Source organism: Ochotona curzoniae, unplaced genomic scaffold (genome assembly GCF_017591425.1).
Source record: "Ochotona curzoniae isolate NIBS_2020 unplaced genomic scaffold, NIBS_Ocur_1.0 contig_2723, whole genome shotgun sequence".
Taxonomy (NCBI): domain Eukaryota; kingdom Metazoa; phylum Chordata; class Mammalia; order Lagomorpha; family Ochotonidae; genus Ochotona; species Ochotona curzoniae.
Genome location: NW_024465573.1, coordinates 26,895,596 through 27,031,394, shown reverse-complemented (window position 1 = coordinate 27,031,394; position 135,799 = coordinate 26,895,596). Strand labels below are relative to the sequence as shown.

General features: G+C 46.3%; 1 long non-coding RNA gene across 3 annotated transcripts; it reads right to left on the bottom strand.

The window, feature by feature from the left end:
* Window positions 1-18,459: 18,459 nt before the first annotated feature.
* On the bottom strand, window positions 18,460-77,858 carry LOC121154200. 3 transcript variants are annotated; one of them, XR_005883467.1, is made up of 3 exons: window positions 77,755-77,858; window positions 40,290-40,364; window positions 18,460-19,238 (listed from the first exon to the last, which is right to left on the bottom strand). It is a non-coding gene; the product is annotated as an uncharacterized LOC121154200 (long non-coding RNA). The 3 variants fall into 3 exon arrangements; XR_005883468.1 differs by lacking the exon at window positions 77,755-77,858 and adding an exon at window positions 77,403-77,453; XR_005883469.1 differs by lacking the exon at window positions 77,755-77,858 and adding an exon at window positions 64,978-65,115.
* Between the last annotated feature and the right edge of the window lie 57,941 nt (window positions 77,859-135,799).

Here is a 135,799-nt window from a genome sequence, read left to right as displayed (position 1 = left end):
TAACAATATGAGGGAAAATAGTTGGGAGGAGGAACTATTTTATGAGGAGGGAAGAAGGGGAAATGGAACAGAGAATCCCTATACCATACCACAGGAAATAATAAAAATAATGAAAAGGATCTGCCTTTCCAATAAAAAATAAATCTTTTTTAACATATAAAGTTTAGGGTATAACCAAAGATTTTATTGTATCAGCAAACATTTCATTCAAGAATTTTTTTAAAAGACTTATTTTATTTTTATTGGAAAGTCAGATATACAGAGAGGAGGAGAGACAGAGAGGAAGATCTTCTGTTCGTTGATTCACTCCCCCAAGTGATCGCAACGACCAGAACTATACCAATCTGAAGCCAGGAGCCAGGAGTCTCTTCCAGGTCTCCCACACGGGTACAGGGTCCCAAACCTTGGGTCATCCTTGACTGCTTTCCCAGGCCACAAGCAGAGAGCTGGATGGGAAGCAGGGCTGTCAGGATTAGAACTGGCAGCCAATGGGATCCCTGTGTGTGCGAGGTGAGGACTTTAGCTGCTAGGCTACCATGCTGGGCCCTATTCAAGAATTTTTAAAAGTATATTATTTCGCTATTTGTATTTACCTTAAGATAGTGTGACAGAGACAATGAGAACAGGAAGGGAGAGGGAGAAGAGGCAAAGAGTGAGTGAGAGAGACAGAGAAATGAATCTTCTGCCCACTGTTTCACTCCTGACATGCCTGCAGCAGCCAAGGCTAAGCCCGGGTGAAACTGGAAGCCTGCAGCTCCATCTGTGACTCCCATGGAAATAGCAGGGATTCACTGACTTACGCTGTCATTTGTCACCTCCTAATACACACTGGCGGGAACCTGGATTAGAAGCATAGAGGTGCCTGGATGCTGAGAAGGGATGCTGACATTTCCAAGTGACAGCTTAGCTTGGCCTTGAATCCAAGAGTCTCGGAGAGAATAAATACATAATTCTCTTTGTGAATGTATATACATATTTAAATATACACACACATATATACACAAACACACATATACACAAAAAAACCTCTGTAAACAACAATAGCATAAGTCAATAACAGTGTATAGGTTGGAAACCCAACATCCATAGCTCAACCATTATCTTTAGTATTGAAAAAAAGAAAAAATGTAGGGCTTAACGGCCAAACATAATAGCTTCATTTTAAACAGAATGCAACATTTCCTTAAAGAAACTATGTTGTATGTATAAGGCACTCAATATTCGATGGGAGAACAAAATTTTAGCCATACAGAAACATATAACAAATATTGGAAAGTGCAGTCTAGTAGCCAAGATGTAAATAAACCAGAAAATCACCAGGTAAAAACCATGTATGAGAACGTCATGTGTAAAAAGTCTGGGGTAGTAAGGAAATCAACCCAGAAGCTCACTTTCAGCTGCTATCAAACGGGCTGGAAAAGCACTGAACGCAAAAGGAGAGAAGTAAACAGACCTGCATGCCTGCTACCTGACTCATCATTCCTTCTACAGAGAACCTACCCGGGGACACAGCGGCCCAGACGCTAGGGGACAGTTAACCTGGAATACAGACAGCCAGATATAAGTTTTAAGTAAATTTAAAAGATTGTTTTTGCATTATCTGGCTTTACACATCATAGCAGCATTTCCATGTGAAAGAGATGGGCTGGAGGGTACCACTACCCACAGTGGCACAAACAGGGCTGGAGAAGGGGCGACATGCAATTGAGAAAATAAGGAAAGAGACAGGCACAAGATAAAGTTACAAAAACAGGCAGCCAGAGGGAAGCCCACTTCTCTGAGCAAGGAGGCCTACCAACAAGGCTTGCTCCTCATTTTTTTTTTTTAAGATTTGTTTTACTTTCATTGGAAAGTCAGATATAAAGTTGGGATTCCAGCACATGCAAGGCAAATACGTTAGCTGCTAGGCTACCATGCCAGGCCCTGCGTCAATTTTTTTATTGAAATGCTTGGGGAATCAAATTATAGGAACTGATGTGGCACTCATGTTGATAGCTGCATCCCATACTGATGTTCAACAGCCACTGTCTGATGAGCAGGAAGCGACAGGGTGTAACTGTATCAAGGATATCTTCAAGCACACAGTCCTGTGGCCTTGGACCCTCACCCACAGGCCTCGCCCTTGCTCTCAGGGTTTTGCCCACTTGGCAGACCGTTGCCTGTAGAGCTTGACCTCGGTCTCCAGCACCAGCAGTTTGTGAACTCAAGATAGCAAGCAGTCTGTCGTTGCTCTTCTTTATCACGTCATGTTATTATTTTCTACAAACTGCCTGTGGCAGATGGGACTGGTGACATTGGAGCAGGCTTGCCTAATCGGTTTGCCGTTTCTTTCATGCAGTTCAGTAGTAAAATCAAAAAAGCACTTATTTACCGTTACAAGTCTTGTGGAGATAGATTTTGAAGGTTAGAGACTGATCCTGCTCTCAAGAAACTCTCAGATGAGTGTTAGACTCCTAAACAGATCATTTAAAAAACATGATTAGAAGCCTGTGCACAGGGCCCGGAACCATGGCCTAGTGGCTAAAGTCCTCGCCTTGAACGCACTGGAATCCAATATTAGTTCAACATGTCTTGCTAAGTTCAACTAAAAACTCTGGACTTAGAGATGAAACACAAGATGACTGAAAGATGAAAAGAAGGCTGACCGCCTAGAGCCAGCAGGACCCAGAAACAACGTGACGCTGAGTTTCCTGGGTTTTCTTTGGACCACATCTTTATGAACGAACTGTGACTCCGTCAAAGTTCATGTGTTGCTGTCTTAAACCCCTAAGATCACAGAATGTGACTCTGTGGAAATAGGATCGATCATACAGATGTAATTGGCTAAAATGAAGTCATATTGGTTGGAACGGTGGACCCCTAATTCGATATGACTGGTATCCTTATAAAAGGGAGACATAGGGACTCGGACATGCACTCCAACATGTCATGTGAACATGAAGGCAGAAACGGTGGTGATGCTTCAACAAGCCAAGAACACCAGCGAGGGCCAGCAACGCAGCAGCAGACCCGTGGGGGCCCTGCGACGGGGGAACGGGGCCAGCGCTCAGAGGAGGCCTGGTGCACCATGCGCTTACAAACCTGGGCGGAAAGGTACTAACCTCAGGTTAACACAGTGCTAACAATGACATTCTACACACTAAATGCCTACATTAGGACACAAGAAAAGTCTTAAATCAGCTATCTGTTGTCTCAGCAACTGGAGGGTGGGGAGGAAAGGAAGCAGAAGGAAGGAAATAATAAAGAACAGAGAACTCAGGGGTGTGGAAAGCAGAAAAACTAAAGGAAATCGATGGAACAAAGGACTCGCTCTTTAAAGAAAAATAAATCAACAGAATTGACAAATCTCTACAAATCTTTACAAGATTGCCAAAGAAAAAGGGAAAGAAAAAATTACCTACAGACATGCACGTGTCTGCGACTCACACAGACACTGAGCCAACAACATAGTAAAAATGGAGCAAGTTGTTGAAAAACACAAATTGCTACAACTCACTCAAAACTGTATGAATAGCCATCAAGCTGCTGAGAACATTTATAATTTTTAAATTTCCAAGAGAAATCTCCAGACCTGAATGTTTTCACTAGAAAATTCTAACAAAAATCTAAAGAATAATGGAAACAAACTACCTTATCGTTTCAAGAAAGCAGGAGAGAACACTTCTCAATTCATTTCATTAAAATAATACTACATACGGGCCCGGCGCGGTGGCGCAAGTGGTTAAAGGTCCTCGCCTTGCACGCCCTGGATCCCATATGGGCTCCGGTTCTAATCCCGGCAGCCCCGCTTCCCTTCCAGCTCCCTGCCTGTGGCCTGGGAAAGCAGTGGAGGACAGCCCAAAGCTTTGGGTCCCTGCACCCGCGTGGGAGACCCAGAAGAGGCTCCTGGCTTCGGATCGGCATAGCATTGGCCGTTGCGCTCACTTGGGGAGTGAATCATCGGACGGAAGATCTTCCTCTCTGTCTCTCCTCTCTCTGTATATCCGCCTTTCCAATGAAAAAATAATAAAAATAAATCTTAAAAAAAAAATAATACTACATATGAAAAACAGAGAAAAACCACAAACTAAAACCTCTCATAGATATATATATGTGTATAAATATTTTTAATAAAATATTAGCAAATTGAATTAGTAATATAAAAAAAAACAATTACACATCATGACTAGGTGTGATTTATTCCAGAAAGGAAAGGCTGGTACAAAATTGAAAAATCAATGTAATCTACTAGATTACAGGAAACAATCACATGATCATATCAATGAATACAGAAAAAGTATTTGATAAAACTACATAATTTTCATAGAAAAAACTTTCAGGAAAAATAGGAACAGAGGAACTTGATAAAAAAAATTTTCCAAAAAATTTACTATGGGCAAATGTTTATTTGGTGGCTAAAGACAAAATGTCTTTTCCCTAAAATCAGGAACAAGGCAAGGATGTTAGTCAACAAAGTGCTTGAAGTTCTACCGATGTGATAAGTCAAGAAAAAGTAACAAAAACCATGAAGATCACAAGAGGGGCCCAGCATGATGGCCTAGTGGCCAAAGGCCTCTCCTTGAACACGCCGGAATCCTATTTGGGCGCCAGTTCTAATCCCAGCAGCTCCACTTCCCATCCAGCTCCCTGCTTGTGGCCTGGGAATGCAGACCAGGGCAGCCCAAAGCCTTAGGACTCTGCACCCATGTGGGAGACCTGGAGGAAGTTCCTGGCTCCTGGCTTCAGACTGAGGCTGCACCAGCCTTTGCAGCCACTTGGGGAGTGAATTATCAGACAGAAGATCTTCCTCTCTGTCTCTCCTCCTCTCTGTATATCTGACTTTCCAATAAAAATAAACTTTAAAAAAGAGATCACAACAGAAGAAACAAAATAAATCCTGAATGCTGAACATTAAGCACTGATGAAAGTAGAAAAATATCTTAAAAGTAAGAGACATGAATTGGAAGACTCAATATAATAAAGATCTCAGCTTTACCAAAATTTATATACTTCGCATAACTCCTATCAAAATCGTAGCAAAAATTCTTGGTAGACACAGATATGAAAATTCTAAAGTTCTGACATAAAGGAAAATGGACTAGAATGGCTTGAACAATTTTTGAAAAAGAATATTAAGTTTTAGGGGGAGAAAATGATAAAAGCTGTGGAATCTTGGGCCCAGCACAATGGCTCAATTAACTAATCCTCCCCTTGCTAGTACTGGGATCCCATATGGGTGCCAGTTCATGTCCCAGCTGCTCCACTTCCTATCCAGCTCACTGCTTTCCTTCTGGGAAAGCAATAGAGCACCCTGTACCTGCATGGGAGACCTAGAATAGGCTTCTGGCTCCTGGCTTTGAATCAGCTCAGCTCCAGTCATTGTGACCATTTTGGGAGTGAACCAGCAGATAGAAGATCTTTATCTCTCCTTCTCTCTATAAATCTGCTCTTACCATTAAAAATAAATAAATCTTTAAACAAAACAAACAAAAGAAAACTGTAAGATCCTGGGCTAGGCAAAATGCTGTTAGCTGTGACAGGAAAAATTCAGGCTATAAAAGAACTGATAAACTGGAAGTCATTGAGATAAAACTTTTGCTCTGATAAAGGCCTATTAGCATAATGAAAACAAAAAGTACTCAGAAAATTAATGCAAGCTATATATCTGGCAAACAGTTAGCACCTGAAACTTATGAAAATCTCTCAAAACTCAAAAACAAGAAAATAATGGATCCAATAATATGGGTACAAAATGCAAAGAGATATTTCATTGAGGAAGGCATATATAGGTGGCAGAGAATCATATAAAAATATAGGCAGCATTACTTGTCACTAGGGAAATGGAAATCAAACCACAATAAGGTATTACCACACATTTCTCAAAAAAAAAAAATAGTGACAGCACTAAATGCTGTCAAGTACACAGAGAAACAGAACCACAGTGCTGGTGGGACGTCAAGTGTACAGCTTCCCCAAAGTTTCCTAAATGACTGAACATGCTTCTACCATGGGACACAGCATTCGTCTTCCACAGCATACAACCCAAAGAAGTGAGACTCGTGTTCACAGAAATATTCATGCAAGAATGTTCATAGCAGCTTTAGTCACAACAGCTGAAAACTAGAAACAGCTCATCCAATAGCCTTCAAGGGTAAATGGTTAGGAAAATATGAAATAAAACAAAACTGTGGTACATCCATAGTATGGAATATTACTCACCAATAGAAAAACATAAAAAAATAAACTGATTTAAGCAAAACCTGTAGCTGAGTGAGGGGAAAGCTCCATTTACATCCCATCCTATTCCACTTATTTAACTGGTATGGTTTAGAAGTGCATCCCAAGGTTCACAGGTTGAAAAAGGAATCTCCAAGGCAACAGTATTAACATGTAGAATCTTTAACTGATTATGTCATGAGTGCTCTGTTTTTGATAACATCAGGTATACTGCCAGAGCAGCAGCCTAAGCAATGACAAAAAAAATTTTTTTGAGAATTGTTTTTAAAGAGTTACAGAAAGAGAAAGAGAAAGATCTTCCCTTTTGCTGGTTCACTCATGACACTGCAATGGCAACCTTGGACTAGGCTGAAACCAGAGGCTTCCTCCAGGTCTCACATGTGGGTAACTCTCGCCCAAACACTTGAATCATGTTTTGCTGCTTTTCCCGGACCATTAGCAGGGACTGAAGTAGAGCAGATGGGACACAAACTAGCACTCATCTGAGATGCCTTCACTGCAGGCAGTAGCATTACCTGACACAACCACGATGTTAGCCCCAGAAATGACAAAACTAGTGCCAAAGGCAAGAGAACAATAGCTGTGACTATAAAAGGGAAACATGATATGTCTCCATAATGATCTGATCTGCACATTAGCAGCATCAAGGTCAACATCCTGGTCGTAGTAGGCCATTTATCGTTTCCTAGGTTGAAGAAAGCAATATTGAGGGGAACTAGGCAAAAGGCACAAAGGATCTGTCTGGGTTATTCCCTATGAGTACAACGTGAATACACACTCATCTCAAAATAAAGTTCCATTTAAAAAAAAAAATATTCTTAACTTTCTATGCGTTAAAAAACAGGTGACAGGCAGGATTTGGTCCACAGGATATAGTGGTTTGTGCAAACACTTAGTAACACTGTATGTGCATTCAACAGAGATCTAAATGCAATCAGAGTTCTTCAAATGCTTTCCAGTCCTTAGTTCTTACAGTTGCTGCTGTGGTTTTCTGAAAGGCAAGTGTCCTCTCCTACCCTGAACTTGCTGGGTAAGTTGGGTAAGTTCACCCTCTTTGGCTCTGGACTCTCGGAATACTTGTTTTACTAACAGCATGGTAGGCTCACCCTTACAGGTTACATGTCTCTCCTACCACTGCATTCCTAAACCCTGGATTTGTATCATGGGAGTTGGTATTTGTTTCACTTAACTCTACTGTGGATCAAGTAATCTTGCATGTTCTTTAAGCATGAGTATTTATCTTACCGTTTCTGTTGTTTTCAGCTGTCTCACCCATGCAGTCTATTTTGCCATTAGTGCAGCAGAAAAACAAATTTTAAACTATATCTGAAACATTTAATTTGCATTCATATTAGGAAATCTACTTTGATCCAACACAGCAATTATGTAGTCATTCAGTATGGTCTCTTGCTTCTTTTGCATTGTTTAATGTTTATTCTGGCTTCTATTTTTCCATACGCATTATGATCCTTAGCTGTTTGGTGTATTTATGTTTAAGGACAGGGTACTAAATGTCTGGCTCTGTGCTCATGGATGGACTTGATGGGAAATATTGACTCAGAAGCATATTGCAAGCTAATTTAAACAGATCGTTTCTTTGGCTGGCTCTCAATGTCAGAGTCTTTAACTTTTTGCTGCTATGTATTTTTAATTCTCTAGAGAAGATACTTCTACTGCTGTCAATCCTCCTTGTCACAGTCTGGGGGACACGGATGGAAATGAGGCTGGGGACCTCAGCACTTGACACGCACATGTTTCTGATTTCAGTCTCAGACTTTTAATACAGACCTCTTCCTTCATCTACCTGGTGCCCTCAGTCAGGAGATTCTGTGCCTTATCCTCTGAGAATGAATCACCTGCCATCTGCCAAAACTGGGACAAGACTCTGAGATTCCAACAAAGTTCTTAGACTGACTTTCCATCAATCTTTTCACTAGCCCGATCTCCATAGTTAGTTCCAGAATAAACAAGTTTAATCAATTCCTGAGCTGTATGAGAGATGTTGGGTCGATCTTTAGGTGATCCAATGACCAGCTTATAATTCAGTGCTCTCAGGCCTGCTAAGCCAGTTACTATATGTTTACTTGCTTTCCAAAATGGCATTTCTTTCCATGTGCCCTCCATCTCTTCATCCTGGGCACTTACATCTTTTTCTTTCTGTTATTATTGTATTACTATGAAGGTGAACATGTTCAACTCATTATTAACTAAAGGTCTTTATTCAGCCTTTACTTCAAATAACCATAGTCCACATCAACATACAACAACAATGTGGATGTGGGAGTTTAACCTGATACGTGGATTTGTCATGATTCTCATGCAGTTGAGAGTTGGGATATGGACTCCTCTCATTATGCACTCAAATGGCATCCTTTAAATTTTTTGTTTAATAAAAGCACAGAAAGGAGAGAGAAGGAGAGATCTTCCATCTCCTGGTTCATTTAACCAATAGCTGCAACAGGGCTGGACCATGGCCAGGAGCCATGAACTCCCTTTGGGTCTTCCATATGTGTAGCAGACCACGCATCTTCCACTGCCCTCCCAGGTGCATTAGCAGGGAGCTGGATGAGAAGTAGAGTAGTTGGGACTTGAAAAGCCACTCTGATAAGGGATGCCAGTGCTAAAAGCAGGAGCCTAACCTATTGTGTCAGCATTCCAGCCCCTCAAACTGTCATTCTGAAGGACATGTGATTCATTCTTACCATTACTGCCAGTAATGATAATGACTATAAAGGTATTGTTTGACTTCCAAATCTAATGTGGCAAGGCAAGATTAGCGAGTACGGTGTCCTTATTTGGATACAGAAACTTCGAAATTTTTTTTCCTGATATTTTTGTTGTTACTACTAGCATTAAGGGTTTGTCTTCCACTGTTTTAGATTCTTCTAATGCTGGATATGTGAACAGACTCAATCAGAATGCTACAGGCAGAAGTAGGAGATTTAACCAGGTAAACTCTCGGTTGTATGCTTCTAAAACTCAGATTTTTGTGAGATATAATGGATGTTTCACCATGGAATACAGACTTTTATTGCTACATGAAAATGTATTCTGGGTTCCATGCAGCAAGTTCACTTCTCAACAAGTGATAATGGCAAGCCTTATGGAAGCATTCCCTAGGGGACAATAGTAGTGTGAGGCAGACAGAGCCAGGCAAGAACAGCTAAGCAGAGTGCCTTGAGGCCAAATTCAGGAGCAGGGGACCTCTCCTGTGGGTCTCTCAAGAGGACGTGCCACTCACTGACATAAAGACTAAGTTGGCTGTGACATGACACACAGGATGTTTGCATGAGGGGACTAGGAACTAGAAGAATCGGAGATGGCTTATCTTCTGCTTGACATTTTGCAAAGGTGACCATCATCTAGGTGTACATTTACACATAAAGTGAAGCATTTAGAACATGTCAGTTTCTAGGAAAGAGTTGCCAGTTTGATAGGCAAAGTGGTATTCCGTTATTTAATCAGAAATAACTTTGTAAAACTGTGGGGTTTTTTATAAAGGAAAACTTGCAGTCTTCTCTGTTTTACTTTTATCTATTATCTGTTCTTCTATTTGTTCAAAATTCTTTACTGGTCGCCTCATTTATTCCTGGGGAGATAGGGTCAACAAGAGAAACAGGCTCTCTTCCCTCTCATGATTCAGGCAGGTAAACAAAGATGAAATAGGTAAGCAGGGAAATAACTACCTTATGTTTCTAAAACTTGAAAAAAAAATAGCTTCCATTATTTAGCGTGGCATGTTACATGCATGAGTCAGATTTTTACACTTGAATCTTTTATCTTTTATTCACTTGCTCTGTCATTAAAGTTACTGTTTATTAATACATTTCCATCATTTCATATATCCTAGTTTCTGTGAAGAAAATCTCAATCATTCTTTGTAGATTTTAAATTTTCATTAGTAATTAGACATTGTTGTCACAAAGTTCCCTTTCATTCAATTTCACCTAATAGTAAGGTTACGGCTGCTGCTTCCTTTCCAAATGTTATTCTGGATGTGTTAACTTTCTGCCTATATTTTTATCTTGACTATTTTGAATCAGCTTAAGATAAATTTTTCTTTTTAATAGGAGATAGCCTGGGTTTTCATTTTTAATGCAAATATGACCAGGCTGATTTTGCATAAAATTCAATTCCTTGTGTATCCTTTACTCACTTGAGAGTTCCAATCATTTAAATTTTTTTGTCTCAGTTGTTCCTAATGCATATTTTAAATTGACAAATATTGTATCTTTATTGTATAGATGTTGTTTTGAAATATTGTGGATACATTGTGGAATAGATAAACCAGGCTAATCAATATTTGCATTGCCTCTCAATAAATGTTTTCCTATGGTGAGAACACTTAAAATCTACTCTTAGAAATTTTCAAGAACACATATTATTAACCAGTCACCTGGTTGCACAACAGAGGTCTGGAGTTTATGCCTGACAACTTAATGCTCACAGTTTTTTTTTAAGATTTAGTTATTTTTATTGGAAAGGCAAATTTACAGAGAGAATAATCTTCCTTCTATCCACTGATTCATTCTCCTAATGGTCCCAATAGTTGGAGCTGACCTGATCCAAAACCAGTTGCCAGAAGCATCATCCAGGTCTCCCACGCAGGTGCAGGATCCCAAGACTTAGGGTCATCCTTTACTGCTTTCCCAGACCACAAGCAGGAAGCTGGATGGGAAGTAGAGCAGCCAGGACACAAACTGGTACCCATGTGGGATCCCAGCAGGTGCAAGGCAAGGATTTAGCAACAGGGCCAACATGCTAGGCCCACAACTAAAATTTTGAATCTCAGTACAGCATCCACTTCAGTCCCCTAGCTACCCAACCACCCACTCAGAAGTAACTACCATTCATTGTTCTACTTCTTTCTTGGATTCTAAATGAGATGTCACAGCATTTGTCTTTCTGTACCTGGTTTATTCCACTTAACATTAAGGTTCTACACATTCACCAAAATTGTCACAAAAGACAAAAGATTTTCCTCTTCTGTAGGGCTGAATCCTTAAATAGGAATTCTGTGTACATCATTTGCCACATCTTCTTTATCCACAGGCTGATACAATATCTTGGCTATTGTGAACCATGCTACAATGAGACATGCTGCTTGGTGTCTTCAACCTAATTTCATTTCTTTTCAGTGGATATGTCACATCATAGTGGTAATTCTGTCTTTAATTTTTTGTGGAATCTCCGTGCTATTTCCCATAAGCACTATGATAATTTATCTTCCCACCAGCAGTGTCCAAGTGTTCCATTTTCTCCTCATTTTCTCCAACACATCATCTTTCATCTTTTTGATAATTGCCATTTTAATGGGTATGAGGTGCTATTTCCTGGTGGCTTTAATGTGCACTTCTTTGATGATAAATGACCCTCAGCATCTTCATATGCCTGTTTGACACTTGTGTATCTTCTGAGAACTATCTATCCAGATCTCTCATTCCTTCCAAGTTACTTGCTTTCTTAAAATTGAGTCCCAGATATTTTTTGAGTAGTAACCCCTTCTCTGATTATGATTTACAAATATTTCTCCCCATTCCACATGCTGTCTCTTCACTCTGATAGTTTTCTTGGCGACACAGAAGCTAGTTAGTTTGATACAACCATATTTATCTGTTTTGGCTTTTGTTCACTGAGCTTTGAGTTCTTACTCAAAAAAAAAAAAAATCAACAAATGTCCAGACCAATGTCATGGAATTTTTCCCCCTTTTTTCCTCTGGCTTCTATCTATAGATAGAAAGACAGGTAAAAATAATATGATAAAATAATAGTATTTTATAGGTTTTACTCCTTCACACCTTCTCAGCCAAGTCATTTATAACCTCATCATTTTATTTCTACTTAGTTGATTAGTACTTACTTACCCTTACACTTTAAAGTCTATCCACCCTTCAAATAACTTGAAATCCTATTAAGGATAAGAAATGAGAATACTATTCTTGCCTTCTCCTGTAACTCACAATTTCTGTTATGGCATTCCTGAAGTTATAATTTATGCAGTCAATTCTGTCCAAATCCTGCAGCAAATTCTCCATTTCTCTCGATTGCTTGGATATTATCCAACCATGGTTGGTGTTTGGCTCATTTGTGTATTTCCAATGTCAAAGAAAAGTTCCTGTCACATACTGTTTCACTGCTGTTTGTTAAATGAGCAATATATAAATGAAAATTTTAAAAAGAAAGAAAGTCTTGATCCAGGCTTTTTACTCCTGAAAAATAGGTAGGCACTTCCCTTCTATCAAGTTTACTGCACCTAATTTCTACACCTACCACAATCTATTTTTTGGTTTTCAGCAGTCGGAGATCTCTAGATGTGGTTCTGTTTGTCCTTAAAGTGTGTTAAATTTATACAGATTTACACTTTTTTTCAAATTTGGAAATTAAGCCAGTTTTTATTAATTTTCCTTCTATGCCCTTAAAAATGTATAGTCTCTATTGACTGAAACAATCCTTTATTTACTTACCAGATCAAGTTTTATTTATTTTTCAAACCTGTTTTTCACTGCTTTCAGGTGCTTAACAACCTCTGAGGTGCACCTGAAATGGAGGTTTTTCCTCCCCCACTGCATCAGCCGCCGTCCCTGCACACATGGTACAGGATTCAGTTCATACACCGTTGTGATCACAGTCGTCTTTTGTTGTTGTTGCATTACTAGCTGATGTCATCCTTTTCCCTCGTGGCATTGTTCACCCTATCATTGTCTTACTGAGGTTAAAACTACAGCTGTTCTTATTTCCCAGATATGTCTCTTCCCCTCTTTTGCACACTTTTTCTTTAAATACATCTTTGTAGACACTGCTGCTTCATTTAAAATCCAAACTAGGAAGACCATGCAGAGGCAGGGAATTTCAACGTCCCTGGTAATTCTGAGTGGATAAAACGGATGGGCAAGGGCCCAACACAATAGCCTCTAGTGGCTAAATCCTTCTCGCCTTGAACGTGCTGGGTTCCCACGTGGGTACTGATCTGTGTCCTGGCTGCTCCACTTCCCATCCAGCTCCCTGCTTGTGGTCTGGGAAAGCAGTAGAGGATGGCCCAAGTCCTTGGGACCCTGCAACCACATGGGCGACATGAAGATGCTCCTGTCTCCTGGCTTGGATCAGCTCAGCACTGGCCGTTGCAGCTACCTGGGGAGTGAACTAGCAGATGGAAGATCATTTTCTTTCTGTCTCTCCTTCTCTCTACATATCTGACTTTCCAATATAAATAAATAAATAAATAAATAAATCTTCAAAAAATATATGGATGGGCAGGCCTTCAATTAAGCCAGTTATACCTTTGGAGGTAGAGGTGGATAAGTTGAAAAACAAAAAAAAGCCCATATAGGTCTTTCCTAATTTATTCCTAACTAGTAGGTGTCTTGTAGGTTAGGTCTGTTCCCAAAAAGCTTAACACACTTTCTGAAAAATCTGCACGTGACCAGATGTGCCTTGTTTTAAGTGGGAAAGGAATATTCAAAAGATCAAGGTTTCTTCCCTGGGAGAGTTCAAAGACACACCACCTTTAGGAAACAAGTAGTGGTGAGGGGTGGTAATGACAAGGGAAGGAGACTGAGCAGCCTCAACACTGCAGAGCATCCAAAGGCTCTCTCAGCTCTGCATTCCTTAAACCATTTCTCAACAGCTCAAGGGATTAAAAGCCTTTTGAAAATGCTGGCTACCTTCCAAAGAACTGACAGGTGGGGAGGTAATACAGATGACCCAACTGAAATACTAAAGCTAGACATTTGCTTTCTAATGATAAAGTACTGAGAGTAGAAGGATACCTACACTGACTTACACAGACTCATGAAGAAACACCAGCGCCTGATACAGTAGTTGAGGCAAACTTATGCACACAATTGCTCCACCTGTTACTGGAAGCATGGGAGACATGGGAACCCCAATTCCAGCACTAACAGATTTTCTTCATCTAATCTCATCACTAATGTTTGTTGACATGATAGTCTGACAAAGAGCACAGAATCAGACATGATGCCAGCAAACAAAAGCTACATTCACAATAAGGCAAATATGTTCACAAGACACATCACTAGGGGATGTTTTCAAGGCAGAGCCACTGGTATTGACTATACGTGGGATGCCACTCTTCTCAGAAATCTAAAAACCACAATTTCAAGTACCTCCTAATTTATCTACCTCTAGCAAGCACATAATGCTGTGAAATCCTATGGGGGAAGGGGGAAAGGGCAATCCTGTCTTTGATTTTCCTTACAACCAAGGCAGATGTTGCCAGCTTCAATATATAGACAAGTCTGGTCACAGGCTTCCGTCCTTTTGCTTCACGAAGGATGCATGACAGAAGGATGGATGCACACTGCTCTTTGCCCGAGGCTGGTGGCCTTTGCATCCATCAAACTAAACTTGGCCTTTACAGGGTCAGACTCACACACAGTAGCAACTACTGCAATTATAGGGCACTGGGAAGGTCCCAAGGAAATATGTGGACTCCCTTTTAGCTTCTATCTCCAGATCTCCCAGCCCCAGGAGCTGCAGGTTTTCTGAGTTCCAAGAAAATATTATCATTCTCACAAGAATGTTATTAACTGCATTCACAGGCTCTGTGGTCCAATACACCTTCCTGGCCAAACGTTGCACTTTGAGAGGCAGACCAGTTCTTAGTTATCCCCTTTGATTCTCACACCCTAGTGACTGCTATGGCTGGATCATGCAGATTCTGTTTAGCCAGAGACTGGGCAAATACACACACCTCAGTACTGTGATTTTCAAAATGTATCAAATGACAACTTTTTAAGCCACTGACAGTGGTTTCTATTCTTGCTTCCATCCCAACTCCTCCTTGGGAATATGCTCTTTAGGAATCCCAAAGCTCAACACTGAGGACTCCAAGAGTCTAGGATCCTAAGAAGTCATCCAGCTTTGCCTTCAAGTCTAACCAGGAATAAACTGGAAGCTGGTGTCTCAAAAGCACCAAGTGCACCCACACGACAGTACTATTTGCACTAAGAATTGTTCAAATTCCACCCCACAAGTCCACAGTGAATCGGCATCTCATCCCTACCAGGAAGTAGCTCATATCAAAGTTTCATTAGTTTTAAAAGCCCATTTACAGCCTGCCTTCACCAAGCCTTCTGAAAATCTAGTTCAGCTCCCCCGCCCTGAGCCTCCTGATGGACAACAAAAAAGAAAACAGTGGTGAAAATGAGACCCAAACAACTAAAGGGTCTAGTAAGCACCACTCTGGCAAGCAAAGCCTTCATCTGAGTTCTGTGTGATGCTTTGAACACAGACAGGACAGTAAGGAATGACCAGGCAGGCACATTATGCCTGGCCTTTCCATATCTGAATTTACCCTAGATGATAAAATTATCCTTGCTAGATGTGAGGTGGTTGTAGCCTGTTACAGTAACTGACTGAAATCATTCTAGTAAATGACGAAGCCAGCATTCCTTTACATCTTTGTTCCCTACAGCTCATGTTCTCACACCATACTCCCAGTTCTCCTCAGCAACACCATCAAAATGCTTAAAGCCATCCCATGGAACAGATGTTTCTCCTCCATGGTTGCTGCATGAGGCTCCTCTTCCACTGAACAGAAGATGAGAAATCGAGCATCGTGTTGGATGCTATTGGGGGAAACAGCAAGCAGAATGTTCGTCTATCTAAACACAGCATCTGAGTTTGTTCAACACACTTAGGCATTAAAGCTTCCTTGAGGCCAGTAAAGTATTGCTTTTGAAACTCTTACTTATTGAAAGGCAATAGATTTTAATGATAAAGAACCTGAGTTTAAATTTGTTGTACCCCACAAGAACCCACTGTCTGGGTGTGGGGAGCAGTGCAGATGGACAAGCAAGAGTGGCTACGTGTTGGTATTTGTGGAAGTTGGTCAGTGTTTCATTTTTATGTAAGTTTGAAATTACTGGCAATGAAAGCTTAAAAGTAGCCTTCTCTACTTCCTTGAGTGTGACATGGGCGGGTCTTCTGGCTGCCTCAGCTTCCCCATTTTGTAAATGAGTCCTGTGGGTTGAGTTGGTGCACATATAATACTACAGTTACTCAGTCATCATGTGCTAGTCACTAGACTCAGCTTTAGGAATAGATTATTTCAGTTTAGTCTTCCCAGCAATCTGAGGCAAGACAACCTTATTTTCATATGCAGACGTGAACTCAAAGATGTTCTGACAGCAAAACTGGCATTAAAAAAAAAAAAACAGGTTTATTCTAAAGTGGTTCTACCAGATAGCTTGCCTTGGTATGATCTTAGCCAACTAGTTCAGGGTCAAGAGCTTGGAAGCCACACCTCCTCCCCCTAAGAAACCCGTTCTGACCACCTTTGAGTCACACACACCTATCATCACCTGGAACGTGAGGGGGTAGTATTGCCTTGTTGCATAACCACTTCCCTGTCAAGCCCCCACAAGGGCTCACGGAGGGGGGACGCTCAATCTCTTGGTTACGTGCTCCTGCCGCTCTCACACTCTGACTCTTGGCCTCCCCGGTACCTGTTATTCTCTGGCTTCCCAAGGACAGACTCTAGTGGTGAAGAACCTGGCTGAGTTTTAAATCTCCTGTTGCACCTGACAATATTCCACTGAGCATGTGCATGAGCTTGCCCGGGTGTGGAGGCAGTGCAGACCGACAAGCAAGTGTTGGTGTTTGTGGAAGTTGCTCAGTATTCCATTTTTGTGTATGTCTGCAATTGCTGGCAATGCAAGCTTAAAAAGAAATGTCTTGGGCGTAGCCCCTGACCATGACCCCTGTATGTCTATATTCTTCACCTTCTGTTCACCGCTTGGATGAGTCAGTGAAGAGACCGATGCTGAGATGCTCAGTATTTCCAATTTGTGTACTTTCAAGAGTTCTAGAGGAGGTGAAGTCTAACAGTAATGGAATGTGGACAGAGAAGCCCAGGAAAGGTTTGCAGCCTTGTAACTACGTCCAGGTTGTTTGCTGCATGTCTCTTAGGATAATTTATATTGCTGGAAAAGCTAGAATATATGTCTTCAGCTTAATAGACAAGTTTCACAGTTAATAACCATTTGTTCTTTTCAGGGTTTCTATTCAGACTGGATTGCCACAGTGACTTTTCATTTGCTAATTTCTAGTGGGCACTGCCATGGCCAATCTTGGTTAATAAAAGACTTCTTAAAAAAAAAAAGACTTCTTAGTAGATCCTAAACTTCTCTGGCGTGATCGCTCTCACACCCCACAATAGCCTCCCAAGAGAGGACTTCAGCAGTTGTTGACAGGGATACTGAGGCTAAGTACTCCACAATTCTGAACGCAGGTTGGGGACTAACTTCACACTGGGCAACCACAAAGCAGGCAGACAGGACAGGTTGTTCTCACAACTTCCCTCCAGGAAGAGAGAGCCCCAGCAGCACTGTGCATAGTGGGGTTGAGAGGTTGGCCACAGATCTTCTCCCCTGCCAAACCCCAAACAAGCAGGTCCTAAAAGGCCTTTCGCAGACCACCTGTTGTTGAGGTTAGGAACAGAACTAAATTAGGGGGCAAATACAGTAACCCAACAGGAATTTAAGGTTATCTGCCTTTGCACTTGATTGAACCTCTAGTATATCTCTTCCCAGAGCCATCAGCACTAAGGGCCCTTACAGAGCCAGGTCAAATTCTACCCTATCTCCAGGAGGCCCCACAGCTCCAGGAACAGCGTAAGCCATCAATGAGCCAGTCGTGCAGCCACTGAGATTAGAAAAACGCTTCTCTCCCCTACAAATCTGTGTAAACAGCAAAGACAAGAGAACAGACACCCTCAGAGCAGTTACCAAGAATCTGACTTTCAAAAAAGAATTTAGGAACCAGGACCCAAGGAACAATGCTGTTAGAATAAAATGAGCCAAACCTTTTGGTATGGTCAATCTTCATGGAAAACTCAGCTGAAAAACCAACAATTTGCATTGTTGCAGCTAAGAACAAAGTCAAGCCTGACCTTTAGCTCCAGGCCCACTGGGTGCTCCTGTTTGCAAACAGTATTTAAGCAGGAAAGGCTAACTGAAGAATACACTTGTAGTCCTACTCTGATTAGGATTCACTTTTTTTTTTTTTTGCTAAAATAAGTCAATTAACATACCCCCTCTTCAAATGTCCTCCCTCCTCAATCTTATCCAGTGAAAAAGTGCTTTCCCAGGAGACTTCAGCAGAGCAGTAGGAGAGGAAGACAGAACTTCTGGGAGAGGGAAGGCTGGGGGGAATAAGGTCAGACCCTACCCAGAAGGGAGTCCACACAGCCCGGCCTCCTGGCCAAACAAAATCAACGTCCAGTTTAAGGCTATTATCTCCTTTATTCAAAAAAATAAATATTTCACTTTGAGTCAACAAAGTATTTCAAATCACATTAAGCACAGAGGAGAAATACAGTCCCTTTGGAAATTGTGAACACGTGTAGCAAAGAGTCATGTTCCAGACAATGGGGGTGAAGTGAGTACTGATTCCAGCTGCTTGGTGATCCAGAGACACTTGTCTCCCCAGGTGGAGCTACCTACTGATTTCAGGGGAGAAAACACACACACTCTCTCACTCTCTCACTCTATTTTGAAGTCTGAAAGGCACATGAAGTGGACCATAAGGTACATGGCACATTCACTGATAAAAACGTCCCCTATTCCCCCCCCAAGAAAAGTGGAGAACTTTAATCAAGTCAAAGACTAGAGAAGACAGGGTGCTCCCGCATATAGCTCAGCGTCACGGACATCTCAGAGGAGGAAAGCCATTTCTGCGCTTGTCTCCCCCTCCAGCGCCTCCTCTCCCAGCCCACGGTGTCCGGGGCCAGCAGCGCACTCACTCGGTGACAGTGGGCCGTGTAGCCACGTACACAAACACCACAATCAGGAGCACAACCACGGCCAGGGTGGGCAGCACCACCGTGGTGATCTGCTGCCGGGCCTCCTGCATGGCCTGCTTCCGCTCCTTCTTGTCCCTGGAGCTCTCCTTCTTCGGCTTCCCCTTGAGCTGCCGCATCTTTTCCAAGGGGGTTGCTGGGAGGGTGGGTCCTGAGAGGGCTGTGAGGAAGGGCCACGGTCTCTGGTCAAGGCGGGAACCTCCTGTAGGGAGAAGAACTGCAATCAAGACGGAGCGAAGGAAATCGCAAGCATCGGAGAACTGGGGAGAACATCCTGGCTGAGGCTCTGGGAGGGACAGCGACTGCACGGGGTTTTGAGCTGCCTCGGTCAGCCTCTGCATGTCCCATGTGCACAATATTTGACAGCCCGGGGGTCTAGCATAGATAGGGCCACGGGTGCCATAAAAGTGTTAGCATGTTGTGTGGTGTCAGGATGTGAAGGGGCTGGGAGGCACTAACCACAAGCACCTCTGTGTGGACCAGGGGGAGGCACCTCCCCTTCTCCCTTCCAAACCTCTTCCTCCTTGCTTTGCTAATCCAGGTTGCTTAATCTCCTCAATCTCCGATATGGAACCAGTTAGGAGAGTAGGACTTGTCGCCCCACAACTCACGCAGCTGTTTAAACTCTGGTATCTCAACGTTAACAATGGATTGAGAGAGGACACCTGCTCTAACGAAGGTTCGGTTCAGCCTAGGTTCTTCCTCTTTCCCTGGCTCGTGATGTGAATGTACCTTGGCGTCTGCCATAATTAACCTATGTTGATTGCCAGACTTTGGGGCCACCAGTCTTGGAAACTTGGAACTGTAAACTCTAAGAAACTTTATCTTTCCCAAAGAAGTGCCTCTCAGGTGTGTCAGTTAAGGCAACAAAAAGCAGACAAATGCAGAATTGCAGGCAGCCTGCAGACTGCATGCACTAAGGCCAGGCCAGCTGGGCTTACTGAGAAACATGTCTGAAGGTCAAATTTCTGTGTCTCTTCCTGGGTCCCTTGACCCGTTCATCCAAAACATCCTGCACACCTATGTGCCGGGCACAACTATAGGCACTGGGGATGGTGAAGAGGGGCTGGGTTCTGTCCTTCGGAGCTCCGTCTAGGGTGCAGGATAGCTGCAGGTAGAGAGGACCTCTGCACCAGGCCACGTAAAGGAAGGCTAGCTAAGACATCATCCCCCGGCCTGTTCAACCCAACCCTCTCGTGGTCAATTCTTTGGCCCTTAGAGGTGCTCAGAGGACAAGCAGCATTATCAGCATGTCAGAATGAAGGAAAAGTCCTGGAGAAGCACAGAGCAGCTTTCTGCTTCGTTTTAAGCAAAGGAAACAAACTCTGGCTGATTTATATTGAGTTCATTAGAACACCTTTGTAGTTCCACAGATCCCCAGAAAGCCAGAAAGAAGGCTCTGAAAGTGGGAAGGAGAAGGGGTGCAGGGCGGCCATAACCTCAACATGACCCCTGCTGCTGCTGCTGGCGTGACAGTGCCACAGCCTGTGTCACTACAGCCGGCACTGGACTGGGTGGGCACCTTGGCAGGAAGTGCCGAGCCACCCCCACTGCCCCCAGAAATGGGCAGTGACCTGCACAGTCTCCGAAATGAACTTTTCATTGCTCAGCTTGCATGGAAAATTTTGACTTTATTGCATTTTAATGTCACACAGGTTTTATTTAACTGTTGATGAACATGTAAATAACTACATAATCATGGAGTACAATGTGGTATTTCAAGATATTTACACAGTGTGAACTGATCGAATCAGATTAGCATTCCATCTCATCATCACTCTATGATTGCAGTCCTCAAGCTCCTGTCTTCCAGTTCTTCATAAAATATACAGTAAGTTACTGTGAACCACAGCCACCTCCCTGCACAGAGGAGCACGACTTCACAACGCCCATCTCCAACCTCACTCTATCCCCTTACTTCCCAAACCCACGTAATCAGTATCACACATTCAGATCAATTGTTCTGCTTGACTTCCACATGAGACAGAATATGCAGTATTTATCTAAATCTGGCTTATGTCACTTCATGTTCTCCAGCTCCTTTCATTTTGCTGCTAATGTCACAATGCCATTCTTTTTATGGTTGAATAATATTATATTGTATATAGATACAATATTGTCCCTACCCATTCATCACTGATGAACAAACAGTCTGATTCCCCATTTTGGTTACTGTGAACAGTACTATGGTAAACAAGTGAATGCAGGTTCATTGCATTCTGGGGAGAATACACTCACAAGTTTTTTCTGCACCACTGGCCCCCTTGTACACATTTCATAAATATTTGTGAAATACAGTACACATACCAAGCAATGTACTTGAGTGCACAGGTCAGTGACTCTTCCGTCCCCCTAATCAGACTCATAACAATGTTAATGCAAAAATATCCTGTCATTTACATGGTATGATTCAGTGAAGCAATATTTGTAACTATAAATCAAATCATCTGACAGCCATAAATTTTTATATTCTCTCTATTAGCACCATGATCCCTGGTAGCATCCAATTTGTTGCAAATGTCAGGGTTTCACTCGTTTGTTTATGGCTGAATGATATTCCACTGTGACCTACCACACCAAGGCCCACTACAGCTATAGTCACATCCCAGCCTCTACACTACGTGGACCATTTCTAAACACAGTGAAAGAAGGGGAACCAGATACAGGGCAGGGATGCAACAAAAACCAATGTCCAAGACAACATGCTGGGAATTCCCTGGAATGGCACTGTGCACCACTGCTCCTCTAAGATGGTGACTTTTGTGCCAGATACTGCATGCGTAGTACGTGCTAGGACAGCAGCAGCCAGTCATTCTGATGAGAACCATGACATCCGTACCCAAGCGACCACATACAGGTTCAGCCAGAAAGGGTTGCATTCACACCTCTTGACTTTAGAGGCAGACACAGCTTCCACAGGACCTTTAATTCCCTAAAAGTCCACAATGGACCTGGTCAGGGCTAAAGCCAAAGCTGGAAATTGGAAACTCAATCCAGGTTTTCTACATGAATGGTAGGAACTGGAGTACATGAGCCATTACCACTGCTCTAGGGTCTGCCCCACAGGAAGCTGCAGTCAGAAGGCTGAGGCAGGTGTCTAACCCTGGGACCCAGATAGACACACAGGCATATCAAGCACCACGCTCAAAGCCCACCCCATCTTCTGGATTTTTATAAGGGATGCTAACCTCTTTTTACTCCCCTCATCCCATGCAGACCCCACAACTGTTTGTGTTTCATCTACAATCAGGCAGAGCTTCCTGCACTTGAATGACATACAGGCAGTCAAAAGCAAATATTAAAGTTCAGGGCCACTCCTTTTCGGCAAATGCACAATATTAAGAAATTACAAATAGTAGACCAAGAAAAAATACATTATTCTGTTAAAGTCCAACAGGAGTAGAAATCTCTAGCTTTACCAATTCTCCCTTTTAAATTTCAAAAACCTTTCAAACAGACCAGGGCTCAAACCTAGGAAAGTCACTTATGGTTCACATGGGTTTTTTTGGCTAATCACTTAACTCCAACAGGTCTGTGTCAACAGAAACAGGGAAAACAACTTCTGTACTTAGGATGACTGTGAGGAACTGAGAGTAAATTAGATGCATGCGTGGGGCTCTGGCCAGTGAGGTGTCCCATATGCACACCCATGGGTGGGGCTCTGGCCAGCGAGCATCCCATGTGTACACACCTGTGTGAGGCTCTGCCTGTGTGCAGCCTTGAGCAGAGCTTGCAGAACCCTCTGAACTGAAGCCACTACTCTGGAAGGATTCTAGAAGTGTGGTGATGACAACCCTCACTGTATCCAAAGTAAGGATAAAACGAACCTGTGTAACACAATGTTCAGCACAAAACAGCCACTGAATCCTGCTGCAGACCCCTCTGGAACGTAGACCTGCCATTCAGCAAGGCAAATGGAAAGACCTCCGCATGCCACCTGGAGAGGAGACCAAGGAGCAGACAGGTCATCCCCTGCCCAGGGGTCATCCAGTCTATGAAAAATCTGTCTACAAAGGAACAATCCATCAGCAGCACTCTGATCCATGGCCATCCCTGCCTGTCGGCTCCTGTCACTCTCACCCAGACAGGCAGGCAGCAACATGGACCCCAGCATTAGGGACTCGGCCATGCCAGCCTACAGTGCTCCGCTAACTAGCTGCTGTCAGCCACTGGGATGCGGGCAAGTGGACTGGAGAAAAACCACTAAGTGCTCTATTCCTACCTATTCACGTGTGAGGCTATCTCTTCAGTGTCACCATGGACACACCCAGAAGGTGCTGAATACATGAGTCGGCTCAGCCTGGGCTGAAGATCTAGGTCTGGAAGTCCCTGGGCTGTGGGTCTAGGTGAGGTCACTACGGCAAGGTTCCTAGACTGAGCTGTGTGACACCTGAGAATCTCAGGGCGGATGGGGAAATAGCTAACAAGGGACAGCTGCAAATGTGGCACCCTGGGGACGTCACTGGCGGGAAGACAAAGTAAGAGAAAAGCAGCACTCGTGATGTGGCTGGCCTGGTGGGGACCGCGCAGGCTCCAGTGGTGAGGGTGGGAGCGGCCAGGCGAGGGCTCCTGCAGGAGGAACGCTGCTTGGGTAACAAACATGTTGTTTCCTTCACCAAGAAGGTTTTGCCATGACAAAGCAACAGCTGCACAGCCACATCTTCCTCTGCCAAGGCCTGAAATGTGGCCCACGAGCCAGCACCCCAGCCAGCCCCAGAGGGGCACCACGTGACGTGGGAGACAATGGCCAAGAGGGCATTTTCCTTCCTTTTCTACATACCGGCAGACACCAGAGCATGTCTGAGGGCTCTAACGGAAACAGTCAATCTCCCTGAAACAGGATCTGCAGGGCTGAGAGGAGAGCACAGTGGACGGATCTGCCGGAGCGATAGCCAAAGGCACGCTTCCCCTTCCTTGGCAAGGAGGAGAGTAAACGCAGCTGCAGGAGGCAGTACCTGAACGCCAACTGCAGAGTGCAGAGGGGCTACAGCAAACGGCACAGGAGAGAAAACGATCCTGTTGGCTGCCATCCCATGCCCTTTCTGTCCATGTGCTGCCGCCTGGGAAGGCTAGGACCACCTCACTGAGGGACCAGCCACGTACCTCTGGGCCAGGGCATATTTTTGAAAAAGCAGCTAACTATCCTCCATTTGAAGAAAGGAAACAGGTTAGACAATGATGTGGATGTAGGTGACAAGAAGCCATTCAATGTCACAATGCCAGGCAGGACAAGACAGAAGTGGTGGGGATGGGAGGGGAGCGCCTCCTGGAGGGGGAGACTGGACCCGGCTATTACCTTTCTCATCCAGCTGGAAGGCCCAGCTCTAATAAAAAGGCTCCTTTCCTGAAGTTATTTATTCTGATGTTTTTCTGTACGTGAGAAATGCCTCTTTCACCTTGAGTGGGTTCAGACACAGAAAAGGAACTGACATGACTACTCCAGTTTTAAAATGAGGAACCTGGGCCTGGTGCTGTAGTTTAGTGAACTGCTCACCTTACACACCCAAAATCCCATATGGGCACCAGTTTGTGTCCCAGCTGCTCCACTTCCCTTCCAGCTCCCTGCTTGTGGCCTGGGAAGGCAGCAGAGAATGGCCCAAAGCCTTGGGACCCTGCACCCGCGAGAGAAACCTGGAGGAGGCTACAGGCTCCTGGTTTCAGACTGGCTGAGCGCAACTGTTGCAGCTACTTGGGGAGTGAACCAGCAGATGGGAGATCTTTCCCTCTCTTTCACTCTGTAAATCTCACTTCTCAATAAAAATAAAATAAATCTTTAAAAAAATAATAAGGAAATCCAAAGCTGTTGTCACAGAACTAGGGAGCGGAAGAGTCAAGCTCCTAGCCCACCTCTGTCTAACTCAAAGGAAGCGTAGTGGGCATCTGTGCCACCAGTTCTCTACCCTCTGCCCATCATTCAGCAGGCCTCCTAAGTGAAACTCACATGGCTCAGCCTGGCTTCTTCCCAGCAGGAAGTTTGGGCAGGACCAACGCTGAGGTCTCCAGTTGAGATCTCGCTTTACCACCACAACTGCCATTGAGCCATCACGGCCTCCAGCTCCGCTGCTGCCAACCAAACAGGAACTTCACACTCAGGTTCCACCCACTTCCGCTGAAATCACCTGCTAGGCCCTCCCCCATCAATAGGAGCCCACGGCAACCAAGGAGCAGTGGAACATTCCAAGTGACTGCCAGTGTGGGCAGGAGAACTGGGAAGGGCAGGGAGCAGAACAGAATTTTCTAAATTAACGACTTTCCTCTGATTACAGCATTCTCACCATTTTTTAAATCTCTGCATATACAGATGCATATGCACACATGCTTATTAAGTTCTTCATACATGCTTTTCTTTTCATCTGAAGCTCCCAATGTATGGAGAATGTTGGATCCCATTAAGGGAATGGGAGGGGATATGAGTAAGAATAGAAACCTGAAAACAAGTTTGAGATGACCTCTGCCACAATGTCTAGTCAAGGTGAGCTTAGGGCAGGTACTAAAATCTCTCACAGCCTGACCCTCCTTCTCTGAAGATCATGTCAGGGAACCAGTTTTGCAGTTACTGCAGACTCCAGCACCTACAGCACGGGCAGCCACACGGAAGCTCACCCAGATTCCTGCTGCTCGGACAAGTCTGGGAAATGCCTTTCTACCATTCTTGTTTCTACTTTTGGCAACATAACCCATAGATAATGAAATACCCCAGGTTTTTTCTGTTTCCTGAGTTACCAATCAGCTGCTTGGGTCAGTTTGTTCAAAGGCTTGAAAGACAGAAGGATGGTTGGGTGGGAAGAATCCAGATGACAGGGACCCCACAGATCACTCCCAGCTCCAGTCATCCCAGATTTGTGGACCCTGCACTCTTCACCGTGGGCAGGGCGTCAGAGCACCTGAAAGGTGGCTGTGGTCCAAAACAAGCTATGCCACGCAGTTAAAGACAGTATTTTGAAGATTTGGTACATAAAGCACACGTCAAACATCCTATTACATGCTGTTAATGCTGATTACATGCATTTGTGATACGCTGGATCAGGCATAACATTATTGAAGTTAATTCAATCTGCTTTATTCACACTGTTTTAATGAGCTACTAGCAACTGTATTGGAGAGCACCTCAGTCTGCCCTTGGCAAGCTCTTCATATCATGGCTCAACCCGCAATGTGGAGAACTCTCTAAGCCTTCACAATCCAATCCCATTCACTCTTCCAGGTCTCGTAACATCCCACATGACCCACTGTTCCCATACACCTGAGCGCCAAGCTCACTCATACCCCTGTCTTTGCAGTCACAGCACCTCTGCCTTTTCCAGACAGTCCTCTCTGCACCAGTATTCACCTCTGGCCATCTTCTGGATCCCTCCTTGGTGCTGACTCAAGACTTGGCTTACACCTCTACTACAACAGCAAGTGGCTGGGCCTCTCACCCTCCACTTCTTGGGGACTACAAATGCACCGTGACAGCAGTGATACTCCCCTGGGGTTGGCATGACGCCTTTATGTAACAGACGCTCAAACATCTGCTGGAAAACAAGTTCATCTTGGACAACGATCAAGTTAGCCTCTCTGGCTACCATTCCAAAATAGTTACTTCATTCTCAACACAGCTGCATGAAACTCATCAGTTTTACCAACATTTCACATAATAAAACTGAAATTCAGAAAAGTATGTTGATTTGAGCAAGATTAAACATTACTGGGGAACTAGCACAAGCTCACCTCAGTGGAAAACTCATAACAGCATTCATTAGACACTTAATGGTTGAACAACTGATTATGAATTTGAACACAGATGGGATTCAAAGGCTTCCATCCCTATGCGGGGAGGGTTCACAACTTCACCCACGTTGTGCAGACAGCCAAGGGTTAATGCACTGACAAGGCCAGTGTTGGGCTCAGCAGTTAAGGCACTACATCCCATTATCGCAGCTCAAGTCCTAGCATCCTTGCAATGCAGCTTCCTGCGAATGCAAAGCATGGGAAGCAGCAGATGACAGCTCAGGTTGGGTTCCTACAACCATGCAAAATAAAACTGAGTTCTGAGCACCCCGTTTCAGCCTGGCCCAGCCTGAGCTGTAGCACCTAGGGAATGAACCAGTGGATGGAAGTTCTCTTAAGTCTCTCTGTATTACTGTAAAAATAAGCAACAGCAACAAAAATTTTAAAGTCACACTACTATTTGAGGGGGGAAAAAAAAGTGCAGCTGACATAACTGAGTGCTGCCTGGCTCAAGGTTGTGATTCTCCTCCTGTACATAACTCCTGCCTCCAGGTTGCCAGGGGTTGCAGACCCAGGGATGCCATTCCGCCCATCAGCTGCAGAAGGAGGGGGTCAGGCCCTCACTGGCTCACCTCACTTGGCAGCAAAGCTCATTGCGTACAAGCAGGCTTGCCCAGATTCCTGGAAGGCATTGCCACATACAGGCCTGGGCTGGGCAGTTGTCCCAGGACAAAAGATGAGCTGTATCCTACTCAGTCCTCACTGTGGGCCAGGCTGCTCCCAGGTCCCCAAGAAAAGTGCCACTCTTTTCAGCCATCCTGATGCTGCTCGGAGCCAACAGTATCAAGAGAGCCACAGATGTTGCAGGTTGTTGGGGAGTGCCCAACTGAACAGTCTGGCCTGGCCTGGAGTCTCTATTAAGTCACCGTGAGCTATATGAATTACATCCCCTTGCTCAATGCTGTTCTCTAAAGCGCCCAAGCTCTCCTGCCTTCTGAATAGTGTAAGGTGCTACCTAAGAAAATGGTTGCATTTTTCTCTTACCCCAAAATCAGTGACAGAAACAAATGAACAACACCCGAGAAGAGTGAATGTGGTGTGATCACCACCACCTCTTTTTGTAGCTCCAATTTGGCTATAACATGAGGCACTGAACATGCCGAATTGCTCCACACTTCATGAGATAAGCCAGAAGCCGCCCTGGATTCAGGGAGACATAAATCCTGCACTCGAGAGCAGCAGCTCTGCAGTTCATCAAGTGTGCCTGCTTCACTTTATGTCCCTGGTATTTAGCCATAATGGGGCTGTGATCACTTCTCGCCGGTCTGTGGCAGAGAGTGGGGGTAGGCTGCCAGGAGACTTGCACAAGATGGGACTCCTGACATCCACTAGGTACCTGCTGATAACATAAACGCCATCCCCAGGAGCATACACTGACAGCTCCACGGGTGTCAGCTCTACTGCCCTCTGCTGCTGACCAGCCACAGAGGCCAGCATGTTGTCCAGGCCTGATGGCAGGGTGTGTGTCCGTGTGTGTGTGCGTGTGTGTGTGAGTGTGTGCGTGATTGACCGGGTGGGGGTTGGGGATACGAGCTGGAGAGATACACGTACATGTACATGAACACACAAAGGGGCAGAAGGAAAGAGGAAGTGAGTAATCTGGCAGCGGTATTGGCTACTCCTAGATACAACAAGAACACAGAAGAACCTGTAGGTGTGCTGCCAGTGACAGGCATGTGCAACTAGGAACTCAAGTGACTGAGTGACACTTGTGTGGCACAGTGAAGTTTACAAGGTACTTTCCTGTGCATTATTCATTTCACCCTCACAGTACCTCCACGTGTGATGTCACTGCCCTTACTTCACAACAAAAGGGAGCCCACGGAGCAGTTAAGTACCTGTCAGGGTTTCAGTCGCACTTGGCTGTACTAAGGTCTATGATCCCAGGCAAATAAAACAACATAGCTGCTCAGGAGTGCCAACTACTCTCCGATATACCCAGGATAAAAATCCCCAGCATTCAAATACCTTCTCAGCATGAACTGCACGTCAGAGAACAATGCAGAAGGTGCCGCCCAAACAAAGTAAGGCCAAAATGCTGCCTTCGGGTAATAAGGCTATCTTTGTTAACTGGGACTGTAGGGAGACACAGAGCTAGCAAATAAACAGATCATGTCGGACGATGCCGCGTGTCATGCAGAAAACAGAAGTCAGACGTACAGAGGCTGCAAATTCAGAAGACAGGAGAAGCTTCATGAGACAGTGACACTGGAACAAAGACTCAAAGGAAGTAGGAAGTGACCTGGGCAGATTGCTAGGAAGAGCTTCCAGACAGAGCAGGATACATGCAAAGGCCCTTGGATAGTGCATCCTTGGCATACCCAGCAAGCAGCACTGGGGCCGGCCGGGCAGGGGAGGGCTGAGGGGAGCAGTGATACGCCAGAGGGCAAGGTGGGAGCTGTGGGAGTTGACAAGAACTCTGTATGGACAGAGAACTGACTGCAGGGAAATTGGTAATGAATCATTGGCAATGAGTCATTCAGGTGAGATGCGGTAGCTCGGTCTAGGATGGGGGTACAGGTGGTGTACAGTCAAGATACTACAGATTGTGCAGAGTCACACAATCTGCTGGCAGCCTGGAAGCGGAGTGTAAAGGAGAGAAAGACTGGATACCCTCTGGCTCGAGCAATTGGAAGCACAAAGTCACCAGTTAGGGAAGTGGGGAAGACAGCCCTAAAGGGGTGCCAGAGGCAGACGCACATACACGTCTGCAGTTCAGGGAGGGCAGCGTTGGCCACGGCACTGAGAGGCGGGGGGCTGAGCACAGAGAAGGCATGCGGAGTCCAAGTACAATCAAGAGCACAGGGAGGACTGGAAGGCAGAGCACTGGAACCCCAGTGCAGCCATTTGTCAGTCCCGCGACCTCAGGCAAGGAGGTCCCTTAACCTTTCTGCGCCTCTGACTTCTCTCACCTAGCAAATGGGGTTAATAGTTATACCTCGTTGATTCATGAAAACATTATCTGTTAAGTATTAAATGCAACTAATTATGCCCACCCTTGGTTAGAGGCCACCCATGTTAAAGCCAGGACCATACAGCAGATGTATGGAAGGCAGGAGATTAGACATGGCCAGGGCTGGGGCTTCACCACCTTCTTAGGACCAAGTGGAAGAAAGACAGTGGCCTAACACACCACTACTGCTCAAAGGGCTCCAGCAGCCTGCCTGAGCACTGCTCCCTTTCCACATCTAACCCTGACCCCAACAGAGTTCAGAATCAGAGAGCGTTGGGTTCTCAGCTGTGCTCTCTGAACTAACCCATGTCCCTCTCTGTCCATCTTGTTACTTTCCCACTTACCAGGCCAAGCTGTGATACCTTTCTGGATTATGATACTACTGAGGCACAAAGTTAACTGGGACCACAGCAGCCCACAAGATCCTTCCAGACACAGGCCCGAAGCTTGCTGGAAGCTCTCTGCAAGTTCCACAGCCAACTCTCCTCCCTGAAGACGCAGAGGAAAGAGAAACCAGGAGAGCTCTGGAGTGGCTCTTCTTTTTTAAATCCTACACGGTTCAAGCTCTACGCTTCTTTATAGAGTTAAGGAAGGAGGAGAGGTGGGAAACATGAGTAGGAGAAAGGGCAGGATGGAAAGCATCACTATGCTCCTAAATCTGTACTGTGAAATAAGTGAAATTTGTTCACTATAAATAAAATAATTTTAACTATTTTTAAGTGCCGGTGCTGTGATGTGGCAGGTTAAGCCTCTACCTATGCTGCTGGCATCCCATACAGGTGCCAGTTTGCTACTACGTTTTCAATTCAGCTTCCTGCTAATGTGCCTGAGAAAGCAGAAGATGGCCCAAGTCCTTGCACCCCTGCAACCCATATGAGACCCAGAGGTAGCTCCAGGCTCCTGGCTTCTGACCAGCCTAGCTACAGCCATTGTGGCCATTTGGGGAACCAGCAAATGAAAGATCTCTCTCTCTCTCTCACTCCCCATCTTTCCTTCTCTTTCTGTAAAGCTGCCTTTCAAAAAAAAAAAAACTTTTAAACAATATTTTAAAAAATACTTGAATTAACAACAACCAGCAACTTCAAGCACCATGGTTTTAACTAGCTGACATGAAGCAAAGGACAAATAAGTAAAACAGAAATGACCTGAAAATCCTGTAAGAGGGTCATAGGTAATGGCTTATTTAAGTCGCTTATGATAAACAGAAATATAATTAACATGGACTTTTGACACAAACTAAAGTTTTACAAAATACATACCCTAATGCAAAGATATTATTTGGTTTTGCTTCCTTTAAACAGTCTGCTGGGGGGACATGTGGCCCAGTGGTTAAGACACAGGTTAGTGGGCTGGCACAGTAATCTAGTGGCTAAAGTTCTTACCTTGCATGTGCCAGGCTCCTATATGGGCACCAGCTCATATTCCAGCTGCTCCACTTCCCTTCCAGCTCCTTGCTTGTAGCCTGGGAATGTAGTCAAGGATGGCACAAAGCTTTGGGACCCTGTAACCACGTGGAAGACCCGAAAGAAGCTCCTGGCCCTTGCTCAGCTCCAGCTATTGTGGCCACTTGGGGAGTGAACCAGCAGATGGAAGATCATTCTGTCTCCTTCTCTCTGTAAATCTGCCTTTCCAATAAAAATAAATAAATCTTTAAAAAAAAAAAAAAGATACAGGTCCCTCACTGTGTCCCTCACTGGAAGCGTAAGTTCAATTCCCAGCTCCAATTCTTGATTCAGACTACCTGCCACGGCAGACCCTGGGAGGCAGCAGCAAAGAGTCAGGGACTCAGCGATAAGTCAGTCGCTACCACCTGCCTGAGAGATCTACACGGACTGAACTGGTCACTGTAGCATATTCATGTTCTGTTGGGGAGTGACGGAGTGTATGTGTGTGTTTATCTCCAATCCACTAAGAGATATCATTATCAGTCCACGAGTTGTAACAGGCAGTTGAAAACCACTGGAATAAAAATACTCACAGTGAGGGCTGCATCTAGCAGATTCAATTCATATAACACATTTAATACTTAGGAAGCACTGGCTCCTGAGTCTGTGTCAGAGAGTTCATGCTAAGACAGAACCTGCACCAGCGGGGAGCTGTGACAGGAACCCCAGCTGGACCACCTTTGGGGCAGGCGGCTCTGTGCCGAGCGGAACCCAAGCAGTGTGAGAGGCAAGTGCAATACTGAGGAGAGACAGGAACAGGGTTTAGGCAGGGATGCACAAATTTCCCGAAGCTGCTCCACCAAGCCAGTCTTCCTTACCTTGATGAACAAGCTGTTGTGAGAATGAAAAGGAAGGAATGGATATGAAAGTGCTTTGAAAACCTACAAGCTCTTTTAAGTGCTGTCATTCGTTCCTTAAATGACAATTCTTTATCCACACGTGTACATGCCCACAGCTTCATCTGCTGTTTACTTTCAGACACCAGGTACTCAACACTCCCTTGCCGTCCCATGATGACAGCTCCACCTGTGTGACTGCTCCAGGCACGGTTGGGGGAATGCATAAAGTGTGTGAGCCAGTCACGCTTTGTTCCTTTCTAAAACCGGCAACCCCCTTAGGTCAGGTCTGGGGCACAGCCAGCATGAAAATAAAATGCCATTTGTCTCCTCTGTTAATCTTCAAATGTCAAGTGAGCAAATGCAGCCTGAGCCCTGCTGTTTATTCAGGACGTGCACACGCTGTTGGAAATCCTTTCGTGGCTCTCACTGAACCCTAACCATGTCACCAGACCCCAGGTTTGACTACTCCCCACTTCAGCCGAGGGAAGCGCCTAGTCCTGAGCTTACAGAACTCCACAGTAAGGAAGAAAGCCATGTGACAGAGCCACAGCGGGCGGTCTCATTCCACAACCCACTCTTTCCCACTAAGCTACACCTAGTTCTTCTGTCACAAATTTCTGTGTTAATATTCGGGACATCTCATTCCCTCCAAATCCTTGAGCAAAACGTGACTCTGAGGAAGTGCCCTGTACTTCCCGTGGCTCTGTGCATGGTGACACACACCAGAGCTAGGAACACCGCCTCCCCAGGACTGCCAGGCTGCCTTCATGCTGCTGGGGGTAGGCACACCCCAACAGCACGTCCGTCACTACACAGTCCTCCCATTCCTCAACGCATGGACTTCATTAACAACCACAACCTTGGGTTGTTTACAGCGAATTTAAAAATTTCATCTCCTAGCTAAATTACTGTAATTACAGAGCCTGACTTGAAGCAGGGCTGCGGATGGAAATGTATCACACAGGAACAATGACAATGCACAATGAAGAATGAACATCCACCCGTTGCAGAAGCTGGTCTTTAAAGAGGGGGTAAGCTCTATCTCCTCTACTCACCCATTCAATCAATACTTGCTGAGCACTGAGTGTCAGGGATTAGCTGGTCACACCCCAATTCTCTCTCACCATTCATTCATTCAGACTACCTGCCACAATACCCGCACTGATGAACTGCTCCTATAAAGAGTTCAACTCATAGACTGGTCCATCCGCCTACTGCAGATGTAAAGCAACCTCACTATGCTGGACACTGTCCTGGGAGATGCGGGACTGCAGGGGGAACAAACCAAAGTCACTTCTTTTTGTGCCTCTCATTCTGAGTGACACAGATGACAGACAAACGTGTAAGATGCAAGAGGCAGAGTGTCATAAAAACGGGGCAGTGTTGGGCAATGAGGAGGAGACTGCTCTCAGAAAGAGAGCATTCCAAAGCACAACCTCTTTGATATGAGAAAGCAGAGGCCTAGGTAAAGGTGGGAGCAGGCTGCAAGACGAACCGGGATTGGGGGTGCAGAGGGTATCACCCAGGGGTCAGGGAGTATAAAAGAGAAAAAGCTGTTGGAAGATACAAGGAACCACAAGGTACTGGGCACCTGCAGCAGAGGGCGCTGCTGTCCCATGAGCAAGAGCAAGAGCAGAGAGCATCAGAACTAAAGGTACTCTGAAGCCACTGGGGACAGTACCAAAGCCCATCACTGGCTGCACTTCATTGCAGGCCTCTGGTTCCCGAACAGCTCAAACTTTTCGCAAAAGACAGGTGGGCAGCTGAGTGTTAACCAAAATCTTTACTGTGGACGGACGGGGGTGTATCAATGCTCTCCAGAGTCCCCTAGGAATTGATCCGGCAGTAGAGGTAGGCAAACAATCCCATCAGAAAATGCACAGGAGCTGAGAAACCTACACTCCTCACTAACATGGTGGCAGACACTTTAATGTAAATGCTGCTTTTTTTCTCCCCCTGAACCTGATTCCCCAAAGTCAATGGTCAATAAGCAAACACTGAGTGGAGTGCCTGGAGACAAGGGCTGTGGATCCTGCCAGCAGCCAGTGGCCAGCAGCCAGTGGCCAGCAGCAGGCTCCCCAGTGTTCTCTAGATCATCTATGGCTTGGCCGTTTCCAACCAGCATGGGGCATGTTGACTGGAGCACATCCAGATGCCTGCAGACAGGTGGCTCCCAGGCCATCTCCTCAGTAACATCCCTGACAGTTTCATAGCAATGCAGGGGCTGAGTGCACCTCTCCCGGACGGGACACCCTCTCCCCACCCCAGTACTGCACAGACACTGGACACACATCAGACCTGCACACTTTCCCGGTTACCGCTAAGCCTCACATCTCACTTGATGCCTCCTTCTTCCAGACTCCAAGTCCTCAGTCGTCACACGGAATGCTATCATGGAAATGAAGGTCTGTTCTTAGAGTTCTAATGAGAACCATGGTTCGTCACTGCCAACCCAGCACAGGAGCAGGGCAGACAGGCCTCAGGATCCTCTGTGTGCTGGGTCCAGCCCCATCCCCTCGTTCACCATCAGAGCTAACTGTATGGTTGGTTCACCCAGGTCTTCTCATGGTAGCCTGCTCTGTGTGCCTACTGAACATCACAAGCCTGTCCCTCACACTAATGTTGCCCAAGCCAGAAGTTTATGGGTTTCCTGAACCCCTCTTCCACCCATAGGCATTTCCTTGTCAGCACATTTTCTAAGCCTTCCCGTATCTTAAAACCTCTCTCAGGCACAACCCACTCCTGCTCACCCCTGCCACAAGCCTAGGCCCTGGCCTGCCCAGCCTCCTCACCTGTGCTTTCCTCCTAACTGATCCCTAAGTAACAAACACCTCCAACACCTCCTATGATCCCTGCCCACGAAGGCAGATTAAGGACGCAGATGTCCCACTCACACCTTCCCCCTTGCCAGTCCCTAACAACAAGATATCCAGAGCCAAGAGTGAGTGTGGGAGATGCACATGTCCTCATTAACATAGAGTATGGGGCCCGGCGCGGTGGCGCAAGTGGTTAAAGGTCCTCGCCTTGCACGCCCGGGATCCCATATGGGTGCCGGTTCTAATCCCGGCAGCCCCGCTTCCCTTCCAGCTCCCTGCCTGTGGCCTGGGAAAGCAGTCGAGGATGGCCCAAAGCTTTGGGAACCTGCACCCGCGCGGGAGACCCGGAAGAGGCTCCTGGCTTCGGATCGGCATAGTATCGGCCCGTTGCGCTCACTTGGGGAGTGAATCATCGGACGGAAGATCTTCCTCTCTGTCTCTCCTCTGTGTATATCCGCCTTTCCAATGAAAAAATAATAAAAATAAATCTTTAAAAAAAAAAAACATAGAGTATGGATACCTCACACTGGAAACTTCACATCTGTCCCAAAGACTTATTATCTAACGACATTCCCAGCATACGCATGCATCACTCCATGCTGGAGGGCGAACATCCAACCAAATCACGTTAAACTGGTCACGAGAAAGAAAAGTTGGCCATCATTGAAAAATAAAACATGTAGGTTTCCAGCAACTGCAAACTGTTGCAAATTCAAGACGTGGCTGATGCTGCACTGTCAGAGCCCAGTTTCCAAGACCTGCAGGAGCCCCAATTGCCTGAGCACCCAGGCTCAGTGGGTGCCAGGAGCACTCCAAGCTGAGCAGGGGAGGAGGCCACCTCCCGGTGGGTGGAGCAGAGAATAATCATCGCAGGACTCCAGCAGGGCGCTCACAGAACACCAATCACACTCTAGCAACTACTCATACTTTCACCATGAAAGTCTGTGCAATTTTAAGTCTCCCGTCTGTGAGAACTGATAAAAGGACTCAGAGAAGGATCTTAATCAGATCACTCTCCCTCAGAAGTCTTCGGAGCATAGATTATGCCGACAGAATCCCAATTTGAAAAGACAAATCTGATTCCATAACTCCCTAGTAGGAAATCCTGCAGTGGTATTTTACCACCTTTATGATAAAAACCCTTTGCTTTGTTTGCCTGGTCACATCCTGTGTGATCTGGCTCTTGCCCACCTTTCAGTGTTCGAGCCCCACCTCCACCATGCCTTCCACTAAGCAGTTTCCTGGGCACTCCCTGTCCTTGCTGTCCTCCCCAGATCTATCCATACAGTGTCTTCCAAGACCTCCTGCTCTACAAAATCCTCTGTGGACCCATATCCAGGGCCCCATCTCTGTGCTCCCAAGGCATGCGGTGATAAACTCGGCCACAGTGCTCACTTCACTGTATCAAGACCACCTGGTCTGGTATTTGCATTGCACTCAATGTTTTAACTCACCAAACTTGGACCTTAAAACATCTCCAATTCAAGCTCATAGAACAGCTGTCTTGAGGCTATAGTGCCCCAAAATCCCAGCTGGAGTTTCAGTATTCCCATTAATTGCTTTGAAAAGAAGCCCTGAGGAGAATGGGCGATATGGTGGCTAAGATAGAACCTGCTTTTCATATGTGTGCTTGTGTGAAGCTGCCTCCCCAAACACACTAAAGGGAAGCTTACAGCTGGGAAAAGGGAAACAGGCTTGGGGATAGCAGAAATGTGTTTACAAAAGAACGCTCTATGAATATACTAACACCTGGCTGGCTTTCTTCTCTGTGGCATGGCAGTAGTGTTCTCCAGCCTAGCACCAAGCAGCCTTCCTGCTTTCCTGGGCTAACATACTGTCGCATCATTTCTTTGTCAAAGGGCTGGGAGCTTCTTGCGGAGTATCAGGTACTACGACTGTAATTGATTATGTACTTGCAATCAACTCACTAAGGTCCACATCCACTCAATGGCCTGCACACACATCCCAGCAGCCATGTTCTGGTAGTCGTGGCTTGCAGAAGCAGACCCCTCCCTTTTCTATTAACCAGAACATAATATCCATTCCAAATACACCTTCGAGAGCTCAATTGGACTTTTTGTTTTTAACTGTACTTGTAAAACCTAAGTCACCGCAATCTTTCCAGGGAGTTGAGAGTTAAGGGGACAGCATTTCATAAGCTACAACAAGGTATCGTGAACAATGCCACTGAATCTCTGGTCGGGCTGGAAGCCAAAAGTATGCACACCTCTCCTGCGCCCTGCTGGGTTTAGGGGTTTCAGTCAAGCTCAAAAAGTTGCCAACAGATTTCAAACAAGAATGTAAAATGATATGACATGCGCTTCTAAAGACCACAATAGATTCAAAGTAGTGAGCAGGTTGGGGGGAGGATAGAAGTTTGATAAGAATATCAAAGCCCTTGGCTGCTAACTGGGCAAATGACAACTCTAGGGCCCGGCGCGGTGGCGCAAGTGGTTAAAGGTCCTCGCCTTGCACGCCCGGGATCCCATATGGGCGCCGGTTCTAATCCCGGCAGCCCCACTTCCCTTCCAGCTCCCTGCCTGTGGCCTGGGAAAGCAGTTGAGGATGGCCCAAAGCTTTGGGAACCTGCACCCGCGTGGGAGACCCGGAAGAGGCTCCTGGCTTCGGATCGGCATAGTATCGGCCCGTTGCGCTCACTTGGGGAGTGAATCATCGGATGGAAGATCTTCCTCTCTGTCTCTCCTCTCTCTGTATATCTGCCTTTCCAATGAAAAAATAATAAAAATAAATCTTTAAAAAAAAAATAAATAAATAAATAAATAAGAAAAAAAAAAATGACAACTCTAGTCAACACTTGGACACAGATGTGGCAGGGCAGTGTATGAATCACAGACCGCTTCAGCAGAAGTATGGTTAGGACCTGGTGATTTGGAGGAAGGGAAAGGTGGACATTAACAGGTGGTTCCCCGGATTCTGGCTAGAAAAAATGAGCTAAAAATTGCAAATGCAAGAGGTCTGGAAAGGCATTATGGTAAAGAGACTACGAGTTAACATTTGGACATAGTAAGCTTGAGGTATACCCATGTAATACCCAGGGGTAATAGCCACCATTAAAGGCACAAAAAGTGTTACAGAGCATGGAGGACTTATGTAGAACAATGGGCACCCCTGGGGCTGGCTCACAGGAAACTCCTTCTCATTCCCCGCTCACGATGCCTACACGCCAAACCACTGCACCAGCTCACATGGGCACAACTCCATGAGGCGTTTACGGAACCAAACTCAACCAGGACACACACAGGTTGCTTCTGATATGACTCTCAGTAATGCAGAAACCAGTCTTGAGGTCAACAAAACCACCACCTCAATAGTGAAACGGTCTCAGCATCACAGTACAGCTTGAAGTAAAACAGGAAACCTGACATTTTCCTCAACACTAAGTACGTGACTTCTTGGTACTTGGTCCTGGGCCGTGACATATGCAACACTGGGAGAACCACCCTATTAGCAAAATTCCATATTGGAATCTCCCATAGAAAAAGCAGTTATCTGAAATGGTATTATATGCAAAGAAAGTCTCGCAAAAGAACCCAGAGAGTGGACTGCCTATGTTAACGAACAACGGCTCTCAGACAGCACCTCCTGCTATAAGCCAGCATGTCTCCTTCTGGACTGGAACTTGGTTTCTGATCATGACAGGACAAGTTTTCCGATTTCCCCATGAAAGCACAAATTGAAATGCCATTTGACAATCTGCTTTCTAATTAAAAGTTGAATCTTTTATAAAGAAAAAAAAATCACATTTACCTAAACAATTCCACATGGCAAAAAAAAAAGCACAAATACTCTGCCATCCTGGCTGGCAGAATCACTCACAACTACCTGAAGGAGAAGGGAGAGGAAGACCATTAGCTGCAGGTAGATTAAGCTGAACAAACCCCTGCGATTATCTTCTGGCCTACTCCTAGAGAAAGACAATGCAGCATTGCTGCAAACTTGCTCAACTTCCTGCACTTAAGCAAGTCCAACAAAACTGCTTGGACTGACAGAGAAGTCAGGAAAGCAGAAAAGATCGCTGTATTTTCAAGAAGGCTACTTGGGGAACGTCAGGGCCAAAGTGCATTTCTCTACAGAAAGGCAAGACTCTCCCCTCAGGACAGAAACACAAAGAGAAGGAAAAGCATACTGCCCTAGATCCCACGATGCCAACAGTTCATCTTATTTCCAAAGAGAAGGACCAAGACAAGAAAGATCGGTCCCATTGTTCAGGACCTTAAGCAAGATACCCAACTTCCCCAAATTTGTTTTCTGACTTTGAAAATGAGGATACCATTTGTCCCTGCCTGCTGCTCAGGATGAGTGGCAGAGAAACATCTGGTGACATGCAGAAAAGGACAAACTCACTACAAGTGACAGATAACTGCTGTTTACAGTGAGGTAGGAAGGGCGAGGACCAAGACAACTGATAAAATTAGTTGGGAACTTCTCTGGGACACTTAATGGATGTAGCGCAGTCTCAGAAGAGGAAACTGCTGATTCACTCATTTCAAGCAAAAAAGGCATGGTGCAGGGAGGTGGGTTGAGATGCAACTGTCCACTGTTTAAAGCAGCCTGGAGGGTCACAAAAAGGGGTCTGTCATTCAGCACACAAGAGGAGCCATGGTCATGTATGTAATTGTCCTTGAACGCCAGTTACAGGGAGGCAGGGCAAAGGCTGAGGCGCTGTGCTCCTAAGGCACCAGCTTCCTGTTCTGCCTGCCACCTCCCTTCCCTTCCAGCTTCTGGACAACTGCTCTTAACAAGCACCCAAATCGTCCATGACAATGAATAACCAGATACAGAAACTGTGCTATTAGTGCATTTCAACAACAGTTAAAAGACAAAAGGTAACTAGAGAAAATCAGCAATTCCTAACACACACTCACAGAATCTATTTAAGGATTTCTAGCCCAGGCCCCATGAGGGTGCACAGTGGAGGCACAGCGGGAATCTACACAGGAGCTGACCATCAAGGAGGGGAGGCTGATTACTCAGTCACCACATGTCCATACAACCCCTCCTGTGTCCCAGGCACAATACAGAGACACACCCCAAGACCTCCCCAGGGAAAACATCCCAAGAGGCAACCAGAATCAAGTGCGGGGTGCTGTGTGATAGGGGAAGGGGTCACCTAAAAGGAACTCCTAACCAGCAGGAGAGAAGAATTATGCTGCGGTTAGACAATCAACAGTCGTTAGGCAGGAGTAAAAGTCATGGGTATCTGGTAGAAGAAACTGCCACTGGCTGCAAGGATTTCCAAAAAGCTTTCCTTTCCAGGGAGGCGGCACCTGATGAAGGTCTTAAGGACAAACAGGAATTTGGCCAGGGCAAAAGGAAGGGTAAAATATTATAAACTAAGCCACACAAACATGAGGAACAGGAACAGCAATCCCTCCCCAATACACATGGCCCTTATCAAGGAATTTTTACCTTTTCTTCAAGTCCAAGAACTGCTGCTTCAGAGTTTCAGCAAGCCAACCTCCAGTTCAGGCACTTGAGCTATTCCTGTTGAGAGAAGAAGAGGCATCAGAGGCGTCTAAGGGGGCTACCCATGCACAGACCCCTTCTGTAGGACTTCCCCACAGCCCCTGCTGAGAGGCAGTGACTCTCTTCCCAGCCGACCGGCTGGAGGACAAACACCTGCCCCCAGTCAGCTGCCCTACTTGCCTGCCTCCCTCTCCTGTGAGAATCGGACATGCCAACTTGAGCAGGCAAGGCTGACTCCTGCTCCAAACACACAGACGGGTTGAGCGTGCAAGGCCAGAGTCAGAGGCGCCTTCCACCTCCAATGCCTGGTAGGCTGGCCAAGCTTTGCTCCTACGTTCCTGATACCAACAGCAAGCCTTCTGCTAACCTAAGCTTCCATTTCTGTTCCCTGTAGCTAAAATTCAGTGATGTAAAGATGAGAGATACAGGGCCACAAGTAAGAAAAACAGCAGAAATGGAGGGTGAAGAAATAGAGGATTTTGAAGGAAGAAAAAAAAAAAAGCCTTGAGGAAAACATAAGACAGGAGAAAGTGGGCTGGGTCTCTACACTATCGTCGCTTAGAGGAAAGCAGAAAAATGAGTGGCGCTCCAGAGAAGAGTCATGACCGATCGGTTCCTACAGTCCCAGCCACACACTGTGTTAAGACAGAGTCCCAGACATATGCATTATCCATAACCATGTAAAGTAAATAAGGATTTCACGGAAAATACAAAGATGAGACTCTGGAAAGTGTCTACAGTAAGCAGGGGTGACTGAGAAACGCTGCAACACCTGTCATTACTACAAGAAATAAGAAATGCAACAGTTCAAAGCCAGCTCCTAGTTTACAGCATAGTCTTTTCCTTCTTAATTTTTTTTGGGGGGGGGGGTAGATAGGTCTTCATAGCAAGCTTTTCATTTACCCCTTGTCTGTGAGGTTAATTAGTGCTAGTTCACTTAGTTGGACAGCTTCTGTTCTGTTCCTGGCTGGTTTACCTATGTGGCTCAAACGGACTGGAGTCAACATCAGACGACTCCACTCACAGGCTCTCGGGACAATGGCTGCTACTAGCTGTTTGTATTGCCTTTACAATCCACTTTAGCAAATATAAACATTGCTCTCTTGAGAGCATCCAAGATTTATGCCCAGCCTCTATCCTCCTGCTATCTTTTCTATTAGTTCTGGAGTTGAACAATCAGGAACTTGCCTACTGTGGTGCTTCAAGAACCTAATTGTTGCTATGCCTGTCCACCCGAGAACAGTGATTTTGGTCAAGTTCAAATATTAGGTCACACAATAGGGAAGGTTGGGCAGCAGGGCTGGCAGGAAGAAAGGGGTCATGAATGTCATGTTGATGAAGTTAGACTTTATTCCAGCAATAGAGGAATCAAAAATGGTTACGGTCTGCTCCTTGCTCTCTAAGACAAATTCCAAGCAAATACCACAGAAACTTAAAATTGGACCCCACAGGGAAAACACAACCCAAACAACAAAGACTGAAGCAGTCAGCTAGAAATGGGCAAGTCGCCATTAAACACCTAGCAAGCTCCTCTGCCTGCTGCTGCCAACTCCACAGCCGAAGTCACGGCTCCACAAGCTCGCCTGGGTGTCTGGCCTTCTTAGCAGCTCAGCACTCCAGAAGCCCCGGAAACATCAGTTAGCAAGGGGGACCTGTGTCAGCCCGCAGAGCGAGCCAGAGGCTCTCACCCAAAACCTGGCTCACACAATAGAGGCAGCAGGTGTTCGATCCCAGCCCTACTACTTCCCGTCTCTAAGGCCTCAGCTTCACCCAGAAAACAGCAACAAGAGACTAACCATTGGTACTAACAGGGTGGTCTGCAAGCCAGCTCTACTCATTAACTTTTTTTTTTCCTTTTTCTATTTATTTGAAAGAGTTACACAGAGAAACGGAGAGACACAGAGAGATCATGCATCTGCTACCACTCACTACCAAAAGCCAGGGCTGAACCAGGTCAGCAATTCTGGAGCCCCTATGTCATTCTATGCTTCCCCTGGGGGGTGCCAGGCTGAACTCACTCCAAGCCCGTAACAGCTGTAGCTCTGTCATCTCTGCCTCCGCCTTCAACTGCCTCCTCCACTGTGTGAGTTCTGCTGCTGCCTCTCTCACAGAACACTAGTGATGGCAAGATGCTTATTTAATCACACATCCACAAAGATAACTTCTCCAGTTAAGGTGGCATTTTCAGGTCCTGGGGATTGGAGCATAATTGTGAGGCACCACTAAGCCCAGACACCTGGTTTAGGTGGTGAATTCAGCGTGTCAAGGCACACACTGCACTGTATACTCCTGTAGGCTCACCATGATGGGAGCACATCCCATGTTTCCTAAAAGTCTGAACCACAGAGCAAACCAGATCATCTCTGACCTCTGGGTCCCTGTGAGCAGTTACACCCTGGGTCCTTGCTCTTCTACAGCCTAGGAGCCTGAGCTGGGCCAGGTCAGACTGCAGGGAGCATCCCCCAAGAAAGAAAAGCAGATGAGCAGATGGCGGGGTACAAGGGGCAACTGCCCCTTCCTCCTCCCTGCTCGCTCCCCTCACCCAGCTGTGACCGGGAAGTGACCAAGCTGATCTGTTGGCTGTTCAAATGGGCCTCCATATCCCATCAAGTTTGGAGACAGAAGCAAAACTGTTGTCCTATCAGACACCTTGCTTGGCTAGCACTGCCCTGTTGCTAACAACATACCCTCAGCCCCAACACCTCTTCTGTAATCTCAGAAGCACTCGGGAAGTTTCCAGGCTGCAAACGCAATGGAGAAAGCGTTTGGAGACTTGACAAAGCTGGGCTTCGTTTTCCATCAGAAGTTTTCTTTCCTTGCCAGAATATTCCTTGCTAGAGAAACCTTGTACAGAGTCCTTTCCTGTGTCACGTGTCCACCTTGGGAATGTTTCAAGTGGCACTCGATAGCAGGTATGGCTGCAGGAGTTTCATCATTGTTCAGCCACTGGCAGTATTAACAAGCACAGTCTTTCTGGAAAGGAACTTAACCCATTTTCATTAAGTGGCTTAAAATTGTACACACACGCCTGACACTGTAATTCCACTTCCAGAACTATACACTAGAAAATGAATATGAAATGGAACAAAACTTAATGCTCAAAGACATTCCATGATGGTGCTATAAATAGGGCACACAAAAAAAAAAAACTGGAATGAAATGTATCCAATAAAAGGTAATGATCAAATCATTACAGGTTTATAAATAATATTTTATATAGCCATTAAAACTGTGTCACACAAGAATTTAAAAAAAAATAGCCTTTGCATGGTCCAGACACTACACTAAGGTTTTTAGGAGCCTTATATATTAACCCCCTTAATCTTTATACCAAATCAGGGAGGTAGGTGCCATTACTATCACCTTACAAAGAAGAAAACTAAGAGTTGAGGCAGTTGGTCAAGGTCATCCTGCTAGTAAGAGCCAGTGCAGGGACACAGCTCACAGTCTGGCCCCAAAGTCCAATCTTTAACCCTGCTGGAGAGTGTTAAGACAGCTAGCTGGGTATTAGCCTACGTGTGCAAGAGGAGCCAAAGGAAAAAGAAAGTGGGAATTGCTTAGGAAATAAATGCAAGTGCAATGGACAGCCCGGAAAGGTGAGTGGCCAGCACACCTGCAGGCACTGCTCTCCTTCTCTAACCCTCTTAGGGCTCAGCCCTTCCCTTGGGGGTATCTCAGGGGAATTCACCCTGTCTCACAACACTGGGCTGATTAAGCTTCTGGGGGGGATGTCTCTGGAATTCCACCTCCAGAAATCCACCGCCACCCTTCTGATTCAAGATTTCCCACAGGAGAGAGAGAAGGAGAAGAGAAATAACGGACCCACGCTCCTGTTGATAAAAACTCCAGTCTGACTGGAGTCAGCTTTCCTGAGACACAAATTGGCCTACCAGGTATACCCTCTTCATTGTTTGTTCATTACACGTTGCTACCCCTGACCACTAGGCCTCACATCTGAATCCTTGCTTGTGTGAAGAACCCCTGAGAACCCAGTCTTTGACAACAGGAGACAGAAAAAAGGCCCAAAGACATCAGCACCTACCCCCTGGAACCTGTACAAAGGGTCTTTGCACACGTGACTAAGAATCTAAGGTAGAGAGGCATCCTTGGTTATCCAATGGGGCCTCAATGCCATCACAAGCGTCCCTGCAAGAGGAAGGGAGGCGTTCACAAAAGCATGTACCTACAGACACACGCACCCCCAAGAATGGCACGTGTAGACAAGGCAGATGGGACCCTATGCCAACAAATGCCTGCAGCCAGCAGAAGCTGGGAAGGCAAGAAGGAATTCTCTCCTAGCACCCTCAAGGGAGCACAGGCCTGCCCCTTAGCTTGATTTGGGACACTGAAACCTCCAGAATTGCGGAAGAACTAATTTCTACTGCGTTAAGCCATAAGTTTGAGGAACTGTGTTATGGCCACCACCAGAAACGAACACAACACATGCTGTGCTGCTCTCAATGCAAGAGAAAATATTCATATGCTGAATGAAAAAAGCAGAAATCAAAATTTAGACACAATGATCTTAATTATGCATACAAAAATGTGCAAATACAACAAAATATTTGCAATAATTATCTCTGAATTGAAGAACTATGGGTAATTTTCAGCATTATGCCTTTTGGCATTTTTCCAAATTTCTATAATTATGTGAATTAAAAGAAAGCTTTTTTTTAATTAGCAATTCATATTTCTGCAACTCTAACTCAATCACAAAGATTAGGAATCAGAATATCCAAAACTCCCTGATAATTTCTTAATGTAATCTCAAAACAACATTAGAAAAATCAGCAACTGGAATTCACACCATTCTCTAGGGAATTTCACTGCGGTTTCCAGGCTCTGGGAGCAGCGTGGCGTGGCTGGCGTGGCTGAAGTTCCACACCTTTCTTTTCAGATGTCGGCATACGAGAGGTTGGTACGTATTCCCAGAGCTCACCCAGCCCAGTCTGGCCACATGCTAGATGTAGCCACTAAAAACCACATAAATGGCTGACATCCCTGCAGGGGACTTCACAGGACTTCCAATTAAACACCAGCCTAATCTTACAAAAGTCCTAATTCCAGGGCTTTTCTGTTCTAAAATTCTCATCATCTGGCCAGGCAATGCCAAGACCAAAGTCCAATTTTACTGTATCAACATGTCCTTTGTTTAAATATGTTCACATATTAACATTTTCCCCAATGTGTGGGCACTTTCGGACTAAAAATAGCAGGGTGTGGGTTTTTTTTCTTTTGTTTTGTATTTTGCTTTGCATGAGGAAGGACAGAGCCACTGGGCCCCTCCATAATGGGGCCAACTCAGAGCAGAGGAACAAGGAAGGATGTTCTTTGGTTTTAATAGAACCCATTTAGTACAGTATAGTGAGTTAGGGCACTCGGGCAACGAGTTCACAAAGTAGGACTGTCGCATAGTCCCAGCTTTTCTTTTGCCTTTAAAAATGTATGTGAAAGACAGGTAGATAGCGACAGATGGGCATCCATATATGAATACCCGTCTTCTGCTACCTTCCTAGGTGCGCTACAGGAAGCTAAGGCAGACGCAAAGCATCCAGGAGTCAAACCAGTGCTCCACAATGGGGTGCTGGCATTGCAAGCAGCAGCTCAGCTCACCACACCAACAATGCCAGCTTCGTCCAGGTTTCTCTCAACAATACTCATGCATTCTTCATTTCAAGCACATACAAGCACTAAGTGCCACATGCTAAGAAGAAAAAGTGGTTGTCTTTAAGAAGCTGTACTCCTCGTACTACTGAGTAAATGACCAACATTTCTATTGATCTTCATTTATCATCAGATTGAGAGGAAAACCTAGACAGAGCTGGGACTTTAAAAACAGGCAAAACAGAAAGCAGATGATTTCCAACTGTAAGCCTTCCTACATAACACTTGCCATTTCGGTGATTACTTGATGAATGCTTGTATCTCTCACTCAACCACCCACTTCAAATAGAGTGTATTAACATTTCCCTCAGTCTGTTTTCTTTCTCATTTGCCACTGAATTCCCACATGCAGCAGCAACTTTTTTTAAAAGACGTTATTTCTTTTATTGCAAAGTTAGATATACAGAAAGGAGGGGAGGCGGAGAGGAAGATCTTCCATCTGATGGTTCACTCCAAGTGTCCGCAGCGGTCAGAGCTGAGTCAATCTGAAGCCACGAGCCAGGAGCATCTCTTGGATCTCCCATGTGGGTGCAGGGCCTCAAGGCTTTGGGCCATCCTTGACTGCTTTCCCAAGCCACAGGCACAGAACTGGACGGGAAGTGGAGCAGCCAGGATTAGAACCAGTGTCCATATGGGATCCCAGCACTTGCAAGGTAAAGTGTTTAGCCGCTAGGCTACTGTACCAGGCCCAGCATTAAACTTTCAGGAGAACTCATCAACTAAGGTACAACCTAGGCAGGAACACAGGTCATCAATTTCCTAATCTGTAAAAAATTTTAAAAGCCAAGTTCTCTTATTTCCCAAGGAAAATTCCAGAGAACCTAATCCTCACAGGTTATGCTACAAAAAGGTCACCTTGGGCAGTGTCACACCTGGAGCCTCCTGACCCCTCAGGGACTGATCATACACCCCAAAACTAGAAAACCCTGCAGTGAAGAACCCGTCTGAGTGTTCACAAACCTAGTTAATCACAGATGTCACTCCAGGAGAACCAACACCCCAAGGAAATCCCAGGTGCAAAACAGACTTCTCACTTGCTCCAAACACTTTTACCAAGTCCTTGCCAAGGATCAAGATGATGACAATGATGACAACAATGACAAAAGCAGCTATTCTTAACCCCTGATCACCCATGTCAGGCCAAGTTATTCCTGCCACCAAGTCCATAGTCTACAAGCTATGCAAAGACAGCATCACACACAGTTATTAGTGTGAACTGAAGTCAAACACATGCAGATATTACCTACACATGCACACACGTATGTGTATACACACACATGTACAGGGACGAAGAGGTGGTGATGAAGATGAGCATTCCTGGCAGAAGAAGAACGGAGTCAAGACACAGGAAGCAAGAGAACAGCATTCACAAGCTAATGACGAGCAGTTCAGCCTGATTCAATGTTTTTAAGATTTTTTTTGAAAGCCAAAAGTAGGTGGAGAAATAGAGAGATCTTCTGTCTGTTAGTTCATGCCTTAAACAGCTATAACGACCGTCAAGCCTGGGCCTGAGCCAGACTGAAGGTGGGAACTGGAAATTCCATCTGGCCCTCCCACATGGCGGAAGGACCCCCATCCTAGGACCATCTTCTGGTACCTTCCCATCTGCGTCAATGAGGAGGTGGAACAGATGTGAACAGTTGTTGAATCAGTGCTCACATGGGATGCTGGCATTGCAGGTGTAGCTTGACGCACTGTGTCAATGGTTTTCAAAGTGTGGCTCAAGATCTTTGCTGAGAACCCTGAAAGCTCAAAACTGTCTTCAAGCCCGCTGACATCTGCACTGACAGCGCAAGAGCCCTAACAGGTCAAGCTGCTGGTGCCCTGGCACAAGGGATGCCAGCAGCTGGACTGTTCTGGTGGCACGCACTGCCACACATCCAAGGTTTAGTGGTGGTTGTAGTTAACACCAAGAATGTCCTCAAAGAAGCAGAAGTGTTATGAACTCTTGACTATCATATAGCTTTTTTGAGGTCCCGTGGCGTAACCCTACGTTAGGCACACTCCAGACACTTGTGCTGCAGGCCACGTAAGGCAGTGAATGCCCTGTGTGACCAAGCTGGATGTGGCTGAGTTGGCAGCTGGATGAGCCTCTGCTTTCCACAGAACTCCACTTGAAAGAATGACTGTCAGAAAAACTACATTTATTTGGAGTTGGGTATCTAAAGGTATTTTCTCAAAAATAGTTTGTTATTGCAAAGAAAAAGGATGCTGTCTATGTCTAAAGATAAAACATGAACTTCAAGCAAAAGTTTAAAATCTTGGAGAGTTTGTTATCTACCCTTGGGAACTTCACAGCAAATACATAAAGACTTTTTCAGTGAGAATGATCATGACATCTGCAACATGATTTATTATTTTTAAATGGTGACAGTAAAAGCAGTAAGTCAGTATTTGCCAGATGACAAATGCGTGGCATTACAAAATTCTGCATTAAAAAAATCCTTCCAAAGTGCAAGACAGACCTGCGGACTTTAATGTGAAGAAACAGAGCCAACTGAGATTATTTCAGACTCCACACTGTCAAACCTACCAGCTAAAACTACTGCCGGCCAAATCCTAAGATAGTTTCAACTTCCATAATGAACCAAAAAGCCTACCAAACACTGCTGCCTTCTTCAACAATTCTGTGTGAGGCTGGGCTTTCTTCCTGTGGTCAAGCCCACACACAAGCGGCAACAAAGTGAATGGTAAAGGTTTTAGGTGAATGCAGCTGTCCTGCATTAAAGCAGCACTAAGCAGCTCTAGAAAGCGAAACAATGTCACTCTTCTTACTACATATGTTTTTTAACTAGTCCCTTTTTATTAAAAATGCTATTTATGGGCCCGGCACAGTAGCCCAGTGGCTAAAGTCCTCACCCTGCATGCATCGGGATCCCATACGGGCACCAGTTCGTATCCTGGCCGCTCCGCTTCCCATCCAGCTCCCTGCTTGTGGGCTAGGAAAGCAGTCAAGGATGACCAAGAACTTGGGACCCTGCACCCACGTGGGGGACCCGGAAGAGGCCCTGGGCTCCAGATTGGTGCAGCTCTAGTCACTGAGCCCACTTGGAAAGTGAACCAGGGGATGCAAAATCTTTCTGTCTTTTCTCCTGACTTTCCAATAAAAATAAATCTTTTTTTAAATGTTATTTATGCTATCATGCAATGAGCTCATTACTCTCATATTTAAATGAATTTAATGAACATTTTCCGATCTTTTCTATTTCAACCTCTAATGTAGAAAATCATGCTGGACACAATCCACATAAAGAAAAGCTCTTTAGGAAAATGATACTCATGTTCAAGGCTCAGGTAATGGGATGTTGGAAGGCTGAGAACCAGGGCTGTGATGTAATGTTGGGAGGTGAATGGAGGTGAGAGGGCAGGAGGGAGGGCATGGCCATGGTTTCCCACACTGTGACAGGATGTTCACAGCGTTCCCACTCATCAGTGAAAGGTGTTGAGTTCAAGAACCACACAGACAGGTGTGCCCTCTGCAAAAAGTATGGACGTCACACACGTGTGCTCTGCTTCATGAGCACGATTCTAAACCAGGCTGATGGGACGCTAGACTGCAGGGCTTCGGGCCCCAGCATGGTCTAGTGGCTAAAGTCCTCACCTTGAATGTGCCAGGATCCCACATGGGCACCGGTTCTATCCCGGTAGCCCCACTTCCCATCCAGCTCCCTGCTTGTGGCCTGGGAAAGCAGTCGAGGATGGCACAATGCCTTGGGATCCTGCAGCCGTGTGGGAGACCCAGAAAGAAGTTCCTGGTTCCCAGATTTGGATCAGCGCAGCATCGACCGTTGCAGTCACTTGGGGAGTGAATCATCAGATGGAAGATCTTCCTCTCTGTCTCTCGTCCTCTCTGTATATCTGACTGTAATAAAAATAAATAAATAAATCTTTAAAAAAAAAAAAAAGACTGCAGGGCTTCAAAGGGTACATTATTACAGCCTAAGAGATGAAATACCAATTTCTATAAAACAGCAAGTGCAGAAAAATGTTAAATTTTAATGATGGAAGAAAGGAGCAAAAGCAAAGTCTTACAAAATAGACCCATAACCAAACGGAATTCCGCAAAATGAAGCAAATCATCAGTAAGAAAGTACAGGGCTTGAAATACCCATAAATGCTTCCATCAGGATTCTTCTCAGGCAAATCTTGAAAATAAAAATAAAGGGGCCGGTAAACAAGCAATCAAGTGCTGAGTGAGGAGGGAACAGAGTGCAGCCCAGAGGAGACAGGCATTGGTCCTGAGTAGCAGAAACAGCAGTGAGGGGAGGGAAGCAGTCCCTGGTACCCCGTGAGCACACACCGCCAGCAGAGGCAAGGATGGATGGAGCAGGAGGCACCTGCAGGGGCAGAACAAGCAGAGCTCCTGAGCAGCAATCTACCATCGAGGAAGCCTGACCACAGAGGAAGGGCCACAGGCCATAGCAAACAGACTGAGAATAACTATTAAACTGACTCAAGGAGCTTACAAACAATCAAAAAAAGATAGAAACAGTGCAGTTGTAACTGAAGAGAACTCCAAATGGAAGACTTCAGCAACTTTGTCAAATTCACTGGGCCTCCGTGTCTCCTCTGCAAAATTCGAGAGGTGCACCACCTACTGCACAGGCTGTGGCAGCGGAGGAACTGTTACCATGGATACCAACACAGAGCAGGTGCTCAGTAAATGAAGGATATGGTTATTATCACTGTCGTTATTTCTTTAAGGCCAAGTGGAATGCAGAGTTGTCATTGCCCTAGCCTAGGTCAGAAAACACCCAAGACCAAATACCAAGATTTGAAACAATCATGTGAACATAGAAAGGAATCTGAACAGCTCTAGCCTAGGGCTACACACTGCACCCGCTCCAGGTGACCTGTTCCATGCCAACCAGCATGCATCACAAAGGCACACTGTCAAGCCCCGTGAGGGCCCAAGAATGAGGAGACTTAACAGTCACCTTTCTGGACAGGCAACTCAGCTCTGCCAGGTCCTCTGCATAGTTCACCTCCTCTGTCACCACCAGTTGAATTATAGGCTTCTCCATTGACACTATCACCCCGATTGTTGGGCCAGCAAGCTGTCTATTGGCAAGGTGGTGGAGCAGGACGCATCTCTTGATGTGGGGGTGTGGGGGTCCAAGCTCTCTCTACACCAACATACCCACCCCACAGGCAGTGCACCCCAAGAGAGGGAGGTCAGCAGCTCCCCAGCCAGTGCAGTTTGCAGGGTTGGATTCAAAGATACAGACTACCCACTGGCTCTTTTTGTTTTAAGGCAAACAAAAACACTCAGAGGATTTTAGTGCCATTCATGGAAACAAATACTTTCTATATAGGTTAGATGATCGGAAGAATATAACAATTTTCTTTTTTTTACATGGCTAGTCAATTTGGCCAAAAGTCAAACTCCTTGCATTCTTCACCTCCCATGGATACCGAGTCACTAAGAATTCGCTGACACTCCAGATGCCACCCTGAAGGCTCAGGGATATAACACAGCAAGTGTATTTCTCCCTCAGACAGACATCAAGTGTACACAGAACCACTTCTTCATGGCTGTACCCAAGTCCCATGAACCTGCAGTACAAGCTGCTACACAGGCAGGATAAAAAGTGGTTCAACCTCCCAAGGAGCTCACAGTAGCATAAGCAAAGACCCTCAGGGTTTTTAAAACCCTGGGGCATCAAGGAACTAATCAGTGGGACAGGAAAATGTTCAGCAACAAAGAGCTAAGAGGTGAGCAAACCCAGGTTACAAAGATCACTCTCTCTCCCAAGAACGTGAGATCTCAGGATACAAGGCAGAGAAGAAACAGCTCCAGACCGACATTGTGAGAGTATCAAGGGTAGCAAGGCTATAGGGTGCAGGTGTGGAAGGGTTAAAGAATTGATCCGAAATTTATCGAACAGAAACCTCACCTCTGTAACCACAACCTACAAGTAAAAAACCTTACTTTGCATTGTAGTCTACACACACACACATACACACAGTCTTTGGGAGGTAGGCCACCAGCCGAGCATAGCATTTCTTTCAAACCTGGCTCAGTTTTTTAATGTCTGTGTCTCAGAGATAATAATAACAGCAATTAAATAAGCTGACATATGTAGAGCCTTCAGCAATGCTAGCCTTCCTTGGCAGAATTATTATCACACAAAAATACAAATTTCACAAAACAAAAACTCAGTCTAAGTAGATGCGATGCACTCTAATGTTTTCCATTCTACCTTTTTTTTCTTTCTGAGTGAGTGCTAAAAAAGATCCTCCCTAAATTAATTTCAGAATCCAGAAACACAGATAATATTCTACAGTTGGAGATAATGGCTTGGACTTGGGTTGCAGTCATGAAGGAGCGAAGCAAAGGGCAGCGGTTGACAGGACTTGAACAACTGGACACGAGGGACAAGGAAGGCAGGGGGCTATGCCAAGGACCTTCTCAAACCTTTGGGTCGGTAATGGTGCCATTTTGAGATGCAGGAGAAGCAAGTTCCGCCATGTAGAAAGAGAGGAGAGGAAGACTGAACTCTTCAGCCAAGTCTTGCTGAGGGAGGAAGACTTGAGACAAAGTGACAAAAGGAACCTTCATTCAAAACACTCTTCCAAGTAGGGTAGAGTACAGAGGCTGACCCATCGGTAAGTGTGCTGCAAGGTGGATGGCCTTTGTGAGCAGGGCACAGCACAGGGCAGACAGGACTCAGGGATTGGATTTGGGGCTCCTCACAAACGCCGTTCCTTATCCAACCAGCAGAAAGCACTAATCACACTTCATCACGAGTCCATCTGCCCATCTGTTTGCTCCACCAAGCAAGCTGTTTCAGGGCAGGGGCCACCCTGCCTTTCATCAATCTCCGTGTTCCCCAGGCCTCCCCAGCACACTGCCCTGTGCGCTATCTGTAATAGGTGCTTAACAAACGCCTTCTGAATGATCCTAGGGGCAGCCTGAATGTGAAGTTCCTGACATGCTCTCTTGCTGCATTTTCTGGTCAGAAACCTCCTTGTTTCTAGTCCTGTGCTAACTTTCAAAGCCACCTACCTTGAACAATGTCACCATTCTTATTTTATTGGAATGTGATCTATCTCCCTTGAAGACAGGAATAATGTGACACATCTTATCCACTCCACCTGCATCACTTGCATAGAAGACCCTAGTTCAATTGATTTTTTATACTAAATAATTAATTTTAACATTAAGTGACAAATCTAAACTCCCATTCTGGGAATTTATCTTTTTATCCTTTATCTGCTAATGGTACTGAAAATACCATTTTAAAAACTGTATTCATTTATTTGAGAAGCAGAGGAGACAAAGAGAGCTCCTACCCGCAGGTACACTCCCAAAATACCCCTAACAGTTCCTGGCTGGGACGCTGACCATGAATCTGCAATGCAGTCCAAGTCTCCCATGTATGCAGCCGCAACCAACCCCTGGAGCCATGACAACTGCTTCTCAGGGCCTGCATTAGCAGGAAGTGGAGCGAGAAGGAGGCAGGCATCAAACCATGTACCCTGACATGGGGCAGAGGCATCTTAACCACTGGGTCCAATGGCCACCCAAGAAACAACTATTTTTTAACAACAGCAACTACATTTGTCCAGGACCTGCCACATCCCAGCCATAGCACAGAAACAACATCTTCTACAATCCTCAATCCACAGGTCTGAGATTATAATTCTCATTTTATGGATAGTAAGAATGAGTCTCAAAGGGACAACCCAATTTGTGAAGTCACCACAGGGCTCCAAACTCAAAGCTACTTAACTCCAAAAACCAAAGAAATGTGCAATTCCTCCAAAACTTTAGCAACCAGGTCATTGGCAGAGGCATGAAGAACATCCAATCTGACCTGAGGGCTGGACTCTGCACCAAAGACACTAAGACTCAACTCAGAGAAATTTTTTTTCTGGCTTAGAATGGCCACCATTTATCAGAAGCCATTCATTCGTTTCTACAAATATATACATATATCAGGTCAAGCAACTCTACAATTAAAAAAAAAAATGGAATGCTACATGGAAGCTAATGGGAAAGGATGCGTAATTTATAAAAGCTTTAAAAAAAATGTTTAAAATGTGATATTTTGGGGCCAGTACCACAGCATTATAGGGTTAAGCATCTGCCTGTGGTGCTAGAATCCCATATGGGCACTGATTTGAGTTCCAGCTGCTCCACTTCCCATCCCGCTGCCTGTTACTGTACTGGGAAAGCGACAGAAGGTGGCCCAAGTCCTTGGACTCCGGTGTTCACATGGGAGACTCCAAAGAAGCTTCTGGCTTCTGGCTTTGGATTGGCCTAACTCTGGGCACTAAGCTAGGCCATTTGAAGGCTGGCTACAGCAACCACTGGGGACTGAACCAGTGGATAGAAGACATATCTCTCTCTTTTTCTCTCTCTGTATAAATGTGCCTTTCAAATAAATGCAAAACAAATCTTGAAAAACATTTTTTGATATCTTACAAAAGAAAAGCCAAATGGAAACAAAAAGCAAAATGCAAAGTCACAGTAAATAAAATCCAATCGAAGTAGTTAAATATTTTTCTGTTCTCACTCAATTCCTGAGAAAGTTTAAATATGGGTAGAAGGAGTCCCCAAAAAAACAAATTTCTATCTTTTAAAAAAGGCCAGAACAGCATGAAGAGACTATGAAGAGATGCTGTCCACAAAGTGATTAAAAGGGATCACTGCATCCCGATTCTCAATCACAACTACTCCAGGGCTCGACCCGGAACCACTTCACAGCTAAAGAAAACAGAGCAATGAGACAAACACTAGCCAGAGAGGGATGATTTCTGAGATGGGGGAAGATTGGATACTCTACCAGGAACCTTGTGTTTGGCAAGACCAGTTTTGAGTCTTACATCTTTGGGTCTTTCAGATAAAAGTCAGAGATCTTTAAGTCACTAATGTCAAAAACTGTCCACAGTCTTTCAGAAGCAATGCTATGTCTGAGCTATCCGTGCTGCTAGAAACTCCTGCAAGGGCAGTGTCAAGAAGAGGATGCAGAGGGGCCAGTGCCATGGCACAGTGAGCAAGTGAAGCCTCTGCCTGCAGTACTGACATCCCATACAGGCAGCAGTCCAAGTTCCAGCTGCTATACCTCTGATCCAGCTACCTAACTAGTCTATGAAAACAGTAGAAAATGTTCTAGGTGCTTGAGCCCCTGCACCCATGTGAGATCCTGGAGAAGCTCCTGGCTTCAGACCAGCCCAGCTCCAGCCCATGTGGCCGCCCAAGGAGTGAACCAGTAGATGGAACATCTTTCTCTCTGTCTCTCCTTCTCTGTCTGTGATAAAAGCAGTAAAAGTGGAGCTGCAGAACCTGCACCAACAGAGGAAATGTTAGTGCCTTTATATCACCTGAAGGAGAAGTGTGTTCTCTGAAGAACACAGTGAACCAATGACACATGAAGAGACTGACTCTTCTGATACATGCAAGACACTGAGATGACAGGGATGGCTGGGAAGCCAGGTGGCTGGCAGGTGAGCTGGCAGCATTCGCTGGGCAGGTGTTCAATTAGGCAGGAACTGGGTTGAAAACAACTCCATTAATTCATTGTGCATGCTTGTCTGGCAGAACCAGAAGATAAGCTGACATAAATGGCAAGGCAGAGATGAACTCAATGCCAGTTTTCGCAGGAGCGCAAGGCTAACAGAGATGCATGTGCAAAATACAAAATAGCACTGCGAGTGGCTCTGGTTAGGGCTCAAATTTGGACGACACCTGAAGGCAAGGAAGAAGACAAAGTCAGAAGGCAGCTGTGGCTCCAAGCAACCTTTCCTTTTCCTGCAATGGCTCTCCCTGGTCAACCTCAGGGACAGGCATCCTTCAGGGCTTGGGGAGTGTGGAGGGCACTGCTGAGATGAAGCAAGCAGCTCAGTGATGTGATGACCCTTGTTTGCGATATCCCTGATGTGCAAGACTCAACTGAGCTGAAATGCCTTCCAACCAAGAGACCTGAATACACACACACACACACACACACACTCACACACAGCTCCAGAACTCTCAAAACAGTAGGAACCCAAACCTTCTGGCCAACTCCCTGATTTCAAATAAAACAACACTGAGGCTCACAGGGGCTTTAGTAACACGCCCTGGGTATCTCTTAGCTACAAATACAGGGCTAGGATCCTGGTCTCTGGAAGGCTCTCCAATAATACTGATGACAACCTACAAATGTGCTGAAGCGTTCATGAGCAGACACCGCACACTGAAGGCTTGCAGATGCTACCCTATGGAACTTCTCCACAGCCTACAAGGTGGCAGGTCATCCTGCTAGCCCACTTACAGATGGGACACAGAGAGCTTAAGATACTAGCTCATAGTCACAAAGTTTACTGGAAACATGTGCAGACAGGAACCTACACCTAGGAAAAACGCTGATCTCTCACTCTACTGATTTTTCCCTAACCTGTATTACTTCCAAACAAAGAAGAAATTCCTATTTCAACAAAAGTATAAACCAGAAGCCTTTTATCATTAGATATAATTCAAGATTTAAAAAAAAAATCAGGAAACAAGCAAGATGGTGCAGCAACTTAAGTCACCACCTGGAACGTCTGCACCCACCATCAGAGTGCCTTAGCTCGAATGCCACTCCACTTGTAATCCCTGGGAGGTACCCACGTTACGGATGGCAGTCATCAGTGTAGGAGACCTGGAATGAACTCCAGCAGTTTCTGTCTCTCCTTTTCAAATAAACAAAGCAACATTTAACATAAAAAGAACCAAACTGTTTTCACTTGCAAACAGGTCCAAACCTCTCCAGCCCAGACATCAGAACTGAACAAACCCAAAGTTGAAAATGAGAACCTGTCCACCCTTTTTAAATGTAGCTGACCCTGAGTGCAGAGAGCTACTGCTAAGCCCAGCAGGTGACATCAGAAACAGGGTAGTATCTACTAGATCCTTGAGCTCCCATTAAAACCATCAGGTACTTTACACAAAATCATGTTAAGCCTAGATGGAAGCTGGATTCAGTTTCAGGAACTTGCTTTTTGAAGGTGGGGGAAAAAAAAAAAAACGCCTGACTTGCAGCTGGCTCACTCCTCTAGTGGCCACAAAGGCCAGAGCTGAGCCAGTCCAAAGCCAGGAGCCTCCTTCAGGTCTGCCATACAGGTGCAGACTCCCAAGGCTTTGGGCTGCCCTTCACTGCTTTCCCAGGCCACAAGCAGGAAGTTGGAAGGGAAGCGGAACATCAGGGATATGAGCTGGCATCCATATGGGATCCCAGCACATGCAAGGTGAGGACTTTAGGCAGTAGGCCACCACACTAGGCCCCAGAAGATGCTCTTTCTATGAATCACAAAACCAGAACATTTCTTTCCATGCACACACCACCTGCTCAGGTGCAATTTCTACATCCTTTCATCATACCCGAATCACAGGTCAGAGTTCGAGATCAATAACCCTCGAATCAGAGCTCTAAAGGGGTCTCCTGCAGTGGCCCTGGCTCTAACAAGTACCCTGAGACCCAAACAGGAGTCACTTACTGTCTCTCACTCACAAAGCCAAGTACATAAGGCTTACTAATCGCTAGATGCCATGCATTGCGCCCAGGGCACTTAACTGGTATTACTTATTCTTTGTAACACCACTGAGGTAGGTGCCATTTACCACCAGCTTAACCACAGAAAAAGTGAGGCTTACGCAAGTTGCCCCAGGGCAGGTGCAATGACTTAATGGCTAAATTCTTACCCTACACATGCCAGGATCCTATATGGGTGCAGGCTCATGTCCTGACTGCTCCACTTCCCATCCAGCTCCCTGCTTAGGGTCTGGAAAAGTGGTAAAGATGGCCTAAAGCCTTAGGACCCTGTACCCTTGTGGGAGACCTGAAAGACACTCCTGGCTTTGGACTGGCTCAGCTCTGGCCATTGTGGCCAGCTGGGAAATGAACCAGCAGATGCAAGAAAGATCATTCTGTCTGTCTCTCCTCTGTGTAAATAAAATCTGCCTTTCCAATAAAAATAAACAGATATTTTAAAAAGAAAGAAGAAAGCTGCCCCAAGGTCAATGCATAGTGGGTCAAGTGCTGCCTGCAATACCTATGTCCCATATTGGTGCCAGCTCCCTGTCCTCCCCATTTCCAACCCAGTTCCTGCAAAGTCCTCTTGGGGAAAGCAGGACAGCATAGCCCAAGTGTTTGGGAGACCCAGAAGGCAATTCTGGCTTCAGCCTGGCCCAGCTCTGGCCTTTGCAGCCATCTGAAGACGGAACATGGTACCAGCACATGGAAGATTTTCTCTCTCTCTCCCTCTCCCTCTGTGTGTATGTGTTTGTATATAACTCTTTCAAATAAATCTTTATTTTGAAAAGTTGCCCAAAGTCACATAACTAAAGCACAACACACAGACACACACACACACACACACACACACACACACACACACACACACACGGCACAGGCAAGACCAGCTCTCTGTTGTCTTTGCAAGGAAAGGACTCCATACACACTCGTTAATTCTGCAACCACTCTGGATTCTGCAGTTCCGCAGGAGGACTACAAAAAGTCCTCCCAGCTGAGTGTTCAGCACTGGGCTGAGGAAAAAAACACACTGCTGCCCTGAGATAGTCACAACCAGAACTGAGTTACACGACGAGCCAGTCCATCTGGGCCACTGACCATGACCCACAGCCAGATGCATCACGACCCAGGACACACATGCCCAGTCTTGCCACATGTGGTGCATAGTATTTTCTTATTCTATTTCATTTTTTTAAAAAATTGTCAATCCACTAAGCAGAAACTCTGACTACGGATTATGAGTGACAGCTTAAAAAGCTCCCACTTCAGAATGCAATTTAGTGTCAACCAAAAAAAAAAAAACAGTAAAACGCAACCCACCCCCCAAAAAAATCAGGAAGTTCTTCGCCACGTTGAACTTGATGGTCTCTTGTCAAGTTAATTAACTCTGTGTGGCTGGATATGTTCTCATGGTAGATGTGCCCGTCAGTGCCACATTAGCTAAGAGTCTGAGATGTGCAATAGGCACATGCTGACTTTCCTGACTGTACCACTCACCCCTGGTTCCAACAGGTATCTGTGCATGGGGGCTGGTGCGAGGGGAGCCTATTAATGGGGAAAACCTAGCAATCCTCTGGCCCTACACAGCTCCCAGCGCCCTCTGGTGGCTGAGACCACTGTGAGTAATAAATTATTCCTGCAATTATTCTACCTTCTTCCCAAGGAGTTGACTCCAAATCTTTCATCGTAAGCATCAGTCATGCTGCACATTAAGATATAACACATAGAATATCTAGAGTCTAACAATATAAAAACCAGTCCCAGTACAGTGGCCTAGCAGCTAAAGTCCTCGCCTTGAACACGCTGGGATCCCATATAGTCAGTTCTAATCCCGGCAGCCAGCTTCCCATCCAGCTCCCTGCCTGTGGTCTGGGAAAGCCCCAGATGTTGGGACCCTGGGCCCGTGTGGGAGACCTGGAAGAAGCTAGCTCCTGGCTCCTGGCCTCAGATCAGCTCAGCTCCGGCCGTTGCAGTCATTTGGGGAGTGAATCATCATGTGGAATGCCTTCGTCTCTGTCTCTCCTCTCTGTATATCTGACTTTGCAATAAAAATAAATCAATATTTAAAAGAAAAAACAATACAAAAACCACCTCCTCGCTGTTGCACAGCTTGCTGTCAAGCCAGGCAGGTGAGAGACACACAGATACCTGCACCAAGAGGTATTAGCAGATGTCTGGGAGAAGAAGGAGGAAACATTGGTTGGTGCTGAGAAACCAGTTCTTAACTCCATCCATAATTCCACAACTTTGCAAATTTCCAGTTTGTAATGTCTTAGGATCTGAAACTATTTCCTACAACCAGACGAAAACTCAAGCCTTGAACGAAAGAATCCTTGGGTGCATACCACAGAAGACCAATACAACATTAGGACTAAGTCCCCCGTGAGACACAGAACACACAACAAATACCTTGCACACAAAAGGATTCCCAGAGAGGGAAAGCTGCAGGTTGCGTCCCTGGCTTCTCCACTAGGTTGGCTTTTCCGGCCTAGACTCAGACTCATAAAAACCAAAGAGGGAGAAAGGGAAGTACAGAAAAAGCAGGGAGGAAAAAAAAAATCTTTTTAGGGGGTCAAAGGCGTTAAGACTGAATCCACTGCACACTCAGTAGGTCTTCTGATGGCAAGAACCCAGGAGGCCTTACTGGACAGCTCAATTGCATAATCCGAGTAGGTACGTGTGCTTGAAGTGCACCCTGAGAATCCCTGTTTTTAAAGTCCTGTTCTGACCTAGCCATCTCTAGTTAACGTGGCCTTCCTTGGAGCTTTGGTTCCCTGCAGAAAAAGCAAACACCAACAAGCCCAGGCATAAAGCAAAATGAAAGGAGCAATACTGGAACAACTCCATTTGAAGACGGGCTGTTCAACCTCCCTCTCTGGTCGCCGTGGCCCTGGGATCCAGCAGACCTTGCATCACACAGACTGAGAATAATGCCTAGAGCTAACAACCCATCAACCGAGCTCTGGATCATGAAAAGTTAGAGCACCCTAGGCTCAAGATGCCACAGAATGGCTGGGAGAAGCTAGAGAGCCCAGCCTATCAGCCCTCTTAACTAAGAAGAAACCGCGTGTGCCCAGCAAGCCCAGGCAGCATTTGAACAGACAGTTATTTCATTCCATTTCAGAGTAAGGCTGATCCAAAACACCTCCTCAGAGGTTTGTTAGGGAGCTTCCGGGGGAAGCCGTGGCACAGAAGAAAGTAAGCACCTGCATGTGTGAGGCGACAACTTCCTGTAAGAACCCCTGTTCATAAAACGGGAGTCCTGGACAAGAGGGCTCCTGGGCAAAGAGCCTGCAGACACCAAATCCAAACGACCTTAAAGAGCAACACTACTGCCAGGATGCTTCAAGTAGCTTACAGGGAAAAACTGCAGAGAAAAATAAGGTACAGGTTAAGAACACCAGTTTCAGTCCCTGCTGCTGCTCTTCCAACGCAGCTCCCTGCTACTGGGCTGGGAAAGCAGAAGAAAGATTGCCCAAATGCTCAGATCCCTGCCACCCACATGGGAGATCTGAACGCAGTCCCATGCTCTGGCTGTTGGGCCATCTGGGAAGTGAACCAGAGGATGGAAACATATCTTTTGTCTTGCCCTCTCTGTCATTCTGCTGGTCAAATGACTAAGTCAATCTTTAACAACAACAAAGAACACATCCTACCACAAACTTCTGTTTATTTCTCAAAAATGTAGACCACTGGATACAGAAAAGAGGCCAAGAGGCTGTGCACACGGAGGTGGTTGATCCGTCACCATCACCACTCAATGCCTGCCACAGCGCACCACCTTCTTGGGCTTCCCCAGGGTCTTGCATATGGACCACCTAGTTAAAAACAGCGACTTGGGGAAAGTTCGACAGAGAGAGCGACAACTCTTCAGAGTTCTGTAGTCCAGGCATACCTGGGTGCCAACAGCCTACTGCAGTTCAACCCAGTTCCCCTGCACTCGCAGCCAGCACTCAGCCCTGACAGGGAGACCAGGCCCAGCCAGGGAGCAGCCACCACACTCCCCATTCCTGGAGCTCCTCAGCACACTGGGATCAATGATTCTTAGAAGAGGCAAGAAAGCAGGTGTACAAACGCCACTGCCCAGCTTCCTACTGGGCCCTGGGGCCTCTCCACACTGCTCGCCTACAGGGCCACAGCACGAGTGTCTTGTTATCTCTGGATGCAACTCTTTATAAATACACCCTGGCATTGACAGACAGCACTTGCTGCCAGCAGGATCTGATCCGGAAAGTCAACATCCATGCAGCCCGGCCTCTCTTCAGTTCAAAATAGATATCCATGACCTACTTAGTCTTCGAGTGCGGCCCTCAAAGGCAACTATCAAGCGGCCAGTGAGGCAGGCCTGCTGACTTCAGCGGAACCTGCTCAGGCTCCAGCCTTCCCACCAGAGGAAGCTCACAACAGTGATGACTCAAAAAGGAGCAAAGGGGGAACCCAAAACAGCAGATTCAATTCCTTCCTTGAAAGGCAGAGTCATGGAAGCAACCCTTGGGCTTTGTCCCCAACAACGCACCTTCATCACCTGCATGGAGGGCTGTTCCTCTCAAGACCATGTGGCCCTGCATGCTACGCTCAACGTTAACCACTGCCCTAGGAGTGGGTCTTGCCGTGTGAAGTCCCATCTCCACTACCTACGTGTTCCCCACAGTCCAACAAGAAGCAAGCGTGGTGAGAAGGTGGCTGTCTCCCCAGCCCACTCATGCTCAACCCGCAGACAGCAGGACAGACAGACTGACACTGGCTGGACAGACAAGACCAGGGAAAGCTCTGCACACTTTCTATCACCATCAAGCTACCGAATGATCTCCCTATACCACCATGCATCTCACTAGGGCCAGGCAAGTCTCAAGCAGGCAGGGACAAATGCCAGCAAAATCCCAGTGCACTTGATACCTTGGAATACAATAGCAGGCAAACGGTGTCACATCAACTTCCACAGTTAAGCAAGATGAGAGAAAACAAGATGATAGCAATAATCAAACAAAACAGGGCGAACTTGCCCACCTTCACACCCAAACCTATCTTTCTCAGGTCTCTGGGGTCAGCCCCAGGTGCTGTGCGCCCACTCCGAAGTCCCATCACAGGAACTAGCCAGAGCACTTCCACCTACCCTCACAACATTTAATTGTTACCACCATCCTGGGAGGCACATGGGACAGGTATTTATCCTCTTAGCAGGAATTGAGGCCAGTGGTTAAAAAAGGACAAAATCACAGACCCAGCTCCAAGCTCAGTGCTTCTGGTCACCAAAGTCACCCAGCAGAGCGCACCCAGACCCACTAAGTAATGGATCTGAGCTTCAGGGGCAGCACCTAGAGTCAGAACCCTTCCCAGCATGGTAGTCCCACACCCTTCAACCTCAGCAAAGAACAGGAGCACATAGCCATCAACCTCCATGTCCAAGGTTGGGCAGCCTCCATGCCAGCCACATGTCCCTGAGCCAGCCTCAAGATAAACACCCATGGATTCCAACAGCCACAGCCAGAGATCACAGCTGCTGGAGGCCTGAGCATGTCAGCCCTACCTGCAAATCCTGGTTCTGGCACTTACCAGCTCTGTGATCACAGCTAAGAAACTTTTTATTTTCTCTAAGTCTCATTTATAGAAAAAGAAACTAAAAAAAGAAAGAAAGGAAATCACAGTAAAGGGACTTAATGTCACAGAACCATATACTTTAAAAAGTTAAATTGTAAGCCCAGCACGGTGGCCTAACAGGTAAAAGTCCTTGCCTTGTACACTCCAGGATCCCATATGGTCACTGGTCCTAATGCCGGAGGCCCCACTTCCCATCCATTTCCCTGCCTTTGACCTGGGGAAAGCAGTCGAAGACTGTCCAAAGCTTTGGGACCCTGCACCCATGTGGGAGACCCAGAAAGAAGTTCCTGGCTCCTGGCTTTGGATTAGCGCAGCACCGGCCATCGCAGTCACTTGGGGAGTGAATCATCAGATGGAAGATCTTCCTCTTTGTCTCTCCTTCTCTCTGCACATCTGACTTTCCAATAAAAATAAATAATTTTAAAAGAAAAGTCGGGCCCGGCGCGGTGGCGCAGTGGTTAAAGGTCCTCGCCTTGCACGCCCGGGATCCCACATGGGCGCCGGTTCTAATCCCGGCAGCCCCGCTTCCCTTCCAGCTCCCTGCTTGTGGCCTGGGAAAGCAGTCGAGGATGGCCCAAAGCTTTGGGACCCTGCACCCGTGTGGGAGACCCGGAAGAGGCTCCTGGCTTCAGATCGGCATAGCATCGGCCGTTGCTCTCACTCGGGGAGTGAATCATCGGACGGAAGATCTTCCTCTCTGTCTCTCCTCTCTGTATATCCGCCTTTCCAATAAAAAAATAATAAAAATAAATCTTAAAAAAAAAAAAAAGAAAAGTCAAATTGTATGTTATGGGTATTTTAACATAACAAAAATTAGGTTAACATTTGCTTTTTAACAACAAAAAAATATCACTCACAGGCTCACAGTGAGGATTAAATAAGAATAGTTTTTAAAAAATGATATATCTAACGATGAGCTCTTTCACTGCCTGGCACATATATTCTAGTAACTATTACTAATAGGAACTAATGTCACCCCCAAAAAAGATAAAATCTCTTGTAATACCAAAATTCAGAAATGGGCATCAGTAAGTCAAAATTTCTTTAACAAATTTGGGATACAATGTAAATAAAATTTCATAGTCATGAGCCAGCTTTTTTGTTTTAACTTGTAATTCCAAAAACCAACTCTTAACGACGATATTCAGAAATAAAGGACCTTTGTCCAAGGCAAGGACAAAAAGTGGTGTGCAACTTGAGAAAGGAACAAGGGGATTAAAAGGAACAGCTGGAGACACCTGTCCCAGGGCCAGACAGGGGCCGGCCAAATCCTCCACACCTGCTCCGTTCCACCACTCTGGGGTCTGGCCAGACAGGAGGAATGGAAGGAGCTCCAAGCGTGCCAGGGAGGGACATCCCTGCATTCCAGGAGCTCCGGCCATCACCAGGGAGACAGGTGCAGGTCAATCACACGAGTGTCCCGAGCAGAGGACTGCCCAGTGGAGGAGCTGATGGGGAGGAAAATGCACAAACCAGTGAGAGACATTCACTGCCATCACTCCATCCAACTTCTCAAGTTAAGATGAGAAAACCGAGGCCCAGGAAGGCAAGCGATTCCCCAGGCAGCAGCAAAGACACCAGAACTTCACGGTTCAGTCCTCATCCCGAGACCAGAAGACTGACCCCGCAGGACTCTGAATAAATCGCAGCATTGTGCTAGCCCAGAGCCCAGCAAAGTTGTCGGGATCCACATGCAGTATGGTCCTGTCCATCAACAAGTGTTTATTTAACCCAGTGGCTGGGGCACATCAACACCAGAGTCTGAAGCCATCCCTGGGCACAGGACAAGGAGGCTGTTTGTTATACAGGAACACTTGGCCTTTGTCTGTCCCCACAACAACCCTGCTCCACAAATCTCAGGCCGCTACCTGCGTGCAAGCTTCCTGCAGAGTGCTGGCTGCGAAGGCTGCTCCTCCAAGCCCTTCCGATGTGCTGGGGGGCAAGCAGCTTCGTGTAACCCTGCAGAGGGACTCACACTCACTTTCCAGATAGGGACAGTCTCCTCTACTTTCCTCATGTACTGTGCATCTCATTTGGAGTGGGCAAGATGCATCCCCAAGGCAGCTGCTGTGCCACTACAGAGCAGCGGGTGCTCTTGGCACCAGGAAATTCTATTTTCATCTCCACTGACACCTAATTACCTTCTAAAGATGCTTCCCGGGGCAGCACAGCAGCAGAAGTTCCCAGACAACCTCTCTGCATGAGTTCTGCAGGCACTGCCTTAGGAGGTGGAGGCAAGGAAGGAGGCCTGAAACCAGCCCTTTCCTCTGAGAGGGCCCAAGAGGAAATCAGACGCCAGTCAGATCAGACGGCTTCCCGTTGAGCATAGAGCCCCATTCCAAGGTCATGGTCCCCCCAGCAGCCACACAGTCTCACCAGGCTCTGCCTCTGTCCACTAAGCTGGGCAAAACAGGGGACAAGCCCCTGCCTGCAGTTCCTCCTTGTTAATACTCAGATTCAGGCTCAAGCATTTTTATAATAGAAAAATGTGAAAACACTAAGCCATGTAAGACGTGGGTGATGAAGGAGGCACAGGACCTGTGTGCCCAGTCTGCCTAGCAGTTCACCTGCTCTCTCCGTGGGTCCTGTTGGACTTCTCTCGCTGCCCTGTTTTCAAGGCCAAATGTAGCCCACTGACCAGGGTAGCTGACTTGACTCTTTTCACGGCATAGTGACTTTATATGCAGGAGGATCCTGGGAGCCGAATACACTGAGCTTGCACACTGATCCCAGCATTTTCCAAACCTGCCCCAAGCAGTGGCCGCCTGAAGCAGGCCATGGGGGCTGGAGGGGAAAGAGCCCACCATCCATGCGGTAGGTGGTCCTGCAGCTCACAGACAGCTTGATGGCCACAAGTATCTCCTGGTCTTGCAGTAGCCTGGGTCTGGGTCTACTCCCTCCTCTTCGAGGTGCTTTACGTGTGAGGAAGGAAGTGTGTGGGCAGGTGAAAAAGCATCTAGAGGAGAAAGGACAGGGTAAGGGTGGTGGGTCAAGGGAGCTGGGAGAAAAGAAACAGATGCTGTGAAATATCAACAAGCACAAGCACACACAGGGCACTGGTCCACATTCCCCTGCTCTCAGCCACAAAGTGGTTGCTATCACACCAGTGCTAATGGTCAAAAGTCCTTAAAGAGACCAGCAAAGTCTTTCTCACCTCTTGAATCTCTCAGACCTCAGTCTCGAGACCTCCAGATACACAGCACACTGAATGTGAACTCCACTGCCCCATACCATCCACTGGTACACAGGCCTACTTCAGGGCCTCTGCCTTCCTGTTCTTGGCCTGGAATATGCTTCCCCCACAGGTCAGTTCCTCAGTTCCTCCCCTGTGATAACTACCACCGCCCACCCGCCCTCCACACTCCACCAGCCAGACAGACCCCTTTCCACCCCACCCCTCCCCTCTCCTTCTGGCCCATACTCCCTGCGTTAAAATAGCCACTACCATCTCACACAGACTGAAAAACTCACGTCCACCTAGAAACACCGTGTGACCTTGGAAACAGGTGATGATTAACTTCCTGTGCCCACTTGACCAGGTCCCCAGGGTTCCAGATAACTGGACCCAAGTCTTAGTCCGCAAGGGGCTCTGTGGGTGAGATCAGCACCAGAACCGGTAGTCTAAGGAAAGCAGACCCCCTCCCCAGTATGGTGGGTTTCTTCCAATCAAATGAACCCCGAAGAGAAACAGGCAGAGTAAGAGAATCTCTGGCTGCCTGCCTGCGCGCCTCTGGATCGGACCGAACCTCCTGTTCTACCAGCATCTCAGGATGTTCCACCAACCTGCAGACCGGAACCTACGCACTTGGCTCTGCAGCTTGGTGGCCGGCAGTCTGCAAACGTTAGCACATGTCGGCCTCCAATAACAGGGGGCAGGGCCTCTAACACACTTCTCACACACACTACACATCCACATCCCTAATGACTGTTCCTCTGCAGAACTGTTGCACAACAATATGCATGTTGAACTTTTATGTGATGTTTTAGGATTAAAACAAATGAGATTAGACTGGGATAAAGTGGGCCCTGAAACGACTGGCAATCTTTTTAAGAAAACAGAGCGGATGCAGACAAAGGGAAGGTCACCTGGAGGCAGGCACGGGAGCTGTGCTGCCTCGAGCCAGTGACAGGGGTGTCAGCTGCCACCAGGAGCTGGGGGAGATGCACAGAATCTGTGCTGTGTCAGCCTTCGGGCAGTCCTGGGAAACAGTGACATACACCCCACCCTGTAAGCCCCAAGAGAACAAGATCTGGGCTTCTTTTGTTCAGTATCACGTCACTAACTCCTCCCGCCCCAACCCAAGAGCCATGTGTGGCACCCGGGAGACAACAAATATTTGCCCAGTGAGTTCCGAGTGAATGAGGCGAAGCTCAGAAGGCAGGCACGGAAGCCACCTTCATCCTACCAAGGGTAAGACAGAGGAAGTAATCTAACTTCACTCAGGCCACAGGAGCCAAGGTCAGAACGGAATTAGAACCTTGCTCATTCACTTTATAAGTAATTCTGAGCACCTCCCCAAATCTGAGTGTACGCTGGCCCCAGGAGAGTTGCCACATGCAGTAATTACACAGCACATATGTGGGGTGGTGGCAGGACAGAAGGGCAGGTTCCAACCTCAGCCCTCTGATGAAAGCGGGCTATGACCTCGAACAAAGTCCCTGTCTGAGGGAGGAGCCAGCTCGGCCTGCTCCGTAGGGGGTCAGCCCATTTGGGCCACTGCGCAGGCGCCTTCCGGGACCTGCTGCTGACGTACACGGAAGGCAGTATCACTGGCACCTGCCACACACTCCCTTGAAACTTCTTTTATCCCACGGTTACAGTTCATTCTCACACCCATGTTCAGATCAAACCACAGGCCTCTGTGTCTGGCCCTCTGCCTATTCTCTGCTTTGGTCCTGCCTGGGTCCCGTGCTCCCTGGTCCTGCCTCTCCCAGAGCCACACAATACCAACTATTCCTTTCCCACTGTGCAACCCAGCACCCTGGGCTGCTCTGTGCTCTCAGGCGCAGCCCTTCCCACATTCAACCTGCAGGCAGCAGACATCTGGTTGGAAAAATCATGAGCAAATAAATTAAGAGCTCCAGATGAGCTTGTGGTCAAATGCATGAGCGCACACACACACACACACACACACACACACACACACACACACACACACACGGCCATATCTCCTCACCGTGGGCATTACTGGCAACCAACAGAGTGAAACCAGCACAGACATCACCCCCGCGGCGGACAACTTTATGAGGAGGATATGAATGTAGTTGTGGAGCCAGGCCCCAGGCTGAACCCCTGCCTGAACTCCTTGGGCAATCATTTACCTCCATGCTTGCCAGTGATCTGGCATCATGGGGTCCCAGGGCCCTACAACACTCATGGTTCTCTTCCCGGCATGTAGAGGCAGGCAAGGCACGACAGTGTGGGGAAGCGGGACAAGAATCTCCCGGAGGCCTGTCTGGGCGGATTTCCTCTCTGGCTGCCAGCTGTGCCGCTAGCAGCAGGCTGGGTGCTGAGCCCGACACAGGCACCTCCAGACAAATGGAAGGGTGCCACCTCTAGTCCCCAGCTCTCAGCCATGCTCACTACAGCCTAACAGGCATTGGCAGCAGGGGCCTGCTGAACAGGAGAGCGGCAGGAGAGCGGCCTGGAAGCTCCCTGCAAGCCCCCGACCCCCACCCCCAGCCCTCCTCACTGCCACAACACCACCTCCACGCAGCCCCTCAGCCCCTGGCCTCCACACTGCAACAGGACGAACCATTCGTTAACCAAAGTAAACCAGGATCATTCATTTCAAAGGGAACACAACCAGCAGTTTCTTCAGAAGTACTAAGTAGTTGTTAGGTAATACACTAGGAGCATTATCAACATTCTTCTTTTAAATATCATAACAACCAGGTGAGGAAACAGGCCCAGGGAGATGAAGTCAGGTGCTGTAACAGTCAAGAGCAGAGTGGGAGCTGGGTCCTGGCACGGCCCCGACCTGGAGTCTCTGTCCGACCCCCAGGCAGGCTGCCTCCTATCCACTCACTCCTCACTGGCACCCTTTACATGATAGGAAAGACACAGCTGCAGCTCTCAGTTGTCCAGCAACCCTGACTAATGACAGATCCACATGCCTCCTCCACAGCCCTCCAGCAGCTCTGAGACGCCACTACTTCCTTCCAATGCATCCTGCAGAGGGGCACATATCCCAACATTCCCACAGCACGTGGGGGGAGGAGCACGACCACCACCCAGCTGTGAGGGCACCCTTACCTCCTGCCCTCCCGGGGGCCTGTGCAGAAGCCACAGGCTGTGTCTGGGCTGGCTCCAGGAGCCTTCAATGTCCTCAGTTTCAGCACTGCCTGCACAGTGCAGGACACACCGGCCTGAAGATCCCCGCACACACGGGCTTCCTCGGGCCCCTGGTTCAGAGGTACCTCACATGGAACGGAAGCCCCCTAGTAGCCCACACCGCCTAAGGGAGAAGCACGGAGAACGCGTACCACGAACCTGAATGGCTCGACGCCCACATTGTCACCACAGTACAGGGGCGCCAACACCACAGTCCCCACAGGCTCAGCTTCCCTATCACCCACAGTTACTACACACCTGTTACTCTGATTGCCTGAAATCTAACCGTTGAGCCCCAGCAGCAAACCAATGAGTCCCACAACCTCACCAGCATTCAGTGAAATGCCTACGAACCACAATCTGTTTCTTTCAACCAGCAGAAAAACCCCTGAGAAATGGGCAGCTTCCTTCATCATTGATAGGTTAAAAGTAGCAGTTTAAATCGGCACAACTTTTGACACACCATGTCCAATCCTAGAGAAACATGTGCCTAGCAATACGGACGTATGGTAACTGAATACATCAGACAAAATTAGCTTACACTCACACGTCCATCAACAGGAGACTGATTCATAAACTATCATACATCCACACTATAAAACAGCTCACAGATTAAAAGACCAGAGGAAAGCTACCTGCACTAAAAGATCTCTAAGAAACATGAGAAAAAAACAAGCAGTGGAATAATATATGGAGTACAATCAGATTTGAGGTCTTAAAGGAAAGCAAGCCGTATTTATTCGTGTCTATACAGGCTGCAAACAGTTGAGGATGTGTTACTGACTGCTAACACTGGTCACCTCTGCAGACCAGGCACAGAGATTGTACCTTGGGGAGGGGAGCCAGAAATAGGGTGACTGGACAAACCCATGAGGTGCCTCTACACTGTTAGAACAGGACACGAGCATGAACGGAGGGTATGCAGGAAACAAGCAGCCACACGGGGTCCAAGCACCACCCGTTAGGATGCTCAGGCTGATATGAACAGGTTTTTGGGTCACGTATCCTTAGCCTTCCCTGAAGATTGCCTGATCAAGTCCAAGTACAGCTTCTAAGCCACTGATGACAGACTGGAGAAGGATCAACAGGGAAGAAGCGCTCTATCCTACACAGAGCCTGCACCTCAGAAGCTCACCAGTTTGGAGGCCTTCCTCTTAAACACCCCCAGAAGACGAGACAGAAGCCAAAGCCAGGATCAGGAGAGAATTCCCTTTCCCATGGCACAGGGGGGACTCCCCACCGTCACCAACAGAGCTGTTCCCAGGTCTGGCGGAACTCCACCTGCCTGACAAAGGCACAGAGCCAGGCTCCTGGGAGCACAGCTGAGCCAAGCCTGCAATGCCCAAAGCCCACTCCATAGTCCCCGCACTTCGGCAAAGAGCCCAGGAATCTCTTCACACTTGCTAGTGAAATCCAAACTGAACCAGTACACAAATCAGATGGTTCTGCCAACAAAACAAGCAACAATGTGGAAAAAAAGAGAAATCGAGGGCATCCTGGGTAAATATGTATTTATTCTCACTGCTTGCCAGAGCAGTGGTGCGGCTGTACATTTAATCACTTGATAAACATCCTTTTTTTGCTTCCCAGTAATAATTAAAATAAGCACACACCCCAAACACACAATCATTAAGTAAAACGAAAAGCAGCAAGGGGCTCTGCTGTGAGCCTAACATTCAGGGTGCTCTTTCCCCACCGAAGTGTGTATGCTTTGCCAGCGCTCTATGCACAAAGCACACAGATACCTTAACAGCCTCAGTTAGGAGGAGATCAAGGGGTGCTCTCAGATCACAGAAAAGAGGTCACCTCCTCAAGGAGCAGAGTCGGCATCAAGCAGAGAGTGGGTGAGCGGGGACATCAGCACAGTGACCCCGGCAGACAGTGTGTCACAGATGACGCTGGGACACAGGTGCAGCAGAGGTGAGCTGGCTGCTTCCACACACCAAGCACAGTGTAAGCTAACTCCTGGCCAATGCCTCTGCAGCCTGACCCCAGCAAGCACAAATTATCTCTAGGGCAAGGATATTATGCAAGCCAGAAAACACAGAGGCCCCAAAGCCAGGTTATGACTGTGCCTGGCACTGCCCAGGGCAAAGGCTAAGAACCAGCAAGACTCCCGATGCAGCAACAGAGAGCCCTCCCCACCCCGTGAAGACACCAGCCCACATCTGTCCAGGCTCTGACACACACTGGCTGCTCCCCAGGGACGGCGGCCTTCAGAATAGGGTGGCCAGAGTCGTTCACGACGCTCTGCACTTAAACTCACCAACTACCACTCCACTACCCACTCAGGCCCCACGTGGCTGGGACCACAGATGAGCCCTCGTGTGCAGATCAACTCCTGGCGAGAGCCAGCACTGAAGACCCAATCCCTGGAGGGCCCCTAGTGCCAGCAGGGAAGAATGGGAGGCAGCAGACACCTGAGGGAGGCTTCCTTCCTCTGAGGTTCTTCCCTTGAGCACTTCCTCTTGAAGTCTGAATGCTCCAGCCAACATTTCCCTGAAGGGAACCCAAAGAGCTCTGCGACCATCCTGGGAGATGCTCCTGGGAGGCGGGCGTGCACAGGCACGGGACGGGGCCCAGAAGCACGCAAGCCCTTTCCGCTGCACTCAGACACAGCCCTTCTGTGCCCCACTACCTCCTTACCCCTTGAGCCAAATACTCTAATGGCTTCTCTTCTCCCGTCAGGGCTGCTTGCTCCACTTCACACCCCATGCAGCCCATGGAACTTTCGAGAATACAGACCAGATACTCTTACTAGCAGGACACGGTGCCCATCTGTGGCAAGTTTGCCTCTGTAGCCTCTGGAGGCACAGGCTCTGCAAGCCCCCCAGATCATCGCCACCCTTCCAACTAGCCCCCTGCGGAGCCAAGTGAACGCCCTGGGAACACCAAGATGATCCTCCCAGAACTGCTGTAAGGATTAGGGCCATGTCGTGAGAACAGCCCCCTCACTCCCCCAGGGCCTGCTCCCCGCGCACCCTGGACCTGGCACCTCTTCAAACGAGCAGTGAAAATCAACTCAAGAGAAAGGGAGACACACATAGGATCTAGACATCAAAGGTCATTAAAAATAAATGTTACCAAAATGTGAAGGCAGCCAAAATTAACTGAATTATCAAAATAATGTCAGAGGAAGAAAAGGAAGAAAGGAAAACATTACTGTGGAGAGAAAATGCTTCTAAAATATAAATCCCTATGATGTTTTGGACTTCATGTGTCCCAAAGATATAGGAAGATGACATTTCAAAAGCTCACAGAGGAGATACTTGTATTTTTTGAAAAACTCTTCCTTAATTAATATCCTCAGAGCACTAAGATGTACCTTTATAGGCTGACTGAATCTTAATACAACTCTCTGAGAAATTCTGGCATCAGTCACAACAAACACCCTCATGGAATTTAATTTCCTTTTCAACACACAACTTGCTACGGAAACTCATTTATGATGCCGCTACAACCAGTCAAACTCTGCCTGTAGCACAAAAACTTCAAAGTCCCACAAAAACCTAACTGCACAAGATGAAACTCGCCACCCCCTTTAGCCAAAGCCTACATGTTCAAGAAACTTCCCCAGCACCCAATCTGCCAGGTTCCAACCCCTCCACCGGCTTCCCGCCCTGCCGTCTCTCCCCTTACACCACAGCTCTCCAGGACCTCCCCGCAGCGAGAGATCCCCTTCCCTACCCAGCGGCAGGAATAAAAGAGCAAAGACAGGCGCAAAATGGGCAACATCTATCTCCAACTTCCCGTTAAAGACCTGCCCTGGAATTTGAACTGCTATCCACCCACGTGGTCAGACTGATGATCTCTTGAGAACACTACCTATTGAGTGCACAATTTATCTTCCCAAGTATCCCTGGAACACCCCCCAAGGGGTGGGGCACACCGCTGCCAGGGACGCTGTGATAACAGACTGGCAACACAGGAGCTGATGAGACCGGATCCTGGGGCCCTTCATACATTGCTGATAGGAATGAACAACGGTACAGGCAGGTGACTGCTTACAGAGCTAAACCTAAACTTAGCAAAGGAATAACAACCTACCCCAGAGAAATGAAAACATATGTCCACACGAAGGCAAATTCATGTCTACAGCAGCACGGAAGAAGTGGCAGACCCCAAAACTACATGCTGTGGCATTCTGCTTTCTGTCCATAAGGAAAGCAAATGCATCATAAAAATGGAAAACCATCCTCAGTTGCCAGAGGAGAGGGTGCAGGGCACAAGGGAACTTCCTGAGATGATGCAATCAGCTCGTGCTGCAGATTGCAGGGCTCTACTGACTAAAGGTCACTGACCTGAACTCCTACAGGGGATGCACTGTGTAAATATACCTCCCTCCACCTAGAAATTTTCTAAAAAGATTCTATTTTTATTTGAAAATCAGAATTACAGAGAAAAGCAATGAGACACAAATCTTCCATCTGCTGATTTATTCCCCAAGTGGCCACAATGGCTGTAGCTGAGCCAATCCAACTCCAAGAACCTCCTCCAGGTCTCCATGTGAGTCGAGGGGCCTAAGGACTGGAGCCATCTGCCATTGCTTTCCTGGGGCCACAAGCAGGGAGCTGGATCAAAAGTAGAGCAGTCGGGACATGAACCGGTACCCATATGGGATACCAGCATCACAGGCATAGGCTTAGCCTACTACATACACCACAACTCCAGCCCCAGAATTTTTTTTTTAATTAAATAAATGGAAATCAAAAAAATTTTAAAAATCTATTCTGACAGCTGTCTGAATTCAATTTCTTCCTTTGGACAACAGGATCATAGGCCATGTGTGGAGGGGGGTTGGGAGCAAAAGCTGGAGGAATTTCTAAGTACAAAACCGACTTTTCTCCAGAGGACAATTCCTACTGCAAGACTTAATCCTATTATCCAAAGTGTCTGTGGGCAAGCATGGAAAGGCGTGGCCAACTTTTACAAAGGGCTCCCTGCAATTCACAAGTAAGGCAGGCAACAACTTTCAGATTTTACAGGTGTGGAACCAGGCTCAGAGAAGTCAGCTGCAGGGTACAGAACTGACCCCCAGACACCTCCAGGTCCCCCGGCTCCTGAGCAAAGCACTCCACGCACTTCCACGCTGTTTCTAGCACCCACAAGTCCTTAGGTGAAAATGTCCTGGGTGTAGGCAGCTGTAGTCGGCAGGTGAAGCTGAAGCATCTTCTATCAGAGTACCTGAGTCTGGGTCCTTTCTCTGCCTTTAGATCCAGCTTACTTGCTGCTAACGCACTTCGGAGACAACACGTGATGGCCCAGGTACCCGGGTTCCTGCCACCCAAGCAGGAAACCCAGGAGAAGTTTCTGTGTCCTAGCTTTAACCGAGTCCAGCCAAGGCTGTTAGGGACATCTGGAGAGTGAACCAGTAGATGAACAATCTCTCTTTCTCTCTCTCAATTCAGCTTTCAAATAAATCTTTTTTACAAAAACGTTTACATGTTGCTTTTCACAGGTTCTCTCGCTTCACTAACACAGGATAGCTAAGAATTTCTTTACCGTTACACAAAGGGCTATTTGGATCCGAGGATCGCCCGTCCCCTGGGCAAGCCAGCTGCCACACGTTCCGTTGTGCCCTCCCAGCTCTGTTCTCTCACCTGTAAAAGTGCCGCTCATTCCTAAGACACAGCTCCTAACAAATGGCCTGGAACCTATTATTAGCACAGCGATTGTTATTAATACAATGGCTCTCAGAAAAAGGAAAGCGGATACACACACAGTGTAGAAATGTGAAAGACTGAACCTGACGAGCCTAGTCTGCACAGACACCACTCTGCCACCAACTGCAGCTGCAAAACTTGCCTACAAAGCACTGCTGCCAGTCACGTGGCCACGCCACACACCCATCTGAAAGCTGGAAAGGGGAGAGACCGGAAGACTGAGCATTCACCTGTGAGTAAGGACTCAAAAACGCCATCTCACATCCCAGGGCACTCATTTAAGCTCAGTCACAGCGCTCATGGTTGGAGAGATGGCACAGGGTACAGCACCCACTTCCTGGTTCTGAGCTCATTTGAATGTGTTGCATATTTACTTACTCCGATTGCTGGTAAAGCAGCCCAGAATTCCCAGGCAACAGGAACTAGCTAATCACTTCAAAGACAGAAGTGTGTGTCAGCAAGGGTTCCAGCACGGTCAGACAACAGGAAACTTAAAATACCTGGGCAGAGAGAGATCTTGTGGCCCACCAAGGCCAATCCAGCTGATCACTCCCTCCAGGCTTGAAGGTTAGAAAGAAAAAACTCATGGCTCCAGTGGCGCAATTGGTTAGTACGTAGTACTTATAAGAAAGAAAAAACTCACCCCCAAAAGGGGGCCGGCACAATAGCAGAGCAGGCTAATCCTCCACCATGTGGCACTAGCTTCCTACAAGAGTCAATCCAAGTCCCAGCTGCTCCACTTCCAATCCAGCTCTCTGCTTATGGCCTAGGAAGGCACCAAAGGATGCCTTGGGCCTCTGCACCTGCACGGGAACCCCCAGAACAAACTCGTGTTTCCTGGCCTCAGATCTGCTCAGCTCTGGTCACTGTGGCCATTGGGGGAGTGAACCAAAGCATGGAAGATCTGTGTGTCTCTCCTTCACTGTAACTCTGCCTTTCAGATAAAAATAAACATTTTTAAAAATAGCTGAGTCAGGTCCCCTCATGGCCTGCCTGAGGACAGCACTCACACCATAAATCTGCCAATCATTATTGTGTCTTGCTTTTTGCAACCCTCCTTACTTCTCACCCATTTTCCTTGGAATCATCCTAATTTTCTTGTCAGAGCAGACTAAGGTTTGTGTGGCTGGCATGCTCTTGCCAGAAAAAAAATGTCCTCCTCTCCATTAGGTTCTCCAACTCCTGACACCCATTTCCTAAACACAAAACTGAGGTCCACAAAGGGCAAGTGACTCACCCAAGGTCACACTTCTATAATGAACAGGTCTGAACCTGAATGAGGGCTCCAGCCGAACCACTGCTGCAGACCACAAGGAAGCCAACGCGAATCATCGCGGCTGCCAGGGGCCGCCACCCAAGTGGGCCAGAACCACTTGTTTCTGAAATCACCGACCTCCGCGGGAGACTCGGAGGCCGAGTCCTCTACCCACAGCTGCCCCAGGCGGGGCTTTGGGGACCCGCTAGACCAACGTGGCAATTTCGTGCTGGGAGAGTACCGGGCAGTAGTACCGGGGTGCGCATGGAGGGGCAGGGGCTGTGTGTGCGAGCAGCTCGGAGCTGACTCTTCAGTCACGACATCACGATGCTATGCTCCCAGGAACACCCCCCGAAAAAAAAAAAACGATTCTTCCACTCTTCTGTGCCCCCTTCAACTTCCGCAGGACAGGGGGGGATCCGGCAGATGCCGGGGGACGGGGTGAGGTACTGGTCCCGAAGGCAAGAGCAACCACGCCGGCCTCAGCTCCCATCCCGCCAGGCTCCGACGCCAAGCAGGCACACACGAGGGCAAGCCGAGCGCCCGCTCCCCGCCGGTGTCCCCCGCGCCCCGCCGGTCTCCCCCGCGCCCCGCCGGTGTCCCCCGCGCCCCGCCGGTCTGCCCCGCGCCCCGCCGGTGTCCCCCGCGCCCCGCCGGTGTCCCCCGCGCCCCGCCGGTCTGCCCGGCTCCCCGCCGCCTCCCCGCCGGTCTCCCCCGCGCCCCGCCGGTCTGCCCGGCTCCCCGCCGCCTCCCCGCCGGTCTCCCCCGCTCCCCGCCGGTCTCCCCCGCGCCCCGCCGGTCTCCCCCGCGCCCCGCCGGTCTGCCCCGCGCCCCGCCGGTGTCCCCCGCGCCCCGCCGGTGTCCCCCGCGCCCCGCCGGTCTGCCCGCCTCCCCGCCGCCTCCCCGCCGGTCTCCCCCGCGCCCCGCCGGTCTGCCCCGCGCCCCGCCGGTCTCCCCCGCTCTCGGGCCTCCAGGTCCCCTCTCGCCCCAGTCCCCGGAACGCAGCCCTTCCTCCCTGCCGCAGAGGAGCCCGCTCCGCACCCGCACTTCCCGCCCGGCCCACGCCGGCTCCACGTCCGCCCCAACTTTTCCCGGCCGCGGCGCCGGCTCCGCAGCGGCAGCGATGCCGCGTTCGCAGGCACGCCGGGCGCGCGACACAACCGCGTCCGCTCGGCCGCCCTCGCCGGCGCGAGTTGCGCTCGGGACCCGCGGGTCGCCCCGGGGGCCTCGCCGGGCAGCTCGCAGCCGAGGCGGCGGAGGCGGAGCCGGCGTGGCGGGAAGCGCGCTGTCCCGCCGCCGCACCCCGCCGGTGCCCCGCGCGCCCACGGTGCTCCTCGGCCCTCGGCGCCGCGCCTGCCCCCCACCTGCCCGCGGACGCCCGCGTCTCTCTCACCTCCTCAGCGCCGCCGCCACCTCAGCCGCCACTGCCGGCGATACGTGGCAGTGGCCGCCGCTGCCGCTCGCGCTTCCCCGCCTCGCCTCGCCTCTCCCCCTCAGCGCCCGCGCGGGCGGCTCCAGCGCGCCGGACCGCAGCGCCAGGCGCCCTCTGCCGCCGGGAAGCCGAATCCTCCCGCCCTAACCCTAACTCGCCGCCCGCCCCCGGCGCGGGCCGCGCGGCTGCTGCCCCGGGCTCGCCTCCTCCCGCTCCTCCCCTTCCTCCTCCTCCTCCTCCTCCTCCTCCTCCCCGCCGGGAGGCTCGCCCCGCCCCGGCCCAGCTCCGGTTTCTGCGCGCAATCCGCAGGGCCGAAAGCGCGGGACCCCGCGTGGTGGCCCGGCCTGCCGCTGCCTCCGGGGAGCCTGCCTAGTCCACCCCAGGGGGGCTGCCGCGCACCTCGTACAGGAGTCACCCGCTGACGATAGACTTTCTGCTCTTTGAAAGGCTCCCTGCAGAGGCAGCGGAATCGGGAGAGAGTGGTTTAGGAGAGCAGATCCCACGCCTACCGTGTTCACCGCTCTGGTTCCTAGTGCTGGGTTGGCGCCCAGCCTGCAATACCTAGTGCGCAATGAATACTTGTGGCGGCAGCGACTGAGTAGGTGAACGAGTGCGGAGATTCTTACAGCTCTCTACCCGAGTAGGTTTTTACACGTCTAGCGGGCAGAGATCCCGACTTGGATTTGGCTTTTTTCTTTTTTCTTTTCTTTTCTTTTTTTTTTTTCGGAAGTGACACGTGTACGGTTTAGCAGAAATAGTCGGATTAGCAATTCCCCACTTCAGACCAGCCCCCAAACAGACCAGGCCGCCTGTAAGTGGCATTCAAGGCGTCTCAGCAAATAAACCTGATTTACCTAAAAGCTGGGCAGTCTCGGGAAGGCTGAAGTCCCTGGGCCACAGTTAACTCACCCATAAATTAAGAATCATAAAAGCGACTTCATTGGGTTGTGGTGAAGATTAAGGAACATCTTGGGCTGACGGGGGGCTTCCCACGGCCCCCTGAAGTGCATGGTCCTATGTAAATGGTAGTTCTGGCTAGTGTTCTTACGGATCTAGCCAGCAACAAAACCTAAAATGATGGCGACCTTTCCGCCCGTGTGTGGTATTGCCACCTGCGCAGCATCGCCAGCCTGGAAGCAGGGCTGGCCCTGTCCCTCCTCCCCTGTACCCCCAAGAGAGAACAAATCTTGCAGGTTTCTTAAGAGCTGTAGAACCGGCTTTCCCGCAGGATTTCCACCTGGGGTTCTGTGCTCAATCTCTTAATTAGCAAGTGTTTATTTTATTGATGTCAAGTGAACAGTGGGAGGGCCCCTGCCTCTTTCCGCGCTCAAACACTCGAGGCTGTGGTGGTTTCACTCTTAAAAGCACTCCCCCTCCTGTTCTCCTGGTAACCCGCAGGGACTGGGCTGCATCACTGGCTGGGAAGCAGTTTCCGGTCCGAGAGGAAAATCCGTGAAACACACAGGTGTTTCATGAAGGCCTCCACTGATGAGTTGATTCAGCCAGTGTTTAAGGATCATCCGTTAAGGTCGTAGGCGCTGGAAGGTTGATGGAGGCAAAAAGATGGGGCTCCAGAGGATGCTACAGGCACCGGTGGCATCCACACCAGGACAGAAGAATTGAGAGGGCTTGGGTTACAGCTAAAACATAAAATGAAGCAGCCTCAAGATCTAAATTGGGGCAGTAACATGGCAGTGCAGACTGCTTTAATTCACAATCATTGTAAATGCCATTTTCCTCTAAATTTTATGTACGCAACATCCCAAGGCCACTGCTAAAAGAAAAAAAAAATCCTGATGAATAATTTTATGAAGCAAGCAAAGCCACTGACATAGAATTCAGTCCCTTAGCAAACTGTAACATTCCCTTACACTGACTGGTGATGAGGTATAGACTGCATCTTTGTGAAAGACATAATTTTTAAAGTTGGAGCTGCACATCTTGCCTTATATAGGAAGTTTACACTTAATTTCACTAACGGCTTCTAATGAATCGCCCCTACTGTGTATCACTCCCACATTGATCCTGGACTTGGCCATGGGACTTGCTTTGGCCACTGGGATGTGAGTGAGCGTGACACATTAGGAACACTGGATGAACTTGTCCCCAGCCCTGAGGCTGCAGTGAAGAACTCTGGTCCAACCTAGCTGATGAAAGGGCCCAGGGAAAGCAAGGCTGGCCCTTCCAGCTGTGCAACCTGCCAGCTGACCTCAGTCTGGGGAGCTGGCAAGCTCAGCTTTGAAACTTTCCCCATCGTTTCCTCCACGGGACAACCACAGCAGGGATCACAGAAGTTCAGTGTATTTGTCTCTCCCACTGTAGTGTAAATGAAATCATTGAGGAGTTTCAACATGGATCAGGAAACATCAGCCAAAGAAGTTAGAGATCATCGAATGCGCTGTGCCATTTTACAGAAAAACTGCAGCTATGAGAGATGATGACAAGCATTTCATACATTTCCAGGAATCTGGAGCTGATTCAGCAAGTCTAAATCCTTTACAGTTTGTTGAGCTGTTCTTTTTGTTTGTGACACTTGTTGCTAGTTAAAGTATTCTTCCCACGCTCAAAATGCACATACAATTTTCTTTGGCATTTAGAAATGAAATCCGAAGTGTTGATGAACGGCCATCCAGCCCGTGGGGTCAAACTCAAGTTCTCTAGAGACACTGGTTCTATGGCTCAGTGCATTCAGCAACCCTTCTGTTCCCCAGACAGCAAGCACTTCTCCACTGCAAAGCCCTACACGCGCGGAACAGCCTCATGCTCTGCCCCAAGCTCTTCACTTTGCTAAATGCTATTCACCAGAACATATGAAAGTACTGTGGTTGCGAGCAAGGAAAAGCAGTTCAGAGGATTTTAGGGGTGAAATGTGGTCAGCAGACAGGTAGCCCAGTCTCATTCATTTGGGGGAAAAAAAACAGTGAATGGAAGATCCCTACCTTTCCCCAGCGCCAGTGTGTGTGTGTGTGTGTGTGTGTGTGTGTGTGTGTGTGTGTGTCCTCTCTATTGCTCTTTCAAATAAATGTTAAAAAAAAAAAAAAAAAAAAAGAAGTTTCCAAGCTCAGGAAGGAAATCAGACAAAAATACCGTGGGCAGTATCAGTTGTGGCAGATTCACTCCACTGGACCCCTCTGTGCTGTTGTGGGGACATAGACTCTCACTCAGAACAAATGAGGATATACTATGCTGTGTCCCAGAGGAGCATGTTGTCCTATGTCAGACTGAGATCTTTTACTTTTAAAATTTTGTTTTTGGAAGGAGGAGAGAGCCCAGCAACTTGCTATCTCACAACCCAAATGCCTACCACAGCTGGGGCTGGGCCTGGCAGAACATAGGAGCCAGGAACTCACTGTGGGTCTTCCCACACTGGGTGACAGGGATCCAACAACCTGAGCCATCCCTTGCTGCCTCCAATGTCTGCATTAGCAGGAATCTGGAATCAGGATTGAAAGTCAGAGTTTGAATCAAGGCACTCTGATATGACATGTAGGCATACCAACTGGTGGCGTCACTGTCAGGCCCAAAGTCAGCCCCATGGGCCATGCTATTCTTGACGGATAAATTATCTAAGCATTGAAGTACAAGGGGGTGCAAGCCAGAATGGTGAGCTCCAGGTACCTCAGGACGTTTGCAGACATAGGAACCCTCAAAATAAAAATTGGGCTGTGGCCTGGCACTGAGCTCAGCAATGTACGCTCAGAACATGCCTCTCAGCCTGCGCTCACTGAGGCCACGCAGGCCTGTTGAGGTCTTGGCCACCCTTCAGGTGGGCGGCACAAGCATTGCCCACCCAATTCCTAACTGGTTAAGAGACCACCAATGAGAGGCATCTTACCTGTAGGTTCCCACCCAACAAGGAGGGATCAGGGAAGGCTTAAAACCCAAGACCTTTCCAAAGACCCCTTTGGTGTCTCTCTCTCCCTCCTCTTTTGAGAGGCGCCCCACCGCCCAGCTTTCTCTCAGGAGGTGCTTCCCCTTCCCTCTTCTTCCCCCCACTCACCTGGTCCCTTTGCAAATAAACTTTTCTGTCTGCAACCGGTTCTCGGCTTTTTATTTCTATATTAAGCTGAGAAAAGAACCCACCGGGCTTTTCTGGTAAAATCCACATCCGTGCACAGGTCTCTGGGTCCCCGTGCATGGATGATTGCAGGTCCCAGGAGAGCTTTTCACCCCTCAGGGACAAAATTAGCCTAGCAGTAAACATAAATGTGCATGACTTTCATGTCAACTTGTTACATTTGTAACAGGTTTGGTGTTTGGGCTTTTTGTGGTCTATTCTGGGTCATTTTTGCAAAATAAAAAGTTGACAACCTTAGTTGCCCCTGGGGGGAAAAAAACAGTTTTGCAGTGTTACTGCTGCATGAAAAGTGAAGGCTTTGAAATCTCTGCTCCACAACCTCAGGCACATGGGCAAGCCCTTCAAGGGCTTTAGGCCCAGCAGCAAATCAATTCGTGCTGTGGCTGTTTTGGTCATGTAGGCCCCGCCATTTCCTGTTCTGCCTCCTGTGTACTTGGCAGTAGGGATTAGCACTACTGGTTAAAACACAGTGCTAAATTAGAGACTCCATTTCTCAGAGTGCAAGCATGGCTGTGAGCCAGGAGAGCGGGTCCTTGGCTCTTGTCCTGTCGGTAAGAAGGACCTGAACTTTAATTCTGATCAAAGACCATATGTGTGCGTCTGCACGTGTGTGTATTCACATGCATTGGTGTATGTTTTTATGGTGCTACGAGTCCTTCCAAGTTCACCAGGACTCTCCTAACATAGGAAGGCTACCTACACGGGGGCTGAGATATTGTTACTAATACCTATTTTAAAAAGGAACAAACTGAGACCTAAACACTTGAGTAATTCTCTCAAGCCTGGCTGAATACAAGTTCAAATACTGCATTAACCTTTCAGTAATACTCCTGGAGCCCAGCTGGTGCTAGCTAAAGTTAAATCTGATATGACTTCTCAGAAGCCAATATTTTAGAGCCAAGAGAAGGATTAAATTTACCTTCCCTAATCTGAGAGTGGAAGTTCAGCTTCTTATTATAAAGGAGAGGTAGCATGTCTTGGGGTCCTATCCATTCATATCCCCAACAGAAGCTGGCTGACCCACCTCACACACTCAACGACAGAAGACTAGTGTATGAGACTCAAAGATCAATCACTTCTCGGCCTTTAGGCTAAGATCAAGTGAGAATCAAAGATCATAGTAAAATTAACTTTTATCCACTGGTAGTAATATACTTTTTTAAAGATTTACTTATTTTTATTGGAAAGGCAGATATAGAGAGGGGAGGAGAGACAGAAAGGAAGATCTTCTGTCTGTTGATTCACTCCCCAGGTGGTCACAATGGCCAGAGCTGTGCCAGGAGCCAGGAGCCCGGAGCCTCCTCCAGGTCTCCCACGCAGGTGCAGAGTCCCAAAGCTTTGTGCCATCCTCAACTGCTTTCCCAGGCCACAAGCAGGGAGCTGGATGGGAAGTAGGGCTACCAGGATTAGAACTAGAGCCCATATGGGATCCTGGCGCATTCAAGGCGAGGACTTTAACTGCTAGGCTATCATGCCAGACCCTCACTGGTAGTAATAGACTTAAGAAGTCTTTAAACAAAATCATACCTACCTAATTCAACAATAAAACTAGGTTTGCCTATTTTTGTAAAGCTGTAAATCCATTATTAGGAAAATGTGGGGTTTTTTACCATTCTTATTTAATTGCGAAACACAGAATAATAGACATTCAAAGAACAAGATCTATCCACTACTTCACTATCCCCAAACCCATAACAATTTCCAAATGCAGCCAGAGTCAGGAGCTAATGACTCAATCCAGATCTTTGATTTGGGTGACTTTAGCCATCATGATTGTGCCCTGTGGTCTGCATGAGCAAGATGCTGGAGCTAGCGCCCCCTCCCACATACAGAGCACAGGTTTCTGAACCAGAGTCTTAACCTTGAGGCTAAACACGACTCCAGGAAAATTTAAGCACCCGGCTTTCACCTGCACCCAGTACAGGGATACTAAGGAATTCAGCCATGATCGTTAAGTTTAGTGCCTCAGGATTTCTGAAATAGCAGTTTTCAGGTAGAAGATGCGAAGGAATTTCCACAGAACCCCTGCTGCCAGTATCCAAAGCACGTTCTCAAGCCCAGAACACCAGTGGATTCCTTAAAGTTAATTTCTTCACAACTTTTTCCCTGCTGGCAAATGTTAAGTTTCTATTTCAGGAGAAATAAGAGCATCATTAACTTGCCTGTGTTCATGCTTGTCTAACTCCTTTCAGGATGTCAGGATGTTTTGTCTGGGAAAGTAAGATCACACTAAAACCACAGCTCCCAAGAGTCCTATTAAGAGCAGAGCTGTCAGCATGTTCCAAGTGGAGCAGGGGAACGCTACCTTTACTCCTGAGGTTGTCAATAGCCCAGTACAATTCATAAATGCCAAACTGGAAAATAACACTTCTTAATTACCTTAATGGCGAGACCCATAACCCACAAGACCTTCATCAATGACTCATATACCAACTGTCCCTTTGGGTCTGGCATATTTTTAACATCAAAATGTGTTTCCTATCGGCGACATCCTTGTCCCCAGCTGAGCTTTATCCTCAACATCATCATCTATTCTGAACTTAACTCTTCCATCACTTCAAATATACTTATTGACCCTCTAGTACATTCAGGCAATGTATAGAGTGTTGCGGACAGAAATAAGCTTTCCCTCCTGAGATAAAGTCTCACACTAGGGTAGAGAAAAATAAGCAGACAACTACAAATTGAGTTTAGTGTGATAAAAAAAAGAACAGGGTTCTGTGAATATGTTTCATAAAGTGAACTAAAGACAGGTGTTTGGCCTGTTGGTTAAAATGAAGGGTCAGATTCCCATGCTCACATTGGAGCATCTGGGTTCAATTCCCAGCTTCAACTCATGACTCCAGCTTCCTGCTAAAGGACCATGGAAAGCAGCAGGTGGTGACTCAAGGAACTAGGTGTCCGCCACCTACATGGGAGACCCAAACTAAGTTTCTAGCTTATAGCATTGTCCCAAGCCCATGTCCAGCTGGTGCAGCCATTGAGGGAATGAACCAGGGGATGAAAGTGCTCTCGCTCTCTAATAAGCAAAATTTTAAAAGGGAACCAGGTCAACATTTAGAGGTCAGAGAAGACTGTCCTGGAAGTAAGTGAAATGATCGGCTCAGAGAGGCACCTGCTGGACAGATGGTTCTTCTCCCTCAAACTTCTGGATTTCTCAAACAATAAGAAGGACACAAAGTTCTTAATACATGAAGCTTTCCCAGTGGTGGCCTGGAGCCTGTTTGTCCACAGCTACAGGTGGTAGGAGCTTCAGTTCACGGAGCTTCCTTCTCCTAGTGTATGTTCTGCTGGCTGAATCCTGAGCTCCTCTCAGCTGCAGAGCCTACGTCAGCGCTCCAAGGCATAGTGTTCAACTGAGTATTTTGCTGGTTTCTGTGTATGCAGCCTCCCCATCTAACCTGTGAGCTCCTGGAAAGCAATGGGCTCTGCCTTGTTCTCCTTTTATGATGCTTGCAGGGTCTTGGGAATTTGACTCATAGCCACTGTTCAGTAAAAACCTGTTTAATGGGGTCGAATTTGATCTGAACATTTATTAGCATGTCAAACATCTCATGTGAAATGAGAGCTAAATTAGACAAAACGTGCACTTTAGAAGTGCAACAATGAAAAGGAAATGGCATGAAAAGCATTGATGTACAAGGTCTTCTTGAAACTTCAAGGAATTCAATTTGTATGACTTTGATTGACTTTGTAAAAACAACACACTATTCCTTAATTTAACTGCAAGAGGCAACATTGATTAACAGTTTATTTTTTCAGTGGGAAGGGGAAGAATTGCTTATACTTACATTGAGAGTTGTATCCTGATCTCAGAAACATTTAAACATTTCCCACAATGTGTGTCTTATAATAACGAAAAAAAAAAAAAACCACCAGAATTTAGCATCACCTTTCATAGAACTTAAACTTTGTTTCCTCTTCTGTTCACCTCTTGTGTCCACACCATTGTTTTGTTTTAGTTCAGTAATAACACGCCAAGTTCCTTTTGGAAAGTTTCCCATCTTATTAGATGTAGTATTCTGGGGTATTTCATCAAGGTACCAAACTTTCTCCCAGTTGAAAGCTGGGCGCCTGACCCAAGCAACAAATGAGTTATGGTCGGTATCCAAAGCCCAACCACAGATGGAGCCTGCTCATTCCAACCCTGGAATGCAAAGGGTGATTCTGAGCATCTATTTTTAAAGACTCTCGAAGGTTCCAGACTCAGTTTCTATTATTACAAAGAATCCTTGGTGGGACAGTTTCCTTAGCAGTTGGAGAGCTTCACCTGGGGGCCAGATGCTTGAAAATGCTCCATGGAGGGAAGTCAGGGGATTGACAGACATAATGTAATTTTGTGGTCTATAGATAAACGCATCTTTCTGGTAAGATGATCTACAGACAGCTTTCACCAGTCAGTAGACCCATAGCTGAAAACGAGTTACAAGCCACTGGTCCCAGAACAAGGGTTCTTAAATAGGGTGTGCAGATGAACCCAAATGAGGAAAAAAATCATATCTGTGTTTTCACCAGCTTCTATCCATGTACCCTTAATTATGAATGCAGGCAACAAACCACAGTATTGATAGCAACTCTAATGACTTTGCCAGCAATGGAAATCATGTATTTTAATACCACATCAAAGTGTTGCAGATACCTCAAGATATAATTTACACTTCATGCTACTTTGGAATTTCAGTGCTCTTAGACCCACAGATAGAGCTAGTCATTCAATGTGTAATAAAGGAGCATGCATGTTCTTTAATCACCAAACACTCTTTAAAAGAGTTATAAACTCTTTTAGTTTATAACTATCTCAACATAATTGATTTCCTTTGCAATTGTGTATGTTTTGCTCTACCTACAGGTTTTTTTTATTTTTTGTTTTTTTGTTTTTTGAGAGTGTTAAGCTGCACATCCACATCTCACGTCAGAACATCTGTTCTGGGCCCTGTGCAATGGCGCAGTGGCTGAATCCTCACCTTGCATGTGCCACGATCCCATATGGGTACTGGTTCATATCCCAGCTGCTCCACTCCCCTGCCAGCTCCCTGCCTGTGGCCTGGGAAAGCAGTCAAGGACAGCCCAAAGCCTTGGGACCCTGTACCCACATGGGAGACCCAGAGGAAGCTTCTGGCTCCTGGCTTTGGATAGCTCAGCTCTGGCTATTGCAGCCACTTGGGGAGTTAATCAGTGGATGGAGGATCTTACTATCTGTCTCTCCTTCTCTCTGTAAATCTGCCTTTCAATAAAAAAAAAATCTTAAAAAAAAAAAGAATGCCTGGTTAGAATCCCAGTTATGCCATTTTTCCAATCCAGATTCCTGCTTGTATGGCTGACAGGCAGCAGATCGGCCCTGTCTCCTACCTGGGCGACTTGGATGGAGTTCCTGGCTCCTGAATTAGTTCTGGTCTATCTTGGCTGTTGCAGGCCTGTGGGGAGTGAACTAGTAAATGGAAAATCTCTTTTCTCCCCTAATCCCTCTCTACCACTCTAATTTCAAGTTAATTAATTAATCTTTTGAAAAAGGCAAATGGACACAGTCACGAGATTTATAAAGCATTATTCTGAAAAGAGGCTTTAGACGTCATCAAAATAGTTAATAGCCCTCTTAGGAAAATCTCAATAGGGCTGTCACTGAGCCCCATCTGCACTGATTCCGTCATGCCAAGTCCTAGCCAGTAGTTCCCCTCTTTTCAACAACCCAATACTTTGGCTTCCAGCATTAAATTCTTCTAAGGTAGCAGGTATTGCTTAAGGCCCGAAAGAATACACTAACGTACATGAACCACAGAACACAAACATACAGAGAGTGTGCGCCAGAAGAGATAAACCCAGGGAATGGATGATTAGTGTTTGCCAGGCACTGGAAGGACACGGATAAGGGAAGGGGTTGCTTAATGGGGAGACTCACCATTCAGTGAGTTTAAGGGGTTCTTTTTGGGGTGACGAAAATGTTAGCAATTAGATTAGAGGTGACAATGACATAGCATGAAACACCACTAAACTGTATACTGTCAATTGGCTAATTTTATGTTGTGTAAATTCTGTCTCAAATAAAACAAACATAGGGGTCAGAGTTGTGGCACGCCAGGCTGTGCCAGCATCCCTTGTGGGTGCCACTTTGTGTCCAAGCTGCTTCACAGTTGATTCAGGTCTCAGCTAATGGCCTGGAAAAAGCAGTGGAAGATGGCTCAAGTACTTGAGCCCCTGCAACCACGTGGGAGAGCCAGATGAAATGCTTAGCCATTGCAACCATTTGGAAAGTGGTCCAGTGAAGGAAAGATCTCTCGCTCTAAATTCCTCCCTTTTTCTCTAGCTCTGGGATTTTCAAATTAATTAATTAATTTTTAAAAGGCATAAAATAAAAAATTAAGAGAAAACTTCACAACAAATTTCCCTGGGAATTATTCAGGCTCATACTTGGGGAAAGAAGAGCTATCAACAAGTTTAATGGTATTTTGTTTCTTTCTTTGATTCTCAATCCACCCTCCCCTCAAGTTGCTCATGTACACTGTGATTTCAGATCACTTATGAAATTGCTAATGTGTACTTCAGTCTACACATTAAAGGCTGGTTTGCACTTATGCATATTAAAACACATCACTAAATACTCATCTGACAAGCTATATTTTAAACCTCAAGCTCGGTTTCATTGTGCCTGGATATATTTTTAATAAATCTACTGAATTTCAGCTGGATTGAAGAATGGCTGGCAATGATGTCCAGAGCTGGGAGAGGATCTCTCTCGTCCTTTGCCCTGCTGTTTGCTTTCTCTTGGGGTTCCTAGCGGCTGGCCCACTTGCTCTCTGGGGGCGTTTTTGGGAAAATATTTCAAACCTGGTCTCAATGCCACCAGTGGAGTGTCAGAGGTTTCTCCTCCCAGAAACTTGCCTGGATCCCAGGGTCCCAGTGTATCCCACTCATTCACAGCAGGTGTGGGTCATGCTTACACAAGACCTTCTCATGAGTTCTGTCATTCCTTCTCAGCCTGGCCTTTAGGTTCCTTTTTCCTGTTCTTGGTCTTTCCCTACATGCCGCAGGATGGCATCCAAACACTCCTGCCCAGGGAAGAATAGGCATTTTTCAATAGCCTTTCACAACAACTATCTGATTTAGCTTTGTAAACAAGGCTGCAGAGCTTTCGATCACCATCTGGGGGTAAGGTAAACGGACTCAGGGAGACAGAAAGTCACACACTGGTAAGGTCTCCAGCACAGCTCCCCGTCACCTTCCTTTTTCTTTCCCAGTTCTGTACTATGTTTCAGATGAACGGGCCCTTCCTCCCTGTCTCCTGACTGTGCTACGCCTTGTCCATCAGGTCCCTGAGGCTAGACTGTGACTCACTCCTCTTTACTGCAATGCCCATTAGGATTGAGAAAAGCAAAATGTTTGATTCTCTCAAGCATCGAGAGCTAGACATCTTCAAGCCAATGCATAGATCCTTTTTCTCAGTTTCTGTACCTCTCTTGGCTCTTGAAGAAGTGTAAAGGGGCTCTCTGTCACTCCCTCCAGCCTGTCCTGGACAGGTGAGCCTGGACTCAGGCGGGGTGTCTTCCTGCTACCACACCATCCCCTCTAGATCCAGCCCGCTTCCCTTCCTTTGTAGCTAGAAGATGAAAGAGCTCTTTTTGCCTTTATATGTCTAATGACATCATTCTTTTCAGACAGGGACTTTATGAAAGTCATGGCAAGTGAAGTGTGGCTGCTGATTCGCAGGCTGTGCCCCATCTCCAGGTGTTTGCTCCCTGCTGAGGCAGTAACTGTAGATTGTGTTGGCAGGAAGAAGAGCTGCAGTGGCATTGAGCACCCACGCGCAACAAGGAGGAGAGGGAACATGAGTGAGGGGCACAATTGCTGACATTTGTATAAGATTCTAAGGTCTCAAACCATGTCCCCTTTAACTGATAATGGTTTTTCTTTCCTTCTGCATTCAAAATGCCTATTGCATTTGGTTTGTCTCTTTTAGATTATGTGGTTGGTTGATACCTGGCAGTAAAAAAATCTTTTCTTGTCTTCTACATTCATCTTCTATAACTTTTATTTCCCCACCCCCCCGGGGAAAATATGAGTCAGATAAGAAAAAAAGGAGGGGGGATGGGTCAGTGAAATCTCTAGTTTTGGTTTTCTAAAACCGTATGTCTTTTGAAGACCTGGGTGTTTCACAGAGAAGGTTAAAGGAGGAGGCGATTCGGTGCGTAGCTCTAGTGTTTAGAACAAGGCACTGGAGAGGAGAGGGGCTCACCTTAAGAACAGACAGGGATCCCCCTAGGCCAAGACTGAGACAGAAGAAGCAGTGAGAATCCAGAGAGGAATGATAGGGAGCCCACATGCTCAAATGCTTGAAAGGATCAGGAAGGTGCTGGAATGAGTATAGCTGACAGACCAAAGTAGCAGGCACTACATCTACCTAAGGTTATAAACCTCTTGTGCATTAATTTTTAAAATTTATTATCACTGTATTTGAGAGACAGAGAAGGAGTGAAATCTTCCAACCAACAGATCCATCCCTATGCAGTCTGCAATGAGCCAGAACAAAGCCAGAACCCTGGAACTTCACCTGAGACTTCCACATGGGTGGAAGAGACCCCAAACTTGGGTCACCCCTGTCCCTCACAGATGCGTGTTCACAAGAAGCTGGATTAGAAACCGAGGGGCTGGGGATTCAAATCAGACACTCAGATCTTTGTTGCACCTGTCCCAAATGTTGCTCAAGCTGCTGCCCCTAAACACCCACTGATCAAGTGTGTTAATTTTGTTAACAAATGTAAGCACTGTTGTTGGTCAATCAAAACATCACTCAGTTTAGTTCCATTCATTAGCAGCTCTGAGTCTAGCTAGTTATGATGGTCTACAGATTTTTGTGCCTCACACAAGAAATAAAAGAGTCAGAGAAGTACTAGTTCCAGAACAGTTCTATAGACAGTAACCCAGTTATCAACAGGGTGGCATCTCGCCAAACCAGAAGCTTGGGAAAGGGAGGAGATTCTGGCTTGTGCTGGGCAGAGAATGCGCAAGAATGACATAAGTTATATGGACCTTCCCTGGCTTCTAGCCCAATCAAATGGAGGAAATTAGACAATAGTTTTCAGAAAATGAAAAGGATCTAGTGTGTACAGAGTTACAATTGCTGACTACCGAAGGGTGCATTTGAGTTAATTTGATTCTTTATACATTTACTGTGCACATCCTATGTATCTCTGCTAGGTGTATCTGTCTCTATAGATATTGCCTTAAGTTGTGCTGTAACGGATCTGCCCACTTTGGTCTTAGAATACAATAAGTGCACATCTTGTATGAAAGAATGAACACTCACAGTGTTGTTGCATTCTAAAAGAGGAAGTGAGGACCTGGAAGACAGGCGCTAGACTGGGCTGAGGAAAGAATATCTTCCTCTGGGTGTGGCTTTCTTGAGTTCAAGCTCCTAGAAGCGTAATCAAGGCTTGGAGGCTCTCCTTTGTGAGATGTGCGGCTGGAGGGTGAATGACAAACAACTGTTGATATTTGGACTTGGAAAGGGAGGCAAATACGAAGGTGTGCCAGAGGATGGACAGATGCAGGTCAAGAAACAACCATGTTTATCAACAAGTAGTCTTTTTTTTTCTTAAAGATTTATTTTATTGCAAAGTCACATATACAGAGAGGAGGGGAGACAGAGAGAAAGATCTTCTGCCTGATGATTCACTCCCCAAGCTGCTGCTATGGCTGAAGTTGAGCCAATCTGAGGCCAGGAGCCTGGAGCCTTTCCGGTCTTCCACACAGATGTGAGGTCCAAAGGCACTGGGCCGTTCTTGACTGCTTTCCCAGGCCACAGCAGGGAGCTGGATGAGAAGCAGGGCAGCCAGGATTAGAACTGACGCCCTCTGTGAGAGCCCAGTGCGTTCAACGTGAGGACTTTTGCCGCTAGGCTATCACATCATGCCCTATCAACAAGTAGCCTCAAGAATTATTCTTTTTGGGCCTAGCCTGTGGCCTGGGAGGGCAGTCCAGGACAGCCGAGGCCTTGGGACTCTGTGCCCATGTGGGAGATCCAAAACAGGCTTCTGGCTTCTGGTCGGCTCAGCTCCGGCCCTTGTGGCCACTTGGGGGGTTGGGTCAGCAGGCAGAAGATCCTCCTCTCTGTCTCTCCTCCTCTCCTGCGTATCAGACTTTCCAATAAAAATAGAATAAATCTTTTTATAAAAAAAAAAACAGGAATTATTCTTTTCTAGTAGCCCAAAGCATTGACTTCAGCACATTTGTTCTGGAAGACAATATGAATCTTGGCCCATCCTTAGGCCAGATACTGGTAGTAGTAGGGTGCTATCTAAAGTCTTCACAGTAGTAAAAACAGCAATTTAAGGACATTCCCAAGCAGAAAGTGGTCTTGTATGAACGAGAGTTAAGTAGGCATTCTTTCTCAATTGTCTGTCTCAAAGGGTCCTGGGATACTACTTTGTTAAGCCAACTGGGAAGTTACATTCTCAAGGATAAGTAAGACAGAATCCTTGACCTGTAGGAAAAGTGAGCACATTCGTGTGTTTGGGGAGCTTCAGAATGATGTGTCCTGAATGAAATGGCTTTTAAATCACAGAAGTCACTGTTGTAGCAGATGGGACAAATCAGGGAAAATCTGAAAATTTGAAAGGATGGGTAGAATGTTAGAGACAAAGGCACAGTTGGGAGTGTGCTTGGCTTGGAGCACACAGCGGGGATTCAAAATACTAACTCAGAAAACACCGTTTGCATGGAGTGAGCTATGCCATTTGGTTGTATTATACAGACATGGAAAGAACTAAGATTGGAGAGACAGCTGGAATCACAACATGACAGGCCTCCCTTGCAAGGAAAGAATTTTAGCGTTAATCAGATGAAGCAGAGGTGCTTAGTTTGAGGTTCCTTAGAAGGCACCTTAAAAACAAAATAAAATAATTGAAAGTTATTCCAGATTTGCAGTTACAATATAGTAAGTTCCAGAGACCTAATGCACAGCATGATACTGCGGTTAATAACAAGATCATGGGGTGCGGTTAAAAGCAAGCAGCCCCTGCAGTGCAGGGACAGAGCTGCCCCTCTGCAGACAGAAGCACTTGGGTCTGAGAAATGGGAACGGGGCAGAAACACACCCAGTTGTCTGAGGAACACCAAGGTTTTTATTTGTTGTCTGTCATAAAATACACAAGGCACAAAATTAATTATTTTTTCTGTTTGAAGGGTGCAATCCAGCAGCAGTAAGCGCATTAATGATGCTATGCAAGCATTATCATGACCTAGTTGCAGAACATTTGGTCACTAGAAGTGGACATTCTATGCCTATTAAGCAGTCACTCCCCTTTCTTGCTCCCCACCAGGCCCTGCCAGACACTAATATGATTATTGTTTCCATGGATTTGCTTATTCTGGATATTTTATGTAAATGGAATCATAGCATATGTGACCCTTTGTGGCTGACTTTTTTGTGTGTCTGACATTCATTTTGTAGTACATGGTGGCTAATTTTCTGCATCAACTTGACTGAACCATAGCTATGCTGGTAGAATATGGCTTTGGTCATATTTCTGGATGAGATCCACATGTGGATTCTTAGACTAAGGAAAGCATCTCACTCTCTCCAGTATAATTGGCCTCATTTAATCTGTTGGAGGCCTCAGTAGAATGAAAGCCTAGATAAGGAGAATTCATTATCCCTCTATCTGCATGAATATTTTTCATCTAATAATTGGTCTTCTCCTGACTTCCGATTTGGGATTGAATTAGGATTAGCTTAATCATCTCATCTATCATCACCCCTAGGCCTTCAGACTAGGACTGGATCTTACTCTCAGCTCTACTGGCTCCCCAGATTGCTAAATGTATCAGGATTTCTCAACTTCGGTAGTCACAATCACACAAGCCAATTCTTGATAATAACTACTCCCCATCCTTTGCCATGTAGGTACACTCATATACAAATGGATGTATCCTGTTGTTTCTAGAATACTCTGACCAATACTTAGCATGAAATAGCAACATAACTCTTTAGTGGCTGAATAATATTAGCAATATGGATAGATAATACTATTGGGTGGTATTAATAATAATAATAATAATATTAAGAATAATAGTACAGATAAACCACAGTTTGTCCATTCATGAGATGATGGATGTCTGGGTTGTTTTTATTATGCTCCAGGTTTTTAGTCCTTGCCCCTATGTGGTCAAATAACTTACCCTCTCTGGGTATCTGAAGTATCACGTGTGGAATGATTATGAGGAATAAATGAGATACAACATATAAGAACTCGACATGCAGAGGACCATCAACAGACAATGAGCAAGCTGATTCCATGAACTGAAATTAGGCCCCGGATAGAGAGGTGCTCAATACAACAGGTCAGGATTCCTTCAGTTCTCCTTCAAATCAAAACTGGGTCCAGACCCAAGGCAGAATGGACACCTGCAAGTGGAGAACAGAGAGCTTAGCTATTTTTAAATGTTCTTCAACTTTTTTTTTTAAAAGATTTATTTTTATTATTTTTTCATTGGAAAGGCGGATATACAGAGAGGAGAGAGAGGAGAGACAGAGAGGAAGATCTTCCGTCCGATGATTCACTCCCCAAGTGAGCGCAACGGGCCGATACTATGCCGATCCGAAGCCAGGAGCCTCTTCCGGGTCTCCCATGCGGGTGCAGGTTCCCAAAGCTTTGGGCTGTCCTCGACTGCTTTCCCAGGCCACAGGCAGGGAGCTGGAAGGGAAGCGGGGCTGCCGGGATTAGAACCGGCGCCCATATGGGATCCCGGGGGTGCAAGGCGAGGACCTTTAACCGCTTGCGCCACCGCGCCGGGCCCGAATGTTCTTCAACTTTGAGGGAAGAAACCGAACTGTTCTGTGACCTCCTACCTTTACCTTCACTGATGCTTGGAGAACTGGGCATTCTAAACCAGGTATACATCCATGGCTACGCCTCTGCTTCACAATGTCCTAGGCCAAAAAATATGTGTGGGAGATTGCCCCTGGATCTCCCACCTGCTTGGCCTATGTGGGAGGTCATAAGGACATGGCACACCATGTCCCCAGGAGAACCTACTGGCAATGGTCTTGGCACACTGAGACCTAAAGCTGACCTGATCACTGACCATACAGAACGAGAGCAGTTTCTCTTTGTCCTTGGGCAATCTGTGTGGGAACTTCCTTGATAAACAACTCTGAGAAATTAGGTGCGGTCCACATTACCCGCCAGCTTATGTGTTGTACATGACCCACGGCCTACCTTCCTGTTACCTGCAGCATACCTGCTAACCATGCATGTTGTACATGACCTGCTACATGACTGAAAGGTCCAGAGAGATAGACATGCCTTCTATCCAATTACAGTGTCATTGTTGGATGGGAGGACTGTTGGGGAACACCCTGCTGCCTCCCCTGCTTCTTAGTTTATATAGGTTTGTGCTTGTTTTACAATAAACAGACATGCTCAATCAGACTGAGTCTGGTGGTTCTTGCTGCTAAAGATCACCCTCCTCGTCCCCTTGGTGGTCGTGGGAACCTGCTGGTTAGCAAACCCTGGAGAAATATGCAAGAAAACATGACACATTTAAATTGCTGGAAAAACCACAGGTTTGTAAATCGGTTTTTTTGTTAATTTTTTAAAAAGATTTATTTATTGTTATTACAAAGTCAGATATACAGAGAGGAGGAGAAACAGAGAGAGGAAGATCTTCCGTCCAATGATTCACTCCCCAAGTGAGCACAACGGCTGATGCTATGCCGATCCGAGGCTAGGAACCAGGAACCTCTTCCGGGTCTCCTGCATGAATGCAGGGTCCCAAGGCTTTGGGCCGTCCTCAACTGCTTTCCCAGGCCACAAACAGGGAGCTGGATGGGAAGTGGAGCTGCCGGGATTAGAACCGGCGTCCATATGGGATCCCACTGCATTTAAGGTGAGGACTTTAGCCGCTAGGCCAAGCCGCTGGGCCCAGGTTTATAAATCTTTGAAAGATAGGTGCATGTTGTCATTATGCCCCGTGTTTAATAGGAGCACTCTTCAGGTTTATTTACAACTTTTGCTCCAATTACTCCATAGAACACATTTTTGTAAAGAAAAATATACCTGTCATTCTCTACATCAAAGTAATTTCAGAAGTTTACACTTGCATTCTTTTTTTAATGTATCTTTCAACTAAACATGTCCCTGTCCTAGGTGGCATGATAAGTAAATGTAAGTGCACCAAATCTTCCTTACTAAAGGCACATGGGTAGAAAAGCTTGCTCCATATCCAGGCAGAACAAATCTAGTGGTCACCCCAAGTACACTGGCCTGTGAGTCAAGAGGCCCGTTGTGCGTGCTCCAGCGGGGCCAGGGACATTTCCTTTCACTACTGCAAGGTTCCATTTCCTCAGCTGTGCAGTCTGTTCAAGTAACAGCATTCCATGACGAGTAGAGTGGGCCAGCTGTATCGCCAGGCTCTAGAGTTATAGTGTGCTAGGAGTTGTTCTTGAACTTTACATAGTAGCTCATTATATCCTTGCAAAAACCCTGTGAGGGGGCCAGTGTTGTGGCATAACAGGTGTGGATATCCCTTATGGGTTCCAGTTCATGTCCTGGCTGCTCTACTTCCCATACAGCTCCCTGCTTATGACCCGGGGAAGCAGCGGAGGATGGCTCAAATCCTTAGGTCCCTGTGCCTATGTGGGAGATCTGGGAAAGGTTCCTGGCTCCTGGCTTCAAATGAGCTCAGTTCTAGCTGTTGCAACCATTGGAAAGTGAATCAGTGGATGGAAGATTCTCTCTCTCTCTTCTCTCTATAAATTTGCCATTCAAATAAAAATATAAATTATTTTAAAAAAAGCTTTATTAAATATGATATTTACTGTGGTCTAAAGATCTGTATCTCCCTCAAGTGCATATGTTGAACTCAAATTCATCTGTTGAAATCTTTTCACAAAAGATTTATTTAGCTTGTTGATTGGATGAGAGAGCGAAAGCTTTCATTGGATGGTTACCTCCTAAATGACCACAGCAACTACAGCTGGCCAGGTCAATGCTAGGAGTCAGAGACTCCATCCTTACCTTCTACATAGGTGGCTGTAGCTTAAGTAACTTGAACCACCAGCCATCACTCTCTAGAAACCTTATCAGGAAGCTAGGTGAAGGTGGTAGGATTTAAACTGACAATACAATATGGGATGTGGGCATCCCAAACGGTAACTTAACTGGCTGAGCCACTATGCTTGCCCTCATATGAAATCTTAACTCATAAGGTGATGGTGTGGGGAGATGGAGCCTTCAAGAGGTGATTAAGTCATGAGAGTTCATGAAAGTGGTTCTGTTTCTTTTTTTAAGATTCATTTATTTTATTATTATTATTATTTTACTAGAAAGTCAGACATAAAGAGAGGAGAACAGAGAGGAAGATCTTTAGTCTGTTGATTCACTCCCTAGGTGGCTGCAATGGCCGGAACTGAGCCGATTGGAAGCCAGGAGCCTCTTCCCTCCCACGTGGGTGCAGGATCCCAAGGCTTTGGACCATCCTAGACTGTTTTCCCAGACCTCGGGCAGGGAGCAGGATGGGAAGCAGGGCTGCCAGGACATGAATCAGCGCCCATATGGGATCCCGACGCATACAAGGGGAGGACTTTAGACTGCTGTGTTGGGCTGAAAGTGGTACTCTTAACATGAGTAAAAAAAGCCCAAGAAGAACCCTCATCTTTCTGCCATGTTGGGGTTTCAGTGAGCAGAGGTGTCTATGGGGAAGCCAGCCTCACCAACAGCTGATTTGCTAGTATCACAGGCTTGGATTTCTCAGCCTCCAGAACTGAGAGAAGCAAATTTCTGTTGTCGATAAGCCCCCCAGACTATCGTATTTTGTTAGAGCAACTGGATCAGATTAAGAAAGTGCTATTCCAGATGCAATTTGCATTATCTCCATTTTAAAGCTGAGGAAACTAAAGCAGAGTGTTCAGTGGCATATTAAGCAGATTACAGACCATAAAACTAACCTCATTTTCAATAACACAGAAACATGGGCAGCGCAATTAATTGTATCCTAAGTTAAGGAAAGCACCAGGTGTGTTTACATATCTTGACCAAGAAGAATTAGTGGAACTTCTTATAGCAAAGATGAGAGAGAGAGAGAAGTGGAAATCTCGGGGACCAGCAAGAGCAAGCATCTGAAGTGGTGAGCCAGCCAGGAACCTGGAAGGAACCCCTGGTGAAAAGAGCAAGGCCGTGCAGGTGAAAATGAAGAAAAATGGCACAGGTTTGTTCTAAAGCTCATTTTAATTATTTTTTAAAATATTTGTTTATTTAGAAGATGGAATGACAGAGAGATGTCTACTGTTTCACTCTCCAAATGGTCACAGTGGGCTGGGGCTGGACCAGGGCAAGGCCAGGACCTAGAACCCCACCCAAGTCTTCCATATGGGTGGCAGGAGCCCAGGTACCTGGGCTAGCTTCTGCTGCTTTCCCACATGCATTAGTAGGGAGTTGAATCTGAAGCAAAGCCCAGCACTCAAACCAAACCTAGAGTATGGGATGCAGCTTTCACAGGCATTGGCTTAGCCTACTGTACCACAACACCAGTCCCTCCTTTAAGCCCTTGATTCTGCAGTTTATGTAAAACTATCGCCAATTTTTTGTTTAAGGATAGTGTGGAATGTCTCCATGTTAACAATCATGCTTCTTAATGTCTCTATCCCACCACCTCAAACCATTGTACGTGAACTAGTTCACATAATGTGTGGCATATTTCAGTGTGCATAGTTTATATCCCTGATCACCCTGTACACACATTTTGTACAACATTCTTTTCATTTTCACTGCACCACCTCAATCTTGACTGCAGTCTCTGCCTGCTTCAGTCCATGACTGTCTTCCTTATAGCACAAATCTCATCATTTTGATTTCCTAAACCCAGCTCGTCTTCCAAAACCATTATGCCCAGCACAAAATCTGCCCTTCTTAGCACAGTGCTGATTACCCTTCTTCATCTTTTACCATCTGATCTCAGGCTCACTGCCTGCCACTCCCTCGCTCCCTCCATCTTCAGCCTGTCTCTCCTGAGCTCTGGCCCTCACCAAACGACTTCTCACCAAGAGAGTACTCACCTGCTGCCTCAAGTGCCAGCCTTACTGACAGCCTCAGACAGCTCATCATGCTTTCCTCCCACAGCTGCCTGCTCCAAGTGTGTGCTGTAACCTCCCCATCACCCAGCTCTGGCTCACACACTGAAGTCTGTTTCTCCAAGGTTCTGCTGGGTCTGCATTTCTTATGAGTAATCAGCCACCAGATGCAAACAAACCCAGTGACTACCTGGAAATCAAGGTCTATTAAGTCAGAAAAGGTGACAATACAGATGGCTGATCATTGTATGTAAAATATATATGGAGTTTTGTTGTATATAAGATATGTAGGGGGTTTTGTTAGCATTGGTTTAATAGTCTTAAGATTAATTTCTCAGCTCACTCACCAAATGCATCGTGAGCACTTTCTCTTAGACATTAGACACCATGGCAGACTAGTGAGAAGCAAGGTGATGGGGAGGAAGCCACCATCATGGAAACAGGAATTAAAACAAAAGCTGTTTCGATTTAAAAAAAAAAAGGAAGCCCATGCAGAATCCTTTCTTAAACATTTTCCATGATTTTTATTCTAGGTGGGGAAAAGGACAAGCATGAGAAAAGAAATAAACGTGACCAAGAAAGACTCTGATAAATTTGCACCAACAGAACTCATCATTGGAAGGATGTCGTATGGAAAGAGCTGTTTAGACTGAGTAGTGGAGAATGAACTCTCCAAAAACAGGACACTCCAACTCACCCCTGATGGATGTACGTGAGCCAGTTATGAGATAAGCTGGAGCAAGAGTGTTCTGTGTCATGGGGCTGGGAAGTGCAAGGGCTCATAGGTGAGAAGGATTCTGCAGGCATTTAAAACACAAAGGAAAAGGGTACAATACTATGTACAGTAGAAATGGGGAGATGAAGCTGCCATAAAGATTAAATGAGAGAAAAACATGCATAGTGCCTAGAGGACGGTCCAATAAATTTGTCCATCCTTCCTCATCCTCTTTCTCTTGCGCCTCCTCCTTCACCTCTTCTTCTTCCGCCCCTTCTTAGAATCCTCATTCTCCTTATCACCATCATTATAATTTTGAGTGATGAGGAAACGATCTTGCAAGTCACTGCAGCTCATGATAAGAAATTTAGACTTTAACATGAAACAGCAGCAAAGCATCAGTAGATTTCTAATTCCCAAGAATCCATGTGGAACCTTTTCTGACACCAAAAATCCGTTCTCTGATTGTTCAGACACTAGCTCAGTGTCTTAGAATTCAGTTCTGATGCTACATGAAGTTAACATCATATTCCACAAGTAAATGGCTCTCACCCACAAAACCGCACCCCTTTACACGCTAGTCACAAGTTCTCTGTCTGGGCCGCCCATACTTTTGACTGACTGGCTACAAATCTGGAGTTTCCGTGAGTTTCTCCTTAGGTTTGATAATTTCCTACGATGACTCACAGAACTCATGAAGCACCTTAATTCTACTGTCAGTTTATCATGGAGGAAACATCTCCATTTCCTGGAACAGTCAAATGTAGGAAGATACACAGAGAAAAAAAAAATAGTGCCCAGTGCAGTGGCCTAGTGGCAAGAGTCCTCACATTGCATGCACCAGGATCCCATGTGGGTTCTGGTTTGCATCCCAGCTGCTCCATTTCCCTTCCAATTCCCCGCTTGTGGTCTGGCAAAGCAGCCCAAAGTCTTGGGACCCTGCACCCACGTGGGAAACCCAGAAGAAATTTTTGACTCCTGGCTTCAGATCAGCTCAGCTCTGGCTGTTGTGACCGCTTGGGGAGTGAACCAGTGGATGGAAGCTCTTTCTGTATCTCCTTCACTGTAAATCTGACTTTCCAATAAAAATAAAGAAATATTTAAAAAGAAAGAAAGAAACAGGGTGGGGAGCAGGGAGTTGCCACCCCACCCTTAGGTGAAACTTCTCAGTCTCTGAGTGCCTCCTTTCTGTTTCCAGGTGTCCCAGCTCCATCTCTAAGTGCATCATACCTATTCTGGCACCATCCTTAGGTGCTCACCCAAACCCAGTTGTTTAGGAGTTCTCATGGAAGTTTATCACATAAGCATGTCTGATTATAAACTCAATCTCTAGTCTCTCTCCTCCTACAACAAGTCAGGAAGGAGAAGCTGAAAAGTTTATAGTTCTTTTTTAAAAAAAAAAAAAAAAGATTTATTTTATTTTTATTTGAAAGATAGAGTTACCCTACAATGGCTGGAGCTGGGCTGGTCCAAAGCCAGGAGCCAGGAGCTTCTTCTGCGTCTCCCACGTTAGTGCAAGGTCCAAGGACTTGACCCATCCTCCACTGCTTTACCTGGGAGCTGCCTTGGAAGGAAATCAGCAGGACTAGAACTGGTACCCAGATGGGCTGCCAGTACCAAAGGTGGACGCGTAGCCTACTACAGCACAGAGCTGGCCCCAAGTTTTACACTTCTAGTCCAGCTTTTGTCTCCGGGGAGCTACTCCAGTTCTGAAACTATCTAGGGACCTTGCCAACGTCTCATTAGAACAAAAGTACTCCTATCACCCCCCTCTCAGAAAATTCCAAGAGATTTAGGAGCTCTATGCCAGCGACAAGAGACAAGGACTGGACATGTATCTTCTTTTTTATAATAATTTTTAAATGTGTTTACATAGTTGACAGGAATGCACATCCACATGGAACCACCAGTTAGAGTGAAGAGGGTTGAGGAATGTGGAGAAAGTGGTTGAGAGAACTGCCTGCCTCCGATCTCCTTTTTTCTTTTGATATCTGGGGAAAGCAAGGCGAGAAAGGGAGAGGTCTGCTCCCAGAAGCCCAACTGTATCAGTAGCTGGGAATGGGGACAGTCACCCAACATCATCCCAGGGTCCCCAGTGGTGGAGCATGTTCTGAGAATACTGCTTAAATGGTTTTGATAGTTCTGAAATATCATTGATTTCATTGCTCCAAGGTTGAAGAAATCTTTTCAAGAGTCATTGGCTGACATTGTCCACATTAGAGTCCGGATTCACTCAGATACTTGCTGTCAAAGCTTGTTTCAGGGAGCTGTCTAATTTGTTCACCTTATATGGTACCAGATGTGTCTACAGGCCTCAATGAACTTGCTGTCATGTCCTCCATGAGCATCTGGGTATGCCATCCATATCCTCAGCAACTGCGGAGACCCAGTTCTGACACAAGCATTCCACATTCCTGTGATTTTCACCATGGTTCGAGTTCTGAGTCCAGTGATTAAGTTGGTGAGTCCCAAAGAAACCTCACCAGAGGTGACCGCAACCTGACTCCTGTGTGTACCAGCAGGTGCGGGGTCTGGATCAGTCTGTCACTCAAATCAACCTATACACACTGGTGACTGCAGTCAACTGGTCAGCTCTGTCCTGAGCTCCATCTCATACACAAACCAATGGATGCTGTGGTCATGCCTAACCCTGCCCACCACACACTTGACCCTCAAGCACACCAGTGGGAACTATGGCCTAGTTGGAGTGATCCTCAATAACTTCCATGAGGCCTGCCTCAGGCCCGAGTTCCCGTAAATGATGGTATACGCAGCAGACTGGTCCAGTTTGTCCTGTACCCTGTTCAACTCTTATATACATCTATGGGCATTTGAGCCTAGGTCAGCCCAACTGACCTCACTATCCAGCCCACACTCATACTGGTGGGTGCCACCACTGGTCCAGCCAGGCCTGCCATCAGACCTGGTTCTCATGCTCACCAGTGAGAGCTACAGCCCATCAGAGGGGTGCCCACAATTTCTCTACTAGACCCACTCCCAACCCTAGATCTTACAGTTTCAGGTGGTTCTATGGTCTAGCCTGACAGGTCTTGCTCCCAATTCTAGTACCTGCTAGCTGATGTTGCAGCAAAGGCCAACCAGTTTGCACTTACTCCAGTTCATTCACACACAAGTGAATATGTTTGCTTAGTCCAACCTGGTTCTTCCCCTAACCCAGCTCTCATACAGGCCAAAGGATTCTGTAGCCCTGCCCTGGCTTGCTCCCAGATCGGACCCACGTGTATGCTAACAGGTACTCTAATCTGGCCTGGTGTAGGCTGTTCCAGCCATGGTTCTTGCACTCACCTGTAGAGAATGCATCCTGACAGAGCCCAAGCTCCTCTAGCTCACTTACCAGTGGCAGATCTTGCGCACACCAGGGGTTCTTGGTCCAGCCTGACTTAGTCCACCTCCTGTACTGGCAGGACTAGCAGCCTTGCCTGACTGGCCCACATCCATTCCAGCTCTTACTATTGAGTTCTACAGCCCAGCCATACCTGGTCCATGCCTAGATCCAGCTTTTATATGGTTCACTAGGGCAGATATCTAGCCCAACCTGATCTCATGAGCACCCATGGATGCTGGAGTCTAGCCCAGTCTGGCACACCCCCAGAGCCAGTCCACACCCATGCTAAGGGATGTTGTAGCCACATCCAGCTTAGTTCATCACTCCCATTCTGACTTTCACACTCACTAGTGGGAACCACAGCCCAGTCAGGGTATCCCCTTAGCTCTCTGACCAGCCTTGGTCCCAGCCACAGATCTTGCACATGCCAGTGGTTACACCAAACCAGTCCTGCCTGGTCCATCCTCCCACCGCCACCACTGAGCCAGCCCACACTCTTGTCAACAAGTGAAGCAGTCCTGCCTGGCCTAACCAACATCCAGCCCTGACTCATGTATTCACCAGCCTATGGGGAGGTTCCCAAAGTCTCCCACCAGACCCAAATCTTATGTGTTCCAGAAAGTGGCTAGGCCCTTACCTGGTACAATCTTCTCCCCAGTACCGATCTTTGTGCGTCCTGGTATATGTTGCAGTCCAGTCCACCCCACACCCAATTCTTGGGTGCACCCGCCTGTTTCCAGCCCCAGTGCCCATAAGTGATGGTGAGTTCCATGATTATGTCTAAGTTAGCCCATCACTACCCCAGCCCTCAAGCAAACCAGCTGGTATGGCAGTCCCAGGGGCTGAGCCCATGATCTCCCACAGAATCTGCTCCCAGACCCAGTTCTCTTGTGAGCTGGTTAGTGTTTTGGTCAGCCTAATGTGGTCTTCCCCTGCCTTGCCTGCCTATCCAGAACCCACACACACTCGCAATGAGTCCCCACACCCCGTCTTCTAGCATGCCAGTATCTGCCCCACATATCTTTTAAGAACCTGAATAAGCAATTTTGATGGCACACTGGTGTAGCTAATACAAATTTGGCAGTAACCAGACCCAGGATGCCCACCAGATATTAGCTGCTTTTCTCTTGCCTAGGTACAATGCAGTTGCCTACAATTGAGGGCAAACATGTATCTTTTTATACAACATCTACCATTGGTCTATTTTTTTTTCTGAGAAAAACCCTCTTATTACCTGCATTTATAATAAAGCAATGGTTGTATGTTCATTATCAATGTTAACATGTCTATATACATATATATATATGTTAATAATTTACAAAATAACTGCTGAGAACTGCTAGAATGGCATATATCAAGCTGGGTAAATCTTATTATTTTGTAATAATCTATAGTCATCCCTGGGTATTACCCATATAGGCTACAAACACTTAACCAAGTCCTTGGCATGTAATTAATTCTCAATAAATGTTTTCAATGAATAGCTTCAATCAGAACTTTGTGATAAGAAATAGTCCCTTCTCTTGAGAAATCTGTAATATATTTGGGAAGAAAACAGAGATGTGAACACAAATAATACCTCTTTCCACAACCCTTACAGGAGAGACTGATAGCAATGGAAGTTCATACCTTGAAGCCAGTTTGGGCTCCAAGTACAGTTGCTGTGGGTTGTCAGTGAGTCACTTCACTGTTCTATAGCTGTGAATCCTTTCTTGAGAAGGGCAGCCATCGGGAGACTCAGATAATCCACTGCTTAGAGCAATGCCTGGAACAAGAAAATGTTATAAATTTAAACCTCAAAGAGGATATGATTTTTGTCCTGAGTAGCACTGGCATTGCGACCAAAGTGTGTGTCTGGGTTAATAAGGAACAAGATTAATAACGAGATGCCTGTATGATTTGGCATCCTGTGAAACACAGAGGCTTAATCTCAACCCAACAGAGATGTGCGTGGTATTCAGAAAAACAAGTCATGTTGGCAGTCCCTGCCACGACTCCAGGACCTTGGATCGATCCTCTGTGGGTCCCTGCTGTGCACCTTTGGCTTGGGAACCACTTAGAGCACGCTGGGACTGGACCATCTTCTAGAAGCCAGTTGCTTTGCATTTGGCTAAAGGAAGGCTTCGGTGGCCACCCCTGCCAATTTCAGCTGGACTATGGCCATGTGTTGGCAGCAAGACTCTGGAAAATGTGACCTCTTATTTCATTGTCTTCAAAACCACAGAGCTAATTTTTGGCCTCAACCAGGAAGCTGGTGTAAAACAATGAAGCACTGGCTGCTTCATTAGGAGATTGATCCATTAGCCTGGTTTCTACCCAGGTGGTTTAGTGGCAAGGAGGACACCCCTACCCATCTGGCCTCTCACCACTAGCCCAGTTGGAACATGGTGACTTCCCAGCATTTTCCCTTGCTGGCATGATAATACAATGGGTCTAAAATGCTGAAAATACAACCCAAGAGCCAAACTATCATCATTCTGCTCACTCCTATCCCTTACCCCTCCTAAACTATCAAGATATGCCCTACTTCAGAAAACTCAACCCGAGAAGCCCAGCTGAATGTAAGGGTTATATGCCAAGATGTTCTCATCAAATTCCTTGACACATCAAATTCCTCAGCTGCACTCAATGGTAACTGACACATTTCTAGTTTTACATAAAACTGCATATGATTATGGGATATCTGCTCATGCCTAATCCTTCCCACACAGTGACAGTATCTGCTACTTTTCTCGCTTGCTGTTACTTCCTTTTTTAAAAATAATGTTCATTTTAATTACCATTTTCTCAAAGGTTTCATCTTTGTTATACGGAAGCAGAATATTAAGGGGGTTAGTGTCTACCTGATGAAGCCTATTTGCATGGATTGCAATCACAACCTTGGTACTTACTGACAAGTGATACAACCTCTAGGTCCCTCAGTTGCTGTATCTGCAAGAATGGGATAAATGGAGTCTCCAGGAGTAAAATCATATAAAATGCTTAGGGTTTACCTAACAGGTAAGAAACAGTGAGTATTTGTCAGTGATGTGCTCATTCCCATGGCCTCGTTTCATTGTTCAGCTCTGCTTATTGCAAATAGAACAGATACTGAACTCATTTGTCTATCAAACATTTTAATGAAAGAATTAAGCATTTTAATTTTTATGATAGTATGAGTATCAGTCAAGGTTCTTCAGAGAAACAGGACCAATCTGCTATAGAGCTACACATAGATTTTTTTTAAAGAATTCTCACATGATCCTAGATGCTGAGAGGTCCCTAGAGGTACCATCTGTAAGCTGTAAAACCAGACAAGTCAGGGCTCTAATTCAGTTCTGATCCAAAGAAGTATCAGTGTACAGTGTGGAAGAAGATGAATGTCTCGCCTTAAGCAAAAAACAAATTCCCACTTTTTCCACCTCTTTTCTCTATTCAGGCCCTCAACACAATGGATCATGCACAAACACCTGGGTAGGGACAATTTATTTAGATAACTGATTAAAATAACATTCTCAAGTTGGCGCAATGGCTCAGTGGCTAAACCCTTGCCTTGCAACTGCTGGGATCCCAATCAAGTCCCAGCTGCCTCACTTTCCATCCAGCTCTCTGATTGTGGCCTGGGAAAGCAGTTGAGAGGGCCCCCAAAGCCTTGGGATCCTGCACCAGCGCTGGAGACTCGGAAGAAGCTCCTAGTTCCTGGCTGCAGATCAGCTCAGCTCCAACCATCATGGCCACTTAAGGAGTGAACTAGCTGACAGAAGATCTTTCCCTCTGTCTTTCTTTTTTTTTCTATAAATCTTTCTAATACAAATAAATAAATAAATAAATAAATCTTTATAAAACAAAAACAGAAACAGCATTCTTTTCTAGAAATACACCCAGAGGTAGTGCTGGGCCAGCTATGTGGGCATTGCCTAGCCTAGTCAAGTTGACAATGAAAACTAATCACCACAGTGAGGGTAAAAATAACATGCAATAGTGGCACTAAAGATGTATTTCGTTTTTTGTGTGCTAATCCCTAAATCTAATTATTTATATAAACAAACTCATTAATCTTTGTAATCAATGGGTTATAACATCTGGATATAAATTAATGCTGATGCAAAATCCAAGTTTTCAGTAGCCTAAAACTAGAACTTTGTATGGCATTGTTTTGTTTTGTTTTTTTTTAAAGGATATTTCTCTCTAAATGAATCTACCCTTCCTAGTTCTTGGCATTAAATACTCTTTTATTTCTGGTGCTGGCTGGATGATAGCTTCCTTTTTTTGCACATCCTAACTTAGAACAGACCAAGATTTGTAACCCTATATTTGGCACTAGAATTTGTCAACTGAATCTGAAAATCTAAATTTTTCCTTCATCATAACTCTTTGGTGTGGATATAATTATCCCATTCTACAGATGAGAAGCTAAGCCCCAGAGACGTTACATGGTTACAGTTAGCAAAAAGCAAGTCTATGGGCCCGGCGCGGTGGCGCAAGTGGTTAAGGTCCTCACCTAGCACGCCCGGGATCCCATATGGGCGCCGGTTCTAATCCCGGCAGCCCCGCTTCCCTTCCAGCTCCCTGCCTGTGGCCTGGGAAAGCAGTCGAGGACGGCCCAAGGCTTTGGGACCCTGCACCCGCGTGGGAGACCCGGAAGAGGCTCCTGGCTTCGGATCGGCATAGTATCGGCCCGTTGCGCTCACTTGGGGAGTGAATCATCGGACGGAAGATCTTCCTCTCTGTCTCTCCTCTCTGTATATCCGCCTTTCCAATGAAAAAATAATAAAAATAAATCTTTAAAAAAAAAAAAGCAAGTCTATGTGGGACCCCAGGGTCTTACCTGTTAAGTCTTTAATGATATTTATTGATTGCCTACTACATGTAAGACACATCTCACTTCCACTGCCCTGTGAGGAGAAGCAATTTCCTATTTTCCAAATAATGCCCCCTGGGGAGATTAAATACTGTGTTTGCCAAGGTTCTACATTCTGAAAATATGAGAACAGGATTGAAATATGGAACACTGTAACTTCTACAGTGACTATGTAGCTGACATAGCCAAGCCAATGAAGGAATGCACAAACTTGGTCAAGAAACACTCAAATAATTTAGTATGATGCTCTGATAAGCACTATGCTGAGGTGTGTATGAGGTATTAAAAAAAAATTCTCAGGGGCCTGGCACAGTAGCCTAGTAGATAAACCCTTGCCTTGCATGCACTGGAATCCCATATGGGCACCAATGAGTTTCCTGGCTGTTCCACTTCCCATCCAGCTCCCTGCTTATGGCCCAGCAATACAGTAGAGGATGGCCCAAGGCCCTGAGACCCTGCACCTGTGCAGGAGGTCCAGAAAAAGCTCCTGGGTGCTGGCTCCTGGCTTTGGATCAGCTCCAGATCCAGCTGTGGCAGACAAAATACCTTTCTCTCTGACTCTCCTTCGCCCTCTGTATATCTGTGTTTCCAAACTAAATAAATAAATAAATAAATATTCTCGGGTCTTTGCAGACATTTCTACAAACATGTAATATCCTTGCTGAATGTTATTTTTAAATCCATTATGTCCCACCACCTCATCAAAATGAAAACTGAACAACAAATATACCACTTACAGTAACATTAAAATAAGCACTATGTGATTGAATTATTTGCAGAATGGAAAATCTGAAACTTAACAGGTTAATGAATCTCAGAGTTTCATGTAATAACTTTTTATAATACTTGGCAGGAACATTTTCCCCCACTAATAGTGTATTTCTTGTATTACAATGTGATATCATGATTAGTTCTTTTGGTGATGGTTTTCTGGGATCTTCTTAGCTAATCACTTTATCTTCTAACGTTGAAAAAAGTTTTTAATATCAAAGAAGACAGAAATAATTTACATACTGCAGTTTCTATTGTAGCTGAAAGTAACAACCCATTTTTTGTGTGTGTCTTTTATTGGGTTAGTTTGGAATTTTGGCAAAAGACTAAATGAAAGATGGAGTCTAGGGTGGGCATCGGTCTAACAGTGAAGACTCCAATTAGGATGCCTGTATCCCTCACAGCTATCCCTGGGTTCAATGTTGAGGTCTGGCTTCTGATACCAGCTTCTTGATAACTCAGAACCGGGGGGGCAGTGGTGACAGCTCAAGGAGTTAGGTTCCTGACAGCACATGGGAAAGCTGGGTTATGCCCCTGCAGGTGTAATGGGAAGAACTTCAGCGGAAAAGGGTGTTCTCGCTCTCTTTAAGTGTTTTTAAAAATTAGTTTGAATCTGTATCCTTTCCCCAGACTCAGCTTTGTGTTCAGGTTTTTATCTAACAATCTATAAATGATGAAATAGGAGAAAATACAAATCGAATGGCAAATGAAGGTTAAATTACACAAGCAGCAGGGAGCATGAAGGTCAAATTTCACCATAAGCTCCAAAACAGGTAGCAGGTGAAATGTTTCAGGCCAAATCCTCCCTCAAAATTGCGCTGTGGAGGCTGAGTCAGACACGCCGAGCCCAGGGATCTCTAGCTGACGTCAGTGCCCATTTGCAGAACAGTTTATTAAAGCTGCAGCCAGGCAGGCAGCCTTTGCGGCAAAGTTGTGCCCTTGGATTCTGCCTTTGAGGGTTAATGTGTCACCCTGTTTTCCAAAGTGTAGGCAGCCAGCTGGCTTCTGACACAGAGTATCAGGAGCTGCCAAGTCCTAACCTTCAGGGAGGGAGGGCTAGGTTTTCTGTCCTAGAGCTCACGCTTCTGCAATTTATAGTGTCCTTGAATCTTGTTCAATCAAGGTAAATGATTCTCAGATCCAAGACTTAGAGACTGGGCACTCATCATCCTAAGGACCTATTTTACTTTTCTCTTGATCCATTTCCTAGGAGGGGTCTAATCACTCTTTAACTAATATGTGTCAGGGAATTTGGTATGAGCAAGATTCAGATACACGGGAAAGCCACTGTAGACATGCATGGTCCAGATGTTAATTGATCAAATCAGTAGCATTAGTGAATGTGAAATACTGAACTGAAATCAATAAGATTCTTTAACAGTGAGAATAAAAGCTTTTCTAAACTTAAGGAGACAGGAGTGAGCAGAGTGAGGAAGAGATTTCTACGCAAAGGGAAGGACTGGGAGAAGGCTTCCTGGAGTGATGGGAAAATACATTGAACCTACCAGGAGGGTCATAAGGGCCTGGTTGAGAATCCAGTCATTATCCAGAACCACAGGACCCTTGGAGGGTCCTAAGCAGGGGGTGATGTGATCAGACATGCCACTGAGAAAGATGGCCTTCTAGCAGTGATGGCCTGCTAGCAGTAATGGCCTAATAGAACACATTAGGGCTAGGGGACGCTTTCAGATCACAGGCAGGGAAACCAATTAGGAAAATATGCAACTGACCACACCCTATACTAATGGGGATGTGTAGTCACAGGAATTTTCACTCATTGCTCGTGGGAATTCGAAGGGTACAGACGCAGTTTAGCAGATCCTTGCAAACTGAACTACCCTGTTACCATAACATTCAGCGACTCTGCTCCTTCGTATCTACCCAGAGACACTGAATATTTACATCTACACAAAAACCAACACACAGAAATTTGTGGCCATTTAAATCAGAGTTGCCAAAACCTGGAGGCAATTTAGATTTCCTCCAGAAGATGATCACACTGATACAGCCAGGATGTTGCTCAGCACAGGAAAAAAAAAAAAAAGAAAAAAGGAAATAAGCTTTCAAGCCATGAAAAGGCATGCAAAACCCTCAAGTGCATGTTACTAAGTGAAAGAAGCTGTTCTGGAAAGGTCACATACTACATGGTTCCAACATATAACAAAACTAGAGAGCCCGACGTGGTGGCCTAGTACCTAGAGTCCTTGCCTTGAACGTGCCGGGATCCCATACGGGTGCCGGTTCTAATCCTAGCAGCCCCACTTTCCATTCAACTCCCTGCTTGTGGCCTGGAAAGCAGTCAAGGACAGCCCAAGGCCTTGGGACCCTGCACCTGTGGGGAAGACCCGGAAGAGGTTCCTAGCTCCTGGCTTTGGAAGGGCTGTGCTCTGGCCATTGCGGTCACTTGGGGAGTAACACATCGGACAGAAGATCTTCTCCTCTGTCTCTCCTCCTCTCTGTATATCTGACTTTCCAATAAATAAATAAATACATCTTAAAAAAAAAAACTAGGAAAACAGTAGAAAGATCAGTGATTGCCATGGGTGAGAGTGGCAAGGAAAGGATGAATAGGCTGAGTCCGGAAGATGTTTTTTCCAGCAGTAAAAATACTCTGTGTGGTACTGTCCACCAGAGCAGCTGTCAAAACCAGGAGAAACACAACACCACGAATGAGCACTACTACTACAAGTGTGCTGAGTCAGTTGTGCTAATAATGGAGATGTAAGTGTGGAGATAGAACATATGTGTGAAATTTCTGTACCTTCCTCTTATCGTGGCTGTGAACATAAAACTTACTGGAAAACTAAAACTTTTTAAAAGCACCATGAAAAAGAAGATGAGGCTGGCCTGTACAGCAGGGTAAGCTTCTACTTACAGGCCAGCATCTCATATTGGAGTACTGGTTCAAGTCCTGGCTGCTCCATTCTCAAGCCAGCTCCCTCCTAAGGTGCCTAAAAGGCAGAGGAGAATGGCTCAAGTGCTCGGGCCTCTACCATGTACCAGGGAGACCTGGATGAAGACCCTGGCTTTGGATTGGCCCTGGATATTTGCAGTCATGACTCATTTGAATCATCTATGTATGGAAGATTTTCTCTCTCTCTCTCTCTCTCTGTCTCTCTTTCTCTTTCTCTCTGGCTGTTATGGCTATTTGGGATATTTCCAGATGATGGAAAGCTTCTCTCTCTCTCTCTGAAATAATTAAACATAAAAAAGAAGTGTGCGGAGTGGGCATTTAACCTAAGAATTAAAGGTCTGCAACCCATGCATACTAACTGGAGGGTCTCAGCTTAACCATGTATTCAGAGAGAAATTGTTAATGTTGGCTCATTTCCCCAAAGCCTTAAAATTAAAATGTCCAGGGCCAGGAGCAGGAGTCAGGAATCCAGGTCCCCTCATGGGCGACAGGAGCCTAGTTACCTGAGCCTTCCCTGCTGTCCCCCAGAGCCTGTGTTAGTGGGAAACTGGAGTTAGGGGCTGAACAGGGACAGACCCAGCTACTCTGATGTGGGCTGCAGGTGTCATGATCACCAGGCAAAACACTTGATTCTCCGGCCTCATCTTGTTTGTCGGTCAAAATCTTTAACATTTGAAACTGTGCTCCCTCCTGTATGCAATGCCTTACTTCATTGATCTGCGTTGTACATTTTCCTAAAGCACAACCAGTTCTGATTTGATCTTGAAGGCTGTCTTGATAAGAATACAGCATTATAAGTAAATGACTTTGAATAGAGCCCATCCAAGGAAAAAATGATTTCATAGCAAATTTATCTTAGGCATTTTTGCCTTTGTTGTTGTTGTTGTTAAATGTTATTTATCTATTTAAGAGATGGGGGTGGGGGAAGAGAAAGAGAGCGATAGAATACCACCCCCACCCACTGGTTCAATTTTCAAAGGCCCACAGTAGCTGCAGTTTAGGGGTACCAAGCACTTGAGCTCTGCCTCCCAGAGGTTGCATTAGCAGGAACCTGCAATCCAGAGCAGGTCCAGGACTCAAACCCAGGCTTTCCAGGTGCCATGCACGGGATGCAGACATCTTAACCCCTATGCTGCCAAACACCCACCTCAAAGGGTTTTCTTCTTTAAAAGACAATCAAGTGAACATTACATACTGCACACATTCTTTAAGTCACTCTCTAAGTTAAAGCCACATGTACCAGTAAAGGTAAACTTAAGAATATAGCCATGAGCCAAAACAAAAGTCATGTTGCGAAAATACATGCAGTACTTTATTATTTATACAGTCTTAAAATATTAAACAACACCGCAAATTATTTACAAACTCATACAAAATGTTTGTGAGCATATGCAAATACATGATAAATAACAAGTTTAGGAGAGTAAGTGCCCCTGAAGGAGAAGAAGGTGGATGGCGCTGGGAAGGAGCACCCGGAGGCTTCAGCTGTAGCTACAGAGGTCGTGATTACTGTTTAAAAATATGTGTAACAAGAAAAGCAAAGCTGCTAAGAATTGACAAGCATAGGTTCCTGGAAATGTATTTTGTCATTCTGTATACCAGGTTCCTAAAACAATTTTTAAAAATTTTAGGTTTACGATCCAGTGAGAGGCTAATAAGTAATACAACAGAGACATTGCTAAAAGATTACAGGAGTACTGAAGAGGAAAGATAATTCTAGCAGAATTTAGGTTGCCAAGGAGAAATACGGCCAAGGTGTGTGTCTGGCTGCTTTGATTCAGTAAAAAGTGATTGAGCCCCTGTGCACTGGTTGCTCGAGCCACAGACCTGGCTGTCCGTGGAAGAGGCTGTAACATCAGCTCACACATGAAGGGGAGCCGCCTTGATAGCCACGCTATGATAGCCAGTAAGCACTGTGTTGGGGTTCAGTAAAAAGTTCTGAGGTACCCATGTCTGTTTTTGTAATTGGGAAAATCTTCATGGAGGATGAACCATCTAAACTAAACTTTAAGAAATAAATACTGGGTGTGGGCAAAAGAGGTGACAGGTACAACATAAAAGTGGAGTTATGAAAATTCAAGGTGACAAAAAATTATAGCAACTAATTTATGAAATAACTCAGCATAGTATATCAAATACTTACCTCTTTCCAGTAAATATTTGCGAAGGAAGGAGGGAGAAGAAAGAGAGAAGAAAAAGAAAGGGAAGAAGTGACAGAAAGAGGAAGGAAGGAGGAAAGGAAAGAAGGGAGGGAGGAAACTGCTGTTTCAGCCGACAGAATACAGGCAAGTCAACAGGGGCACTTCATCAAGGAGTGACGATATATGATAAGGAGAACAGAGAGACAACACAGGCTGCCTGGGGTGGAGCAGAGGAACCTAACCACATGGGGTGATACGGAGCTTGGGAAGAAAGACTGATTTCACAGAAAAGTTTGAAGTTGGAGTGTTTAAGTAGGAGTATTTAATAATTAGTCAGTTGTAGATGATGACATAAAGGAGCAAATGAAATGCTTCTTTAAAATATTGCTTATCTATTACATCAGTTTTATAAAAACATACCTTATATAAAATTTGTTAATCTATTTTAAGAATACAATTTGTTAATTTTTGACAAATACATACACCCATGTAACCAAAACTAAAATATGGAATATTTCCATCATCCACAAAGGTCTTATGGTCTCTACCATCAGTAAAACAACTCCTTACCCCACCAAACTCAGATCAACATGAACAGACTTCGTGACATAGTAAATTAATTTTTCCTTTTCTATGATTGTACTGTATGTACCTTTTTTGGTCTGCCTTTTTTTCATGCAGCATATAATTTAAAATATTCTTTTTGCCTGGATCAGTGGTTTATGCTTCTATATAGCCAAGTAATGTTTTACTGTGTGGCTGGACCATGCTGGACCATGTTACCTGTTGATGGATGTTTGAGTTGGTTTCAACTTGAGTCTATTTCAGATGAAGTTGTTATGAACATTTAAGTATAAGTCTCTGTGTGGATATGTTTTTATTTCTCATGGAAGAAATAGCTATGAGCAGCACTGCTGCAGTACAGGCTAAGTGGGGACTTAATTCAGCAAGAAACCAATGACACGTCCTGCAAAGTGCCTTTACCATTTCATATTTCCATCAGCAATATGTGTGAATACCAGTTGTCCCATACCTTGCCAGCACCCATGTTATCAGTATTTTTACTTTTAGATCTTCTAGTGAGTGTGCAGTACCATCTCATTCCATACTTCCTTATTATATGGTGACTTGTGATGCTGAGCATTTTCTTCTTATATCATTTGTATACATTCTTCTAAAAAAATTAGTCTTTTGATTGCAAAAATTCTTTACACAAATTAGGGAGGCTGGGAAGCTAGAAAAGGCATTACCTGAGATGAGGAGTGATGGAGAAAGAGCAGCCTTTAAAATGTTAAGTGGGAAGCAGGAACCATGCCTTCAGTTTTGAACCTCCTCTGTTTGAAGAAATAAAAAAGATGTTGGTTGAGATGCAGGAAGAAAACCAGCAGTGATTTCTGGAGCCCATGAGAGCACAGCCCACGAATAGACCGAGTTTCAAGGCATGGAAGCCTTCCTAACAGCATCAAATATCACAAACAGGCCGAGGAAAACAAACATTAAAAAATATTCAAATTCATTTTTTTAAGCCATTAACAACAACCTGTTAGAAATCATTTTACTGGAGTTTTGCCAGTCTATTTTTTTAAGAAAGAACTAAAAGTGTATTGCAAGTACTAAGGCTAGGTGTTATTTATGGGATTTTTTTTTTTTGCTCTCATACGCAAAATATCTTTCACTTTGGATTATGGTAAAAGAAAGGATTGGAAGAAAAAAGAAGGCCACAGATGGCTCACCAGCATTGTCTTAGTAAAGGTGGTAGCTGAGAATATGAAATCAGTCCGGTCTAGCTTTCCACCATGGCTTCTTCCTTGCTAGATGTGTGACCTTGGCTACGTTCTGGAAACACTTGCAATTCTCATTTTTCTTAAGTACATTTTGGGAAGGAGGATAGTAGCCACCTCAATAGGCTGTCAGCAAGCCCACTTTTCTGCATGAAGGAGTCCAGCGGCCCCCTCTCAAACCAGGCTCACTCGGAGTGAGGGATCTTGGTTGAGTCAAAGAAATTTGGACACAATTTTATCCCCTGGCCCCTCTGTTGGAGTTCATGCTATGAGACCATGAGGAAAAGTAAGCCAAAGCTACCAGCTGACATTGTTACTGTTATCATATTAGGGCCAAAACCAAACCCTATTAAAGAAATAAATCTAATGCATAGTAGAGACTCTAAAAGTTTGGTTGGTGGAAACAAACCAAATTTCCATTTAGAAGAACAAGAAAATGTTTTATAACCATATAATAGGATATTATTCACTCATGGAAAAGAATGATGAATCTATCCAAGTGAAGAAAGCTATTTTAAAAGGTCACATGGAAAGGCTGGCATGGTAGCTTAACAGGCTAATACTCTGCCTCAGCACCAGCATCCCATAAGACTGCAAGTTCTAGTCCCAACTGCTCCACTTCCCATCCAGCTCTCTGCTGATGGTCTAGCAAAGCAGCAGAGGATGGTCCAAGTCCTAGGGATCTGTAGCCACATGGGAATACCAGAAGAAGCTCCTGGCTCCTGGCTTTGGATCAGCTCAGCTCTGCCCATTGTGGCCATTTGGGGAGTGAGCCAATGGATGGAAGATCTCTCTCTATTTTTCGCTCTCTGTAAAATCTGCCTTACAAATAAAAATAAATACATCTTTATAAAAAAATATAAGGTCACACAGAGAAAATGAAGTATCCAGAGCAGTGCAGTCCAAGGAAGCAGCAACAGATCAGTGATTTTGAGAGGCTGGTAAGCAGGAAGGAGAAAGGAGAAAGGATGGCTTGATAGCCCTGGCTCCCGTAGGCACTGGTAAAAATGTTGTTATAGGAGATACAGATAATGGTTTCATATATCCAACACTGTGAATGTACTGAATGCCACAAAACTGCTAACTTTAAAATAGCTTCAATGGGGCCTCCCTGGTGGCTCAACAGACTAATCCTAGGCAGCAGCAGCATTCATGGTGGAGGCTTGTGCATGTCCTGGCTGCTCCACTTCTGATCCAGTTCCCTGCTTGAGCATCCACTGCTGCTTTCCCTTGGGCTCCTATACCCATGTAGGAGACATTAAATGAGCTCTTGGCTCCTGGCTTCAAATCAACTCAGCTGTGGCCATTGCAGTCATTTGGGGCATGAACTAGCAGAAGGAAAACCTCTATGTGTATCTCCCCTTCTCTCTGTAAAAATTTGTCTTTTCAATGAAAATTAATACATTTTTAAAATGTCTTCACTATGCCAGGTAAGGTAGAACTGACTGGCACATGTGACATCTGGGACTAGGAGTGGCCTTGGAGAATTTGGGAAACTTCCCTCGTAGGTTGTCACTCACTCTAGTGAGCATGTGAGTCAGGATTGGGTGTTGGTCAAGCCAGGCAAGGTAGCTCCACTTGTGAACAAGCTCCGTTTGTGAACAGCCTTTCTGGGGAAGGCTGGATGGGTATGGCTGGGCCAAATTGTAGAATACTGGCATGTGCAGGAGTCAGGATAGTGTGCAGGCCATGTTGGGCTAGGTTATCACATCTACCAGTTTTCATGAAAGCCAAGGATGGGAGCAGGCTGTGCAGGACTAGGCTGAAGCATTCAACAGCCAGAGTTGCGAATTGGTGTAGGCTGGGCCAGGTCAGGCTGAAGCATCAAATGGCAAAGGCCAAGATGAGGGGTGGGTTATGCAGGACTGGGGTAAGATTGGTGGGATCATACAGGACTGGCATGTACAAGATCTGTGACTGGGACTGAGGCTGGCTGGGAATCTAAGGGGACATCATGACTGGGTTGCAGTTCACACTGGTGAGCACAAGAGCCAGAATGAGGGTGGCGAATTGGGCTGGACATGAATACATTATCCCTTGGCATGGAAATGGACTGGGTCTGGTGTGTGCCAGACTGTGCTAGACTCCAGCACCCACTGGTGCTTGTGAGAGCCACGTTGGGTGTAGGACAGGCTGGGCTAGATCTCTACAACCACTGAATCATGCAAGAGCTGAGTCCAGGTGTGGACCAGGCATGGCTGGGCTGTAGTGTCCAACAGTAAGAGCTGAATGGGTGTGGGATGGTTGGACAAGGACACTATTCCTGCCAGGACAGGAGGAGGACCAAGCCAGGCTGGGCCAAAGACCCACTGGTGTGAGCAAGATCTGCCACTGGGAGGTGATCTGATAGAGGAACTTGGGGAACTCCTCTGTCAGGATGAAGTCCCTGCAGGTGAGCACAAGAACCATGCTGGGTGCAGCCCAGACTAGGTTAGGTTACAGTACCTGATGGCACATGTGGATTTGGTCTGGGGGCGGGCCAGACTGTAGGAGCTCAGAACACCCACTGCAGGTCTGAGAACCAAGACTGGGTGTAGGACAGGCCATGTTGGGCCATAATATCAGCCAGTTCGTGTGGGGATCAGGACTGGAGGCAGTCCAGGCTGGGCTGGGTTATAGCACTGGCCAGCCTGAGTTGGAACTGGAGGCAGACCAGGCCCAGAAAAGCTTCAGCACCTGCTGGTGAGCTAAGCTACAGTTCTCTCTGACGTAAATGAGGGCTGAGTGTGTGGCGAGCAGGGTTGTGCTGGCCTGTAGCATCGATTGGCTTGCATAAGAGATAAAGCTGGATACAGAACTTACCAGGTGACTGCAACCACCAGTGTATGTGTAAGCTAATGTGGATGACAGACTGAGCTGGGCCCTGTACTGGCTAGCACACACAGGAGTCAGGTCTGGGGTCACCTCAGGCAAGGTTTCTTTGGAGACTCTCAAAACTGAACTGTTGAACTCAGAACTCTAACTATGGGGAGAATCTTAAGATCTGTGATCTGATTGTGGAGCACATGTATCAGAATGGACCTCCTTGATTGTTAACGATGGTGCGGTGGACATCATGCTCACATACAAATGGGGGACATGATGACCAGTTCATTGAGGCGCGCAGAGGGCATTTAATACCATGGAGAGCAGGACAAATTGGACAACTCCCCTAGCCAAGCATTGACAGCCAGTATCTGGGTGAGTGGAGACTCTAAGGTGGGTTACGTCAGGCAGTGGACTGTGGAAGGATTTCCTTATCATTCGAGCAACAACATCAGCAGCATTCATAATTATTGAAACCACTTAAGCAGTACCCATGGCACATGCTCCACATTGGGGTCCCTGGGATGACATTAGGTGGCCATGCCCCATCCCTGGGCACTGATGTTGTTAGGATGCTGTGTGCAGCTTCTCCTTTTCCCTCCTTCCTTCCCCTAGATACAGGAAGAAGGAAAAGATTGGAAACAATGGTCTGATTCACTCACTTTCATCTATTCCTCAACAATTCCTACCCTAATCAGATGTCCACATGGACATGCACCCTTCTCAACTATGTAAAACATCATCATCATCACAAAAAAAAAGTCTTCAATAAGGGGAAGGGGGGAGCCTGGCCTGACACCTCAGTTGGTTAATCCTCCCCTTGTAGGTGCCAGGATCCAACATGTGAACCTGTTTGTGTCCTGGCTGTTTCACTTCCCATCCAGTTCTCTGCTTGTGGCCTGGGAAGGCACCAGAGGGTAGCCTTGAAACCGTGCACCCCAAGTAGGAGACTCAGAAGAAGCCCCTGGCTCCTGACTTTGGAATGGCTCAGCTCCAGCTGTTGCGGCCACTTGGGGAATGAATCAAAAGATGGAAGATCTTTCTCTTTGTCTCTTCTTTCTGTAAATCTGCTTTTCCAACAAAAAAGAGTAATGTTTGAAACAAATGTTTCCAATGGTGGATTTTTATGAATATGTCACCATGTAAAATCTAAAACACCCTGTTCAATGTAAGGATGTTTCACGGCTATTTTGTCATCTTCCCAAACTGTCTCCGAAAATAAAAGTTTATTTGGAAACACAGTGAGAAAGTTGAGTTCAACAGGGTGGTGGGGCCAAGAGGAGGTGTTCCTAAGGATGGACAGACATGAGTGTGCTCAAAGCAGAAAAGGAGCCATGAGAGGAAAGAGTGAATGAGCACGGGGAACAAAGTTCTTCCATGCAGAGTATTTCTGGGGTCTCCCCATCAGCAGCCCTGAGTGCTCTCTCTGCAGCTGTGAAGCCTGCTTAACGACATGTCTCCTGCTGCAAGGTCCCGAGGACCAACCCCAGGTGATCTCTTTGTTTGGCAGGACCCTGAAGCCGTGAGGTAGACACTGGCAGAACCCTCCTTCCTTCCTCACGTGGAGTGTATGTTATTACTGTTCCCTCAGGACACAGGAATAAAGGCACAGATAATTAATATATATCTTCCCAGGAGTGTTCTTTTGGCAAGTCTGTGGCTCTGCCTCAGGAGCTTGGGAGCTTAAAAAGTCTTTATTACAAACTGGCTTCTCAGTAAATGGTATTATTGGTGTTAATAATTAGTCAATTTACTATTGTGTACACTATTGAGTGGAGCAGCAATGTGTGTAAGCATAAGATGATCTTTAAAACTCTCACATTGGTGTTAGAGGTATCAGATGCCCTTCCAATATTATGGTTTTCTCACCTATGTCTGAGCTGCCATTAACTAGAAAGCCACTCTGCTTTCCCCAAGGGGGTCACACAAGCATCCTTTGGCTCCTTTCCTTCCCAAAAATGCCCAGTTCTCACGTTTTAATTTTGGCTGTAGATTAATTATTAGCTTTCAAAAGTTCTATAAATAAAAGTGAGAGCAGGATATATTAGAATATTAAATGAGTAATTAGTAAGTCTCAGTTTAATACATTAATTTTGACTGTGGCACCGAGGGCTAAGCTTCCTCTGTTTGTGGTACCAACAGGCATCCCGACTGTTCCACTTGCCATCCAGCTCCGTGCTTATGGCCTGGGAGGGCAGCGGAAGTTGGCCCAAGTGCTTGGGATCCTAAAAGAACATAGGAGACCCAGAAGAAGTCCCTGGCTCCCAGTTTCAGATTGGCTCAGCTTTGGCTACTGTGGCTGTTGGAGGAGTTAACTAGTAGATGCAAGATCTCTCTCTCCTCTCTGTGTAAGCTTGTCTTTCAAATAAGAATATTTTTTTAAATGCACTAGCAGGTCTGGAATCAGTGCAGAGTCAGGAGGGTGAACTGAGGGATGGGGGTGAGGCTAAGAGGAAGGTGCTAAAGATGCTGCTAACGATTAGGACCAGGAAAGTAAGGCCAAATGTGACCACCTTAGGGACGAGAACTACAGCTGGGGGAGTGGAATGACCATGGAGACAGTGGTTTAACTATCCTGCAAGAGTTTGGTCGTAAGATTTCAAAAAGAAGGTTGAGTCTACAGAGGAGTATGATCTAGCTTTTGTTGGTCATAGACTTATAGAAACCATCTTTCTGAGAAAGAAAAGTGAATGGCGACAAGTTTTTATAGCAACCTTCACAAAATTAAAGCTACTAACTGATACCATTTCAATTTTTTTCCTTGAGCAAATAATCAGCTTTCTTGAACACTTTAGCAAAGCCCATTTCTTGGCCTGTTAAGCCATGTCATTTTTTAATATAGTTTTCCCCCACATTATGGAGATCTCAAATCATTTCTAACAAAAATTAATACCAAATTATTAAATAATTATATGAATAAATGAAAGGAGTCTTCCTTTGCTCCCCCGCCTTTCATAGTTTTTTTTTTTAAGTCAGATTTTACAGAGAGAGAAGGACAGACAGAGACAAAGACCTTTCATCTTCTGGTTCTCTCTCACAAATGACTGCATGGCCAGAGCTAAGCTGACCCAGAGCCAGGAGTAAAGAGCTTCTTCTGGGTTTCACAGGTAGATGCAGGGACCCAAGGACCAAAGGACCCAAGACTTGCTCCACAGCCTTCCCAGGCTATAAGGCAGGGAGCTGGATTAGAAGTGGAGCAGCCAGGACACAAACATGAACCCAAAACAGATGCTGGGACCACAAGGCAGAAGAATAGCCTGATGCACCACTATACTGGTCCCTCCCCAACTCCTTCTAGGCTGAGTTTTTATGGTTTATAAAAAGTATCCATAAGAAAAAAAAAAGATACACCATGCATTCACTCACAGAAAATTAGTCATGTAAAATATTAACATGTGAGAGAGAGCTCCATGAGGCTAGTTGAGCCATCATTACCAGCTTGTACCTGGTCTCTCACAGCCTATCCAGAACCTTAGATGGTGTTTTCATTTTCTGTTTTTTAATTACCTTGTCATTCAACTCAGTCTTACTTTTATCACCTTTCATTATAAGACATTTTTCCCCCTTAAAAAATGAGAAGTTGTTGTCATGGAAAACCTCATTTATGGTCATTACTTTGCTATACTGCGGACCCACAGCCATGAAGTGAGGGATCATTTGGGGCTGGTGTAGATCCCAATAACATTAAAGAAGCTATGTAAATAATAAGCAAATGCCTAAATGAGAGCAGACTGGACTTAATGTGTAATAATTTGACAAAATGTAACTGGATCTCATCACTCTCCTGTTTAATACATGTTTATGCATGTATATATGTCTGTATATATACACACATATAGTTTAGGGTTGATCTTGGCACAGATGCACATCAATTGCATAGTAGCAATAATAAAAGGAAAAAGAGGACACGATTTTCCAGGCAACCAGAGCACACCACTAAGGACATGTTTTGAGGCGGAGATGTACTGAATTAGGGGTGTCCATAGGTCCTGAGCAGTGTGAGACTTGGGCGGTGTAGCGTCCCAATGCCTGGCTCTGAGGATCACAGGCCAGCAGTCCACCAAGTCCAGCAGTGCACCAAGCATTGGTCCCACCCAGCTACTCATCTGTGGTTAACCTCATTGGAGCCCATCTACATTCTGTGGCTGGAAGCCACAGCTCCTAATATTCCACCCAGATAACACTGATGGTTTTATCTTTTAAGATTGTCATGAGAATCAAGTGGATCAATATTGAATGAGCATCATAAACAGTGTCTGACATATAATAAGGCCTTTATGAGTGCCAGTTAAAGAACAAACACCTTTTAGTGAGTGCCTACTCCATGTGGGCCTACCAAGACGCTGTTTAGAAATATCTTGTGACATTTCATGCTGTTCTTATGGATGAGCCTCTGACACATGGTTAAGATAATGCTTGGGGCACCTGCATTCCTTCCAGAGTGTCTGAGTTCAGGTCCTGGCTGTGTCCCTACATTCCAGCTTTCTGCTCACGCACACCGTGGGAAGCAGCAGTGATGGCAGCAATGGCTTATGTGCTTTGCCCCAAGGTGACCCATGTTCCTGGTTCCTGGCTTTGGTCAGCTCTGGCTAGGATAGGAATTTGAGGAGTGAATCGGTAGATGGAAGACCTCTGTTTGTCTTTCAAATAGATTAAATAAACAAATAAGTTAATATAAATAAACGGATAAGTCAACATTCCTCCCACTATCCCCTTTCCCATTTCCCTTGTAAGGAAATTCAGCAAGGCAGCGAGACTGGCCTCCCACACACCATTAGCAAGCCTTCTCTTCCTGCTAGTGATAACACTGCAGTGCCCTTGACAAGAAGTCCTCCTTGGACCTGAAGCATGCAGGAACACAGAACTCACCCTCTGACAGTGAAATCTTCTAGGTGTGCAAACAAGTGCAAGTGTTGTTTTCTAGTTTTTGTTATTAAAAAAAAAAAATCCACATACTGACCCATAATGTGCCTCTGGTGATTTCCTCTTATCAGGGCTGCACAGAGTAAATTTCTTGCTCTTCCACTCCACAGGCCTTCAAGTACTTAAGAATAGTTATCAGTGGAGATAAGAAACACCAAGCAGGGAAATCCTTGTCAAACCAGTTTTGCTGCCAGTAAGAGTCTAATCTGCAAGTTGGGTCAAAAATGGAAGAGAAGGGTCTGAGGACCTGCCCACTGCTGCACTCCAGGTTTTACTTTGCAGATGCTAGGGGCCACTGTGTGGGTGGAGAGTCTGTAGCCAAGACTGCAAAGGCTCTTGGACTGCAGAGTCACAGAGAGGGGCATCTCGAGGAGTCGGTTCCTGCCGGCTTTCATTAAAGTGAGCCGTCAGCTTTAATTAAAGTGAGCCGCCAGCCTGCACCAAGAGACTGCAGTGCTATGTGCCGGGGTTTGGTGAGGGTCAACACAGAGCACTACTGACTGACAGGGAAGCTGTGAGCAGCAAGCAAGCAAGCACTGGGGACCACACCTTTCTCAACAATGAAGTGAGCCTATGCTGGCTGCCAGTGAAACAGGGGTTTCAACTCTGCCACTGAGACGGCCAGAAGTCCTCAGGAAAGTTACTCAAAGTCCTTGCCTCCGGCCTTCTCTTTCCTCCGTGAAAGAAGGGTGGTGGTAATGGGATGTACTCAGACTGTAGACTAGTTGCCAATGATTGCTGAGATGACAGCCTGGCAGGCATTTAGGAAAATGTCCAACTAAAAAGTGCTCAGTAACCATTAGTTGGTATTGTCTGAAAGTTTCCCATATGCTTGGATATAACCCTCACAGAGACACTTGGATCAGGTGTTAACAAACCTCCTTTGATGACTGAAGAAACTGAGGCATCGGCAAGGGCACCACGTTACAGCCTGGGAGGTCTAGATTTGTTGTTCCCAGGGTCTTCTTTTCACCTGTCCCAGGCATCAGCAAGGAAGTTCCCAGGCCAGGGAAATCAGCCCACTTGGTCTGGATGCTAAGGAAGGTGAGAGGTCAGGGGGGATTAACAGAGAACAGTTTAATATTAGAAGCAACCAGAGTGTTCAATGGTTAGTAGTACAGTATGATTATAAGAGGAGAAAGGAAAGGATGTTGGGGCACTCTAGGTTAAGCCACCTATACCATGCTGGGACAGCCACACCTTGTATCAGAGTGCCTTTTCTGAGTCCCGGCTATTCCACCATCCCAATCGAGTTGCTTCTTAATGCTACTGGGCAGTAGCAGATGGCCCAAGTCCCTGTCACTCATGTGGAAGACCAGGATAGAACTTTTGGCTCCTGGCTTTGGCTTGGCCCAGCCCTAGCCATGGCACCATTTAGGAAATGAGCCAAGGGTGGAAGATCTATCTCTACCCATCCATCAATCACTGTGCTTTTCAAATAAATATTTAAAATAAAATGTAATAAGAAGGTGGGTAAGAAGGTTGAAATCACCACAAAAATGTATATAGAAGATATGCTTCACAGATAACCGGTGACTCATGCCAGATAAAAAAAAAAACCCTCCGCCCTCCTCCTAAGTCATCAATGCAGGCAGAGAAGGGGTCTCCATCCCCTAAACACTCCACCCCCTGCCAGAGTATCTGCTTAAAAAGCAACCCATGAACTTACATTCTATACTCTTAGACTAGAAGTGTATCTTTCTTGCTTATTGGTGAAACACCAGCCCCTTAGCCTCAAATTTGAAAGTACACATACAAAACTTTCTAAAAAGTACACATATACATAGGTGAGTGTATGCATTTGTAAATAAGCAAAAAATTTCAAAATATTGTCTGAAAACAGATTTTCTAGTGTCTGATAGATACTAAGTGCTCAGTAAATATGGAAATTTAATAAATATGGAAATTTACATTAAGGGCACCTTGTAAAGGAAAGATGATCAACTCACTCAGTTCATAATTCTATCACATCTGTTTTGTTATTATCGCTCTTTGCTGTTTGCATAAGACTTGATTTCTCTGATTTGCAGTTGTATAAGAAAATAAAATTGATCAGAAGGAAGTGTTACTTGGTTAATGTTATTCAAAATTAATGAAAGAGCAATAATTATGATACAGTTTCTTAGGCTAAGGTCTGGCCTTTCGTGAGGCTCAACAAATGTCTGATAAATGAGCTGAACAGAATGGACATATGTATATATGTAAGGGAGCTTCGAAAGAGAGTTTTGGGGGCAGGCATTGTGGCAGAGTGAGCTAAGCTGCTGTCTACAATGCTAGTATTCCATAGTGAATCATCACTTTGAGTCCGGGCAGCTGTTCTTACAATCCACCTCTCATTTGCTGATGTGGTTATTTGGGGAACAAAACAATGAATAAGAAAGTCCCTCTCTCCCATTCTATGTCACTCTGCCTTTCAAATAAACAAATCTTTAGAGAAAAAGAGAGAGAGAGAGAGAGAGAGAGAGAGAGAAAGGATGTTCAAGAAAAGATAACCTTTGCGTTCGGGCCTTATTTGGACTAGTCTATGTACCTGTGGGTTGGTGCATTGTTTTAGAGCAATTGGGAAATTTCTTTTGTCCTGAGCTGAGAAGCAGATTGGTTCCTCTTGGACTGTTCAGTCTGTAGACTTCATCCCCTTTGGTAATCTATTTCCTTCCTTGTTTCCTTCCAACTCTTATTCCCTTTTCCTTTATGTTTTTTAACCTGTGACATTGCATCAGTAATTTTTCTCCCTTTACCCGCACAAGATGTGTATTAATGACAGGGGAACTCATTCACTTTCAATTAAATTTTCCTCCCAGGAGCTGCCTTGGTTGTTCATTTCTCATGGACACTCCAAGGTTCCTCATTTCCCTTTCATCAGAGAAGCATTTCCCCAGGTTGCGTTCCAATCCTGAGTGTTGCTAGATGGAAGTAAGTGATTGAAGAGCAACTTGGAAACCAGGCAGCTGAAACGGCAGGATTTCTTTCATGTCTTAATGTAGCAACACCTCAGCCACATCAAATGGTGAGGTATTGGTGAAAATAATTGACAAGTAAATGATTAAGGAAAGTACTGAATAGAATTAAAAAGTGCTCTTCTGGCTTTGAAGAAACTGAAATATTTCCCATCGATAAAATTTAAGAGTAATATGAATAATAAAATAAATAATAAAAACCATGAAAGTTTTATTATTTTAGCTATTTTCACACCTTAATGTGAATTCACCAGACATAATGTAATTGTCACTTGAGTACTCAAGAGTCGCAACTTTCTGTGCTAACGCAGCGATCTGTGGGGACTGGGAAAGTAGTTGAGACCACTACTTCAGTGGCCCCAGTCACTCTCTGATCCAAGGGCTTAGTCCTAGTCTCTGTTTCTTTCAGAGAACAATATTGTGGCACAACAAAAAAATTAGTTTGATTTTTAAGATTAGATTACAGGAATGCCTATACTGAGATCCCTGACTTCAAATACAAAATCCCTTAATTAAGCATCTGGAACACATTATGTACTCAAAAAATGTCAAGAAATGTCCCTTAAAACAATATCATTATTCCCATCTTCACAGCATATATGGCATTGTGGCTTTTATGTTTTCTATTTCTCCTTCCTTAGTAAAACATAAAGTGGTAGGGCCAGCACTATGGTGCAGCAAGTTAAGGCACTGCCTACAGAGCGGGCATCCCATATGGGCACCTGTTTGAGTCTCAGCTGCTTTACTTCCCATTCAGATCTCTGGTAATGGTCTGGGGAAAGTAACAGAAAATGACCCTTGCACTCCTGCCACCCTGTGGGAGACTCAGAAGAAGCTCTCATGTTTGGCCTGGTACAGCCCCAGCCATCCTAGCCATTTGAGGAGGGATCTGGTGGAGAGAAGAGATTTCTCTGTCTCTCTGTTCTCCACCACCACTCTGTAAGTCTGCCTTTCTAATAGGTTAATAAATACAGGGGCCCCAAGACACTGTGCTGTTAGGGTGGGGTGCCATGGGCCCTGCTGGAAGATGACCCTAGGGCCCTGGACCAGTGGGGGGTGGCTGTGGATTGCCTAGGGAAAGGGATTTGGGGATGTATGGGAGTGGAGGCCATAATGAATCACTTTACAGCTATGGAATGTCTTCTGGGCACTTCCACAGACCAGGCCATTGCAATCACAGGTAAATAAGGGAGCTGAGACTGAATGGCTTAGAGAGGGGGAAACTGGAGGGCATGTCTGCATCAGAACAGTGCACCTGCCCCCATGGGAAACTTAAGTTGGACTTGGTGACATTGCCTGCTGCCTCCCAGCTCACACAAATGCTGGGGGACCTACCTAGCAGGACTAGGACACAGTACCCACCAGTGAGTGTTGAGACAGTGTGTGGGCCATATAAGGCAAAGCCATGTCACAAACTGGCATATAAGAGAACTAGATTTGAGGGCAGATTCTGTAGGGAATATGTGGGCTCATCCCTATAGGTCTGTAATACCTACTAGTTTACATAAGAACAGGGGTAGTGACAGGTCAAGCTAGGCATGACCACGGAACTCATTGACATGATAACTTGAGTTCAGAGCAGGCAAGGCTGGCCCAGGCTACAGCCCAAGAATTAGGTCTGGGGGCATATCAGGTTGCAGTACCCATCAGCACATGCAAAGGCCTGGACTATGCCAGATAGGGGCTAGGCACTCACCAACACAATTAAGATCCAGGTCTGGGAGTGGGCCTGGTAGAGAAGCTTGGTTAATGCTCCTGCTGGGCCAGAGCTTCTGCTGGTAAGCATGAGAGCCAGGACCTGGGATGGGCCAGACCAGGCAGAACTGCACCACTAATTGGCATGTGTGTGGGCTGGCTCAGGATGGTGGGGTTGAGGGTGAGGCAAGCCAGGCTTGACTTGGCCAAGGCAGGCCAGACCAGGCCAGGCTGCAACATTCAATGACGAGAGCCAGGACTGGGAGAAGGCCATGCCAGGTCATGTCAGAACACCACCAGCAGGTGATAGATCCAGGGCTGAGAATAGGCTTTGGTAGAGGAACCAAAGGGATTGCCCTACTAGGCTGTAGTTCCCACTGGTAAGCATGACAGCCAGGGTTGTGGACAGAGGGGACTGAATGTGATTGCAGCACCTCTCAGCATGTGTGTAAGCTTGATCCAGGAGTGGGCAAGACGAGGCCAGGCCCCAGCACCCACTGGCAGTCTTGAGAGCTAGAATGGGTAAAGGCCAATCATGAAAGGCTGCAATTCTTGGTGAATGCCAGGACTGGAGCCAGGCCATGTCATGCTGGGTCAAGCACCCACAGGCATATGTGAGATTCGGGGCTGTAAGCTGGTCTCATAGAAAAACTTGGGGAACTCCCCTGTTATGCCATAGCTTCCACTGGTGAGCATGAAAGCCAAAGCTGGGGTAAGCCCAGGCCAGGCTGGACTATAGTACCCACTGGCATACATGTAGACTGGGTCTGGGGAAAGGCCAGGCCAAGAAGCAGGCAGGGCTAAGCCAGTTCACAGCAGCCACTTACAGGTGCAAGAACCGGGACAGGATGCAGGCCAGGACAGGTTGGATTACAGCACCCACCAGTTCAGATGAGGGCTGGGACTAGTGCTGGCTGAGGTGGGCTAGACTGTAGCAACCTCAGAATAAGCTGGGATTGGAGGCAGGTCAAGTGGAAGCAGGCTGAGGCACCTGCCAATAAATGCCAAAGCAAGGTAGGTCATATCAGATTGGACCACAGCATCCACCAGCATGGACAAGACCCAGGGCTGGGGACAAGTTTGGTAGGGGAACTTCAGGGACTCCCCTGCTAAGACACTGCTCCCACTGATAAGTATGAGAACTGAGACTGGGGGAAGACCAGGCTGGGCAGGGTTGCAACACCAGTCAGTCTGCATGTGAGATGGATTTGGGGAAGGCCTGGCTAGGGTAGGCCACAGTATCCACTAGCACATCCAAGAGCCAGAATAAGTGCAGAACAGCAGAACTTTTCAGCAGCATCTGCTGGCAAATGCAGGAGGACTATGTGCAAATTGTATCAGATTGGACTTCAATCCCCCCTCGCAAGCACAAGATCTAGGGTTGGGAGTGGGCCTAGTAGGGGAACTGTAGGAATGCCTCTTCTGGGCTGCAGTTCTCAGTGGTGAGCATGAAAGTCAGTGCTGGGGGCTAGCCAGGTTGGCCAAGGAAATAGCACATGTCAGCATATGTATGGGCTGCATCTGGGGATGAGGTGGGCTGAACTAAGCTGCAGCACTCATATGAAAGCATGATTGGGCCCAGCGTGGTGGCCTAGTGGCTAAAGTCCTCGCCTTGAACACGTCAGGTGCCAGTTCTAATCCCAGCGGCTCTACTTCCCTTCCAGCTCACTGTTTGTGGACTGGGAAAGCAGTGGAGGACAGCCCAAAGCCTTGAGATTCTGCCCCTGCGTGGGAGACCTGGAGGAGGTTCCTGGCTCCTGGCTTCGGATTGGCTCAGCTCTGGCCATTGCAGTCACTTGGGGCATGAACCATTGGACACTTGGGGAGTGAATCATCAGACAGAAGATCTTCCTCTCTGTCTCTCCTCCTATCTGTATATCTGACTTTCAAATAAAAATAAATAAATATTAAATTAAAAAAGAAGAAGAAGAAAGAAAGAAAGCCTTATTGGGATGCAGCATAGACTGGGCTAGTCTGCTGTACATACTGGCATTTGCAGGAAACGGCATTGGGGACAGGCCTGTTGGGAGTTACTGGGTTTGCTCCAACTTGGTTGCAGTTCCTGCTGGTGTGCATAAGGACTGGGTTTGTGACAGACAGCGATGGACTAGGCTGTAAGAGCAGTCTGTTCATGTGGGAGATTGGGCTGGGAGCAGAACTGACCAGGCAATTACACTCACTGGTATATGCATAGGCTCATGCGGCTGACAGACTGAACCAGATCCCACCCTAGTTGGCACACACAGAGTCAGCTTTGGAGTCATCCTAGGCGAGACTGCTGGACTCAAACTTTGGCCATAGGGAAAATCACAGGCTGTGTGATCTGATCTTAGAGTGTACATATTGAAATTGGGCCTACTCAGTTGCTGATGCCTGTGCAGTAGACAGCATATCCCCATGCACGCGGGGGACATGACAGCCAGGTCATCCAAGTTAATAGAGGAAGTCAAGTACCATGTTACAGGATGGAAAGTAGAACAGGTTGGACAACTCTCCTGGTCAAGCTTTAGCAGCAAGTGTCTGGATGTGTGGACACACTAAGATGGACTTGGTCAACCAAGAGACCTTGAAAGATTTTCTCAACCCTGAGGCAACAAAACCAGAGCTATTAGAACTATCAGAACCATTCAAATAACACCCCTGGAATACTCTTCCCCATATGGGGGTTTCTAACATGACATCAAATGACAGTCTTCCATCCCTAGGTTCTGGTGTGGTTTGGCAGCAAGGAGATGCCCTTACCCACACTTGCCCTCATGCCCTTGGCAGATACAGGAGAAAAAGGAAAAAATACTAGAAACATTTGCCCCACACTCCTTCCTCCACACCTCAGCCTTCACCAACATGGCCAACACAGGCATACATCCTTCTCAACTATGTAAACAACATTAAAAACAAATAAATAAACATATCTTGAAAATAGTGAAGTGGCTTAAAATACTCACTCGCGGGGCCTGGCACGATGACTCGATGGCTAAATCCTCATCTTGCAAGTGCCAGGATCCCATATAGGTGCTGATTCATGTCCTGGCTGCTCCACTTCTCATCCAGCTCCCTGCTTGTGGCCTGGAAAAGCAGTCAAGGATGGCCCAAAGCCTGGGGACCCTGCACCTGCGTGGGAGACCCAGAAGAAGTTCCTGGTTTCTGGGCCTGGCATGCCCGGGATCCCATATGGGCGCTGGTTCTAATCCCCGGCAGCCCCGCTTCCCATTCAGCTCCTTGCCTGTGGCCTGGGAAAGCAGTCAAGGACAGCCCAAAGCTTTGGGACCCTGTACCTGCGGGGAAGACCAGTAAGAGGCTCCTGGCTTCCCTGGCTTCCAATAGACCATTGCGCTCACTAGCATAGAGCATTGCGCTCACTTGGGGAGTGAATCATTGGACGGAAGATCTTCCTCTCTGTCTCTCCTCTCTGTATATCCGCCTTTCCAATAAAAAAAAAAAAAAAAGAAGTTCCTGGCTTCTGGCTTTGTATTGGCTGAGCCTCGGCTGTTGTGGCCACTTGGGGGAAGGAACCAGCAAATGGAAGATCTTTTTCTCTGTCTCTACTTCTCTGTGTAAATCTACCTTTCCAATAAAAATAAATAAATCTATAAAATAAAATAAAACTATACTCATATATACACACAGAGAGAAATAAATAAATCCTTAAACTAGATCCCACTAAGTTTGAATTCATGGAACAAGGACATAAATGAAGTTAGTTTCTAAAAAGTTGCTAAGGTATGATAATTTTCAAGAAGAACTTTGAAGACTGAAAAATAAGACATACTTAAAGACACTAGAAGTGGAGAGTGAGCAGCCCTTATCTGAAATGCTCTTACAAAGATTCTAGGTCCAGGACTGCATCGTGCCAATACTACCTTCTCCCTATACCTTTTAAGCATGGCATCCCCACAGAAAATTATTTTCATACAGATGAGGCAGGTCGTATCTTGAGAATTTCTTATAAAGTTCAATCAGCATAATGGGTATACTGAAGGGAAGATGGGTTTTCAAGTATTAATACTAGGTGAGTGTTCCTGAATCTTGGAGCGTACTGATGGAGGTAGCAATTTAGAAAGAGTAGAGCAGAAATTCTTTATATGTACATTTCATAAAATGGATTGTACTTCATGAATTTCAATGTGACAGGATATTCGCTCTGCTGTCCTGCCATTACCAAACAAGGTGCTTGTTATAAAAAAGAAATATGCACGACTGGCAAGGATGGCGCCTTATTAATGACTGTGTTCTGCTCTCTGTAAAATAGTTGATTGGAATGGTGTCACCTGCACTGAAAGATGTGCACAAACTTCTTACCTAAATTATCCCACTGAAGACATTCAGAATATGCTAACCCTACAAATTCCCAAATAAAAACCCAGTTTAGCAAGACGTCATATCCTTAAATTTAATATAGAAATAAATACCACAGCCATGGCATCTGTGGATGACCCCTTTTCAATGAGTGTAAGATGTTTCTCTTTATTTAGTGGCTGCAATGCAGTTCCTTTTAATAAATAAAAGCTGTGTAAAAAAATGGCATATATTTTTAATCTAAAAGGATATGATTGGCCTATGAATACCGTGAAAGTAAAAATGCATGAGGCTTCTCAGTCTGAAGATAACGGGCAAGACCTCCGTGAAAGGAGTCAGTTTCCTTTGCTGAGAACAGGTAGCCAAGGGCAGCATACGTGTAGAAAAGAATGTACACATCTCTTATATGAGAATGAACACTCCCCCCTCTAAGATCTTGGTTTCAGCTCTGCCAACATTTGTTCTTTTCAACATCATCAGGCTCTCCCTTTTCCCCACAGTTCCTCCTTCTCAGTCTATAATTCTGTTCAAATCTGACTCAGCAGCCAAATCTTGCCCACGTTACTTCACACAGTTAGGTCTGTTCCTAACTGGAGTCTCCCTCTCCCGGTGGTCCTCATGGTGCACTTGCTCCTCTGAGCCCTGCCTGACATTGCAACCGTACCAGCGTCTTTATTGTCACCTTCCAGACTTCTGAAATAACGGCCTAACCGTTCACTCTCCCATCAACACACCGTGTCCATGTCACCTCATGGGTCTTCACCACATTATTCAAAGGATGACAAGGATCCATCTCTTGTCTAAAAACTAAAATTTGTGGTGAGAATCCTCCAGAAGCCAACTTGCTTGGTTTATCTCCCCATTTCTCTTCACATTAATCTTGTTATTCTGCCAAGCAAGGGGTGAGAAAATAAACACACACAAGGAGTTTTCAAAAAGCTCATAGAAGACCCAGCACAATGGCTCCACTGGCTAATCCTTTGCCTTGCAAGTGCCAGTATCCTATATGGGTGCTGGCTCATGACCTGGATATTCCACTTCCAGTTCAGCTCTCTGCTAATGGCCTGGAAAAGCACTGGAGGATGGCCCAAAGCCTTGGGACCTTGCACCATGTGGAAGGTCTGGAGGAGGTTGCTGGCTTTTGGCTTTGCATCAGCTCAGCTCTGGCCATTGCAATCACTTGAGGAGTGGGCCAGTGGATAGATCTTTCTCTGTCTCTCCTCTCTGTAGATCTACCTTTCCAACAAAAATAAATAAATCTTTAAAAAATAATAACCAAAAAGCTCACAGGAGTGTGTTACATGAAAGCATACTGTGCATAAATTTAAAATTTCTATAGCAAAATGGGCTTAGATTCTAATTCCATTTTTCCCATGATATTTCTAACCACTCTCATTAATGATAATGGGAGAGATGGGAATGGGAAGATGAGAATAAACTCATGGTGCCTGCTTGAAATTGGAGCTTCAGTGTGAAATTACATATTTATAGAGATACAGGGATGAGTGTGTATGTGTGTGTGTGTGTGTGTTACAAACTGGCTTCTCTGGAAGCAAACACTGAGAAGAGAAAGTTTGGACTATACATTACCTATTAGAGACAAAAACCTACCAGGGGTTGCGGTGCCAGGCTAGTCCTCCTCCCTGTGACACTAACATTCCATATAGATACCAATTTGTGTCCTCACTGCTCCACTTTTGATCCAGCTTCCAGATCATAGCCTGGGAAAACAGTAGAGGGTGGCTCAAATCCTTGGGTCCCGAAACCCACAGGGGAAACCAAGAAGAAGCTCTTGGCTGTCTGCTTCAGATCAGCCAAGTTTTAGCCATTGTGACAATTTCTGGAGTAAACAAAAGGATGAAAGATCTTTCTCTCTGTCTTTCCTCTCTCTCAAAATCTACCTTTCAAATGAAAAGTAAATAAATCTTTAGACACACCAGTCCATATGAAAGCTAGGGCTGGGGACCTGTCTAACAGGGCTAGATCTCAGTACCTGAATGAATGTTGGAACAGGAGACAGTTCATATTAGGTAGGGTCATGAAACTAACCAGCACACGAAAGAACCAGGTCCAGGGGTCGATTTTATGGAGGATATGTGAGCCAACCCTGTGGAATTACAAGTCACACTGGCTTGCTCAAGAGTTGGGGTGGTGATGGGCTGAGCTAATTGCAACCATGGAACCTGCCAACACTCACAGGTATAGGGACTGAGAATAGTCTGGGCATGTTCAGGCCACAGCACCTATATGTGCATCCTAAAACAGGGTGTGAGGCAGGCCAACCTGCAACATTCACCAGCTTATACTAGGCCAAGATGGAGCAGCTGTCTATGACTGGTAAGGCCTATTACCCATTGGCATGCTTAAGATCTGGGTCTGGAAGTGAGCTGAATGGGGAACTTGGGAAACTGACTATGACTCTAGTGGGTCATAGCTCCCATTGGTGAGCACGTGGTCCATGCTTGGAGGTCGGGCAGTCTGGGCAAGGTAGCTCCAACTGTGAGCAAACATGTGGGTTGGTTTGGGAAGAGAGCAGACAGGGCAGGACCGAGCTCACTGGCAAGTGCAGAAACCAGGCTGGAGCACAGGTCATATTGGGCTAGGCTGTCACACCTACCAGTATGCATGAGCCAGAGATGGGAGCAGACTGAGTCAGGCCAGGTTCCAGTACCTGCCAGCGAGAGTTGGGACTGGGGGCCAGCTGGGTCAGGCCAGGTTGCAGCATCCAAAGGCAAAGGCCAAGACAGGTAAGGGGCTATGCCAAGCTGGGTAAGAACAACCACTGGCATGCGCAGGATCTATGATTGGGACCAGGCCTGGTTGGGGAGCTAAGGGGATGCCCTGCCTGGGTTGTGCTTCCCACTGGTGAGTGTAAGAGCCAGAGTAGAGGCTGCCATCCGGTCTGGACATGGCTGCAGTGTTCCTCGACACAAGGGTATGTTGGGCCTGGGGTACATCAGACTGGGCTAGACTCCAACACCCACTGGTGCTATTGAGAACCAAGGTGGGTGTATGACAGGCTGGGTTAGGTCTCTGCCATGTGTGAACTGTGTCTCGGTGTGGGCCAGGCTTGGCTGAGCTATAACACCCAACAGTAAAAACCAGAATAGGTAAAGGTCATTCAGGAAAAGATACTGTTCCTGCTAGGACAGAAGGTAGACTAAGTAGGGCTGGTCCATGGATCCACTGGTGTGTGCTAAATCTGACATTGGGAGAAGTTGTGATGGAGAAGCCTAGGAAACTCTTCTGCCAGGACACAATTCCTGCAAGTGAGCACAAGAACCACAATGGGAAGTAGCTCAGACCAGGCCAGATAATGGTACCCACTGGAATACTTATGGCACAGGTCAGGGGCGAACCAAGCTGAGCCAATTCATATCATTCACTTGTGAATTCGATCACCAGAACGGAGTGTTGGTCGGGTCAGGTTGGGTAGCATCACAAGCCAGTTCACATAAGGGCTAAGACTGGGGGCTAACTGGGCTGGGCTAGGCTATAGCTCCCACCAGCATGAGCTGAAACAGGGGGTGGACCAGGCCCGGCCAGGCTATAGCACCCACTGGCAAATGTTGAGGTGAGGCAGGCTTTACTGGACTGGACTGCAGCACCTAACCAGCACACATGCAACCCAGGCAGGGAGGGGCAAACTCGGTAGAGGGGCTGTGTGTGGGGGGGTGCGGGG